The following is a 124,851-nucleotide window of genomic DNA, read 5'->3' on the forward strand; positions in this document are numbered from 1 at the left end:
TTTTCTGTGCAATAAGCCCAGGGGGAGGGCATCCGTGGTCACCTGTTATCTGGGTCAGTTGCTGAATTGCAGCATTAAACCCACACACACAATAGTTTTGAGATTCATTTCTGTGTCCCATGCATGCATCAATAGTATGTCCTTTTTCAAATCACTGAGTACCCTTCCATGGTACATACCACAATGCATTTATCCATGGGCAGGGAGTTTGCCAAACTGAAAAGTCTGAGGGCAGAATTCCTACAAGACGTTCTCAGCTCAGGCACCAGCCACAAGTCTGGGAATCCCCACACCCTCCTCACTTCAGAAACAAATTTGGGAGTCTCCACCACCACTCTCAGGTTCCATAATTTCCTAGAACAATTCACAGAACTCAGGAAAGTGCTCCATTTAGAATTATGTTTTTCCTACAGCAAAGGGATACAAATTAGAATCAACCAAGTGTTCCCACCACATAGGGCCAAATCTGGAAGGGTTTCCAACATGAAGTTTCCATTTTCTCAGGATGTGTTACCCACCCCCCTCCCGGCATCAATGCATAGCAGAGTGTACAGAATACTGCTGATTCAGGAGGATCACTCATGCACTGTTTCCAGAGTTTATACTGGAGCTTGATCACCTATTGCCACATGGATGATCATCTCCAGCCTCTCCCAGAGGATGGAATTGATAGAGTGTGTTCCAAAGACCCATCCATCATAAATCACGTTGTGGGACTGTTGGGCAAACAGTCCCATGAAGCAGGCTATTCCAGCATCCTAAAGATCACATCCCAGGAATTGAAAGTGGAAGGTTAGAACTTTCTTTGGATAATTCATCACTGTACAGCCTTTACCTGCTCGTAGACATTTGGGGCTCTTAGGAACCAAACTAATGATACCTGGAACAACAAACCAACTGAATCTCAAAAAGGGAAGGAAGCATATCCTTGTGATTTCGTCTACACAAAACTATAGAAATGGCAAATTTAATCTGTGGTGATGGGAGGAGAGGCTACAGCCACAGCACTGTGTAGCTCAATTGCATTTTATTATGTGCAATTGATCTCAATAAAGGTGATTATTTTTGTTAAAACCAATGCCCATTTACTTTGCTGTTGGCAGTCATTTTGTGAAAGACTTTATGGTATCACTTTTATGGTCTGATAACACTGTAAGGTGAGCACAATGAACCCTAATTTAAAGAAGAAGAAACTGAGACTTGGAGCTATAAAGCCCCTTGCCCAGAATCTTATCTGGTAAATGACAGAATCTGACTTTGAACCCAGGCCTACCAGACACCAAAAGCAGTGTCCTGAACCCCTGCCAGTGAGCACCATTATTCTATGCTCAGCACCTCTCTAGGCTGTGTTTGGCTTTTCTTTTTTTCTTTCTTTTTTCTTTTTAGGGCCTCACTCATGCCACATGGAGGTTTCCAGGCTAGGGTTTGAACTGGAGCTGTAGCCACCAGCCTACACCACAGCCACAGCCATAGCAATGCCAGATCGAGCCATGTCTGTGACATACACCACTGTTTGAGGCAATGCTGGATCCTTAACCCACTGAGCTAGGCCAGGGGTTTAACCTGTGTCTGCATGGATGCTAGTCAGATTTGTTTCCACCAAGCGTTGATGGGAACACCCATGTTTGGCTTTTCATTTGTATTTTTCTGCTTTTCTATACAAGTCCCAAAAGCTAGAGACAGTACCAACAGTGAAAGTAGGCATACACCATGGGGTATCCTGGGAGTTTTCAGACTTTTTCATATTCGTGTATCTTCAGACACAGTTGTGTGGTGTTATTTTTTTTAAATGGGGATCTTACTCTATAAACTGTAACAGGATTTTTTTTCATTTAGTAACATTTTATGAGTTAGTATTGTTTAGATAGTGTTCATTGGTTGGCACTTTCAGATCAAGAAGAGAGATAAAGTTTTCCTTTTATAAAGTGTCAGCAGCAGGCTGTTTACCATAGACAGCAGTGCTGCAGGCACACCCACAGAGGTCTCTCCTCTTGTGATTTAGATGTTGTATCCTCTCCAGGCAGACACTAGGAAGGTGAGTAACTTACAGGAGGCAGAGAGACAGCAATATGGCGAGAATGCCTGGCAGCCGGGACTGTAACACCAGCACGGGCCGCAGCGCCAGCACCGCCACCACTGCCGCTGCTGCCAAGGAGAACAATGGGGAGGAGGGTGAGGGCGAGCACGGTGCTGGGGGCCACAGCCGCCGCCACTGCCACCTGCACTACTGCAGCGCTGGTGAGGAGGAGGAGGAAGAGGAAGAGGAGGAGGAGATCCAGGAGGTGCAGATAACAGGGGATGAGGAGGAGGAGGGTGGAGGTGGGGGTCTGGAGGAGGAGGAGGAGGAAGAGATGGGGCTGGACTGGGACCAGCCCTTGGAGCCTGAGGACTTGGCTGGGGAGGAGCTGGAGCCTGAGCTGGTCCATATGATCAATATGGACCAGAGCTCTATGCTGAAGCCCTAGGCGCCACTGCAACTGCTGGCGCCCCAGGCCTGTGGTGGGCCGCCCAGGGGATGGGACCCCGAGCGGGCCCAGCTGAGCAAGAACACCCGGCTGGCAACCCACTATGATTTGCGCATCTTCCAGGAGTACCTGAGCAAGAAGGCGCAGAGCCCAGACTTGGAGACCATGGACAAGGGGGCTCTGTGCCACGTGCTGTGCTTGTTCTATGCATTCTATGCAGAGGCCCACTCCAAGAGTGGCCAGGTCTACAGCATGTCGTTGCTCATCATCATCCACAGCTCCCTCAACCACTACCTCAATGAGTCCCCTTACTGCCGCACGCTCGACCTCACCAAGGACCCCAAGCTGTGCAGCGCCAACTTGACTGGCTGTGGTCATGTGCAAGCTCGAGGAACAGGGTGCCCCGCCAGAGGTGCAGAAGCAATCCATCACGGGGGCCGACCTGGGCAAGCTCTAAATCTCCAGCATCTTCAGCACCAACATGCCCTTCAGGCTGCTCAACAAGGTCTGGTTCGAGACGTGCATGTACTTCTGCACGTGAGGCCGTGAGAACCAGCGTGAGCTCAAGGACTCCTTTGGGCTGGCGATGGATGAGGATGGTGGCAAGTTCGTCTACCTTAAGTACTTCGGGCCCTACCACAAATTGTGCTCATTGTCTTGGAGCAAGAAGCATGCCAAGAGCAGTGACGAGGAGAAATTGCCCCTCATGTATGAGACAGGAACCGAGTTCTGCCCTTACACAAGCTTCGTCAAGTACCTGTCGAAGCACAGACCCCTCTGCAAGGCATTCTTCCAGCTGCCCCGTGACCACTGCAGCGAGGGCGATATGACCTGGTACGAGGACAAAGACATCAGCAAGAACTTGCTGGGCACCAGGATGTAGATGCTCTCCAAGGTGGCCAAGCTCTCCAAGACCTACACCAACCACTGCATCGCGGCAGTCTCCATCACCATGCTCAACAGCATCATGGGCATCAGTAGTAAACTGGGCTCGCCCGCCCGGCAAGGCTGCTATACTGAGGCTCTGAATGGGGTGGCTTGCCACCACTCCCACCATACCCCCACTCATTCCTCCCACCACCACTGCCCCCAGCCACCCTGGCTGGGGAACACCTATATCCTCCCCAGAGTCAGCCAGGTTGGCCCCAACATGAAATCTAAGGCTGAGCACAAGCATGCTCTGTATGAGTCCGTGTTTGGGTCTGGGGAAATCTGTGGCCCCTCTTCTCCCAAAAGACTTTGTATCCACCCCTCAGAGCCTGTGGATGCGGTGGTTGTGGTTGCTGTGAAACATGACCCCCTGCCTCTTCTTCCAGAAGCCAATGGGCACAGAAGCACCAATTCTCCCACAATAGTTTCACCTGCTATTGTTTCCCCAACCCAGGTAACCAACCAAACTCTATACATGAAATGTTTCTCTGGTACCACTTTGAGATTAACTTGTGCTAGCACAGGTCTGAGCTGGGGAAGTTTTTCACAGGAGCAAATATACTGAATCAGATTTGATTTCACCCTTGGAAGCTTAGCCCTCTTGATGCTTTTCAGGAAAGTTTACACCTAACCTTAAAGCCTGGAAGAGGGCAAGTAATCTAACCTTCACTGTGGCCCAGTAATGCTGAAAACTTCAAAGTTCACAGAACTTTGGGTCAGCCCAGCCCTTGAAGCTTCTCCTGGTTGAGTGCCTGAGTTTATAAAGCAAAGAATGCAAGAATACTGTGCACATAAATGAAAAAGCTCCTGAAATAAATTTGAATAAAGGAAGCACTAAAATAAAAATAATAATTTACAGGAAAATAGCCTTTTACCAAGTACATTTGGCTCTGTTTTCAGAGTAGATATATATATATATATATTTAGGAAAAATCTAAAGGGTAAAATATGAAGTCTTGCACATTAACTTAAATATAATACACACTAATTTCTTTCTATCATCTACCTATCTATCATCTATCTATCTACATTCAGCATCACCATCGACAAGTAAATATCCCCAAGAACATCTACAAGGCAGCATGCCTCCCAGGATGTCCGTGTGCCATAGTTTATTTAGCCATTTTGTCTTTGTTAGGAGGCTCAGCTCCTCCCATCCTTTCAGAATTACACGTGCTGAACTCACATTCATACCTAAGTGCTGCAACTTATTCATTTATTTGGTTTTTTATTTATTCAGGTCTTTTTTGGCATATTTAAGTTCTGGGCCAGGGGTCCAATAGGAGCTGCAGCTGCCAGCCTATGCCAGAGCCACAGCAACACCATATCTGAGTTATGTCTAGGACCTACACCACAGCTCATGGCAAGGCCAGATCCTCCACCCACTGAGTGAGGCCAGGGATCAACCTTGCAACCTCATGGCTCCTAGTTGGATCTGCTTCTGCTGTGCCACGATGGGAACTCCAACAACTACATACTTTTAAAATAAAAGACAATGCATTGGAAAACGCATTGGAAAAAAAATGACCAAAGCATCTGAGCAGGCATTTCATTAATGATCAGGGGAAAGGAAATGAATATGAAACCACATCAGTGGGAGAACTCCCACCCCAGACAATCCTTTGCAAACCTCAGAACTTCTACACTATTAAAAGAATACACACCAATCTCAAATATTTGGATATCCCACCAATTTTGCCTGTTGGCAGTAAGAAAAGGGCCATTCAATCAGACTTCCTGAAACCAAACATGCTCCTAGGTGACTATGTGACAGGCCTCTGGTAGCAGCTTTCAAATGCAACTTTCTAGCCCAAAGGGAGAACTCCCAGGACACCCCACTCATGTCCACACACAATACTTTTACTGCCATGATAGGAGTCTACTCACATCACTGAACAAAGCAGGACCCTGTGCGGTCCTCCAAGGTACAAAAGCCCTGCTGTGTCCCCCATTGCTTTTTGTAGAAAAATGTTTTAGTCTTCTAGACATTCCCTAAGTTCAAAATGGCAGATTCAGGTGGTTACTAACTACAAAATGGAGGGAATGCAGAAACAAAGGAAAAGCAAATCCAACATAATCCTTTCCATGACTGTTATTTTAAAATAAGGCCTTGATTTAAGACCCCCCCCCAACTGTAGTGGTCATGTCCTGTGGCTTCCATCAGCTGACTTGAAACTAATGATGCTGAGAGGGTTAAGAACGAAAACTCCTGGGAGTTCCCTTTGTGGCTCAGTGGGTTAAGGACCTGACCAGTGTGCATGAGGATGTAGGTTTGATCCCTGGCCTCGCTCAGTGGGTTGAGGATGTGGTGTTGCCATGAGTTGTGGTGTAGGTCACAGATGCAGCTCGGATCTGGTGTTGCTGTGGCTGTGGTGTAGGTCAGCTGCTACAGCTCTGATTTGACCCCTAGCCTGGGAACCTCTATATGCCATGGGTGCAGCCTGAAAAGGACAAAAAAAAAGGAAGTCAATCAAAATTTACCAGCTATATCCTTAAAACTCAACACAGTTACAGAACCAGGGAAAATGATGAATGACGAGCCCATTATTAGCAGTACATAGACTACTTAGGAAACACATTTCTACCACTACTCAAATACACAGGCACATCCTAACACAAAACCACTGTTTAATCAATAATCCTTTATTATTTAACTTAGCCAGCACAGATGGGTGAAAAACTAGGCTAAAATAGCAAAGGCCAACACTTTGCAGTCAAACTCATGGGAAAGTGAGATGGCATTCATTATTATGGCAAGAAAAACACAGTTACTGCCTGATATGACCACCAGCCTGGGTGTTTCATCAAGAGATGTGTCAGCAACACACAGCCACCCATCCTACCCTTGGATCTACCAGCTTCCCTATAAAAACTGACCATAAATTCTTCAATGAAAAAGTCAGTCAAATACTAGTTTTCTCTCATAAGCAATCAAATCACAAATCAGCTACGATCTGAAATTTATGTTAAGCAAGTACAATTTCCTGCTTTTATGGTACACATATTTTAGATTGACAATCTTCTCCACATATAGTCAGGAAGGATTATAGAATTTCAAATACCAAATTAAAAAGCTGTTATTTCGTGCTCTTTATGACTTCAGTTAAATATTCACCTATTTAGACTTCAGAGCTGCTAATGACACTAAATTCAATACCACATTGGTTGAGTCTTTTGATCAACTTTGTTCACTTTGTTCTGCAGAAGCCTGCTCCAGGAGTGAAGACTCCACCTCTGTAACACAATAACAACATAAAAGAGCACGCAAAACCTAATTCCAGCCCCTTCCTCTATTAGCATGGCTTGCTGGAGAACTAGCTGTTGAATCAATGCAGAGCTCACAAAAATATGATTCTTAACTCCATCCGGGACCAGTTTTGGTTCCACTCCTAAAATCAGCCAAATGGGAAAGTAGCTATTATTCCAGAGGAAACTAGTACCCAGCAAACCCATTGAGATTGTTCAGTGACCAGTGAAACCATTTCCATGATACTGGTGTGCTGCAGGGGGCACACGGAGGATCATCAGCCTGAGTAAGAGCTACTGTTTATAAACTCAGCCATCAGACTCAGGAGAATTAAGTAAACATATGGGCAAAATAAAATTTGATAGTCAATTATTAATAAAGCATAAATAAGACAAACTGGGAGTTCCCATCATGGCACAGTGGAAATGAATCCAACTAGGATGCATGAGGCTGCAGGTTTGATCCCTGGCCTCACTCAGAGAGTTAAGGATCTGGTTTGTTTTAGTCATCGCCACAGCTGTCAGGCCTGGTGAATTCATGGGGACAGGGAGGGAATGGATCTCTGCAGCAAATGGGACTGAAGAACATACCTCCAATGGTTTCAGTGCTGTGTCTGTAGGAGCGGCCACCCGCCCTTATCCCTGCGCACAGGCACATGAACACTCAGAGCCACACTGTGTATGGAGGACCAGGGGCACTGGAGTGGAAGCTGGGCCATTACCTTTCCCAGTGTAAGTAAGCAACCCACTGGACCCTCAAATCGCCACCACATCCCCAAGCTTCAGGCTATTCTGGTACAGAGACACCTTTCCACCCTCAGGAAATTTGGGGTGCATGCCCTTCAAGTAGACCTGTTAAGATAGAACGGGAAGAATTTTATTTGGAATGTCCCTGGTTTCTGAGGCCCCTGTTGACTAGAACCTGCCTGGAGCTGGGCAGGAATGACACAGGTGCTCTTTTCCCAGTCCACATACTCTCCCCATGTCCCCAAATGACATGCATCTCCTGCTATCAAATACATCTTGGAAGTTTCTACAAATCCCAGAGAGAGGAGGGTGAGGGGCTCCTGGAGCTCCTTCCTACCCTCCTTACCTTGATGACACGATCCACATAGCCTTGGTCCTCATCGCTGGTGATGGGAGTGTAGGGCCTGATGACAAGACTGCTGTTGATGCAGGCAGAGAGGTAGACATGTTTGCCTGGGGACCACGTGCACAGATACAAAAGGGCTGCTGTGGACTGGCTGCATTCCTGTTACCTTTCAAAATACTATGGGATGTTTTGAGAGGGCAAAAGTGCCTTGCTTCCTGCTGGCGTCCCAAGAAACTATTGGGTGGGGAGGACTGCCCCACTGATGCCCCAGCTGGAGCCCTTCCACCAAAAACTCCCCAGTGCAGGAACTTGTGCCAATGACTGCCAGAGCCTTCGTAGTGATTGAGGGCCTGGGTGATGGGGAAAAGATTAGTATTTGCTCAGAGGAGATGTGAGCAAATCCTGCAGGATGGAGGGAGGCTGCTGAGTCTTAGAAATGTCTGGGGGCACAGAAGCCATACCCTGGGGGCACCACACAACCTGGAGGACCCAAGCCAGGTGGGGAAAGGGGAGTGGAGTGAGCAAAACACTAACCAAGTGTCAGCTGCTGCAATGATTCTGGAGATGGTACTGATGCTCATTTAGGAACTTAGTGTTGAGCTCTGTTGGCAGCAGAAGCACAGGCAAGAGTCAGAAATAGACCCCTAGAGCCTGGAGCCACACCTTTGCGAAGATGGCCATTTTTTTTTCCATACAGTTTCCCAGCCAGATCGACATTTGCTGGTGGTTTCTCCTGAGGCGTCTCTCCATGGCTTGTAGATGCCCATCTTCTATGTCTTCGCATGGTCTTCTGTCCACGCATGTTTTGACCTAAATTCCTTTTCTTATAAGGACACCAGTCATATTGGATTTAGGCCCAACTCTATGACTTCATTTTATTTCTTTTTTTTTCAAGAGAAATAATGAATGCAATATATTTTAAAAATCACAATTAATGCAAAAATTCATGACGATGAACACAATACAAAATTTTAAATAAATACAGGATCAGTATTAGTAATTTTGCCTTATGTCTTGTGTTCCAGTATTACTCAGTATGATAATGCTTATTTATAAGCTGAGAAAAAATAAATATCTGGGGTACATTTTATCTCTTTAAAGACTATCTCTGGAGGTCCTGTCCTGGCTCAATGTTTAGCAAATCCTACTAGGAACTATGAGGTTGTGGGTTTGATCTCTGGCCTCCATCAGTGGGTCAAGGATCCGTTGTTGCCATGAGCTGTGGTGTAGGTTGCAGATGTGGCTTGGATCCCATATTGCTGTGGCTGTGGTGTAGGCTGGCAGCTACAGCTCTGATTAGACCCGTAGCCTGGGAGCCTCCATGTGGTATGGGTGCAGCCCTAGAAAAGACCAAAAAAAAAAAAAAAAAAAAAAAGACTCTGCAATCCATCACATTCTAAGGTCTAGGGCTGGACGTCAACATATGAATGTGGGAGAATACAATTCAGTCTATAACAGGGAGGTTTTGTTTTTTGTTTTTTTGTTTTTTTTTTTTGCCTTTTCTAGGGCTGCTTCCTGCTGCATATGGAGGTTCCCAGGCTAGGGGTCTAATTGGAGCTGCAGCCACCAGCTTACGCCAAAGCCACTGCAACTCAGGATCCAAGACTTGTCTGTGACCATCACTGCAGCCCACAGCAACACCAGATCCTTAACCCACTGAGCAAGGCCAGGGATAGAATCCCCAACCTCATGGATCCTAATTGGATTCATTAACCACTGCACCACGATGGGAACTCCAGGTGGTGCTATTTTTTTTTTCTGCTGCACTTTCATCATGTTGAAGTTCCCCACCCAGGGATTGAACCTGTGCCAGAGTTGCTCCAGAGCCCACAGCACTGACAATGCTGGATTATTAACCTGCTTAACCAACAGGGAACTTAAGGGGGTGCTAATTTAAATGTTATTCCTTTATTAAGATTTTGATTTCCAGTCGTTCTTTATTAGTCTATAGAAACAATTATTTCTGTGGGTTGACGTTGTATTCTGTGACTTTGCTAAACTCATTCATTAGTTCAAGGGATTTTTTTTTGTAGATTTCTTGGAATTTTCTATATAGAAAATCATGTCATCTGGAAATAGGGATAGTTGTGGGATTTTTGTTTTCATTTTTGTTTGGCTGCACCCACAGCATGCCGAATTTCCCAGGCCAGGGATCCAACCAGAGCCACAGCAGTGACAACACTGAATTCTTAAGTGCTAGTCCACCAGGGAGCTCCAGGGGACAGCCGTGTTTCTTCCTTTTCAGTCCCTATGCTGTTTCTTTTTTCTTGCCTTATTGCACTACGACGTCCAGTGCAGTGTTGTGAAGGAGTGGTAAGAGTGGGCATCTTGCTTTGTGCCTAATGTTAAGAGAAAGAGCAGGAGTTCTTGTCGTGGCTCAGCAGCAATGAATCTGACTAGTATCCATGAGGACTCAGGTTCAATCACTGGCCTTGCTCAGTCGGTTAAGGATCCAGTGTTGCTGTGAGCTTTGGTGTAGGTTGAAGGTGAGGCTCAGATCCCTCATTGCTGTGGCTGTGGTGTAGGCCAGCAGCAGCAGCTCTGATTAGACCCCTAGCCTGGGAACCTCCACATGCCATGGATGTGGCCCTAAAAGGACAAAAGACCAAAAAAGAAAAAAAAAAGATGTCGCTCTAGTAGCTCTGCTTTCTGTCTTCTCTAGCATCAGCTCTTCATGCCTTACTAGGTCACTACCCCCTGCATTCTGTCTTTTTTTTTTTTTTTTAAGGGCTGCACGCATGGCATATGAAGGTTCCTAGGCTAGGCATCAAATCGGAGCTATAGCTGCTGGCCTACACCACAGCAACAGCAGGATCCAAGCCGCATTTATGACCTACACCACAGCTCATGGCAACCCCAGATCCTTAACCCACTGAGCCAGGGCAGGGATCGAACCTGTGTCCTCATGGATACTACTCAGGTTCGTTTCCTCTCAGCCACGACAGGAACTCCACCCCCTGCATTCTTCAAAAAGAAAGAAATCTTTTGTCTTCTCCATTTCCTCTGCTGCTCTTCACTATGCAAAATATAAAGAATGCATCATGTGGGGATTTTTCTGTCTTCCTTGGCAGCAAAACTCCTCCAAATCGCTGTTTCCAGTTTTTCTGCTTCCAATTTCTCCTCCTGCAGTGCTCTTAGACTCAATCTAATCAGATTTTTACCCCTTATCAGCCGCTAGGCAGATGTCAAGTTTTCACCAAGTCAACACACCCACACAGATCAGGAAGTAGGTGGTTGCCAGCTCCTCAGAAACTTCTGTACTCACACCCACTCCCCAACTCTCAGATGCAACCACTGTCCAGACTTCCAGCCACAAACTGGTTTTGCCTCTTTTAGGAATTTATATAAATGGGATTATATGGTATGTATTCCTTTGCATCTAACTTCTTTTGTGTTGTGATTATGAGATTTATCCATGTTGTGATCATAGTTTGTTCATTTTTATTACTGATTATTATTCCCTTATATGACTACACCATTTATTTTATTTTATTTTATTTGCTTTATAGGGCAGCACCTGTGGTATATGGAGGTTCCAAGGCTAGGGGTTAAATCGGAGCTACAGCTGCCAGCATACACCATAGCCACAGTAACACCAGACCCCTGACCCACCGAGTGAGGCCAGAGATTGAACCGGAGTCCCCCATAGATTCTGAAACTGGACGAGGCCCTGTGGGGCTCCTGGGTACAAGAAACTTTCTGTGTCACCCCCCCCCCTTTTTTTTTCTTTCTAGGACTGCACCCAAGGCATATGGAGGGTTCCCAGGCTAGGGGTCGAATTGGAGCTACAGATGCCAGCCTATCCCACAGCCACAGCAACATGGGCTCCGAGCCATGTCTGTGACCTACACCACAGCTCACATCAATGAGAGATTCTTCACCCACTGAGTGAGGCCAGGGATTGAACCCACATCCTCATGGATCCTAGTTGGGTTTGTTAACCACTGAGCCATGAAGGGAACTCTGCAAACTTAAGGTTTCAGTGCAGTTAAAGATAGGGTGAATAGGGGTTCCCATTGTGGCTCAGTGTGTTAAGAACCTGACTACAATCCATGAGGACATGTGTTCAATCCCTGGCCTTGCTCAGTGGGTTAAGGATCTGGCATTGCCATGAGCTGTGGTGTAGGTCACAGATGGCGGCTCAGATCCCATGTTGTTGTGGCTGTGGTGTAGGCCAGCAGCTATAGCTCCGATTGGGCCCCTAGCTTGGGAACCTCCATATGCCATGAATGTGGCCCTAAAAAGCAAAAGAAAAAAAAAGGAAAGAAAGAAAAATAATGCACGTGTGCATTCATACCAAATTTCGCACACAGTTCTAGGAGATTCATAAATCCTAGAAACATCTATTCCTGAATCCCAGCTAAGACAACTTTGCTCCAGCAAGGACTTAACCTTGATGCATTGGAGGCTTGAGTCTTTCTATTGTCTAAATATGTCCCCCCAGGATCCACATGTTGGAATCTGTGCCCCCAGGGGTTTTAGGAGGTGGAGTCTTTGGGAGGTGATTAGGCCTTTAGGGAGGAGCCCTCAGGAATGGGATGAATGTTCTCAGACAAGAAGCCAGACAGCTCACTCACCCCCTTGGGCAGGCACCTGTGAGGACAGCGTGGAAAGATGGAGTCTGTGAACTGAGAGGCTGGCTCTTGCCAAACACGGAATCCACCAGAACCTTGATCCAGGACTCTGGCCTCCAGAACCGTAAGAAACAAAGCTATGCTGTTCCTAAGCCACTCAATTGATGGCATTCTGCTATAGCATCTGGAAGAGGCTGAGACAGGTCTGTAGACATGAGCCAAAGTCAGTCTCTGCTCCATGATCATGGAGCTATCAAGACTGCTGCACTTCTTTCCCAGGAAGATCTTGGGGTGTTATCCTTGTGAGTAGCTAAGAATTGAGGCAGTTCAGGCAGATCCCTTCCCTCCCTCTGGCTTTAAGAAGCTGAAGGCTAGTGTCTGATTTGTGTCCTTTATCAGACTCTGGCCTCTGTCTTGAGCATCCTACAAAAGAAGAATTGGAGTGACCTTACATCTCAGCTTGTCTGGGACAATCCTGGTTTATGTCTGTGGTCTAGTGTAGTTTTTTGTTTGTATGATCTTTGTTATTTGTTTTTTTAGGGCTGCACTGGTGGCATCTGGAGGTTCCCAGGCTACAGGTCCAATCAGAGCTACAGCAGCCAGCCTACACCACAGCCATAGCAATGCCACATCTGCAACCTACACCACAGCTCATGGCAACACCAGAATCTTCACCCACTGAGCAAGGCCAGGGATTGAACCTGAACTCATGGTTCCCAGTCTCATTTGTTTCTGCTGTGCCACAATAGGAACTCCTCCAGTGTAGTTTTTACTGGAGCTTCCTTCCCTTCTCAAAATGTCCCAGTGAGAACAACAAATTAATGGTCACCCAAGTCAGAGTGAGCAGCCCTCGATCAAAATTTCTAGCTTTATTTCTTGCTCACCACATAGACTCCATTTCCAAACCCTGTCCTTCCAGATTCCCACTGAGCTGTCTACAACTTCTCTTCCTCATACTTGCTGGTCCAGACTTTAATCTGCCTGATCAGGAGCCAGGACTCCTGGGGTGCTAGCACCAGCATCCGGATGCAACTCAACTGCTCTGCGGAGGCTTCTTCATAAGATACTATCTGGTCCAAATGTCCATCTACCAGTGGTCCCAGCAGGGTATAGCAGGCACAGCCTTTGAAATCCTCCAGGGGGTAAAAGCCCAGGTCCACCTGCCCTTGCTCCAGCTGGTACTGCCTTGTTTGTTGGAACCTGTCAGCACCTCGATCGGATGACTTTGTGTGGCCTCTCCAAAATCACTGTCAGGTGGTTGCCTTTCATGGGATTGAAGGTGGAGTTGCACTCCTTGTTCAGCGTGTAAGCATACTGTGGTACATTGTCTGATATGGTCAGCATGTCTGTGATGATGCTGGCAGTGGGGTTGTCTGGTTTACCAAAGACCCTCTTCTTCTTTCCAGGAAAGCAGAAGTCCTCAAGCTCAGAATGTGTTTGGTCGAGGACCAAGGAACTAAAATGGATTGGCATGGGTTGGGCCAAAAGAAGACGGAATTCAGAGAGAAGCAGGTGCATTGGAGTGTCCTTTTGGAAAAGGCGGAAGAGAGAGTTCAGGCGGGGGAGGTCGCTGGTGTGGAAGACTTTCCCGGAGAGGCTCAGGTTGGAGAAGTCCAGGATCACCCAAGGGAGGTTTTTCCAGGCTAATAACACCCAATAGTTGGTTGAGATAAACTTGGAAATGAGAGAAACCTGGTCTTCCAGCAGCAGAAAGTATTCAGAGAAGTTGGTGGCCAAGTTCATGAGGAGGGCCAGATCCCTTTTCTGCTGGTTGTGAAGGCCTTTGCGGGGCAAGGGCGGATGAGCCTCACCCAGATCTTCTGGGAGAGGGGGGCCGCCGAGGTGGCCATGGACTACGAGCAGCTGCTGGGCCTCAATGTGTCCTCTGAAGAGGTCTGAGATGTTGGCCGCAACCTGGCTGAGCCATTCCAGCTCAGAGTTGGACAGGCAGACCAGCACCACGATACACTCCAGCTCTGGTTCTGAGGAAGCCTGGAACAGAAGTTGCAGGCTGTTCAGCAGACGGGTCCCTTGGGGATGCTGCATTGAGGAGATGCCCACAGTCAGCAGCTCTGGGGAGTGTGGAGGGGAGTGAGAGTTGAGTTGCTCCCAGGCCCCTCTGCCCATGGCTGCCCCCGAGACCAGGACCTGGGCCAAACTCACAGTTCCCTTTTCTGGGAGAGCTCATCTCTGCACAGTAGTCAGGTGGTTTCTTTGATCACTACTTGGAAAGGCTGCTGGGGAGTCCTTGCGGGGACAAGGCTCCCTCTGAGGGGAAAGGCTGTCAGGTACCAAAGGGAAGTTTGCTGGCCTTGATCTCAGCATCATCTCAGTGACTGAGGAGCCACCAGGCCTGGATTGGAGGATCCAGGGCTGGACCCAAGGGTTGTGGCACTCTTGTGCCCATGATTCCTGTGCTCCCTGCCCTGAGCGAGTTTCGCTGAGGGGGCCACACCTGAGGCATATGGACATAGGCTAGGGGTCAAATCAAAGCTAGCACTGTCAGCCTACAACACAGCCACAGCCACAGCAATGCAGGATCCAAGCTGTGTTTGTGATCTACACCACAGCTCATTGCAATGCCGGATCCTTAACCCACTGAGCAAGGCCAGAAATGGACCCTGCATCCTCATGGATCCTAGTTGGGTTCATTAACCACTCGGCCACAATGGGAACTTGGATGAGTGCCTCCTTACCAGCCATTCTGAGCCTCTGGACATTTGTCATTTAAGGGGGTGGCAGCAGGAAGAAAATGCACTTGGGCTTATAACCTGCCCCGCATTCCAGTTCTGCAGGGTGGCCCTGCCTCTGAGCACCCATCTTCCTTGCCAGATCATTTCCCCTCTTCACCCCCTCTTTTTGGCCACCCCTAGGTATACAGAGTTCCCAGGCCAGGGATCAGATCACAGCCATGTGTGTGAGCTTCCTACGCCACAGCTGTAGCAGTGGGAGTCCTTTAAACCACTGGGCCGGGCCGGGGCCCAAACCTGCGTCCTAGTGCTGCAGACACCACCTATCCTGTTGTGCCACAGCTGGAGCTCTGCCCTTCCTCTTTCTTGGCAGAATAGTACCTTGTCTCACCTTCCCCCAGTCTGATCCCTGCCTCCCATGTACTCACTCTTTTCCTGGGGAGGGGCTCCCACCAGGAATCTGTACTCGGCATGTTGGAGTAAAGGGGAGGTTTTCTGCAAGTCCTTGAAGGTCTTCAGAAGGTTCTTGATTTCAGAAATGCTTTGCTTCTCATCTAGCTGCCCAAGTACCACCTTCTTTCCCTCCTGCTCAGAGTAAGATAAGCATCAGCTCTGAGATTTTTCCTTAGATCTCTGGAGTCGGTTGCGGGTCAGATTCCCTTTTGAGGCCATGCCAGGCAAGCCCCAGGATATAGTCAACCACTATCCCCCTCATCATGGGGGCACACAGGGCTTTTCAGAAGCGGTGGTGGGACCCAGAGTCAATGGAGGGGCCCCTCGGGTGTTGTGCAGAATGCTTATGGGAAAGTCCTGGGCTTGTGCAGAGTGAGAAGGGGCCCATGCCTGCCATGGCCCACATCTAACCCCCTTCCATTATCAGGCTGGCAGACATCACCTAACTCGGCGTGGACTGTGCTAGGTTCTGTGGCAGATGTTGAAAGCCAGTTCTGTCCCCAAGGAAGTTACACATGGTACCTCCATTCTAAAGTCCTTTCTTTGGCTCAATTCTGTGCACACATACACACATCTCTGACTCACCTGCCCACATCCACTTAGGCTGTGCTCTGGAGGAAAACCTGGACCCTGGGGCTTGCATGTGACCTGTGCTGGATTGGTGGTCTCCACGTGCAGGGGCTATAATTGGGGCATTTTTGGGGGGTTTCCTGCATGTGATGGATGGGAATTATGATGGCTCTGGCTCTGGAGAGGGATGTGACCTCACCTAGGCAGGCTGCCCATGGGCCAACCCCACCAAACAGCATGGCCTTGGCTGCTCTCTGCACATGGAAAATGCCCCCTTGTCTTCCTCACCTTTATTCAAACCCGACACATATTTCAAGGCTAGTTCACTATTATCTTTTCTCTAACCCTCTCCTGATTCTTCAACAGCATTCCTCTTAGAACTTCCATGGTGACTTTAGACTGTTTGTGTAACTGAAAATATACCCACCCCCCACCCCCAAAGGGTTAGGGTTAGGAGTCCAAGCTCCACCTCTGGAACTCACCATGGATAAACTGTACTTAGGATGCTCTGCATTTTTCTCTTGGAGGAAGCGGCTCAGGAGGATCAAGGACACAGCATCCAAGAAACATTTTTACGGGCAGTGCCGCATGGTGCTGGGGCCCAAGAAGCTCTGTGGAGATGGCAGGCAGTGGGTCCTGGGTCCTCCTGCCCCCTTCCCGCCTCCACCAATGCCACTTCCAGATGACTCCCTGCCCTTTCCCACCCACTTCAATCTCCTTGTACATACATGCAGCAGCCTCCAGAGGGGAGACAAAAGTCCTGGAGTTTGGCTCTGTCCAGCTTCTGCCCTCCTCACCTCTCATCCAGGCTTCCAGGTGAGACTAGAGAAGTTTCTGTCATTTCTTCACTCTTGGAGCAGAGACCTGACCAGAAGGATGTGTTGCCAGGAAGAGGAAAGCAAGGCTTAGGGATGAACCAACCCTTGCCCAAACTGCAAGCTCAAGCCAGTCCCCACCTGGGTGTAATTGGCCAATAAGTTGGGTCTCATATGTTAGCTCCCCCCCTACATTTGTGGCTGATTCTTCCCAGGATCATGATTGGCAGATTCTGAAGTTTGGGATCAAATCAGAAGGACCAAGGGAAACTAGTTTGTACACAGCTTTCTTCCGTCCTGGAGTGGTGCAGAGGATGGAAAGCTAAAAGTGACTAGAACCTTCTCATCCTGTGAAAGTCTTTACCATGTTTGGAAGACTCCACTGGGGTCTTTGTGTCTCATAGAAAATGTGGCTTAAAGGTTTATCAGAGAGCAGGGATTCCTCTGAAATCAAGGAGAAAAGACCTCAATGCTGCAGGATAGGGGCCCAGTGGGCTCTTCAGAGGTAGCAGCACCTAGACACCCCTCCCAGGAGACCCTGCTTGTCAATCACCGTTCTCTTTGAATGGGGACTGCTCACCACACCAGCCTCATAACAAGCACCTGCTTCTGGATGAGGCAGGGATACAGTTGGAAAGCCAGCTTTCCAGCCTTTTCTCTCAAACCCAGAAGATTGGAAATGAATGATCAGTCTGACTCAAATGGATGAGGAGGGAGTGCCCCCATCCTGCCCTACCCTGCCCAGGCTGCAGTCACCCCAGCTGCTGGCTGTGTCTTGTACTCACCCCAAATGGCTCCTCGAATCTCCAGTTCTTTCCAAGGCCCAGAATGGCTCAAAGGGCCTCTGAAGTTGACTTTTCTTCTCTCTTTTTTTTCCATTACTAAGAATATATTTCATTTCTTTCTCACTCTTCCATCCCCTCACCATGCTTAGCTGAGCATTACATGAACTGTAGTTGTAGCCTTTCACTAAGAAAAGATGACCAGATGATATCCTATCTTGCCTCTTCAGCTTTTGAGATGCAAAAAATAGAATTTAGGATAAGATTTTACATAGGGTTTTTTCCTTTCAGGTTTTTTTTTTTTTTTTTTTTTGGTCTTTTTAGGGCTGCACCTAAAATTAGGTATGGGGTTGAGTTTCATTTCTTTGCACTGATATGGTGGTTCCCAGGCTAGGGGCCGAATCAGAACTGTAGCTGCTGGTCTACATCCCAGCCACAGCAACACCAGATCTGAGCTGCATCTGTGACCTACACCACAACTGATGGCAACACCAGGTCCTTAACCCACTGAGCAAGGCCAGGGATCAAACCCACATCCTCATGGATCCTAGTTGGGTTCATTAACTGCTGAGCCACGATGGGAACTCCTGGATTTCCACATTTTTAAAGGCTGCAGAATACTTTATTGTATGTGTTTATACATCACATTTTCTTTCTCTGTTCTTCTGCCAATAGACATTTAGATTGTTTCCACATCTGGGCATTCTGAACTCTGGTGCAGTGAACATAGGGGTACAGATATCCTTTTGAGATTCTGACTTCAATTCCTTTGGACACATACATCTTGAAAAGTGGAACTGCTAGATCATAACTTAGTCTTTTTTGTTAAGGCCTGCACTTGTAGTTCATGGAAGTTCCAAGGCTAGGGATCTATTTGGAGCGGCAGCTGCCGGCCTACACCACAGCCAAAGGAACTCAGGATCCAAGCTGTACCTGCAATCTATGCTGCAGCTTTCAGCAACACTGGATCTTAACCCACTGAGTGAGGCCAGGGATTGAACCCAAGTCCTCATGGATGCTAGTCAGGTTCTTAACCTGCAGAGCCACCGGGTCTTTATTTCACTCCTGTTAGTTCTAGTTTTAATTTTTTGAGGAACTTATGTAACGGCTGCACCAATTTATATTCCCACTAAGTGTACAGAGTTTCACTTTCCCCCACATCCTCACCACAAGAAATGAGGTGATATCTCATTGTGGTTTTGGTTTGAATTTCCCTGATGACTGGTGATGTTGAGAATCTTTTCATGTACCTGTTGGCCATATGTATGTCTTCTTTTGAGAAATGTCTTCTTTGATTTTTTTTTTCTTTTTAGGGCCAAACCCATGGTGTTTGGAAATTCCCAGGTTAGGGGTCAAATCTGAGCTGCAGCTGCAGTCCACAGCCACAGCACTGCAAGATCTGAGCTGTGTCTGCAACCTACACCACAGCTCACAGCAACGCTGGATCCTTAACCCACAGAGCAAGGCCAGATATTGAACCTGCAACCTCATGATTACTAGTTGGGTTTCATTATTGCTGAGCCACAATGGGAACTCCCTTTGTTCATTTTTAACTGTGTTATTTGGTTTTTTGCTATTGAGTTATATGACCTTCATACATATTTTGGATATTAACCCCTTGTCATTTAAATGGTTTGCAAATATCTTCTATTCAGTAGGCTGTCTCTTCATTTTGTTGATGGTTTCCTTTGCTGTGCTAAACATAGTGCTACTTTTATTTTTTTTTTTAATTTTTTTATTTTTTATTTTTTAGGGCCACACTTGTGACATATGAGGTTCCCAGGCTTGGGGTTGAATCAGAGCTGTAGCTGCCGGCCTACACCACAGCCATGGCAATACAGGATCCAAGCCGTCTCTGCGACCTACACCACAGCTCACGGCAATGCCAGATCCTTACCCCACTGAGTGAGGCCAGGGATGGAACCCACATCCTCATGGATCCTAGTCAGATTAGTTTCCGCTGCACCACAATGAGAATTGCTCGTGTTACTTTTAAAATTTAGGTGTTTGTCTCAAATTCATATTTGCATATGGAATGAGGTAGGGGTTGAGTTTCACTTCTTTGCACTGATATATATTTGTTTCAGCACCCCTTTCCCTTACTTTTTTTTTTTTTTTGGTGGTTTGTCTTTTTTTTAGGGCCACACCTGCCACTTATGGAGATTCCCAGGCTAGGGGTCTAATCGGAGCTGTAGCCACCGGCCTACACTACAGCCAGAGCAACACCAGATCTGAGCCGTATCTCCAACCTATACCACAGCTCACCGAAACACTGGATCCTTACCTTGCTGAGCCAGGCCAGGGATCGAACCCACAACCTCATGGATGCTAGTCAGGTTCCTTAACCACTGAGCCATGACAGAAACTCCTCTCTTACCTTTTGATTTACTTGGCATCTTGTCAAAATCCAGCAACTGTCAGCATGAGGCTGTTTTTACTCTAAGCATTTCTGCACTCTATTTTTGCTACACTGTAAATAGTATCACATTGTGTCCCCTCCCCCAGCCCTGAGGTCATCATGATATTCTCCTACTTATTCTTTCTTTTTTTTTTTTTTTTGTCTTTTTGCCTTTTCTAGGGCTGCTTCCCAGGGCATATGGAGGTTCCCAGGCTAGGGGTCCAGTCAGAGCTGCAGCCACTGGCTACACCAGAGTCACAACAACATGGGATCCAAGCTGCATCTGCAACCTGCACCCACAGCTCACAGCAATGTCAGATCCCCAACCCACCGAGCAAGGCCAGGGATCAAACCTGCAACCTCATGGTTCCTAGTTGGATTTGCTAACCACTGTGCCATGACAGGAACGCCATCTCCTACTTATTCTTGCAGTGGTGTAGGAGGGGTCTTTTAGGTGGGACTGTGTTAGGTTTCCAGTAATACTAGTTTTCTTATGTGGGTGACCATCCATCCTGGCCCTGTTTATTCAAGTGAACATCCTTCCCCACCCACTTGCAGAGTGCTGTCTCTATTATAAATCAGCTTTCTTGATACCTCTATTTCTTGGGGATGGTTTTCTTTCTTCCTTTTTTCTTTTTAGGCTGCACCCAAGTCACATGGATGTTCCCAGGCTAGGAGTCAAATCAGAGCTACAGCTGCCAGCCTATATCATAGCCACAGCAGTGCAGGATCCAAGCTGTGTCTGCAACCTACACCACAGGTCACAGCAATGCCAGATCCTTAACCCACTAAGCAAGGCCAGGGAGCGAACCCACATCCTCATGGATCCTAGTCAGGTTCATTAACTGCTGAGCTATGAAGGGAACTCCAGAGCTTTCTCTGTTTTTAATGGTGTTGTTTTGTTAGAATTCTTTGCATATTTTGAAACAAATCCTTTGTTGTGTATGTGTTTGCAAATAGTTTTCTCTCGGTTTGTGACTTGCTTTTTGATTTTCTGAGTAAGGCCTTTCACAGAGGAGAAATCTTTAATTTTACAAAATCCATTTGACCCCTAGCCCAGGAACTTCTGCAGCCCTAAAAAAACCAGACCAAACCAAATACTCTAGGAGTTCCCGTGGTGGCACCCACGGGGCAGGTGCGGTCCTGGAGGACCCTGCTTTGCACAAATGAAGGGAGTTGAGGCTCCTTGGGCCCATGGCTTCTGCTTTGCTGGGATGATTGGTGGCATCTCTGCTGTCAGAGCTCTGTCTTCTTCAGACTTCAGGGGCTTTCAGCTTTAGGACATCAAGGGGCAGTGTCTACACTGATGGGAGCCAGGTTTCCTGCCAATTGGGTGGCACAGGAGGAAAAGGTGAGCAGAAGCTTTTAGCTTCCCATGTGCACCAGAGGGGGGGTCCACCTTCAGAGGATGCAAGAGGGGCTCTGGGTTGAAAGCTGGGGTTTTTTGGTCCATTGTGTGTGTGGTATGGATGGTGTCCACTGTCTTTACATGGTATGTGGTGTTGAGTTTTCCCAGCAGCACTTCCTGTGGGGACGACGTGGCCTTGGCCCCTTTGTCGTGAACACACTGACCCGCTCAGTGTGGGTTGAATTCTGGGCTCTGTCCTCTTGCTCTGGGCCAGGCACCTGTTTTTGAGCCAGTTCCACACTCTGTTGGTGACTGTAGCTTCACAACATAGAGTGAAGTCAGGCAGGGAGATGCCTCCGGCCTCTTGTCCTTTCTGAAGGTTGCTTTGGCTCCTTGAGGTCTTTTGTGGCTCCACACAAACTGTAGGAGGATTTGCTCTATTTCTGGGAAAAAGACTGTTGGAATTTGGGGAGGGGCTGGCATTCACATGTTCATTTCCTTGGGCAGAATGAACATTTGAACAATGTGAATTTTTCCAAGAGCACAAGGTATCTTTCCATTTATGTGTGTCATAGTTTTCAGGGGCTTCATCACTGTCTGAAAGTGTTTCAGTCTTTCATGTCCTTGGTTAAATGTATTCTTTTGTTCCTTTTTTCCCTTTTTTAGCTGCCCTGTGGCATGTGGAGCTCCTGGGCCAGGGATCAGATCTGAGCACAGTTGCAACCCATGCCACAGCTGTGGCAACACTGGATATATATATAATGATTTTTATTTATTTTTAGTATAGCTAGTTTGCAGTGTTCTGTCAATATTCTGCGGCACAGCATGGTGACCCAGTTACACACACACATTCTTTTTCCTCACGTTATCATGCTACATCATAAGTGACTGGATATAGTTCCCAGTGCTACACAGCAGGATTTCATTGCTTATCCATTCCAAAGGCAAGAGTCTGCATCTATTAACCCCAAGCACCCCATCCATCCCACTCCCTCCCCCTCCCCCCTGGCAACCACAAGTCTATTCTGCAAGTCCATGAGTTTCTTTTCTGTGGAAAGATTCATTGGTGCCATATATCCGATTCCAGATACAAGTGATATCTTATGGTACTTGTTCTCTTTCTGACTTACTTCACTTAGTAGGAGAGTCTTTAGTTCCAACTGTGTTGCTGCAAATGGCATTATTTTGTTCTTTTTATGGCTGTGTAGAATTCCATTGTACATATTTACCACCTCTTCCTAATCCAATCATCTGTTGCTGGACAGTTAGAATTTTTCCGTGTCTTGGCTATTGTGAATAGTGCTGCAATGAACATGTGGGTGCATGGGTCTTTGTCAAGAAAAGTTTTGTCCAGATATATGCCCAAGAGTGGGATTGCTGGGTCATATGGTAGTTCTATGTGGTTTTCTAACGCACCTCCATACTGTTCTCCATGGTGGTTGCACCAACTTACATTCCCACCCGCAGTGCAGGAGGGTTCCCTTTTCTCCACACCCCCTCCAGCATTTGTTATTTGTGGACTGATGAATGATAGCCATTCTGGCTGGTGCGAGGTGGTATCTCATGGTAGTTTTGATTTGCATTTCTCTAATAACCAGGGATGTTGAGCATTTTTTCATGTGCCTGTTGGCCAACTGTATATCTTCCTTGGAGAAATGTCTATTCAGGTCATTTGTGCATTTTTCAATTGGGCTATTGGCTTTTTTGCTGTTGATTTGTATAAGTTGTTTGTATATTTTAGAGATTAAGCCCTTGTCAGTTGCATCATTTGAAACTATTTTCTCCCTTTCTGTAAGTTGTCTTCTTGGTTTCCTTTGCTGTGTAAAACTTGTCTGTTTGATTAGGTCCCATTGGATTAGTTTGGCTTTTATTTCCGTTGCTTTGGGAGACTGACCTGAGAAAACATTTGTAAGGCTGATGTCAGAGAATGTTTTGCCTATGTTCTCTTCCAGAAGTTTGATGGTGTCTTGTCATACATTTAAGTCTTGAAGCCATCTTGAGTTTATTTTTGTGCATGGTGTGAGGATGTGTTTTAGTTTCATTGATGTGTGTGCACCTGTCTGGGTTTCCCAGCAATACGTGCTGAAAAGATGTCTTTTTCCCATTTTATATTCTTGCCTCCTTTGTCAAAGATTAATTGACCATAGGTGTCTGGGTTTATTTCTGGGTTCTCTCTTCTGTTCCATTGGTTTGTCTGTCTGTTTTGGAACCAGCACCACACTTTCTTGTTTCCTGTGGCTTTGTGATATTGCCTGAAGTCTGGGGAGTTAAGCCTCCTGCTTGGTTTTTGGTCCTCAGGATTGCTTTAGCAATTTTGGGTCTTTTGTGATTCCATATAAATCTTTGGATTGTCTGTTGTAGTTCTGTGAAAAATGTCATGGGTCATTTGATAGGGATTGCGTTGAATCTGTAGATTGCTTTGGGTAGTGAGTACATTTTTACAGTATTAATTCTTCCAACCCAGGAGCATGGACTCTCTTCCCATTTCTTTGAATCCTCTTTAATTTCCTTGATTAATGTTTTCTAGGTCTCAGCATATGTGTGTTTCACCTCCTTGGTCCGTGGTATTCCCATGCATTTGATTTGTGGGGTATTGTATTGTATTTTTGAAAGGTATTGTATTTTTGTGTTCCTTTTCTAATATTTCATTGGTAGTATCCGAAAATGAAACTGATTTCTGAATGTTCATCTTGTATCCTGCTACTTTGCTGAATTTGTTGATCAGTTCAAGCAGTTTCTGGGTTGAGTCCTTAGGGTTTTCTATATCCAGTATCATGTCTTTGTAGGCATACGGTGACAGCTTTACCTCTTCTCTTCCTAGTTGGATGCCTTTTATTTCTTTTGTTTGTCTGGTTGCTGTGGCTAGGAACTTCCCATACTTTGGTGAGTAACAGTGGCGAGAGTGGGCATCCTCATCTTGTTCCAGATTTGAGTGGGAAGGCTTTCATCTTTTCTCCATCGAGTATTACATTTGCTGTGAGTTTGTCATAAATGGCTTTTTTTATGTTACGGTATGTTCCCTCTAGACACACTTTGGCAAGAATTTTTAGGGTGAGTGGATGTTGGACTTTGTCAAATGATTTTTCTGCATCTATTGAGATGATCATGTGGTTTTTGACTTTTCTTTTGTTAATGTGGTGTTTGATGTTGATTGATTTGCACATGTCGAACCATCCTTGTGAACCTGGAGTGAATCCATCCTGGTCGTGGTGTATGATCTTTTTGATATGTTGGATTCAGGTGGCCAAAATTTTGTTGAGAATTTTCAAGTCTATATTCATCAAAGATATTGGCCTATAGTTTTCTTTGTTGGTGGTATCTCTGTCTGGTTTTGGAATTAGGGTTATGGTGGCATCATAGAATGTCTTTGGGAGTGTTCCTTCTTCTGCAACCTTTTGAAAAAGTTTAAGGAGGGTGGGTGTAAGTTCCTCTTTGTATGTTTGGTAGAATTCTCCTGTGAAGCCATCTGGTCCTGGGAATTTTATTTGTAGGGAGTGTTTTTATGACACACTCAATTTCATTTCTAGTGATCAGGGTGCTCAGTTGATCTATTTCTTCTTGATCCAGTTTTGGAAGGCTGTATAAGTCTCTAGAAAGGTTTCTGTTTCTTCTAGTTTGTCAAACTTGTTGACATATAATTGTTGAGAGTATTCTCTCATGGTTTTTTTCTTTTTTTTTTTTTTTGGTATTTTTGTAGTTTCCGTTGTGACGTCTCCTTTTTCATTTCTGACTTTATTTGGGTTTTTTCCTCTCCTTTTCTTGGTGAGTCTGGCAAGAGGTTTGTCAATTTTGTTGACTGTTTCAAAGAACCAGGTGTTAGTTTTATTGATTTTTTCTATTGTTTTTTGAATGTCTGTTTTATGGATTTTCTCTCTGATCATTATGATTTCCTTCCTCTGCTGACTTTAGGTTTTGCTTGTTGTTCTTTTTCTAATTCATTTAGGTGGTGGGTTAAGTTGTCAACATGAGATTTTTCTTCTTTTTTGAGGAAGTCCTGTATTTCTCTGAACTTCCCTCTGAGCACTGCTTTTGTGGCATCCCATAGATTTTGAGTAGCTATGTCTTCATTGTCATTTGTCTTGATGTATTTTTTAATTTCCTCCTTTTCTTTCTTTCTTTCTTTCTTTCTTTCTTTCTTTCTTTCTTTCTTTCTTTCTTTCTTTCTTTCTCTTTTGGTTTTTAGAGCCATATGTTGTGGCATATGCCAGCCTACACCACAGCCACAGCAATGCCAGATCCAAGCCACATCTGTGACCTACATCACAGCTCTCAGGAACACCTGATCCTTAACCTAGTGAGTGAGGCCAGGGATTGAACCCAAGACCTCATTTTTCCTAGTAGGATTCATTTGCACTGCACCACAATGGAAACTCCTTAATTTCCTCCTTGATGTCCTCATTGACCCATAGGTTTTTTTAGTAGCATGTTGTTTCATCTCCATGTAGTAAGTTTTTTTCTCATTTCTTTTCCTGTGGGTGACTTCTAGTTTCATGCCATTGTGGTCAGAGAAGATAATTGAAGTAATTCCTATACTCTTAAATTTGTCGAGGTTAGCTTTGTGCCCCAGTATGTGATCGATCCTTGAGAATGTTCCATGTGCACTTGAGAAGAATGCATATTCTGATTTTTTTGGATGTAATGCCCTGATAATGTTAAGTCCAATGTTTCTAAAGTGTGTCCTTTAGGATCTCTGTTGCCTTATTGATTTTCTCTCGAGAGGATTGTCATTGATGTGAGTGGGGTGTTAAAGTCTCCTGCTATGATTGTATTCCCATAAATTTCTCCTTTTATGTCTCTTAGTATTTGTTATAGGTATCGAGATGCTCCTATATTAGGGGCATATATATAGAGGATTGTAATATCTTCTTCTTGAATGGATCCTTTTACCATTAAATGCTGTCCTTCTTTGTCTTTCTTTATGGCCTTCATTCTAAAGTTGATTTTGTCTGATATGAGTATTGCAACTCCTGCTCTCCTGTCTTGTCCATTGACATGAGATATCTTTTCCTGTCCCCTCACTTTCAAACTATATGTGCCCTTTTCCCTGCGGTGACTCTCTTGTAGACAGCAGATGGATGCTTTTTGCTTTTTTTAATCCAATCTACCACTCTGTGTCTTTTGATCAGAGAATTCAGTCCATTGACATTTAAGGTGATTCTTATTATTCCTATTCTTATTTAGACTTTTAGGGCCGCATCTGCAGCATATGGAGGTTCCCAGGCTAGGGGTCTAATTGGAGCTGTAGCTGCTGGCCTACACCACAGCTACAGCAAAGTGGGATCCAAGCAGTGTTTGTGACCTATACCACAGCTCACAGCAACGCTGGATCCTTAACCAACTGAGCAAGGCCATGGATAGAACCGGCAACCTCATGATTCCTAGTCAGATTCATTTCCACTCTACCATGACAGGAAATCCAAGGTGATTATTGATAGATAGGTATTTATTGCCATTTTCTACCTGGTTTTCCTGTTGATTCTATGTTTCTCTTTTCTTCCCTTCCTTTTTTGGCTGCATGATTTCCATTTATTTTATGTTTGAGTACTTTTCTTTTCAGGTTTTGTGAATGTAATGTTCAGTTTTGATTTGGATTGCCCTGTTGTTAAAGTATGTTCTTAACCCCTTCCTATATCTGCTTGCTTTAGCCTGATGGTCACATAGCCTCGAACACCTCATTAAAATAAAAACAGAATCTATATTTTCTTAATTTCCTTCCCTACATTGTATGATTTTGAAGTCCTTTTTTTAACATCTTCATGTTTAGATCTATATGCTGACTTACTTAAGGGATTGCTTTCCAATTATGGTTCCTTCCATCCTATTTCTTCTTCCTTTTTTTTTTTTTTTTTGTTTATTTAGAGATGCCCTTTCCGTATTTCTTTTTTTTTTTTGTCTTTTTGCCTTTTCTAGGGCTGCTCCCGTGGCATATGGAGATTCCCAGGCTAGGGGTCCAATCAGAGCTGTAGCTGCCAGCCTACGCCAGAGCCACAGCAACACGGGATCCGAGCTGCATCTGCAACCTACACCACAGCTCACGGCAATGCCGGATCCTTAACCCACTGAGCAAGGCCAGGGATCGAACCTGCAACCTCATGGTTCCTAGTCAGATTTGTTAACCACTGCACCAAAACGGGAACTCCTCCGTATTTCTATTTGAATGGGTTTAGTATTGCTGTAGTCTTTCAGCTTTTGTTTGCTGGAGAAATTCTGTATTTTCCCTTCTATTTTAAATGATATTCTTGCTGGATAGAGTATTCTAGGTTGCAGATTTTTTTCCTCTCAGCCCTTGAAATCTATCTTGCCACTCTGTTCTGGCCTGTAGGGTTTCTACAGAGAAAAATAGCTGATAGCCTTATGGCTTTGCTTATCATTAATGCTTTGCTTTTCTCTTGCTGCCTTTAGAATCCTCTCTTGATCTTTAACTTTTGCCATTTTTCTTATGTTTTGGCGTGGGCCTGTTTGAGTTCACCTTGTTTGGGGCCCTCTGTACTTCCTGTATCTTCATATCAGTTTCCTTTAGATTTGGAAAGTTTTCAGACATCATTTCTTCAAACACATTTTCAATCCCCCCTTTTTTTCTTCTCCTTCTAGAATTCCTATTATTTGTAGATTGGCCTGCTTTATATTATCCCACAGATATCTTATATTGCTTTCATGTTTTTTCATTTGGTTTCCTGTCTGCTGTCCTGATTGGGTGATTTCCATTATTCTGTCTTCCAAGTCACTAATTTCTCTGCATCATTCATTCTGCTTTTTAGTGCCTTTAGCTCAGTTTGCATCTCTGCACATGAATTTTCTAGTTTTTCATGGCTCCTTCTTATATTTTCTAGTTCCTTTCTAAAGGAATCTGCATTACTATTCATATCCTCTCTTAATTCCTTGATCAGCATTAATTCCTTCAGTATTTTCACTATCTCCCTTTTGAACTCAATGTCTGTCAGACTTCAGAGGTCTGTTTCATTGTTGACTTCTTTAGGTGAATTCCTCTTTTCCTTTAACTGGGATTGGTTTCTGAGCGTCTTCATCTTGCTTATGTTTTTCTTTGTCTGTGAGTTTAGGGAAGCCAAACTGTAGTCTTGCAAGGCTACTTCTATGTATTCTTTTTTTGTGGGGGGGAGGGTGGCTATTTTTGGTGTGCGAGTTTGAATAGTTTCTGTCTCTTTCTTTGGTGTGAGCAGACTGTTATTTCCAGGACACTCAGTGTGTTTTCAGGGAGAAGGAGGAAGTGGGTAGGGCCAGCAGTCAGTGCCTGGTCATTGGGTTCAAAACAGCAGCAAGGACCTGCAGGAATGTGGTACAGGCTACTCATAGTTGCAGGGTCCGAGTAAGTGGTAATGAGCTCTAGGCAGATCTACGAGGAGTCCAGAGCATTTGGCAGTAGCAGCAGCAGTGTTCAATTGCAATGCCCTCCTCTGAGGTGATTGGAACCACAGGTGAGGTGGTGCTTGTTCAGGGACCCCTAGTGGGAGCGGGCCATGACTGCCTCTGGAGTCAGAGATAACTGTGGTGGTTTGCCCCCACCACATGCAGACCATACAAGAAGCACCCTGTTCTGCCTATCCCCCACAGGAGGTGCTGCGCCAGCTGCTCCTAGTTGTAGGGTCTTGGGAAGGGACAGATGACCATCTCTGGGTGCTGCCCAGAGCATTTGGCAATGGCAGCTGCAGGGCAGGTGTGTTCCCAGGGGAGTGAGAGCAAAAGTGTATGGTGCTTGGGTGCAGTGCCCTCTTCTTTTTGCCAACCCCTGAGGTGACTGCAGGTGGAGCCCACTCACATGTCCCCAGTGGTGGCAGGCCATGCTTCTCTCTGGCCTCTGAGGCAACCGCTGAGGCCTGTCCCTGCTGCCTGTAGATGGTGCAAGAGGCACCACACAGCACTCAGCCCCCTGATGCTCTTAGGCCACACAAGAGGTGCCTGACCACTGGCAGCCTGCAGAAGAAGTGCCCAGTCTCCCTTCGAGGAGCAAGAGGCTTCTCACCGCCTGCTGGGAACCTGCACAGAGCCACCTGGTCCTCTGAGCCTGGGGCATGGGCAGCTCTGGTGCCTGGAGCTTCCTTTGGGTCCACCCATGCCCCTCCCTTCCCCAGCAATGGTGCCTGGCCTCTCGTGTGGGTTGGCCCTTCTCCTGGATTCCCTCTGCCCTGGCATTCCTCTCCTCAGCCTGTGCTGCACAGCTGCTTAGCCCCTCAGGCTGTCCCCACATGCCAGCCTCAGTCCTCTCCCCAGGACTCCCCTCTGGAGCCAGAGTCTCAGCACCCAGCCCCTGTCTGCGCATCTCTGGCTGGGGTGTCCTGGCCAGTGGTTCAGATGCAGCTCTCACTCTGCTTTGCCTTCCTCAGTCCAGCTGCTGTGCTTTTCGTGGTGACTTTGAGATTCCTCCATCTCAGCTTATCTCCCTGTCAGTTAGCTGCCTTCCCAGGAGGTGGGATCCTTTTCTCCTTCAGAGCTCCCTCTCAGGAATGCTAGTCCCGCCCTGATTCCTTTACCCTCTCTTTTTGTCTTTGGTTCTTCCCAGTTCTCTCAAGAGTTGCCCTTTTTGGAGGTTTAGGTTCCTCTGCCAGCAGGCAGTGGATGTTCTGTGCGAGTCATTGTACGTGCAGATGTGTTTTTCTGATGTGTTTGTGGGAGAGGGTGAGCGTGTCCTCTTATGCTTCTGCTGTCTTGCTCCAACACTGGATCCTTAACCCTCTGTGATGGAACGTGCCTCCCAGGGGTCCCAAGGCGCCACCGATCCCTTTGCACCCCAGTGTGAACTCCTTGTTCTTTTGGATGCAGTGGTGAATAGGGTTGTTTTCGTTCTTTTCCTGATGGTTCAGTATGAATGTTTAGAAATGCAGTGCCAGGAGTTCCCATCGTGTTTCAGCAGAAATGAATCTGACTAGCACCCATGAGGACAAAGGTTTGATCCCTGGCTTCACTCAGTGGGTTAAGGATCCCATGTTGCCATGAGCTGTGGTGTCAGTCACAGACTCGGCTCGGATCCTGCATTGCTGTGGCTCTGGTGTAGGCTGGCAGCTACAGCTCCAATTAGACCCCTAACTTGGGAACCTCCACATGCCAAGGATACTGCCCGAAAAAGACACACACAAAAAAAGGCAAGGCTCACAGATTTCAGCGAGTGGGGTGGTTTCGAGTGGGGAGAGAGCCCTGGGAGACCTTGAGATAGGCTTATCCCCACCTGCAGTGCTTCTCAGTGTACTGAGAGGGAGAGGGTTAAGGAAGTCATGCTGGCAAATGCCCCAAGGCCAGTGGGGACAGGGGGTCTGTATTAGGAAACAGTAGGAAAAGTGGAGCATTGGTCTCAGAGCACATGGCCACCAGATGGTGCCAGACACCAGCAGAGTCCCTCTGCAGCTCCCTGGCTGTGCCTTCAGGCTCAGAGATGGGGTTGGAGACAGGTGGGTTGAACCTCATGGAAGTGCCCAGGGCCTTGCACCTGGGTACATGCAGCCTCTGATACTCTGGCCCTCTTTGCCTCAACTCAGAGAGGGGACATAGTTCCCCTTTCACACCTGTGGTTCCATTCCTGTCTGGTTGGGCAGCCCAGTGCCTAGAGAGTTGGACAGGCTATCAGGGGGCTCTGAGGGCCCTTTGATGACTTGGAGGCAGCATTCTTGGTCCAGATGTACCTGGCTTGAATCCTGGAGGTGCAGCTTCCTAGAATCAGGCTGGCATGGAATTTGGCTTCTGGTCATGAGCACAGTGTGTCCACGTGGTGGTATTTTGGGGGCAGGCTGTGCTCATCCCTGTGCCCTTTCTCTCCAGAGAGCTCCACACTCGCCTTCTTCCTTCTCCGTCTGAGCCTCTTCCTCCTCTGTGGCACCCTCGTTAGAAGGAAGCTACCTGAATCCAGGTCATGTGGATACAAGCTGGGTGGTCCTTGATTTGTCTGGATCTCAGGTCTGAAGGGTGCTGATGACTCAAAGCCTGCTCACTTGATTTAAAAAGAGGGGTTGCTGATTTCAGGGCATAGGGTGGTGTCGGGTTGGGTGAGAGGCCCAGCCAACTTTGCAACTGGTATTCATTTTGGGGCACTGAGAGGAGCAGGTAACTCACGCTGGCAGGTGCCCAAGGCCAGTGCAGACCAAGGTTCTGCTGTGGGAGGCGGAGGGAACTCTGCACGTCCAGTCTCTGTTGATCTTGGAGCCTGGGGGTCTATCACTGTACTTCGCACCTTATTGGAGTTTCCTTTCCCTTTGGCCAACAGCTCTTCTTTTAGCTCTCAGCCATGCTTCCTGGCTTGACCTGACTGCATTAGAGCAGTCCATGCTAGGAGTATCCTGCTGATAGCTGTCTGGTTCCCAGAACATGAAAGGCAGGTGTCTTGGTTCCCTTCTTGGGGCTCTTCAAGCAGCATGGTTGGGAGCACATCTTTTTGGATGGACTGCATCCCCTTCAGATGCTGGGTGAGTGTCTGTGGAAATCTGGGGGAGAACCTGACCTGATCGGCCCAGCAGGGACCCCAGGAGCTGCAGGCCCCTCAACCCCTCTGCCAACTTCAGAATGGCTTCCCCAGGGGAGATGCTTCACCAGGACGAAAAACACCTTGAGATAGCTCAGACTTGTGACAGCTTTGGTCACTAGGGGTGACTTGAGCCCGATGCTAAGGCCACTATGTCAACTGCCTCTCTTCCCTCTCTTTCTCTCTGAATTTTTGGTGTCTTTCTCTCACTCTTGTTTCCACTTTCTCCCCATTTTATGCTCAGCCCTCTCTCTCTCTCCCTGTCTGTCTTCCTTTTGGTCTCTGTCTCCTCTGTTTTTGTTGCTGGTGGACGGTGGAAAAAGCCTCCTCTTTTTGTGGTCGCCCAGTAGAAGCACTGGAGCATGGGGGTAGGTGGGGTTGGGGCCGGGATGTGCATTACAACCTGGGGAAGTGTGCAAAGTCTGTTCCCAGGGGTGAACCCAGTTTGGCCATCCCACGTCCTATCTGAATGACCAGGACTCAGCTTCCCACTAGGAGCATCTTTAGACACGGAAAGCCAGGAAGCCCAGGAGAGCCCGAGGGGTTTGAGAAGCCAAGGCAAAGACAGCTGGTCTTTCCCTCTCTTTCTTTGTTGTTTCAGGTGCAACCCTGATCATGCAGAACCCAGAGTCCTACAAGGCAGGGAGAGCAGAGCACGACGATGCGTGGACAATGGAAAGGTGTGACAACGCATTCTGGGGAGGGGAAAAGTGTTAACCTTGGGATTCACTCTCAGATTTTGGAATAGAGAAAATACTCTTGCCACCCAATTCTGCAGCACCACATCTTCCTTCTGTGGACAAAGAAATGTTTCTCTTGGCCTTTGCCGAAAAATCTGCACGTTCATGCCTTCTCTCATGTTTCCTATCTCTGCCTTCCATACTTGGGTATGCCATTCTTTATCCTCCCAAGGGATCCATTAACAAAAAACACACTTGCTTTGCAATCAAAGTGTACTTTATTAAAATTACTTTTACAGTTTTTATCTGTGTCTCATTCGGTGTCACTCTACATGTTTTAAAAATACCAACTCCAGGCATGGGATATAAAGAAACATGTCAGAGACATGAGGAGGGAAAAGGTGAGATATGGATGTTCCAGCAGCCAGGGTCTGGGCATGCAAGGCTCGGCCAACCATGTCATCCTGAAAGAGGGAGCGTGACAGAGTTCCCATGGTCAAAGGTACAAACCGACATGAGGCCACAGAATCCTTGGAAAGAAACTGGCTTGAGGGCAGTTGGTCAGGACTAAATCCACAGTCCCCTTCTTCAGTCAGGACTGATGCGGGTGACAGGACAGGGGGTGGACACTAGGGTGACTGCCTGACTCCAGTGCATTAAGTTCTACCTCTGCTTAAGGGGGCTTTCCTATACCTGTGTTTATTTTATCGAAAACTAGTTTTAAAAAAAGCAAATGGATAGGTAACAATTATTTAATACACAATCTTACATTCTACCAAAATCTTATATACCAAGTAGTAAACATGTATCAGAACTTAATACTAAATCTAGACAATAAAGAACTAAGCTTATACTAAAGTTGGCTCGTAATAGATGAAGAGTGAGGTCAATCTTGTATCCTGGTCAAGATGGAAACTTTTGGACTCTTCCAGTCCCAGGCTGAGGCTTCAAGGTGTCCCAGAGGAGTCTGCAACACAAACACAGGGATGCCATCACCGAGGAGGTGCAGAGTCAGATGGAAGGAGGGCTCCCCTGGGTGGATGTGTGGGTCCGTCAGGCTCCTCAGGGCCTGGAACTCCCCAGGGCTCAGATCCCCGTGGCACTGCCGTCTATGCTGTGCTTAGCTGAGGAGGTTTTCTGTTAGCAAAGAGGGAATACAATCGTCCTCCAGGAGCGAGTTCCCTGTGCATTGGGCTGGGCAGCCTTCAAGGGACTGATCCCTGCACAGTGAAACAGATGCAGCGGAAAGGGGAGGCTCCAGGAGACAAGGATGTAGTCCCTCCCAGTGGGGCCCTGGGAGGAGCAGGACATCTGATAACCCAAGGGAAGGGGTAACCAGCCCCTGCAGCCCATGCTTTATACCACTAACCATGAGACCTGCGTGGCAGAAATGGACAGAGGCCTGAAGACCTCCTTTTACCCTGAGAATGCTTTCTACCTCCTGGCCATTCTCGCTTGTGCTTTTCAAGGGGGGGGAAGAAGTGGAGAAATCAGTCTTCCTGTATTCAGACTATACTACAAAGCTACAGTCATTCAACTCTATGATCCTGGCGAAAAAGCAGCAACACTGATCAGTCAGAAAGCCCAGAAATAAACCCAAGCACCAAGGGTCAACTGCTCTATGGCAAAGGAGGCAAGAACATACACTGGAGGAAAGACATTGTCTTCCATCAGTAGTGCTGGGAAAACCGGACAGGTACCTGTCAAAAGTGCAGTGAGAACATTCACTAACACCATACACAGAAATAAACTCCAAATGGCTGGGCGACCTCCATGTAAGGCCAGATACTAGAAAACCCCTAGAGAACAACAGGCAGAATGCTCTTGGACATAAATCGCATCAAGATCTTGTTTGATATGCCTCCTAGAATAATGACAATAAAAACACAACTAAATCAGTAGGAACTAATTAAGCTCAAAAGCGTTTGCACAGCAAAGGAGACCTTTTTTTAAAAAAGAAAAACTCCACAGAATGGGAGAGAATATTTGTTTTTTTTTTTTTATTTTCCCACTGTACAGCAAGGGGGTCAGGTTATCCTTACATATATACATTGCAATTACAGTTTTTCCCCCACCCTTTCTTCTGTTGCAACATGAGTATCTAGACATAGTTCTCAATGCTATTCAGCAGGATCTCCTTGTAAATCTATTCTAGGAGAGAATATTTGTACATGATTCACCCACCAATGGCTTTACCTTCAAAATAGAGAAACAACACATACAACTCATCCACCACCACAAAAACCAAACAACTCAATGCAAAAAGAGCCGGAAGACCTAAAGAGACATTTCTCCAGATGAGGCTTAGGGATGGCCAATAGGCACATGAAGAGATGCTCAACCTTGCTTGGTACGAGGGGACTACACATCAAAACTGCAGCGAGGGACCACCCCACACCTGTTAGAATGGCCGTCATTAAGTTGATAGATAACAAATGCTGGAGGGGGTGTGGAGAAAGGGGAACCCTCCTACACTGTTGGTGGCAGTGGAAATCAGTGTGACCACTCTGGAAAAGAGTATGGGGGTTCCTCAGAAAACTCACTACAGTACTACCCTATATGATCCAGCGATCCCACACCTGGGCATCTACCCAGACAAAACTTTCACTCAAAAAGACACATGCTCCTGTGGAGTTCCCATCGTGGCTCAGTGGTTAACGAATCCAACTAGGAAACATGAGGTTGCGGGTTCAATCCCTGGCCTTGCTCAGTGGGTTAAGGATCCGGCGTTGCCATGAGCTGTGGTGTAGTTTGCAGACACAGCTCGGATCCTGCATTGCTGTGGCTGTGGTGTAGGCCAGCAGCTCCAGCTCCGATTTGACCCCTAGCCTGGGAACCTCCATATTCCACGGGAGCGGCCCAAGAAATGGTAAAAACACAAAAAAATGAAAAACAAAAAAAAACCCAAACCCCCCTCAAAAAACACATGCCCCTGTATGTTCATGGCACAATTCACAAGAGCCAAGGCATGGGAGCAATCTAAATGTCCACCAACAGATGGATGGATGAAGACGATGGGGTACACATATACAATGTCGTACCACTCAGCTGTGTACAAGAAAGAAACAATGCCACTGGCAGCAACAGCGATGCCACTAAAGTTATCATGGTATGTGGCACAAGTCAGAAAGACAATGACAAATACCACATGACATCACTTCCATGCAGAAGCCAAGATAGGGCACAAAGGAACATATCTCCAGAACAGAAACAGACTCACAGATCTAGAGGACAGACGTGTGGGGAGCCAAGGGGGAGGGGAGAGGAAGTGGGATGGACTGGGAATTTGGGGTTGGTCGATGCAAACGCTTACATTTAGGATGGATAAGCAATGAGGCCCTACGCTGTAGCACAGGGAACTGTATTCAGTCTCTTTGGAGAGAACACAATGGAACATAAGAAGAGAAAAATAATGTATAAATAGGTGTGACTGGGTCCCTTCGCTGTACAGCAGAAATAGGTACAAAAATACCTCACTTCTTCAAAAAATACTTCATGTATATATATAGGAGTCACACTCAGCCATAAGAAAGAATGAAGCCATGCAATTTGCAGCAACATGGACAGACCTAGAGATTATCATACTACGTGAAGTAAGTTAGACAAAGATGAAAGTTCTAACACTTCTATGCTGAATCTGAAACATGACTACAATCCAGCTTTTTTACAAAACTGAAACAACGCACAGACATGGGAAGCAAACTTCCATTAGCAAAGGGGAAAGGGAAAGGAAGGGAAGGGATCAATTGGGAGTGTGAGATTAATAGAGAAGCAACAAGGATTCACTGTGTAGCACATGGAACTCTATGCAATATCTTCTCATAACCTGTAAAGAAAAAGAATTTGAAGCTGTACACCTGAAACTAACACAATACAGTAAATAATCTATAGCAAAAGAAATTCAATAAATATTTTTCAGTATTAAGAGTTTCAAAAAATCATGAAGATGTGGTAGTAGAAATATAAATTTATCTTTTTATTCTATTGCTGCATGAAAAGTATATAGAAGAAAGGTATTCTCTTTTTCTTTTTTCAGCCACACCTGCAGCATATGGACGTTCATGGGCTAGGGGTCAGGGACAAGCTGCCTCTGCAGGCCTAAAACAGATGCCACAAGGTGGGATTTGAATCGCCTTTGCAATGTATGCCACAGCTTGCAGCAATGCCAGATTCTTCAACTGACTGAGCGAGGCCAGGGATTGAACCTGCATCTTCATGGACACCATGTCGTGTTTTTAACCCACTGAGCCACAGCAGGAACTCTGAGAAGACAATGCTTTTGAAAGTGTACTAAAACAAGTTACATTCATGTTATTAGATGACACAGTGAAAAGTCACTGAAAGGAATACAACAAATTTGAATCCTAGCCTTTCACTTTTCCCAAGAGAACACAGAACTGAATTGCCTCAGGGGTTGCTGCATTTGAACTTGTCATCTATGTCAAAGAATTTACAGAAGTTCCAACCTCAGTTTGAGAATGGGTGGCATGGGATGGCCCAGGCCATCCCTGGGCCTTACAGAGACTGAGGGAAGACCCAGACCCTGGAAATTCCCACTCAGGTTGGGATCCTGCCATGTCTTCTGTGTGATGCCAGGAGCACTAAGCATCCACAAGGATGCAGGGCTGGGCCAGGTGAGCCACTCTTCGTACATGAGCACTGAGGGATAGATGCCTTCATCTTGATTGTTTTCTGGAGCCCCGACATGAGGGAGGCCTTAGAGAGGCTGACACAAACTCAGAGGGAAAGGACCCTGTGTCACTTCTCTCAGGCTGAGATTGGTTCAGTACAGACCCGATGTGAATGCTCACCACCTGCCTCCATTTGGCCTGAGCCTCGGGGACCTGGGAGGGAGGAGACCAGGGCCAGGCTAGGAAGGGACACAGGGTCAACATGACTGGGATTTGGGGATCAGGGGATAGCAGTCTGATGGGAAGAGGGGGATCCAACAGGAGCTGTGACCACCTGGTCCTGCTGCCAGAGGCTCTGTCTGGGACATGGTCAATCCCAGGAGATGAGGTCACAGGGCCAGGAGAGAAAGGGTCTGAAGCAAGGCCAGCAGCTCCTTCACACAGTCCCCCAAATTCCTGCTGGCCAGGGGTGGTCTCTTTGGGCAGCTGGACATGGACCTCTCCCAGAGGGGAGGAGAGTCATGACAGCAGCCTGGGGTCAGCTGTGCAGGTGGACAGGACTCAAGGGTACTGGATCCTATGCAGCAACCCCAGATGACTTCTCCTTTATTTTATTTTATACTATTTTTGTCTTTTTCTTTATTCTAGGGCAACTCTGACAGGATATGGAGGTTCCCAGGCTAGGGACAAAATGGGAGCTGCACCTGCCAGTCGAAACCACAGCCACGAAATACAGGATGCAAGCTGTATCTGCGACAAACACCATAGCTCACAAAAATGCTGGATATTTAAGACACCGAGTGAGGCAAGGGATCGAACCCGCAATCTCATGGTTCCTAGTTGGATTCCTTAACCACTGGAACTCCAAGTATGCCTCCTTTAACTCATCCAACTCTGCGAACATCCCTTCCCTCAGGACACACCGTGAGGACACAATAGGACAGGGAGGCCAGAAATCCCAAACATGCAGAGCCAGAGAGCTGCCTTCTCACCCACCACCTGACACTCACTCGACCAACTTGGTCTCCAGGGTCAAGGTGCCACCACTTCAGGTGCCACCACTTCAGGTCCCTCAAGGCCAATAAAGGAAACCAAGTCAACAGCTCTTGTGCACTGGGCCCTCACGGTGCCAATCACAAAGCAAACTTGCACAATGGGCAGAGACCAAAGCAGGAAGGAGCAGCTTTGGGAGGGAAAATCGATTCTCCCTCTCAAAGAAAAGGAGAGAGGAATACAAACACAGCACAACAAAGACCAGGGACCCAAGTCTTCTTCGTGGTATCCATTTCACAGGGGAAAACACCACAGCAGAGTGCCACTCATTAGGCCACCCACCCACCCACCCGCCAAGTCCTATCCCCCACTTCCTCCCTCTCCCGGCAGCAGGCAGAACCCAGGTGCTCCCAGGAACCCTCTCCCACTGGATCCCAGCTGCGTGCTCTTCCCTACCTGCAGCCTCCTCATCCTGGCGGCTGCTCAGGCTCTCCACCACTGAGTCTGTAGAAACACACCATCAGGGGAATCAAGGAGTTAGAAAGAGTGGCCCTCCCGTTTCTCCGGCTTCCCTGAGGTGACTACGGGTACAGAGCATCACCCTGGTTTTTCCTCCAGGTTCCCAGACCTTCCCTCTGCTCCATGGACTGAGACCCTTCCACACAAGGTGAGCACAGATGCCAACATTCAGGCATCTCATATCTGCTCCCTCTCCTTATTAAAGTAGGCGGTGAACATCTTTACATCAATTTCTTTCTGTTTTTAAGTTTCAGACTCACCTGCCCCACACTCCAAGCAGCAGGCGTCACCCAAGTGTCCCGGGATCCCTCTCCCATTGGCTCCTACCTGAGAGCTGTTCTTACCTGTATCACTTTCATCATGGTTGCTGTCACTCAGACTCTCCATGAAACATACTGCAGAGACACAGACATAAGGAATCAAGGTGTTAGAGCCTGTCCCCCACACGTATCCCCTACTTAGGGTTGTTTGCGGCCACACAGCACCACCCTGGCTTGTCCTCCGTGTGCTCAGAACTTCCCTCTGCTCTACGGCCTCAGAAGCTTCCATAAAACATTGGCCACAGTGGCAAACCTTCAGAGATCGTGGGCTGCTGAGGGATGGAGCCTTACACATCTCCCTTCTACGAGTCCATCTGGAGGCCTCAGCTCCAGGGTGACACACCTGAAATTCCAGCTGCATGGACACACTTGTGTGGTGGCCCCTGGGAGTGAACCATAGGCTGCTTTATTCTGTTCACTGCAAGAGGCAGACCTAACTACTGACTGAACTCAATTAAGCAGAAATGGCTCCTTCTGGCCAGTGGCTGGCACACTGTGGACAGCAGCTCTACAGAAGCACTGAGGAGAAAGGGACCACTGCCCGTGAGGTTCACCTCCAAAACATATATAAAGAAAACTCATACACCTCCACAACAACAACAGCAAAGAAACCACCCAGGAGTTCCCGTCAGGGCACAGCGGAAACGAATCCGACTAGGAACCACGGGCTTGCGGGGTTGATCCCTGGCCTCGCTGAGGGGGTTAAGGATCCAGCGTTGCCGAGAGCTCTGGTGTCGGTCGCAGATACGGGTGGAGAAAGGGCTCCCCCGCCCCAGCATTGCCGATGCGAACGTACACTGGTACAACCACTATGGAAGACACCATGGAGGGTCCTGCGAAAACTGAACACAGCAGGGCATGCGACCTAGCAAGCCGAGCACCCTGGGAAATATCAGGACAAATGTATCCAGGAAAAAGACATATGCCCCTCTATGTTTATGGCAGCACTGTTCACAACAGCCAAGACAGGGAAGCCACCTCATGTCCACAGACAGATGAATGGCTCATGACGATGTGGTCCACATAGATGATGGAATTCACGACTCAGCCAGAAAATCGAAGAAGAAACCAATGCCACTCAAAACAATAGGGATGGATCGGGAGATTCTCGTGCAAAGTGAAGTACGTGACAAAGAGAAAGACGGATACCACCTGATCTCACTTAGAGGTGGAATCTAAAGCACGGCACAAAGGAACCTGTCCACAGAACCCACGGATGCAGAGAACAGACTTGTGGTTGTGAAGGGCACGGACTGGGAGTTTGGGGGCAGTTGATGCCAACTACGGCATTGAGAATGGAGAGACAACAAGGTCCTCCTGTTGCAGCACACGGAGAACGAGATCCAATCTCCTGTAATCGACCTGATCTCAGACGGCAATAATATCAAAAAAGGAACATACGTTAATGGACACACACGACTGGGGAACGTTGCTCCACAGCAGAGAGTGAAACAACACTGTACCTCCATTAAAATAGAAACAAACAGAAAGGACAGTGTCTAACAATCCACTGAATGGAAAGACAACCTACAGAAGAGGATATTTGTAAATCTTGTATTTGAAACAGGGGCTCATATTTGGAATATATGGGAAACAACTACAAATCAATTGAATCAAAAGGCAAATGCCTCAGTTGTAGATGAGTGGAAGCCTGGGAGAGACCCACCGTCCAAGAAGACCACAGAGAGCAGCACACAGAGGGCATGTTTCCCAAAGTCGCCTATCACAATGGAAAGGCAAAGCAAAGGCACCACGAGGTATCACCTCCCACCTGGTAGGACACGGAGTGTTTTCAAACCTGAACAGATGTTTGGGAAGATGTGACTGCCTGGGACTTCTGGACACTGTAGCAGGGAATGTCAACGGGGCCAGCCAGGACGGGAAACACCACGGCAGGACCCTGCAATCCCACTGCTGCATGGACATGTAAAGGAAGATCCATCAGTGTCGGGTAAAGAGACCTGCCATCCCAGGATCACGGCAGCGCCATACACAAGAGCCCAACAGAAACAGAGCCCCAGTGTCCACGGGCACACAGACTGAGAAAGACAACGGGGTGGATACAGACCATAGCAAGGTATTCCGTTGTCACAGAAGAAGGAAACCCTACCCATTGCAGCAATGCACAGAGAACTCCAGGACATTATTGACTGATTCACTTTTGGGCTTGAGGGCTGCCCCCGCAGCAGATGGAAATTCCCAGGCGAGGCGGCAAATCAGAGCTGTGGCCACCGGCCGACACCACAGCCACAGCCAAGCTGGATACCAGCCGCGTCTGGGACCTCTGCCGCAGCTCACCGCAATGCGGGATTCTTCACCCACTGAGCAAGGCCAAGGGTCGAACCCGTGTCCTCATAGGTACTGGTCAGGTTCATGAGCTCTGAGCCTCAACAGGAACTCGCTGGAGGACATCACTTCAAGTGAAGCCAGTCAGACACAGAAGGACAAAGACTCTCTGATGTCATGCACATGAGGTGTCTGAAAGACCACTCCTGAGCAGAGGCTGGAAGGGTGGCTGCCCCGAGTGGGCAGGAGGTGCGGGGGGAGCACAGCGTTCACAACACTCCTCGGGACACTTACAACCTCAAGAGGCTCGAGTTCATGGCACATGTTTGAAACAACAGCATGAAAGTCTGCACCAAGCAGAGGGGGAAGAAAAGAGGAAACGAAAGACCAACAGAGGAAGGAAAGCCTTTTCCCCAAACCTTGCTCCCAGCGGGTGCAGGGAGAATGAGGGAATGGACAGTTAGCCTGCGGTCATCATGAGACTGTTCAACGAGAAACTGGACAGCTATGTGGTGCTAAGGCACAAGTGACTCCCCACAAAACACACCCACTCACACTGGTTCACAATCACACCAACAGGCCCTCACACGCACACCCCCCAATGTTCCCGGACACCTACCCCCACCATACAAAGAGCCTCCTTTCCTCCAGGGACCCGAGGACTTGGGATGGCCCTTTTGTGGGAAGTCAGTCTCTTTCACCCCATCCTTCACCCCCTTTCCCAGGAGGAACCCAGAATCAGGGTGTCTCTGCAACCAAAGGGGCAGGAAAGCACCCCCCGCCCTTCCTCAACACCTGGACTTCTCCTCAGCAGAGCCGGGTTCCAGAATACTTACGGCTTTCATCGTCCATCCCGTCCACCTGTGATGAGAGAAAAGAAAACACTGTGAGTGTCACAGCATCCTCTGCACTGTGGCCACAGGTCTTCCTGTGGTTGCGGACCGCAGGCACACAGACAGAAGGCAGAGTTGAGTCTGTTTCCCCAAAAGAAGACAGCAAAGACACCTGTGGAAAAGGCACCAGCTTTTCATGGAAGACCTCCCAAGTCCACGTTCATTTAAAAAACATTCAGGCTTCTTTGGAGTTCCCGTCGTGGCGCAGTGGTTAACGAATCCGACCAGGAACCATGAGGTTGCGGGTTCGATCCCTGGCCTTGCTCAGTGGGTTAAGGATCCGGCATTGCCGTGAGCTGAGGTGTAGGTTGCAGACGTTGCTTGGATCCCGCGTTGCTGTGGCTCTGGCGCAGGCCGGTGGCTACAGCTCTGGTTTGACCCTGAGCCTGGGAACCTCCATATGCCACAGGAGTGGCCCTAGAAAAGGCAAAAAGACAACAAAACAAAACATTCAGGCTTCTTCAAAGACAAATGCTCCCTATGTACACTTGGGAACTGATGTGGTCCCTTTTGCCAATGCCCCTTGGAAGGAGTTATTGGTTGGTACCAAACTTTGACTCAACATTCCTCCACAGAGGAATGTGCATATATCCTCTATAATGGACTTGCTCAGATTTCCTTTTCTGAAGTAGGCACATCCAAGAAGAAAGGAGGCACCTTTTTAAATCTCCGATCAAGAAAGGTGAGCTTACCTTGGGGGCAAGCTGGTCTTCCTGCTCAACCAGGTCGCTGGCTGGGGACTCCTCGTCATTTTCAAGGGATGGGCCTGCCTCCTCCTCTGCCTCGTCAATGCAGGCAGCCTCCTCCTGCACCTTCTCAGTTCCCGGCCCCACCTCCTCCTCATTTGCCCCAGCCAGGGCCTCTTCCTCCGTCTTCTCACTCCCGCCGGCCTCCACAACATCATCGAGGGTTGCTAGGGGGACACACAGTCACTGTCAGCAAGGCGGTGGTGCTGCTCGGGAGGTACTCTGGGCACCTCACCTGACTGGACATGGGCTGAGAGTCAAGGGGTGGGGGTGGGATGAAGCACGGATGGAGCTTCTCTTGGCCCATCCTCCCGGGTAAACGTTTTGAAGGACGGCAGAGAGCACCTTGAAAGACCTGAGAAAGGGAGCCTCTGCCTCTCTTGCTAAAGGGAACCTCTCCGTGGCATATTCTCCATCTGAGAAATGGCCAACACGAGCATGCAGGCTCTGCTGCCATGACAGAGTCTCGTGAATCCTCCTGCCCATTTTCCTCTCCAGCCACATTCCTCCATCTTCTGAAAGGGCAGGAGATCATTTCAGCTTCCCTACTCTTCCCACAGGGTGCTCCTGTGTTCACACGCCATCCTCTGGGATGTTTCGCCTCTTTTCTTTTCTTAGATACATAATGCTTCTCTTTGGAATACTTTGGCAATAGGAAACTCACGGGGAGAGCAGGCCTTCCCAATGCTATGTACTTTGCACCACTGTCCATAACAACTTTTCTCATCATAACTCATAGGACCTCTGCACCCATTCAGGAATGACTCCCCCTTCAGCCCTGCTGCCAGGTCTTGGCCATTTCTACTTTCCATCTCTGACACTCTGCCGAGTCTGGTTACCGCCTATATGTTGAGTTGCACGATATTTCCTTCTCTGTGCTGCCTGATTTCTCTATTTTTTTTTTTCTATTGATACTTGTTGCTTTTTAGGGCCACACACATGCCATATGGAGGTTCCCAGGCTAGGGGTCTAATAGGAGCCGTAGCTGCCATTTTATGTCAGAGCCACAGCAAGGCAGGATCCCAGCTGCATCTGCCACCTACACCACAGCTCACGGCATTACTGGATCCTTAACTCACTGAGTGAGGCCAGCGATCGAACCCGCAATCTCATGGTTCCTAGTTGGATTCCTTAACCACTGGAACTCCAAGTATGCCTCCTTTAACTCATCCAACTCTGCGAACATCCCTTCCCTCAGGACACACCGTGAGGACACAATAGGACAGGGAGGCCAGAAATCCCAAACATGCAGAGCCAGAGAGCTGCCTTCTCACCCACCACCTGACACTCACTCGACCAACTTGGTCTCCAGGGTCAAGGTGCCACCACTTCAGGTGCCACCACTTCAGGTCCCTCAAGGCCAATAAAGGAAACCAAGTCAACAGCTCTTGTGCACTGGGCCCTCACGGTGCCAATCACAAAGCAAACTTGCACAACGGGCAGAGACCAAAGCAGGAAGGAGCAGCTTTGGGAGGGAAAATCGATTCTCCCTCTCAAAGAAAAGGAGAGAGGAATACAAACACAGCACAACAAAGACCAGGGACCCAAGTCTTCTTCGTGGTATCCATTTCACAGGGGAAAACACCACAGCAGAGTGCCACTCATTAGGCCACCCACCCACCCACCCGCCAAGTCCTATCCCCCACTTCCTCCCTCTCCCGGCAGCAGGCGGAACCCAGGTGCTCCCAGGAACCCTCTCCCACTGGATCCCAGCTGCGTGCTCTTCCCTACCTGCAGCCTCCTCATCCTGGCGGCTGCTCAGGCTCTCCACCACTGAGTCTGTAGAAACACACCATCAGGGGAATCAAGGAGTTAGAAAGAGTGGCCCTCCCGTTTCTCCGGCTTCCCTGAGGTGACTACGGGTACAGAGCATCACCCTGGTTTTTCCTCCAGGTGCCCAGACCTTCCCTCTGCTCCATGGACTGAGACCCTTCCACACAAGGTGAGCACAGATGCCAACATTCAGGCATCTCATATCTGCTCCCTCTCCTTATTAAAGTAGGCGGTGAACATCTTTACATCAATTTCTTTCTGTTTTTAAGTTTCAGACTCACCTGCCCCACACTCCAAGCAGCAGGCGTCACCCAAGTGTCCCGGGATCCCTCTCCCATTGGCTCCTACCTGAGAGCTGTTCTTACCTGTATCACTTTCATCATGGTTGCTGTCACTCAGACTCTCCATGAAACATACTGCAGAGACACAGACATAAGGAATCAAGGTGTTAGAGCCTGTCCCCCACACGTATCCCCTACTTAGGGTTGTTTGCGGCCACACAGCACCACCCTGGCTTGTCCTCCGTGTGCTCAGAACTTCCCTCTGCTCTACGGCCTCAGAAGCTTCCATAAAACATTGGCCACAGTGGCAAACCTTCAGAGATCGTGGGCTGCTGAGGGATGGAGCCTTACACATCTCCCTTCTACGAGTCCATCTGGAGGCCTCAGCTCCAGGGTGACACACCTGAAATTCCAGCTGCATGGACACACTTGTGTGGTGGCCCCTGGGAGTGAACCATAGGCTGCTTTATTCTGTTCACTGCAAGAGGCAGACCTAACTACTGACTGAACTCAATTAAGCAGAAATGGCTCCTTCTGGCCAGTGGCTGGCACACTGTGGACAGCAGCTCTACAGAAGCACTGAGGAGAAAGGGACCACTGCCCGTGAGGTTCACCTCCAAAACATATATAAAGAAAACTCATACACCTCCACAACAACAACAGCAAAGAAACCACCCAGGAGTTCCCGTCAGGGCACAGCGGAAACGAATCCGACTAGGAACCACGAGCTTGCGGGGTTGATCCCTGGCCTCGCTGAGGGGGTTAAGGATCCAGCGTTGCCGAGAGCTCTGGTGTCGGTCGCAGATACGGGTGGAGAAAAGGCTCCCCCGCCCCAGCATTGCCGATGCGAACGTACACTGGTACAACCACTATGGAAGACACCATGGAGGGTCCTGCGAAAACTGAACACAGCAGGGCATGCGACCTAGCAAGCCGAGCACCCTGGGAAATATCAGGACAAATGTATCCAGGAAAAAGACATATGCCCCTCTATGTTTATGGCAGCACTGTTCACAACAGCCAAGACAGGGAAGCCACCTCATGTCCACAGACAGATGAATGGCTCATGACGATGTGGTCCACATAGATGATGGAATTCACGACTCAGCCAGAAAATCGAAGAAGAAACCAATGCCACTCAAAACAATAGGGATGGATCGGGAGATTCTCGTGCAAAGTGAAGTACGTGACAAAGAGAAAGACGGATACCACCTGATCTCACTTAGAGGTGGAATCTAAAGCACGGCACAAAGGAACCTGTCCACAGAACCCACGGATGCAGAGAACAGACTTGTGGTTGTGAAGGGCACGGACTGGGAGTTTGGGGGCAGTTGATGCCAACTACGGCATTGAGAATGGAGAGACAACAAGGTCCTCCTGTTGCAGCACACGGAGAACGAGATCCAATCTCCTGTAATCGACCTGATCTCAGACGGCAATAATATCAAAAAAGGAACATACGTTAATGGACACACACGACTGGGGAACGTTGCTCCACAGCAGAGAGTGAAACAACACTGTACCTCCATTAAAATAGAAACAAACAGAAAGGACAGTGTCTAACAATCCACTGAATGGAAAGACAACCTACAGAAGAGGATATTTGTAAATCTTGTATTTGAAACAGGGGCTCATATTTGGAATATATGGGAAACAACTACAAATCAATTGAATCAAAAGGCAAATGCCTCAGTTGTAGATGAGTGGAAGCCTGGGAGAGACCCACCGTCCAAGAAGACCACAGAGAGCAGCACACAGAGGGCATGTTTCCCAAAGTCGCCTATCACAATGGAAAGGCAAAGCAAAGGCACCACGAGGTATCACCTCCCACCTGGTAGGACACGGAGTGTTTTCAAACCTGAACAGATGTTTGGGAAGATGTGACTGCCTGGGACTTCTGGACACTGTAGCAGGGAATGTCAACGGGGCCAGCCAGGACGGGAAACACCACGGCAGGACCCTGCAATCCCACTGCTGCATGGACATGTAAAGGAAGATCCATCAGTGTCGGGTAAAGAGACCTGCCATCCCAGGATCACGGCAGCGCCATACACAAGAGCCCAACAGAAACAGAGCCCCAGTGTCCACGGGCACACAGACTGAGAAAGACAACGGGGTGGATACAGACCATAGCAAGGTATTCCGTTGTCACAGAAGAAGGAAACCCTACCCATTGCAGCAATGCACAGAGAACTCCAGGACATTATTGACTGATTCACTTTTGGGCTTGAGGGCTGCCCCCGCAGCAGATGGAAATTCCCAGGCGAGGCGGCAAATCAGAGCTGTGGCCACCGGCCGACACCACAGCCACAGCCAAGCTGGATACCAGCCGCGTCTGGGACCTCTGCCGCAGCTCACCGCAATGCGGGATTCTTCACCCACTGAGCAAGGCCAAGGGTCGAACCCGTGTCCTCATAGGTACTGGTCAGGTTCATGAGCTCTGAGCCTCAACAGGAACTCGCTGGAGGACATCACTTCAAGTGAAGCCAGTCAGACACAGAAGGACAAAGACTCTCTGATGTCATGCACATGAGGTGTCTGAAAGACCACTCCTGAGCAGAGGCTGGAAGGGTGGCTGCCCCGAGTGGGCAGGAGGTGCGGGGGGAGCACAGCGTTCACAACACTCCTCGGGACACTTACAACCTCAAGAGGCTCGAGTTCATGGCACATGTTTGAAACAACAGCATGAAAGTCTGCACCAAGCAGAGGGGGAAGAAAAGAGGAAACGAAAGACCAACAGAGGAAGGAAAGCCTTTTCCCCAAACCTTGCTCCCAGCGGGTGCAGGGAGAATGAGGGAATGGACAGTTAGCCTGCGGTCATCATGAGACTGTTCAACGAGAAACTGGACAGCTATGTGGTGCTAAGGCACAAGTGACTCCCCACAAAACACACCCACTCACACTGGTTCACAATCACACCAACAGGCCCTCACACGCACACCCCCCAATGTTCCCGGACACCTACCCCCACCATACAAAGAGCCTCCTTTCCTCCAGGGACCCGAGGACTTGGGATGGCCCTTTTGTGGGAAGTCAGTCTCTTTCACCCCATCCTTCACCCCCTTTCCCAGGAGGAACCCAGAATCAGGGTGTCTCTGCAACCAAAGGGGCAGGAAAGCACCCCCCGCCCTTCCTCAACACCTGGACTTCTCCTCAGCAGAGCCGGGTTCCAGAATACTTACGGCTTTCATCGTCCATCCCGTCCACCTGTGATGAGAGAAAAGAAAACACTGTGAGTGTCACAGCATCCTCTGCACTGTGGCCACAGGTCTTCCTGTGGTTGCGGACCGCAGGCACACAGACAGAAGGCAGAGTTGAGTCTGTTTCCCCAAAAGAAGACAGCAAAGACACCTGTGGAAAAGGCACCAGCTTTTCATGGAAGACCTCCCAAGTCCACGTTCATTTAAAAAACATTCAGGCTTCTTTGGAGTTCCCGTCGTGGCGCAGTGGTTAACGAATCCGACCAGGAACCATGAGGTTGCGGGTTCGATCCCTGGCCTTGCTCAGTGGGTTAAGGATCCGGCATTGCCGTGAGCTGAGGTGTAGGTTGCAGACGTTGCTTGGATCCCGCGTTGCTGTGGCTCTGGCGCAGGCCGGTGGCTACAGCTCTGGTTTGACCCTGAGCCTGGGAACCTCCATATGCCACAGGAGTGGCCCTAGAAAAGGCAAAAAGACAACAAAACAAAACATTCAGGCTTCTTCAAAGACAAATGCTCCCTATGTACACTTGGGAACTGATGTGGTCCCTTTTGCCAATGCCCCTTGGAAGGAGTTATTGGTTGGTACCAAACTTTGACTCAACATTCCTCCACAGAGGAATGTGCATATATCCTCTATAATGGACTTGCTCAGATTTCCTTTTCTGAAGTAGGCACATCCAAGAAGAAAGGAGGCACCTTTTTAAATCTCCGATCAAGAAAGGTGAGCTTACCTTGGGGGCAAGCTGGTCTTCCTGCTCAACCAGGTCGCTGGCTGGGGACTCCTCGTCATTTTCAAGGGATGGGCCTGCCTCCTCCTCTGCCTCGTCAATGCAGGCAGCCTCCTCCTGCACCTTCTCAGTTCCCGGCCCCACCTCCTCCTCATTTGCCCCAGCCAGGGCCTCTTCCTCTGTCTTCTCACTCCCGCCGGCCTCCACAACATCATCGAGGGTTGCTAGGGGGACACACAGTCACTGTCAGCAAGGCGGTGGTGCTGCTCGGGAGGTACTCTGGGCACCTCACCTGACTGGACATGGGCTGAGAGTCAAGGGGTGGGGGTGGGATGAAGCACGGATGGAGCTTCTCTTGGCCCATCCTCCCGGGTAAACGTTTTGAAGGACGGCAGAGAGCACCTTGAAAGACCTGAGAAAGGGACCCTCTGCCTCTCTTGCTAAAGGGAACCTCTCCGTGGCATATTCTCCATCTGAGAAATGGCCAACACGAGCATGCAGGCTCTGCTGCCATGACAGAGTCTCGTGAATCCTCCTGCCCATTTTCCTCTCCAGCCACATTCCTCCATCTTCTGAAATGGCAGGAGATCATTTCAGCTTCCCTACTCTTCCCACAGGGTGCTCCTGTGTTCACACGCCATCCTCTGGGATGTTTCGCCTCTTTTCTTTTCTTAGATACATAATGCTTCTCTTTGGAATACTTTGGCAATAGGAAACTCACGGGGAGAGCAGGCCTTCCCAATGCTATGTACTTTGCACCACTGTCCATAACAACTTTTCTCATCATAACTCATAGGACCTCTGCACCCATTCAGGAATGACTCCCCCTTCAGCCCTGCTGCCAGGTCTTGGCCATTTCTACTTTCCATCTCTGACACTCTGCCGAGTCTGGTTACCGCCTATATGTTGAGTTGCACGATATTTCCTTCTCTGTGCTGCCTGATTTCTCTATTTTTTTTTTCTATTGATACTTGTTGCTTCTTAGGACCACATGCATGGCATATGGAGGTTCCCAGGCTAGGGGTCTAATAGGAGCCGTAGCTGCCATTTTATGTCAGAGCCACAGCAAGGCAGGATCCCAGCTGCATCTGCCACCTACACCACAGCTCACGGCATCACCAGATCCTTATCCCCCTGATTGCGGCCAGGGGTCAAACTCACAATCTCATGCTTCCTAATCGGTTTCACTGCTGGCACGCCATGATGGGAACTCCTCACTTTTGGTCAAACAGTACTTAGTTTTTTTTTTTGGATCATCCTCTTGGTATCCTATTTAAAATTTTACTTTTGTTTCCGGTAGAATACTGTTCTCTTCTGTTCACATATCGCATTTGATCTCTCTCCTGATCTCTTGTCATTTGTGATTGGTTTCATCTCTTTGCTGTTGGGAATAACGTCCTTCTACAGATGGGAGTGTACACGTTCTCTATGGTAACATACTGGGGCCTCCTAATATTTTGCATGTGTCCAACCTCAACTACTGGCACAGCCCAAAAACTGAATGTGAATGTAAATGGGGAACTTTTCATTAATTAAAATTATAGGAATCTTTTGCTGCTCAGTGTACCATGAGTTCCCCATTCAGTGCTGGACGTTGTCATTGGTGGAAATTGGAGGAATGGGTTAGAGGAGCTTTCTGTAATATCCACCATTTCTTGTTAATATAATCTTGTTCTAAATCATTTCTAGTATTGTTTTCAAATTGGGAAATGTGGTTCCATGCAGGGATCTATTACAACTGGAAATGTTAAATATCAGCAAATGTCATAAAATGAGTGAGGTCACCTTTGCTATTAACCAGGAACCAAATGTCGATTTTAAATGAATCATTATTTCCATAGTTGGGAAATTACCAACTGAGTTATTCAATTTATTTTTTGCTTTTTTTGTCATTTTGCCTTTTCTAGGCCTGCTTCCCTCAGCATATGGAGATTCCCAGGATACGGGTCTAATCAGAGTTGTAGTGGCCTACAGTGACCACTGCCACTGCAACTCAGGATCCGAGCCACATCTTCAACCTACACCATGGCTCACGGCAACCCTGGATCCTTAACCCACTGAGCAAGGCCAGAGATCAAACTCACAACCTCATGGTTCCTAGTCGGATTTATTAACCACTGCGCCACGATGGGAACTCCGAGTTAGTTCGTTTGAATTTGCATCATGGAATAAAAGAAAGATGTGGCGTAGCATTTGTAGAGTTTGTTCTGAAATTTGGAACACGGAATGAACTAGAATCATTGTTCAGGCCTGGATGTATTGAGTCAGGTTCCACAGTACCTTCATCTGGCTCATTGGCAGGGTGCACCCTGTTGTGTGGCCACCATGGGATTATTCCAGCCAAGGTGGTAAAGAACAAAATTGCCCTCAGACTCCTGAAGCAAGATCCTAGGTTTCCAAAGCAAGATTCTGGAAAATACATGACAACAGAGAGAACGAGTGACATCCTGATTGCAGAAGATAACAGGGAAATGACTAATAATTGACTCCCAGGCCAAGCCCTCAAAGCCCATAACACCCGGCCGCCCAGAAGAGCCTTCAGAATCCAAGTTCTACTTAGAAAGATCTTGCTCTTTGGGGTGCACTTCAAAACATTACCTCCCCACACAGGTTTCGTGTGAAAATGCCTCTGGGTAGCGGAGACAACCTAGATAATGACCATGCAGAATGGTCTGATGTCAATCCCATTGGTTGACTGATTGATTGTCACCACTCCCAGGGGATGCAGTGGTTCCCAACCCAGGCACTTGATTCTGCACCACGGAAGGGATCGAACACTCGATCTTTAGCCTCTAGGACACTAGGGAACTCCTCACATCCCCTGTAGAAGAAACACATGCCACAAAAGGAGATGTAGATCTGTCTGTGCCTCAGTTCCCTGTTCTGGGCATCCAACTCTGGGAACGCCCCTTCCCTCAGGACACACCGTGAGGACACAATAGGACAGGGAGGTCAGAAATCCCGAACATGCAGAGTGAGAGAGCTGCCTTCTCACCCACCACCTGACACTCACTCGACCAACTTGGTCTCCAGGGTCAAGGGCCTAGGAGAGCTTTGGGTGCCACCACTTCAGGTCCCTCAAGGCCAATAAAGGAAACCAAGTCAACAGCTCTTGTGCACTGGGCCCTCACGGTGCCAATCACAAAGCAAACTTGCACAACGGGCAGAGACCAAAGCAGGAAGGAGCAGCTTTGGGAGGGAAAATCGATTCTCCCTCTCAAAGAAAAGGAGAGAGGAATACAAACACAGCACAACAAAGACCAGGGACCCAAGTCTTCTTCGTGGTATCCATTTCACAGGGGAAAACACCACAGCAGAGTGCCACTCATTAGGCCACCCACCCACCCACCCGCCAAGTCCTATCCCCCACTTCCTCCCTCTCCCGGCAGCAGGCGGAACCCAGGTGCTCCCAGGAACCCTCTCCCACTGGATCCCAGCTGCGTGCTCTTCCCTACCTGCAGCCTCCTCATCCTGGCGGCTGCTCAGGCTCTCCACCACTGACTCTGTAGAAATACACCACGCGGGGAATTGAGTTAGAAAGAGTGACCCTCCCATTCCTCCTGCTTCCCTGAGGTGACTGCAGGTTACAGAGCATCACCCTGGGTTTTCCTCCAGGCTCCCAGACCTTCCCTCTGCTCCATGGACTGAGACCCTTCCACACAAGGTGAGCACAGATGCCAACATTTGAAGGACAGCAACGTGCTGAAGGAATGACCTTTCAACTTCTTCCTTCTATGGCCCTTTATAGCTCCTACCTCTAAACTGACACACCTGAAATTCCACCTCTACACACACTGAAAAGGGGATAGCTGAGTAAGCAATTGAACGGTGCTGTGTTTTATATGAATGGATTGCACTATTTATTACAGAATTCCATGAAGTATAAAGAGGTGATCTGCCAGTGACTGCCACATCAGGCATCGTGTTCAGGGTGGAGATTCAAAGATGAGCAAGATATGACCTCCCCTCCCCGGACATGCTTTACTGCAGACCAGTTGGCTGGTCTGACCTGATCATTCATCTGTAGGTATCTCCTGTGCTCCTGAACCTGTGCCAGGAATTCTGGGAGGCCCTGCAGACCCCCAAAGAGAGATGGCAACGGTGACATTCTAGACCGATTCCTAGCAGAACCCACGGGTAAGCAGAGGTGCTGTGTATGGCCCACAACACCTGTGCTGCCATAATCAGAGCTCAGTGCAGAGGCAGTGAGGGACACGCCAATGTTTTCACGAGCCCGTCCTTCTCATGGTGCTGCTGGAGTAGCTGGAAAGCAGGCTCAGGGCTCTAAGAAAGGAAACAACTTTTACACTGAAAACTACAAAACATTGCTGAAAGAATTGAATAAGTCACAAAGAATTCAAATGACATTCCATGTTCACAGAGGGGAAGGAGGAGTGCCCATTGTGGCTCATCAGGAATGAACCCAACTAATATCCATGATGAAGCAGGTTCAATCCCTGGCTTCACTCAGTGGGTTAAGGGTCCAGTGTTGATTTGAGCTGTGGTGTAGGTCACAGACGTGTGTTGTAGGTGTGGATGTGGCTCTGGTGTAGTTTGGCATAAATAGCTCAGATTTGACCCCTCACCTGGGAACTTCATTATGTCATGAGCAAGGCCTGAAAAATACAGAAAAATAAAAAAAATAGATTGGAAGACGGAATATCATTGACATTTCATACTACATGAAAAAACAGCAGGTACACTACAACACATATCAAAATCTCAATATCATTTCTTTTGGTCTTTTTAGGGCCTCGCTTGAGGCATTTGGAGGTTCCTAGGCTAGGAGCTGAATCAGAGCTACAGCTGCTTGCCTATGCTACAGCAACAGCAACTTGGGATCTGAGCCATGTCTGCAACCTACACCGTGGCTCAGGGAAAAGTCAGATCCTTAACCCACTGAGCAAGGTCAAGGGTCGAACCCGTGTCCTCATAGGTACTGGTCAGGTTCATGAGCTCTGAGCCTCAAAAGGAACTCGCTGGAGGACATCACTTCAAGTGAAGCCAGTCAGACACAGAAGGACAAAGACTCTCTGATGTCATGCACATGAGGTGTCTGAAAGACCACTCCTGAGCAGAGGCTGGAAGGGTGGCTGCCCCGAGTGGGCAGGAGGTGCGGGGGGAGCACAGCGTTCACAACACTCCCTCAGGACACTTACAACCTCAAGAGGCTCGAGTTCACGGCACATATTTGAAACAACAGCATGAAAGTCTGCACCAAGCAGAGGGGGAAGAAAAGAGGAAACGAAAGACCAACAGAGGAAGGAAAGCCTTTTCCCCAAACCTTGCTCCCAGCGGGTGCAGGGAGAATGAGGGAATGGACAGTTAGCCTGCGGTCATCATGAGACTGTTCAACGAGAAACTGGACAGCTATGTGGTGCTAAGGCACAAGTGACTCCCCACAAAACACACCCACTCACACTGGTTCACAATCACACCAACAGGCCCTCACACGCACACCCCCCAATGTTCCTGGACACCTACCCCCACCATACAAAGAGCCTCCTTTCCTCCAGGGACCCGAGGACTTGGGATGGCCCTTTTGTGGGAAGTCAGTCTCTTTCACCCCATCCTTCACCCCCTTTCCCAGGAGGAACCCAGAATCAGGGTGTCTCTGCAACCAAAGGGGCAGGAAAGCACCCCCCGCCCTTCCTCAACACCTGGACTTCTCCTCAGCAGAGCCGGGTTCCAGAATACTTACGGCTTTCATCATCCATCCCGTCCACCTGTGATGAGAGAAAAGAAAACACTGTGAGTGTCACAGCATCCTCTGCACTGTGGCCACAGGTCTTCCTGTGGTTGCGGACCGCAGGCACACAGACAGAAGGCAGAGTTGAGTCTGTTTCCCCAAAAGAAGACAGCAAAGACACCTTTGGAAAAAGCACCAGCTTTTCAAGGAAGATCTCTCAAGGCCATGTTCATTTAAAAAAATTTTGGTCTTCTTCAAAGAAAAATGCTCCCTACCATACACTGCAGAACTGATAGGGTCACTTTTGCCAATGCCCCTTGCAAGGAGTTATTGGTTGGTACCAAACTTTGACTCAACATCCCTTCAAAGAGGAATCTGCATATATCCTCTATAATGGACTTCCTCCGATTTCCATTTCTGAAGTAGGCACATCCAAGAAGAAAGGAGGCACCTTTTTAAATCTCAGATCATGAAAAGTGAGCTTACCTTGGGGGCAGTCTGGGCTTCTTGCTCGGCCCTGTCGCTGGCTGGGGACTCCTCCTCGTTATTTCCACTTGTTGTGGCCTCCTCCTCCACCTTGTTATTGGGCGAGCCTTCCTCCTCCTCATTTTCCCTGGCTGGGGCCTCCTCTTCGGTCTTCTCACTCCCACTGGCCTCCACAACATTGTCGTGTGTTTCTAGGGGGACACACAGTCACTGTCAGCAAGGCAGTGATGCTGATCAGGAGGTACTCTGGGCACCTCACCTGACTGGACATGGGCTGGGAGTCAAGGGGTGGGGGTGGGATGAAGCATGGATGGAGCTTCTCTTGGCCCATCCTCCCGGGTAAACGTTTTGAAGGACGGTAGAGAGCACCTTGAAAGACCTGAGAAAGGGAGCCTCTGCCTCTCTTGCTAAAGGGAACCTCTCCGTGGCATATTCTCCATCTGAGAAATGGCCAACACGAGCATGCAGGCTCTGCTGCCATGACAGAGTCTCGTGAATCCTCCTGCCCATTTTCCTCTCCAGCCACATTCCTCCATCTTCTGAAATGCCAGGAGATCATTTCAGCTTCCCTACTCTTCCCACAGGGTGCTCCTGTGTTCACACGCCATCCTCTGGGATGTTTCACCTCTTTTCTTTTCTTAGATACATAATGCTTCTCTTTGGAATACTTTGGCAATAGGAAATTCAGGGGTCGGGCATGCCTTCCCAAGCCATGTACTTTGCACCACTGTCCATAACAACCTTTCTCATCATAACTTATAGGACCTCTGCACCCATTCAGCAATGACTCCCCCTTCAGCCCTGCTGCCAAGTCTTAGCCCTCTCTACTTTCCACCTTTGACAATCTGCCTAATCTACTTACCGCCTATATGTTGAATTGTTCAATATTTCTTTTCCTGTGTCTGTCTGACTTCACTATTGTTAAAAGTGTGTTTCATTTTGGATCATCCATGTAGCAACATATTTAACATAATTACAATTTTTTCTCCGGTAGAATTTTATTCCTATGTGGATTCATACTGCCTTTGGTTTATCCACGGATCTCTTGTTAACATTTGGGATTGGTTTCATTGAATGACTACCTGCATAAGCTTGAGTCTTGGGGCTGGTTGGATCAAAAGAGGGGGTTTGAATAGCTCCACAGCAAGAGAGTATGGAAGAACATCATGGGAAGGAAGCTTTCCAGGTCATGTAGCGTCTCTCTCATCATCTCCTCTCATCCCCAAGTTGGCCCGGTTGCAGGCGAAGGGGGTGCAACCCAGAGAGTGTAAGCCTGATTTGACAGTAGAGGGCATTGAACTTTAGACTAACTTGCCAAGAATCACGGCAATGTTGAAGGATGGATGTGGGCCAAGAATGTAGTTGGTTCCTTGAGGACAGAAATCCCTGAACCCTGAAGGCCGGACACCTGCTCAGGGCCAAGACCATGCCCTTGACCCTTGAATCAAGAGATCTTCTCACTCTCCCACAAGTCCTCCCATCCCAAGGTTTTAGTGGGCAAGCTCTGATGCCTTCCCTGCAGGAGATGCTGAACCAAGACATCAGTCCAAACCCTTATCCAGCCCTTTGTCTCCATGCTTTAATCCCTGATCTGAATCCAACATTTTCCTCCAAACAAAGCCCCTCTGAAGGACCGAGGCTTTGCCCTGGCTCCGTGGATACTCCAACCCAGGCATTCTCCCCCAAATCTTCATGTCATCCACTGCATCACATTACACTTTCATGACAACCAGCTGACAACCTCCAGCGACTAGGGGTCTGTTTCACTCCCAAGATGGCTCAGAGCTTAGAACAGTCTCGACTGAATGCCAAGAATGAGCTTCCCTTCAGCTAATCATGCCTGGATAAGAGGTTCCTGGGAATTCACTCGGGAGGAGACCATCTGGGCCAGTGCTCTGACTGTTTAGTAAATTAAAATCTCTGACTGTCAATGTCTCACACAATTTTCTTTAAAAAATTGTTGTGATGAAAATACTGTTGACTGACAATGTTGTACCCCTTGCTGCTGTACAGCAATAGGAGTCTGAGCTCCTCCTCTGCAGCCTGGACCAAGGTCTGGCTGAGAATGAGCAGGAGCTCAAGTCATTCTTCACCCAAACCCAATCTGTACCCTGGAAACTCCTCATCCTTCTTCAGACCCTGCAGTGGCAGGGATAGTCTTCTATCCTCTAAAAGGGACCCTTTAGAGACTCTCAGCTTGAAGACCTGACCCTAAGTCTCCCTCTGTGGATCACCAGTCGGACCCTCCTTCCCTCAGTTACCAAATGGTCACCCCACGAACCTACCAGCACTGTGTGTTCTCAGCACACTACCAGCGAATAGCCAACTACCCAGGGAGCTTATCATCATCAACCCATGGAAATCCTACTTGAAAATCCAAGTTTCACTCCTTACAATCAATTTCTACATTTAAAATGCAATTATTGGGAGTTCCCGTTGTTGAGCAGTGGTTAACGAATCCAAATAGGAACCATGAGGTTGCAGGTTCGGTCCCTGCCCTTGCTCAGTGGGTTAAAGATCCGGCATTGCTCTGAGCTGTGGTGTAGGTTGCAGATATGGATTGGATCCCGAGTTGCTGTGGCTCTGGTGTAGGCTGGCGGCTACAGCTCCGATTCGACCCCTAGCCTGGGAACCTCCATATGCCGTGGCAGCAGCCCAAGAAATAGCAAAAGGGACAAAAAAAAATTGCAATTATGTGGCTTCAGACGTTGATATGTGCATTCAGAAGAGTGGAGCTATAAATGCCCATTTCCAGCATGTGTATTGAAGAATGGAATCAGGGTCCCTCTGCACTGAATAAAGGCAGAGTAGGGTATTACCAGGGTTAGTGTGATGGGAGAAGGTTTGTACATGGGAAATAGGAAGGAGTATTGTATAAATTAAGAAAAAAATTGAGGCGCCCAACCAGGAAGAAATAATTAAAAATCTTAAGAGTAATACAAAATGGCTGTATAAGAGATTTACATCTCTGTACACAAATTGAAGTGATGGAAATGAAAAAAAAAATCAGAGAACATTTTCCATCAGGGTAAACTATGCCATCTGATGGAACAGCCTTTAGATCAGTATCAACATACCTCCCCAACAACAGCTCAGGTTGCCCATCGTCCAACTCTTGAGGGGTGAAGGGGAGAGCCTCCCAGTTGTGGCCCAACACACACCTCTCCACTCACAGAGTGGCAGTTGGACCGCAGGACCCCGTGGGTATCATCCTATTGCTGTGGCAACCAGTCAAGGCCTGGAACTTTCAGAGGGAAGGCAACTCTGCCCCCTCTGGGCCCACCTGCTCTGTCTAGACTAATGTGTCTTTCTACGGACAGGGATGGCAGTGCAGGGTCAACATGTTGTCTCAAAAAATGCATCCCAGAACCACACAGTGTTACTCTCTGCTTGAGAACACAAGACAGGTGAGAGAAAAAGACCCACATTCCAAATAGACCAGATACAGACAATAATTAAAGAGTGAGGAAGAACCAAACAGGAGAAGGCCTTTCCATGGGAAGGGGGCGTTATGGCTCAGGGAGAATGTCTCCTGTCACGTTCCCTGATCTGCACATCATGCCACTTTAGAGGAAGAGGGTTCAAAACAGGGGCTCGAACCCCTATCTTCCAGTGGACAGCACTGAAACTTAGAGCATCTTCTCAAGAGTCGCGCCAATCATGTGTGAGCAGATCTGGGACAAGAGTGCAGTTGGTTCCCTCAGGTCACACATCCCCCTGAACCACTGAAGCCTGCTTGGCGCTGAGATCATGCCCTGGACTCTTGCTTGAATCCAGAACTCCACTTTCTCTGTCTCTCTCTCTCTCTCTCTCTGTTGAATCCTGCTGCCCCCAAGATGTCCTGGGGTGATCCTGGAGAACATATCAGAGCCAGGAGAGCAGTCCAATTCTTTACCCAACATTTTGCCTCTATCTTCTGACCCACAACCCAAAATACAAACATTCATCCAAAAAGAGCTCCTCTGGAGGACTAGACAAACCCCAACTCGGCCCATCCTCCCCCAATCTTCCCTTGGCAGCCCTTCACAGTGACCAGCTGACCACCTCATGTGAACAGCAGTCTGCTTGGATCCCCAATTTGACTCAGGGATCAAAACACCTTCAAGTTCACATGACGGCTCTAGCAAGAATCAGCTTTCCTGCGGCAGACCACACCTGGATGATCAAGTCCTGTGGACTCACTGGGGAGGTGGCCATCCGGATGAGTGCCTGCTGGGGGGCGGGGTTAGGAAAGGAAATCTGTGACTCTCCAGGTCTCACTGACGTTGCATCAGAGCACCAGTCTGAGCAACCTTGACGAAGGTCTGGCTGACAATGGGCCAGAGTGCAAGTCTTCTGTCACCCAAACCCACTCTATACTCTGGACACTCCTCATCCTTCTCTAGACCTGAGAGTGGCAGGGACAGTGCTCCTCCTAGAGAGACCCCCTCCAGACCTCAGCTTGAAGACCCCACCCTGGGTCTCTCTGAGGATCACCAGAGAGACCTTCCTTCCTTTCCTTACCCAATGTTCACCCCACTAACCTGCTGGCACTGGCCCTTGTCACCACACTACCAGCTAACACCCAAAGAGCCAGTGGGCTAGTCCTCATCAACCCGGGGAAATCCAACCTGAAAAATCCCCGTTTCTTGCTCCATCGAAATTCCTCTGCCTTTGGACTGCTAGCATGTGCATTAAGACATCGACATGTACACTGAGAAGAGTGGCGCTGTAACGTCCCTCTTTTGAATGTCTACTGCAGGGCTGACAGCGAGGGCCTCGTGCTTCGAAAAAGGCAGAGGGGCATGTTTGCCGTCTCTGTGCTCTGGGAGAACGTGTTTCAAACTGCCACGAGACACGAGTCTTTTCTCACATTTAGGAAAATACTTGAGGCAGTTGGCTCACTCGGAGCATTAAGATATACCTTAGTCATACAGCAAGCCTGTATAACAGACCTATGGCTTGAGAGACTGATGAGACTGGTGGCAATGGAGATAAAGATGGAGATAATATGTTTAGTCAAAATGAACCACCCATCTGAGGAAACAGCCTTTAGAACAGTAGCAACATACCTCCGCAACAACAGCTAAGGTTGCCCATCGTCTGACACTTGAGCAGTGAAGGGGAGAGCCTCCCAGCTGTGGCCAACACACACGTCTCTTCTCACAGACTGGCAGTTGAACCACAAGGCTCCGTGGGCAGCATTCCATTGCCGTGGAAACTGGTCAGAGGCCTGGAACTTTCAGAGGGAAGGCAACTCTGCCCCCTCTGGGTCCACCTGCTCTATATAGCCTAGTGGCCGTTTCCCTGGACAGGGTCAACATTTTATTTCAAAAACTGCATCCTACAATCAAACAGTATTACTCTCTGTTTTGAAAAGACATTACTGGAGAGAAAAAGACCTCCCCAAATATAATGGGTCTTCAACGTTTAGGGGAATTGCAAAATCCTACCATGGTGAGATTTAAAAGGGCTCCCATTTTTTGATGGAAATACCATTTCCACTCATTTCTGGTAGTTGAGGCACCAGACATTTTTACACTCCATAGGTAACATTTGTCCAGAAGAAAAGGAGTAGTTATAGAAATTAAATTGTAAAATGCCACACACTAAGCATATGTTCATCAAGTTGCAAAAGTCTTCACTCAATGACCGTGTGTAGAATTTTTCTCTGGATGCAACAATCTGTACACTTCATTATCTTTCCACTGGTTCTTCATTAACAGTGTCCCTGTCATTGTATACGTACAAAACTTACTATGCCTTGAACAGTTAGGAAACAAGGACTCACCCTACTTTCAACAGTGGGTTGCCTTAAAACACATATCTCATAATTTTCTAAGCAACAAACTTTAGCTAACTCAAAGTTCTAGGATGAAATGTATTCTTCTCAAAATTCAACCCCTCATCACACCAGTGCCTGGGACAGTGTCATGAAATCTGGCTCGAGAGCAAACTGAGCACCAGCCCACATGGAACATGAGACAATTCCTGGAGAAAACTGAGAGCACTGCAATATTTCAAGCCAAGCAGGGAGGGTGTAAGGTATGGGAGGCTGTGAGAGACAACTCTGCCATGGCTGATTCCCCCCAAGTATCTAAAATTGAGAGACCAAATGCATCGCTCTTCTGATAGGACAACAAGGGAGATGGGAGTCCTCTTTTCCTCCCTGTATCTATGAGTCTGTTACTCTTTGGTGTGTTTGATCATTGGTTTTGGGTATTAGACTGCACAAATCAGGGACATCACATAGTATCCTGATTTGTCTGACTGTGGCCTTCAGCATAATACTTTCTAGGCTCACCCAAGGTGCAGCAAATGGCAAGAGGCCACTCTCTTTTCTGGCCGAATACCACTGCACTGCATATGGACACCACATCTTCTTGACTCATCCCTCAGTGGACACAGGCTGCTGCCATGACCTGGCTGGTCTACACATTATCACTCGCTGTTGTGAAAAGAAGTTATGTGAGAGAAAAAGTCTAAGGGACACTTCAGTGGACAGAGCTGCTCCTATCTTTTCAAATTAGGATGTTCGTTTTCATCAGAAGCCCTAGCAATGGATTTGCTGAATCTTATGAGAGTTTTGGTTCCGTTTTTTTTGGATGAAATTCCACAATTAAGATACACTACTGAGGTTCTCATCAAACAATACATCCTACCTCATTTTACCTCATGTGGTAGTTCATGGCGGTATTCCTTTTCTTTTCTTTACTACTGGATTCTATACAGGTAGAAAAATTCTCAGGGAACATGTTTTTAAACATGACCCTTAGGCATACTTTGCTGTAAGTAGGAATGAATTCTTCAAAGGGACACATATTTAACTTAAATTTATTTAAAAAGCAAACTTCAGGAGTTCCCGTCATGGCTCAGTGGTTAACAAATCCGACTAGGAACCATGAGGTTGTGGGTATGGTCCCTGGCCTTGCTCAGTGGGTTAATGATCTGGCGTTGTCATGAGCTGTGGTGTAGGTTGCAGATGTGCCTCGGATCCCGTGCTGCTGTGGCTCTGGCGTAGGCCAGGGGCTACAGCTCTGATGAGACCCCTAGCCTGTGAACCTCCATATGCTGTGGGAGTGGCCCAAAGAAATAGCATAAAGACAAAAAAAGAAATCCTACTTTTCACCTTCATATTCAGTCCCACAGAGGAAAACATGAACACACAGCCCCCTGACTCTCTGAGAAAAGGAAGCTGACCTGCTCAGCACTGGAGCTCATTCGCGGGTGCATCTCCATGGCTAGGAGGGAAATGGGCTCTGAGAAACAGCCTCCCCTTCCTGCTGACTGAGAGGAACCCCATTCCCACACTTCTGCTTGGCAAGGGCTGGTGTGTGTATAAGTATGGCAGTTGTGGACATGCTGCTCAGCTGTGGCTGTAGCAACACTGTCTGAAGCAAGGGAAAGGGAAGAAAGCAACCCAGAGAGGCTGCAAAGCGTTCCTGAGGACCAGGGCCCTAGATCGCCCCCCTTAGTCCACATGGGAGAAAAGCCAGCTCTGGAACAATGGAGGAACTATGTTCGAAATTAAACATCAGGACACAAGGGCTTTCAAGCAGAGAGAACATGAAAAAATCAGGGCTTCGCACCCACCGCAGCTAGGCACCTTGTGTCCCAGACCGGTGCTTCCCCACTTCCCAGCAAAGAGAATCACAGCTGGGCCCCCACCACAACAGGAGGGTTCACACAGACCACAGAGGAGACACTCCTTGAGTGCCTGGCTCTTGTGGCCAAGTGGGATGGCGCCTCTGGGCCCTACAGGACAGCTCCCAAGTATATCCTCTCCTTCAAGACTGGGAGAGATGGCAAATGGACCTAATGCATGGAAACACACACAGAAAATTAGGCAAAATGAAACACAGGGATATCTTTCTAAAAAAAAAACAAAACAAACACAAGGCAAAATCACAGAATAAGAACAAAATGAAGTGGAAATAAGCCATCGACCTGAGAAAGAGTCAGAAGTCATGGACATAAAGATGCTTACTGAACTCAGAAGAAGGAATGAACACAAAGAGATCTTCAATGAAGAGACAGGAAGCAGAGGAAAGAACCAAAGAGAAGTTATTAATGAACTGAAAAACACACTCGAGGGCTTTGACAGCAGACTGGATGAAGGAGAATTAATCAGAGACCTGCCTGACAAAACAATGGAACTCAATCAGATAGAGAGGCAAAATGAAAAAAGAATTTTTAAAAAATTAGGCTACTTTAAAGGACCTATGGGATACCATCAAGCAGAATAACATTTGCATTACAGGGGTGGTTCCAGAAGAAGAGAAAGAGAACAGAACAGAAAAATTAATGGAAGAAATAATGCCTAAAATCTTCCATCATCTGGGAAGGGAAACAGAACTTGCTTGGCTGTGGTGTAGGCCTGCAGCTCTAGCTCTGATTAGACCCCTAACCTGGGAACCTCTGTATGATGTGGGTGCATTCCTAAAACTAAAACCGAAAAACAAAAAGGGTAAAAACCATATGATTATTTCCATAGATGCAAAGAAACCCATGAGATAAACTTCTACATCCACTTATGTTAAAGTCTCAACAAAGCAAGTATAAAGGGAATGGACCTCAACTTAATAAAGGCCATCAACTGCAAACCTACAGCTAACATTCCACTCAACTGTGACAAGCTGAACGCTTTTTCTCCTCTAAGATGATGAACAAGAGAAGGATGCCCACTCTTGCCCCTTTTATTCCACATAGGATTTGAAGTCCTACTAACAATTAGACAAGAAAAAGAAATAAAAGGAATCTGAATCATAAATGAAAAAAGTAAAAGTGTCCTTTTTGCCGATTACATGATACTATAATAGAAAATCCTACATACTCTAGCAAAAAACTGTTTGAATGAATACATTCAGTTATGTTTCAGTTTACATAATCAACGTACATATCAGTGGCATTTCTATACAATAATAACAAAACATCAAAAAGAGAAACAGGCGTTTCTGTCATGGTTCAATGGTTAAAAAACACAACAGTACCCATGAGGACACAGGTTCAATCCCTGGCCTTGCTCAGTGGGTGAAGGATCCTGTGTTGCCTTGAGCTGTGGTGTAGTTGCAGATGCAGCTCAGACCCCATGTGGCTGTGGTGTAGGCTGGTAGCTACAGCTCTGATTCAACCCCTAACCTGGAAACTTGTACATGCTGCAAGTGCAGCCCTAAAAACAAACAAAACAAAACAAAACCCCAAGAAGAGAAACAGACACGGAGTTCCTGTTGTGGCTCAGTGGTTAACGCATCTGACTAGGGACCATGCTGTTGTGGGTTCGATCCCTAGCCTCGCTCAGTGGGTTGAGGATCCTGAATTGCTGTGGCTCTGGTGTAGGCCCACAGCTACAGCTCTGATTAGACCCCTAGCCTGGGAACCTCCACAGAACAGATAAAAAGACAAAAAAAAAAAAAAAAAGAAAGAAAGAAATAGACAAGATGGCAGAGTAGGAGGACTCAAGCTCCCCTCCTCTCATGAAAACACCAAAATTACAACTATGTGCTGAATGACCATCAACAAAATAGACTGGAAACTACCAAGAACAAGATATCCTACACCCAAAGGCAATAAGGAGCCACACTGAGACAGCAGGAGGTGCTCATTCATGGTAGAAGTAATCCCATACCCCCTGCATGGGCAGCCCACAAACTGGAAAAGAACTCTATTTCAGAGGCTTTCCCACAGGAGACTTCTGAACCCCACAGCAGGTGCCTAAGCCAGGGAGTCTGGCACGGGAAGGAGGAGCCCCTGGGACATATGACATTGAAGGCCAGTGAGGCTTGTGTGCAAGAGCTCCACAGGACTGGGGGAGACAGAAACTCCACTCCTGGAGGGTGCACACAGGCTTTCATGTGCACTGGGTCCCAGGGCTAAGCAGGCACTCAAGAAGAATCTGGGTCAGAATGACCTGGCCAATCATGGAGGGTCTCCTGGGAAAGGAGGGGGTGACTGGGAAACACTGTAGGGCAGGACAGTCTAGGCAGAGGTCCCAGGAATAGTTGTTGGCATGAGCTCCCCTGGAGGTGGCCCTTTTGGAACAATCTGGTCCCACAAGTTAGGGCTGAGAAGCCCCAGGCCAAACAACAAACAGGCTGGGAACACAGACCCACTGATCAACAAACAGGTACCTAAAGTGCTCCACATCACACCCACAGACAAAGGTCCACCCCCTAGAGGGACAAGGCTCAGCTCCACCTACCAGTGGGCAGGCACCTGTCCCTCCCATCAGGAAGCTGGCCATAAACGCCTCTATTTTACCTACAAGAAGGCAGACACTAGAAGCAAGACAGGCTACACACCTCTAACCTACAAAAAGGAGATCATGCAAAAAGCATACAAAATGAGAAGGCAGAGAAATATGAACCAGATGAAGGAACAAGACAACCCCCACACCCACCTCCATGCAAAATGACTTTAGAATAATGATTGTGAAGAGGATCCAAGAGCTCAGACAAAAACTGGAGGCAAAGATCAACACATTACAAGAAAGACTAAACAAAGACATAGAAGATTTAAAACAGAAACAAACCAAAAAATCGTATTTATGATTGCATCAAAAATAAAGTACCTAGGAGTTCCCGTCAAGGCCCAGTGGTTAAGGAATCTGACTAGGAACCATGAGGTTGCAGGTTTGGTCCCTGCCCTTGCTCAGTGGGTTAACGATCTGGCGTTGCCATGAGCTGTGGTGTAGATTGCAGCCACGGCTCAAATCCCGCATTGCTGTGGCTCTGGCATAGGCCGGTGGCTACAGTTCCGATTCGACCCCTAGCCTGGGAACCTCCATATGCCGTGGGAGCCGCCCAAAGAGATAGCAAAAAAAAATAATAATAATAATAAAATAAAATAAATAAATAAATAGATAAAAATAAATAAAATGAAAGTAAAAGAAAAAACTAAAGTACCTAGAGATAAATTTAACCAGGCAAGGTAAAGACTTGTACACTCTAAACTATATGCTGTTGAGGAAAGAAATTAAAGGCACAAATTAATGGAAAGATATTTCATGTTTATGAGTGAATTCACATCATTCAAATGTCCAGATTACCAAAAGCAACAGAGACTCAATGCACTCTCCACCAAAATCCCAACTGCACATTGCACAGACCTAGGAGAAACCCTTCTAAAATTTGTATGGAACCACAATAGATCCCCATCAGCTACAACCATCTTGAGAAAGAGCAGCAAAGCTGGAAGGATTACATTTCCTGATTTCAAACTACACTACAAAGCTATAGATAGCAAAACAGATCAGGACTGGCACAAAAACAAAACAGACAGACCAGTGAAACAACACTGACAGCCCAGAAGGAAAACCAACACAGACACAGACAAGTCATTTCCAACAAAGGACCACAGAGCATACAATGGACAAGGGACAGTTTCTTCAATCAATGGTGCTGGAAGAACTGCACAGGCACATGCAAGGAATGGAACGAGACCCCTACCTTACAACACATCCCCAAATTAAAATGGACTAAAGACTCAAATGGAAGAAATGAAACCATACAATGTCTAGGAGAAAACATAGGTGGTAAGCACATGGACATCTGTCTGCTTACACTTGGCTCTGATCTCAAAGGCAAGTGATAGAAAGGGAAAATTAAACCAGCGGAATGGAGTTCCCATTGTGGCGCAGTGGTTAACGGATCTGACTAGGAACCATGAGGTCGTGGGTTTGATCCCTGGCCTTGCTCAGTGGGTTAAGGATCTGGCGTTGCTGTGAGCTGTGGTGTAGGTCGCAGACACGGCTCAGATCTGGCATTGCTGTGGCTGTGGTGTGGGCCAGCGGCTAGAGCTCCGATTCAACCCCTAGCCTGGGAACTTCCATATGCCCCAAGAGCGGCCCAAGAACGTGGCAAAAATACAAAAAATCTGCTATTGTTACTACGGTGCCATGGGGCGCTGCTGGTTCCGTCCCTTACCTGGGAACTTCTGTGTGCCTTGGGTGTGGCACAAAACAAACAAAAAACAAACAAACAAAAAACTGGGGCAGAGGATCTGAATAGACATTTTCCAAAGAAAACAGAAAATGGCCAACAGGCTTATGACAAGAGGTTAAACCACACTAATGGAACTACAAACCAAAACCACAATAATGTTTCAACCTCATCCCTTAGAGAATGGTTATTATAAACACACACACACACAAGCAATAAATGTTGGAGAGCATGTGGAGAAAAAGGAACATTACTGGTGCAGCCACAGTGGAAAACAGCATGAGATTGCTCAAAAAATTAAAATCAGAACTACAGTGTGACCCAGCAATTCCACTTCTGGCAATTTATCGAAAACACTCGCTTGACGATCATACGCACCTCTATTTCATCACAACAGAGTTACAATCACCAGGACAAGAAAACAACCCAAGCATCTACAGAAGGATGAGCCAAGAAAGATGTGGTATATATCCATCTGCATTTCAGGGAAACATGGAATACTTTTGAGTAGGTCTCAAATATTGCATGAGGCATCCATATACTTAAAATATATCTGTTGTTTATCTGAAATGCCAATGTAACTGGGCCTATCTTGTTCTTATCTGTTAAACCTGGGGACAGTCCAATGAACGTGAATGAGAATGGTCAGGGCAGAGATCATCACAGGGTGTCTGGGCTGCTGTGAGGAAAGACTTCAGAGAGCTGGGAAGACAACTGAGTCTTAAGCTGAGAACTCTGTGGGCTCTTCCACTCCTTGCAGAAATTCACAACACACCATCATTACTTGTGACTTACCTTTTGGATGGATCCATGTTTTGTCTGCAGAATAGATCCTAGGTTGCTTGAAGACAGGAACGAGGTGTGTGTTCCCCACTCCACCTAGGACCAACAGGCACACCAAAGGCATGTTAGTAAATCACCGCAGGAACTGAGTCAAAGGGTTTTATCTTCCCAAAGAGTAAAACCATTCTGTTTGGGAAATCACTGTTAACGGCTATTTTCTTTCTTTCAACAATGCAGCCAAGAATCCAGTCTGGAGTTTTTGCAGGCAAATTAGTAATACAGACATGCATTGTCTGTGGTGCAGTAAGTGTCCATGGTAGTGATGTCATGGGCACATTTCAGGTTTTTGGAAGTTGGATGTAGGAGATGGGATTAAGATGGCGGAAGAGGACTGGAGCTCAACTTCTCTCCTAAAAACAACAAAAGTCACGACTAAAGGCTGAGCAATCTTCACCCAAATGGACCAGAAACCTTCAAAAAGACATCCTACTCCGGAAGAGAAAGAGGAGGCCACATCAAGAGGTAGGAGGGATGATTTTGTGATACAAACAACCCCATACCTCCCAGGTGGGAAGCCCCCCAGACTGGAAACTAACTGGTTCACAGAGACCTACAGGAGTGAGAGTTCTGAGCCCCACATCAAATCCTCACATGCAGGGATCTGGCACTGTGAGAAAGAGCCCCAGAGCATCTGGCATTGAAGGCCAGTGGGGCATGTGTGCAGGAACTCCACGGGACTGGGGGAAAAGGAGACCCCACTCTTAAAAGGCGCACACAGACTTTCACGTGCACCGAGTCCCAGGGCAAAGCAAAGTCTCCATAGGAATCTGGTCAAAACTGAATGCAGTTCTTGGAGAACATCCTGGGAAAACAGGGGTGAATGTGGCTTGTTGCGAGGGAGGGACATTGGGAACAAAGCTCTCAGGAATATTCAGCAGCATGCCTTTCTCTGGAGGGTGGCCATTTTGGCAAAATCTGGCCCCACCAGTCAGTGCTGAGAAGCCCCAGGGCAAACAGCAATCCAGGTAGGATCACAGCCCCATCCCTCAGTAAACAAGCTGCCTAAAGAACCCTCAGGCACACAGACACCTCTAATCCCATCCAGAGACAAAGCCCCACCCACTAGAGGGAGGAGAATCAGAATCAGCCCCACGAACCGGTGGGCAGGCATCAGCCCTTCCCATCAGGAAGCCTACAGCAAGGCTCCATACCAACCTCAGCCACAAGGGGGGCAGACACCAGAAGGAACAGAGGCTACAATTCTATTCCCTGTCAAAAGGTCACTGCACCAAAAACCTATAAAAATGAAAAGACAGAGAACTATAACTCTGATGAGGGAGAAAGGAAAACCCCCAGAATATCAGCTAAGTGATGAGGAGAGTCTCAGCCTCTAGGAAAAAACTTTAGACGGTTGATGCTGAAGATGATGCAAGACATTGGAAATAAACTGGAGGCAAAGATGGGTAGTTAACAGGAAACACTGAGCAAAGAGATACAAGATATAAAACTCAAACAAGAAGAGATGCAAAATACAACAACTGAAATAAAAAATTCACGAGGAGCAGCTAACAGCAGGATACAGGAGGCAGAAGAATGAATAAACGAGGTGGAGGACAGATTAGTAGAAATTATGGGGGAGAGAGGACAAGATGGCAGAGGAGTAGGGGGACACGCTCACCCTTTCCCACAAACACAACAAAAAAAGCACATCTACAGAATAAATGACTTGCACAGAACAGCAACCAATCGCTGGCAGAGGAACCTAAACTCCAGTAACGGCAAGAAGTTCGTGACATTACTGGGCAGATCGGGAGAAAAGAGGAGAGTGAGAGAAGGTGAATCCGAGCGGGATGGGCGCTCCCGAAAGGGAACTGAGGAGGAGAAAGGGATCCCGCACGCTGGAAAGTCACCTCCACGGGGGGAAGATCAAACGAACCAGAGAAATCTCCAGATGCAGAGAAGAGAATAGCAGTAAGTCAGAGTACGGAAAAGCCGATCAAGAACCCAACGGACCATCTGAACTATGGGCACAGTCACCAAAAATTGAGATGCCTGGGTGGGGGCTGGGCACCAAGACCTCGGCTCCAGAGGTTAGTCCCAGGGCTGGGGGGGCAGGGCGGAGCGGAAACTGCTTGGAAGTCTAGAAACTTTTTGACCGGGCAGAGACTGCCTGGGAGAGTAGAAAACAAAACTGTGGCAGAGGGAGGGAGCAATACTCTAGGGGCGGGGAAGTGGAAAGCTGCATCAGAGGGAACCTGGGAGAAGAGCCTGGTCTGCGCCCGTGCTGGGGAGGGGAGAAAAGAAGGGGTGGGTCCCCATAGAATACCCCCCACACCACAGCAAGCTTACAGGCCCACTAGCTAGCAGAAAGCTGCGCTTCCCAGTGCTTCCCCCCCACCCCCACCACCCCCTATGCTCTCGCTGGACCTGGGGCTACCTGCCATCCAGGAGGGCTGGCCTCAACAATTGCCTGAAGCCTACCACCACAGGGGCTGTCCCTGCACAGGCCTGCTTGCCCTTTGGAGGGGCTACACTTCCGCAGAGCAGCACCAATCACTACCAGCCCCCGAGAAAAGGCCTGCAGCCCAGAAAAGCTAGAACAAGCCTAGCCAGGCTGTGAATAAGTCTGCCTAATTCTCAGATGGTTTTTCGGAGTCGGGCTGCCCTGGGGAGGAGCCTCTTGGATTTCCAGCGGCCCTGCTACCCGCCCAAGGCCCCAGGGGGTGCCAAGCTCTAGAGGATCAGCTGCATACCATCACCAGCCCTCAGAAAATATTCCACGGCAGTGACAAGGCAAACACTGCCCGGCCACTGAGGGTACAACTCCACCAGGAAAAAGAAAACAACAAGCAAGATGAAGAAGCTGAGAAACCACCCCCAGTCAAACCAACAGGAGAACTCACCTCAAACAGTCAACAATGAAACAGATCTCTGCAGACTGACAGACCTGGAGTTCAAAAGAGAAATAGGGAAAATACTGAAGGAATTAAGAGAAGATATGAACAGTAACGCAGATACCCTCAGAAAGGAACTAGAAAATATAAGGAGGAGCCAAGAGAAACTAGAACATTCATTTGCAGAGACGCAAACTGAACTAACGGCAGTAAAAACCAGAATGAATAATGCAGAAGAACAAATCAGTGATATGGAAGATAGAATAATGGAAATCACTCAATCCGGTCAACAGACAGAAAACCGAATCAAAAAACTGGAAAGCAATATAAGAGACCTATGGGATAATAGAAAGCTGGCCAATCTACGCATAATAGGAATTCCAGAAGGAGTAGAAAAAGATAAGGGGATGGAAAATATATTTGAAGAAATTATCGATGGAAACTTCCCAAATCTAAAGGATACTGGGTCCAAGATACAAGAAGCACAGAGGGCCCCAAACAAACTGAACCCAAACAGACCCACACCAACACACATCATAATAAAGATGGCAAAAGTTAGTGATAAAGAGAGGATCCTAAAGGCAGCAAGAGAAAAACAGAATGTTACCCACAAGGGAACCCCCATAAGAATATCAGCTGATATCTCTACAGAAACACTACAGGCCAGGAGGGAATGGCAAGAGATATTTAAAGTGCTAAAAGGAAAAAATATGCAATCTAGAATACTCTATCCAGCAAGAATATCATTTAAAATAGAAGGGGAAATAAAAATTTTTCCCAACAAACGAAAACTTAAAGAATACAGCAACACAAAACCCAGGTTAAAGGAAATTTTGAAAGAGCTTCTCTAAACCAAAAAGAAAGGAAGGAAAGGGAAGAAAAAAGAAGAGAAAAAAAAAAGAAGAAGAGAAAGAACTAGGACTGAGGAAAACGCAATCAGAGAGCCGTCACTCAAATAAGGCAGCATACAGATTATATAAGAAAAAAGAAAGCTTTATAGTTCTATGCCAAACTTCACAAAGAAAATATGTGTCATTGTGCGGCACATATTATATGGTAACAGTACTCACGTACCTTTCTGTAAATTTGGGAGAAGTAAGCTATGGAAATGTAGTTGTGTCATTTGTGAACAATGAAATTATAATTAAAAAATACATTCCTATTTTCCATCCAAAGTTTATTTATATTTCATTGGCTAATTCTAAACTTGGCGTGTAAGCTGTTCCAGGGTGAAACAGAAAAACGTAATGAAAGATGAGCCCAAGTCTCACAAAAATAGAAGAGTTTTACTTGATAACATTCCAAAAGATATAAATTCTAATTTGGTTTAGTATTGCAACCACTGTCCAAATCAAATAGTAGTAGTCCAAGACCTCTATGAAGTGCATTTATTAAAAATTGAATGTTAGTGTATTATTACTCTGAAGTTGTGACAACCCATTATCCTTGGAAGTCACTGAAACATGCATCAAAGATACAAACAGGCTTCTTAGAAGAAGGAGTTAAGGCATTTTTGGCTGAACACTCAGCACAGAAGATATTTCCACATTGTCTGCAGTGATGCTGTAAACAACAACAAAAAAATAAACAATTTCAAGCATAACAACTATATCAAAATTATGAGACTACAAGAATAGGCCAACTGCACTTTGAAAGTATACTATTTCAAGGTTTATTTAATAACAAATCTCAATGCTGATTTAATCCTTTGATTAATTTGAATGCTTACTAGTTATATACTACACTAAAAATTTCAATATGAGATTGATCTTAGAATTTTCAAAAAACCATGCGAGGCATTTTTAAAGTGTTAATAAAACAGTCCTATCAGGTGAAAAACTATTTCTACTTGCCAAATATTTCAGGCATCATTTCTACAATCAGAATATAAATTTGAAACATCACATGATGGTATTATTTAAAATGATTTTTTTAATCTCTGCTTTTTCTTCCTTTAAAATAACTCAATGATGATAAAATGTATGAGTTTAATAATGATGCTGTGGTTCAGAAAATGATTATTCTAGAAAGTGAATCAGTAGGAAGGCAACAAATGAATTTAAAGTTAAAATATATGCTAATCAGAAACTAGACTGCATAAATTTAATTGTTCTACGTAGTTATAAGTTAAAGTTAATAAATGGCAAAACTTTTAAAGTCTATCAAATGCAGGACAATTCTGATGGTTAAAACAGTCAACTGTGGAATAAAATCCCATCTCACTGTGACTGAAAAGCCTTTCCCACAGGTGCTTCAGCTCTGTACTTCATTGTCGTTAGCCCACTTTCTATTCAGTGTTTGTGTAGGTCTGATCTATTTTAAAAAGTTTCAGCACATTATAATATTCCACACTTTTAAGAATGATTGGTGCCCAAGTTTTCAAATGGATAACATTTTGAAAATCAGAAATAATTTGGTCATCTTCCATTATCAAAAAGTGCTACAATCTTAAGTCTGAATGACAATAAAGCAAAGCAAATTTTATCTCTCAAAAGCACTGGAAATTTCTAACCTTTGGTAATTTCCCATTTATTCTAACCCTAGGGAGCAATCCTTCCTTGAGACTCCAAGCATATATATTCAGATCACTTCTTTAACACACAGCAACTCATTCATGCCTTTGTGTTCTTGACTTCTCCTAATACTGACAATTCATGAATGACATGTCTCTATAATCCTTGGAATCCCTGAAGTCTTTAAATCTTGTATTTAATTACCCATAACACCTACAATATTATTACACAGACAGCAGCCATTTAAAAGTATGTATATATGAGATTTTTTAATGTTCAAAATATGCTTTTTACTAAGAGGTAAATTCTAGACTAAAAAACTGCTGCACATCACCAGGCGACTTACCTGAAGGGACTGATTCTCTTTGCCCAGCTCCTGCACTGCTGCAGTTTTATTATCCAGCTTTCTTTGCAACTCTAGTACTTTGGTTTGAAGCTTTTCTATTTTACCTTCTCCTTTAAGACACCTAGAACAAATCACAAAAACATTAAAAAAATAATTAAAGACCCCCCAACACAGATAATGAACTACTTTAGCAGTCTGAAGCATAATACATGAATTTCAACCATCTGTTGTAATGAGTAGTTTCTAAATGGCTACTTAAATACCTGTTGGAGCACTATTCTCAAGACTTCAGTTTTTTTCAATGTGCAATATGTAAGTCTTTATCACTTAGAATGGAAATAAATTATTTTTATTAGACATCAGTCACCTTTCTGGTAGTGCCCTTCTTTCATCATGATTATTCTGAACTGTTGCTTCCAATACCATGATTTTTCCCTGTAAGTCATCCATCTGCTTTTTTTTTTTTTTTTTCTTTTCTAGAGCCACACCTCGCAGCATATGGAGGGCCAAAGCCACAGCAACGGGGGATCCCAGCTGCATTTGCGGCCTACACCACAGCTCATGGCAACGCCGGATGCTTAACCCACTGAGCAAGGCCAGGGATCGAACCCACAACCTCATGGTTCCTAGTCAGATTCGTTAACCACTGAGCCACGACGGGAACTCCCCCATCTGCTTCTTGAGCTCACTGACTCACTGCTGACTGGACTGCCACTCCTTCTTTACAGTGCCCAGGTTTTCATTTAATGCAGCTATCTGCATGGTATGTTTAGCCTAGTTTTCCTCATGCTTCTGCACTGCTACTTCTTTTTCTTTTCTTTCAGAATGCTGAGAATAGGAAAAACGGTGAGTAAAAAAAATCTATTACAAAAATAAAGTAAAAAAAATAAATTTGTCGAATTTAAAATACCAGCTGCATAACTACTACTACTTCTTTGGGAAAGAAGACACTAGTAGAATGGATTCCACAAATATCTGTGTATTTTGAACTGGCTTAAAGGCCACAATGCTGAAATGATGTTCAGCAGGTTTCTTATAAAATCAAGCTGAAGTAAATCAATTTAAGATTTTCCTTTTTTCCACTACAGCAGAAGAATAACCATAATCAGGGATAGCAAGGTGCCCTGGAGATAAAGCTCGACTTTTCTTATGTCTTAAATTACACATGCATCCCTTGGTCTCCATCAACATGCCAAAAACACAATACTTCAAATCACTGTGTGAACCTGAAATTGCAATTCAATGAAAACATTCCACAGTCAAGTTATCTGGGGCTATTTGGACCTCATTCACTAGAGGAAAGCCAGATGCTTCCCATTTGGCACACGCAAGTTAGGGAGGGGAAAGTAGACTTTTGGTCACACAATTGGTCATCACAATTCCCAACTGAAATCTCCACTTCCCCTTATCAGCATTCACTGTGACCAAAAAAATGAGTTCAATATAACTAACGTTCATGCCATCTACCGCAGACTACATAGTTAGAGGTTAGTTTGTTTTACTGGCACTAAAAGGTTTTGTTTTTTTTTTAATTATGTTCTACTGAACTTTCACTTACATAAGCCAAAAATTATATTTCCTATCACATGTCAGCTATTTAAGTCAATCAGATCAGTCTTAAATTGAACAGTAAAGTGTCAGTTGAGCACTTGAATTATAACTTTTAAGTAGAAAAATCCTCTCTCACTGAATTAATTTACAAAATCAATTACAAAACCTCCCATTGTACTGTACAGCAAAGGGAACTATATCTAATCTTGGGATAGAACATGATGGATGATACTACAGGAAGAGGAATGTGTATATATGGATGACTGGGTCACTTTGCTGTACAGCAGCAATTGGCACATGATTATGAATGAACTGTACCTTAAAAAAAAAATAAAAAAACACACCTCCCACCATTAACTTACTGACCAGTTTAGCTCCCTTCTCCATAAATTCTTTCCTCAGTTCAACTTCTTCCTTTTTCATCTGCTTTTTTTCCCACTGTACAGCAAGGGGATCAAGTTATCCTTACATGTATACATTACAATTACATTTTTCCCCACCCTTTCTTCTGTGGCAACATGAGTATCTAGACAAAGTTCTCAATGCTATTCAGCAGGATCTCCTTGTAAATCTGTTCTAAGTTGTGTCTGATAAGCCCAAGCTCCCGATCCCTTCCACTCCGTCCCCCTCCCATCAGGCAGCCACAAGTCCCTTCTCCAAGTCCATGATTTTCTTTTCTGAGGAGATGTTCATTTGTGCTGGATATTAGATTCCAGTTATAAGTGATGTCATATGGTATTTGTCTTTGTCTTTCTGGCTCACTTCACTCAGGATGAGATTCTCTAGTTCCATCCATGTTGCTGCCAATGGCATTATGTCGTTCGTTTTTATGGCTGAGTAGTATTCCATTGTGTATATATACCACCTAAATTCCACCTTCAGTGAAATGGTTCTTTGGGGCACTACTACACAATCTTCTCAGTCCTAACAAATTTGCTACTCCTTGCCCCAAACAAAAAAAAAAAAAAGAGATTTAAGTATTTTAGGAAGAAAAACAATTATAAAAACAGAATCTCTTAAAATCTTAATTCTAAACTTAGATATTTTGAAGTTTGCTATCTATAACTCTTTTATTTTTTGTCTTTTTGCCTTTTCTAAGGCCACTCCTGCAGCATATGGAGGTTCCCAGGCCAGGGGTCTAATCAGAGCTGTAGCCACCCACCTGCACCACAGCCACAGCAACACAGGATCTGAGCCACATCTGTGACCTACACCACAGCTCACGGCAATGACGGATCGAGGCCAGGGATTGAACCCACAAACTCGTGGTTCCTAGTTGGATTTGTTAACCACTGAGCAATGATGGGAACGCACATAATTCTTTTAATTGATAGCTTTCTTGATTAGCATCTCAATAAAATCTAAATTTTTAGGGTTACTTCTCATTATTTAGTCATCTGAAAACAGAAGTAACAGTTTCAATATATGTATAGATATTCTGCAACACAAAAGCACTGAGAGCAAGAATATTTGTCAAAAATAACAAAACAATGGTTCCTGGCATAAAGTATGTTTTTTTTTTCTTTTTATGGCTGCACCCACATCATATGGAAGTTCCCAGGCCAGGGATTGAATCTGAGCTGCAGTTGTGACCTAAGCCAAGGCAATTCCCACTGCTCTTGGAATCAAACCTGACACCTCTGCAGCAACCCGAGCCATTGCAGTTTGATTCCTAACCCACTGGGCTATGGTGGGGACTCCCACAAAGTATGTTCTTAATAAATAAATGTGTGTGTGTGTATATATATACACTTTTTTTTAACAAGCACTAAAAAATACAGAGGAAAAACAATGATTATCTTCACATATCTTTATGCTTTCTTGCTTGTGAGACTTAGGTTCTTCACTCAATTTAGCAATTTATTTTTCTTGTCCACATTTAATTTCCTCAATCTCTGCCAATTTAGATTTTTCATTTACTAGTTCTTTTTCAGTGACTATAGAAAAATAACTTATTAAAAAAATAATTTTAACTACTTAACTGAAAATTAACAAAAATGACTGCTACTGTTTATGACTGTCTCTGCCCCTTTAACCTAAGTTAACTTGAGCAAATTACCTACCTTCTCTTGTTCCTGTGTCCTTGTTTATACAATATGAACAATAATAATGTTATAAGGACTAAATAGTTAATACTATAAAGTAAATAGTGTCTGGCCAAACTTGAGCTAAAACACCTTCTTATGCTTATTAATATTATTACTCTCACTATCTTTACATAAGGCACCTAAAGAGGAGAACTATATGTCTAATCTAATCTCTATACCACATAGCTCCTTTTAATCCTCATTTTATAGGTAAAGGGACAAAGGCTTAGAAAAGTTCAATAATCTATTAGAAGTAGAACCAAAACTAAAACAAGAGCTGCATGATCTCATGCCCTTGTAATTAAAGGCCTGTAAACTATAGTTCTGTCAGAATTTTCTAAACTTGTGGCATAAGTCATAAATTTCATTCCAGCTTCACCGGTCCCATCCCCACAAAAACATCCCCCTAGTTTTTAGTTGAAGATAATTTCCAGGAACTGCACAATTAACAGATATACATACAAGTGCGCACACACACACACACACACACACACACACAAATACCTTCATAAATTGTACACTTAAGAATATTCTATCCACTGATGGAAATACATGATCTCAGTTATGAAACCAAAAATCAAATGTTTCTTAGAATCTGCATTTATCTTTTATATAGAAATATAACTGATCATTATGTGTACTGGTCATATAACCAGTACTTTCAACTTTATAACTTAGCATCATTTATATAAAATAAACCCACACTTCCTCTTAGAAAAAAGCTGGTTATTAATATTAAGAATTCTTAACACACTCAATTATTCCTAGACCTTTCATACCTGATTTCTATATCCAGAGGATAACATGTTATATGAGAAATAATTGAGGAGCTATAGTATCTTTTTTTGAATAACCAAGGGTCTATGATATAAAAAAACAGACTCCTTTGTATAACTAAAAAGAGCAATAAGAAATGGCAAGGAAGCTGTAAAGAATAACCTCCTAGGATTAGAATTACAGTCACCAAGAGTCTCTTATTTATAACCTTGATGCCCATCTTAGCTGTTGAATATAAGGTGATGCCTTTACTGGTTAAGAGGTTTGACTAGATGATCTCTATGGCCATTGTAACTCTGAAGATTCTAGATTTAGTTAGAAAATAAAATACCTTTTCTTTCTGAACATCTTGTAGTGGTTTCTACTGCTCCTTCAACTGCTCTTCTTTCTTGGCTGAATCTTGCTCCAAAGAAGTCCTGGCAGTCTTCAGTTCTCGAATCAGTTTATTTTGGTTTCCAATTTGATTCCTGTTTGAAATCAAGCACTCCTATGCTAGAGAAAGCGTCTCTTTCACAGACTTATAAAAAAATTTCCCCAGATTATTATATGTCATTGTTTAGTAAATTTCTATAGAAACATAACAGTTAACATATGCACAGTAGAAAGCAGTACACTCTAAAAAGATAGTATGTTATGCCCTTGAGCAAGATAATATACAAACTCCAAAATGCCTGTGGTTTAAATAGCTGCCTATAACATTGTAAACTCTCACAAAAACCTAATGACTAAATCTTTTAAAATCAAGCTCAAAATCTGTGCTACTATTTTCTGAAGATGCCAAGACATACTCTTCGACTTTGCCTCTAAATATTCATTTGTGTCATTCAGCAATACACTGCTATATATTCCTTTTCCTGGCTGCAGGCCAGGATATTTTCATCTGCTCAGGATCTTTTTACGTTGGAGAACTCCTTCTCTCATTTAGTGGTTTTACTGGGGCTACTTTAACCCACTGACTCCCACCAGAATAAGCAAATTCCTGAGTAGAACAAATACCAAACCTGATCCTGGAATACCCTAAACACATAGTAGTGTAGCCACAAAGGAATTTCTGCATTATTCTGTGGTAGCTTTTTTTGGTCCAAAAATTTTTCTTTTTTCAAAATAAAATTTTAGAAATTTTAGTTGTTACTTATTCTTGATATCTGATGAAATGATATAAGGAATAGTATTAGGCTAACAAGGTTTATATTTAATTTTAAACTTACTATCCTAGAATTCTCACTTCATTCACGGTACAAAATCTATAGTTAAATTCCATTTCTATGAACTTTCTTGACAAGAAAGAATAACCTACAGCATGGCCAATTTGGAATACCCAGTCACAAACTTTAGTATTTCATTAATAATCCAGCAGATGGGGCTAAAGGCGTAGATCAAGCCAGCCGGACTTGCATTTCACTGGTGTCCAGATACACCACATGCCCACAGATGGCACCCCTGACTTGGGTGTCATGTTACATGGTTCTGAACTTCTTCCTTTTCTCTCTTGTACACAAGATTATTTAACAAATACGATGCTGTGTGGGAGAAATTGACAGAACACTAAACCAACTATAATGGAAAAAATAAGAATCATAAAATTGAAAAAATCACGGAAGCAAAAGAATGGCCAATAACCATCCTTTATTCTGACCTATAAATTTGATTTGAATGTTCCTAGGAATTCCTTTTATTAAGTAGTTCAGATAACTTCTCACTTTGGAAGGAATTAAATGTCAATACTTCTATTAAAAAAAAATTTAGTGAAATGATGGTAAAAGAATCATGAATCAGAAGAGCTGAGATCCAGTCACAGTTCTGTTATTGTGCAAACATTAGGCCTGTCACCAGCCAAGCAGGGCTTCAGTCTCACAGGCAGAAGGAAGCTTTGGAAGAAAGATCTATTCATGGCCTCTCAGCAGTTGTAAAACTCCATGGCAGCCTTAGCCCTCTGTCTTTCTCTTCTTCCCATATTTACATTTGCATTCTTTCAGGTATAAAATTAGAACAAGACATAACATTTTAGACAAAAATAGTTGGCTTAATGAAAAAATACTGATTTAAAAGATCTAAGACTTGTTGTTATTCTCATGCGTAAATAACATACATATGAAGAAAAAGTGTGATTTCTGTAGATCTTTTACAGTCAGTCTTTAGATATCATCTTCTCTGTCACCAAATAGTCCTTCCAGTTCATCTGCATTTCCCATCCTTCCTCCTACCAGCTCAAGCCACCATCATCTTCACTTGGACTATGGCACAGTCTCCTCTGTCTCATCCCCACATTCACCCAGGTTCCCCTACAATCCATCCTTATCCTGCTGCCAGTTATTGGCCTAAATAAAATACAAATCCTTGCAAATCCTCCTTCTTTTAGGATAAAGTCCAAACTCTTCCACCAACCCTCCCCAACTTTCAATAGTGTTCTAAAGGGAAAAAAAATAGTAATTTAAAGCTACTTAGAGAATACAGCAAGTAAGATGCTTTCTAAATGTCGAGGTGGTATTTTTTTCCTTAAAACAACTTGTTGATTTTGAACTTGATATATATAAAATATCTATTGTTGGCCCTATGAAAATTCTTTTACCCAATCTCCTGTTTCTTTGTCAGATCATTAGTCACCAACAATTCCTTCACCTCCTCTCTACCTATATGTTATTCATCCTTTTTGTTTCATTGTCTCTCTCCCATTAATCTCTTCTGTTCCAACCTTTTTAACCCCAGTCATAATCAATTCACACCTAGACTGCTGGAGTTTATGGAGGAGGAAGGGAGACAGCCTCTTTAATCTCCATGGCACTAATTTACCTCAGGTCCAAACTAAGCTGTCTTTAAACAACTTCCAGGTTAAGTTGCCTACAAATTTTTTTTTTTCATTTTATTCCTCTGCTTTGATGACTCTTCTCCTCTCCCCCAAATATAAACTCCAGTCATCCCTGCTAGGCATCTAAGATACTTCACAATTTGAACCCAACCTTTTAAACTTCCAGACACCAACCATCACTCTGGCAAGACAATTATGTTGACTCCCAGCTTTGCTGGTTCCTGCTGCAGCACCTTTTCTCAAATGTGCCCCTGAGTGAACGGATCTCTCTCAGGACTCTGGGTATTCAAATTCTTAGATCCTTCAGGACCTGGTCAAGTCCTACCTCCTTCATAAAGCCTTCCCTAAAACAGCTTATGAATAAAACATAATATATTTATGTATATTATAAATATTCTGTGATTTGACAAAATTTGTCAATAAGGCACTTTATACAAAGAAACAAACAAACAAAAAACCATACACATTAAAGGATCAAAAAGCATAATATTTCACCACGACAAAAAAGAGGACTGGCTAAGTCTTCTTTGAGAGAATAGAAATGTTCCATCTCCTGTAGAGAACTGATAACTTAATGCTACATAAAAATTATTTACCTTTTTTGTATATCATTCATTTTAATGATACTTTATCTAATCAAATAGTATTGCCAAGGACAAGGTATCCAGATATGTTTAGATAATTAAGGTTAAATTTACTTTGAGTTATAATCTCCCGATTTTAACCATTATGCATTCCAATAGTCTTGGGAAGTTAACAAATCCATAAAATTAAAGTCAGTCTTTCTTGAGAAGCAACAATAAAATTGCTTCCATTTTCACAAGTGGTTTACATTGAAAACTCCTTGGATTTTCTAACAGCAGTCCTTTATAAGTTATTGTTTTTACATAGGCAGCAAAGTCCTTTGATAAGCTAATACGACAGTTAACATATTTCCAAATTGTTTCACTATTAAAAGATACATTTGTATGGGGTTTTGTGGTTGTTTTTAAATGGCCACACCCATGGCATATGGAAGGTCCCAAGCCAGGGATTGAATCTGAGTGGCAGCTGTCCTTGAACCCCCTGCTCCAGGCCAGGGATCAAACCCATGCCTCCCCAAGGCACTGCAGTAGAATTCTTTTTCTTTTCTCTTTTCCTTTCTTCCTTCCTTTTCTTCCTTGCCTTTTTAGGGCTGCACCCATGGATATGGAAGTTCACAGGCTAAGGGACAAATCAGGGCTACAGTTGCCAGCCTACACCACAGCAACACGGGACCCAAGCTGCATCTGCGACCTACACCACAGCTCATGGCAACACTGGAACCTTAACCCACTAAGAAAGGCCAGGGATCAAAACCTCACCTTCATGGATACTAGTTGGGTTTGTTACCACTGAGCCACGACACGAATTCCCACAACTTATTTTTTAAAAAGCATATTTCTCCAAAAATAATTCAAAAGAAAACAAGTATGATATTCCACAAATACTAACATTCCCTGCCCATCTGGGTTCAGATCAATCATTTAATATTTATCAATAACATAGTGAGTTTTTATGATACCTTGAGATCTTGCTTGTGGCAAGAAGTTCAGATTCCTTCCCATAGAAATCAGACTGAAGCTGCTTTAGATTTTCCTGATTTTTTTCATAGGCATTTTGTAACACTGATATTTTCTCTTTCTCTGCTGCAAGTTCCTGTGCTGCTTGTGTTGACTGCTGCTGTAGTTTATTCTCAAGTTCTATCTGAAACATACAAGTTATTTAAAACAGTATGCATACAAAAATCCAGTTACAAATACAGAATGAAATCCAATAACTAAGATTCCTGAGAACAAACTAAAGTTATGTCTTAAAATTCTACTGTAATAAAGAGTATCTTACTTACAAATACAAAATTAAAGAATTACAAAATCTGACAAGTCCCAATTAAAAAAAGAATTAAGTAAAGAAAAAAATATTTTCACTGGTAAGTGTCAAGTACCAAGGTCTCAGGAGACTGAGAGTAACAACTACTTTCTGATGGAAGATAGAGTGCTATGCATGCTTTAGAAGATGCTGAAAGTTAAGGTTGAACTAGAGGAATTTTCTGCATGAAAGAATTTCAAAGCCATTACTGAGCTCAAGTGTATTGTTTCTGCTCCCTAAAATTCAAGAATGACCCAAGAAATTTCTAAGGGCATGTTCATTAACATCAAGGCAGAAAAAGAAATGAAAATCCTGCAAAGGTCCAACTCCTCTAAACTTGTTTTCAGTCTTTAAGAAGATTCAAGAGATGTGCACAAATTATGATGTAATTAGAAGATATGTATGTATAGTATGAGAAGAAGCACTTGGCTTTTAAAATAAACTTACTACTTCCATGAACCTGCTGTTGAATTTATCAGCAACCTTTTTGTTCCACAATCCAATATTCATGTTCTTGTCCACATCTTACTGAACATTCCAGCAGTCCTTAAAATAGCTGATGATGGTCCCTGCTAGAAACATTTCTTGAACCTGGTTTCCAAAACATCTTGTGTTTTAGGTTAACCTATTACCTCACTGGTTATTCTTCCTTCCTAAAATCTCTTACTACTGCCTTTGATCGCTCTGTAGTACAAGACCCCAGGGTTCCATCCCTAGGCTGCTTTTATTCTATAAACAGTCTCTCTTTAGAATATCCTAACTAGACTCATAGCTTTAAGTACTTTATTTACAGTTGACTTCTGAATTTAAGTCTCTAGCTCCAACCTCTGCCTGAACTTTGAGCTCATTATATCAAAGGACTTCCCAGACATCTTCCCTTGACTGACTGATAGATATCTACCTCAAGCAGAATTCTTGACTCCTGACAACAATCCTCCTCCTCAAAAAGCTACTATTTCCCCCAATAAATATGGCCATCCATCCACCTTCACAAGCCAGAAACCTAGAGTTATTCCTGACTCTTCTTTCCAGCATCTCTCACCATCCAATCTATCAGCAAGCCCTGATGATTTAACTTCCAAAAGACACTTCCAAATCATTCACTTGTAACACTTTAGTTCATGCCATCATCATGGACTTTCTGGACTACTGCAATAGTTTTTCAGTGCCCTCCTTGCTTGCTCCTTTATCTCCCTTCAGTCATATCCCATCATTTTCTGCTCAAAATTTCCTAATTGATTCTAATTGTCCTTCAAATAAAATATATCATTCTGTTATAATCTACAAGTTTGCATGTTTATGCTTTGTCTGCTTCGCTGAGCTCAGCTCATATGACTCTTCCTCTCTCCTACTATACTTGTTTTTAGAAACTACCATGCTTGCTGTAGCCAAAGATCTCTGTACTTGTTCTCCTGAGCACTGTATGTATGGCTCGTGTATTTCATGTACCAGCTCAAACCTCTTCAGAGAAGCTTCTTTGATCACCCAGCCTTTTAGCAGGGCTAAATCCATCACTGTCTTTTGTGAAGCCTCTTCCCCCCTCAAGAAGGTGTAAATCCATGAGAACAGGTTACTTGTATGCTCACAGCCACATCTCCAACACCCAGAAATGTGCCCATGGCATAAAATACATACCTAGTAATATTTCTTGAATGAGTGAATGACAAATAGATGGGAAGTGGACAAATAGAGCCCAAAACTCCACTAAGAGGATCTTATAATAGTCCATATAAGACAAAACCTGGACAAAGATTATGGAAGTTGGGAAATAAGAAAAGGAGATAGAGGAGTCCCACTGTGGTGCTGTGGGTGAAGCAATCTCGCATGGCTACAGCTGTGGCATAGGCTGCAGCTGCAGCTCAGATTCAGTGCCTGGCCCAGGAACTTCTGAGTGCCATGGGTGCAGCCAAAAAAAAAATAAATAAAAAGAGACAGGTGCAACTGAGTTAGGAAGCAGATTGCTGGGAGATGGTGGGGAAGGGGATGCCTAAGGGGGGGAAGGGCATTGATCACCCATACATTATCAGATAATACCCCATATCCCCTCCAATGATTCTTCATTATGACATTATTTTTCATGTTGAAGACTATACTGCATTTTTTTTTTTGGTAGACTACTACTTTAACATCACCCCCCCACAAATCCAGATTTCTTTCTCTTTATTCACCAAAGTACTCTACAAAGTCTTAACAATGATCATCATTGCCCTCTGGGGCTTATATTTGGACCTTCATTTTATCAACTCCAAATGACAGGCTCATTCATTGATTCATCCATTCATTCTTTTTAAATCACTGATAGCTTATTTGTTAGAAAACACAGTTCTCTGATTTTGGAAATTCAAATTTATTAGTGGGTAGGTTAAAAAAAACAACAGGTCAATGTAACAGTTTGATAATTATTTTAATGGAATTAAATCCAACATTCCAAAGGAGAATACAGGAGGGTCCGTCATTTGCAATTTACCCTTCACACAGTGATCAGTTTTTGTACTAAAACAGGTCTGATCACATTTCCCCCTTCTTAAAAACCTTTAACCTTCCAATATCAAGTATTTAATGTAGAAACAGTTATCCATCTACTCTGATCTTACTTCACCCAATTCTGTAGCCTTATCTCCCCTCACTTCTCCACTTACCATGTATTCCAATAGCGAACCTCCTATAATGACATCTTTTTAAGTTTCAAAAACTTTGCTAGTATTGCTTCCTCCTTGAAATATCTGCTTTCTTCATTTATTTAGGGCAGAACCCATGGCATATAGAAGTTCCCAGGCTAGGGGACAATTCGGAGCTGAGGCTGCCAGCCTACACCACAGGCATGGCAACACCAGATTCAAGCCGCATCTGTGCCACAGCTTCTGGCAATGCTGGATCCTTAACCCACTGAGCAGGGCCAGGGATCAAACCCGAATTCTCATGGGTACTGGTCAGGTGTGTTACCACTTAGCCACAATGGGAACTCCTTCTTCCTTTTTTTAACTTTTCAAAATTATAATCATCTTTAAAGATCCAGTTGAAATGCCAGCTCCTCTAAAAAGCCAGCCAAAACTTCTACTGAGCTCTATTTTTTTCTCTTTTTATTACAATTTTCTTTGTCCTTACATACCAGCTTCCTCATTAAATTATAAGCTACTTAAGAATAGGGGCCATATCCTATTCAATCTGTATTCCCACATTAGGTTTCAAATAAAGTTGCTGTAGGAACCGATAACTTACAGCCGTGCTGGATCCTTGTTCAGTGGTTCCCAAACAATCACATTAAAAAAAAGGAAGTATATGCATGTGTGTCTTATATATAGTGTATGTACACATACACATCTATACCCTAAACTTTATCCCTGTTTTTCCTATTTCCCTGTGGCCCACTAATAAGTTTCCACAGACCATCACTGTGTGGTTTGCCGTGCGCACTGACAGTCTTGGATCACAGCTTGCCTACTTCCATATACTATCCCACAACTATTTTGTTTGCAACATGACACTGGCAGAGTAGACAACAACTCTATGACCCCATTATATTAATTCAGAAAGATGAATCACTTCCCTGTGACCATAAACCTAATAATACGTATAACATGAAATTTAAATTCAGATCTGCCTGACTCTAAAATTTACCTTCTTTCCAGGATATTATGCTGCTCCTCAATAAAGCCAAACTACTCTTGCCTCTCAATGATTCTCTAGTTACTCCAAATTCCAAAACTAATTTAGAGACTGGATATCCACCCAGCACTCCCTCAGGGTTAAAAATTGTGTCCCTTTTTCTGGCATCCATGCACTAGCATAAGTGAACTACTTACTGTGAATGAATGTCTCCAAAATGCACGTTTAAGCCTAGATCCCCAATGTAATGGTATGTAGAAGTGGATCTTTGGGAGATCATTAGATGATGGGGGTGGAATCCTTGTGAATGGGATTAGTGCCCTTCTAAGAAGGAATGAGATAACTGTTCTCAGTCATATCAGGATACAGCTGTCTACAAGCCAGAGTGGACCCTCATCAGACACTAGCTATGCCAAGTACCTTTATTCTAAGTTTCCCAGTCTCCAGAACTCTGAGAAATCAATGCTTATTGTTTTAAGCCACCTAGTCTATGGTATATTTGTTTTAACAGACCCATGTAAGACAACTACTGATAACAACACTTCCTCTAAATCTCATAATTCTTAAGGTGGTATCTAGTAAAGCCATGCAAAGTAGAAGAAATATACATTAACCATAAATCTGGAAGAAATCTTGTTGTAGCTAGTAATTTAAAAGAAAGAAAATGTGCTAATAGTTGTTAAGACTTTTTACTTATTAAATCAGGTGCTATAAAAATGATCTAAGGAATACTTTAATATGAGACTAATGGATTTCTTTGGTTTGTTTGTTTTTGTCTTTTTCTAGCACTGCACCCAAGGCATATTGAGGTTCCCAGACTAGGGGTCTAATTGGAGCTGCAACTGCCAGCCTATGCCACAGCCACAGCCATGCCAGATCTGAGCCTCGTCTACAACCTACACCATAGCTCACCACAACTGCCAGATCCTTAACCCACTGAGAAAGGCCAGGGATCGAACTTGAAACCTCATGGTTCCTAGTCAGATTCTTTAACCCCTGAGCCACAATGGGAACTCTTGAGGCTAATGGATTTTGAAAAAACAAATGAACTCAAGATATCAAATCATAAACCAAAATACATATTGTGATAATTATATCCTGACTTCTGATTACATATGATAACACACAAAAAAAGAATAAAGGGTCATTAGAAAATTACTCTTTTGTAAAGCAGCCATAATAATGGTTGTAAAACAGAGGTCCACATAAAAGAATGTATTTGTGCGGTTATTTTTTTTCCTCTAGTAATATGACAAGCCAGCTCTTAATGCTATGAAGTATTTGGTTCTACATATTAAGGATTTTATATCTCCCTTCTCCCTGCATGAATTAACATAGAACAACCATGAGGAAAACCTCATTTTGTTCAAACACTAAGTTCATTCCACTTTTATCAACTCTTGGTCTGGACAAATATTAAAACATATTTAAGAATGAAGAACAGATGCTTAATAATAACTTATCATAGGTTTGGAAATAAAAACCATTATGATTTAACTTAAAAGTATCAAACAATTATAACCATATGAAACCTACATTATATACGTTATAGTAGATATAAATATATCTCACATTGTGATTTTTTATCTTGATTATTTCCCTTAATAAGGATAATTTATTGCTAAATTCCTTTAAAATTTTCTAATACACTAGAGATGTTTATACATTTTTCTCAATGTTGTTGTATCTTATTTTACAAAAAGTTTTGTCTGTCAAACAAATGATTAGTGTTATAAGAATTATCGAACAACATGATTACAGTGAATGGAAATCCAGACTTAGTCAATCATAGAAGTACAGTTGTGTATTTTAACTTCAAAAAATTTGAGCATGTATAAATTTTTCTTTGTTGCACCTCATCTGTGTTAATTATCATGTTACTATTTTCAATGCACAATTTTGCTTCCCATAAAAAGAAAACAAATATCACTATCTTCCCATAAAAAGAAAACAAATATCACTATCTTCCCATAAAAAGAAAACAAATATCACTACCTTTTAATCTCTCCTTGGAGTGCTTCAATTTGCTTTTTCTTCTGTTCAGTCAGTTGCTTTAACTCATTTCTGTTACCCTGAAGTCGTTGTTCTTCTTTTTCCTTTTGTTTTAAACTCTTCTGGGCCTGCATTAGTTGTCCCTGCATTGAATTGCACTCCAATTTCAACTGATGAGAAGTCTAAAAGAAAATAAAAATCTGTTTAGCATTCTTTTATCCATTCACCCTACTTCAAGCTAAGCACTACTCTAAGTAGAAACTACTGGGTCTGATGGCCATAAACAATCCACTAGTAAACCACAAAAGAAAAATCCCTGTCCTCACAGAGCTTTCATGACTGACACTATACACTATTAGATGGCATGCTGAATTAATCTTCAATATTTGTTTAATCCTCCTTTCCTTTTTAACTTATATATTTGGATAGAGCTTGGAAATGGACTATTCCTTTACATCATAACATAGGGAAAAACAGCATTCATCTCTAGATTGCTGAAATGTCTACTGCCTTTCAAGGATATGCAAATGCTACCTGAGCCTGTTAGCCACCATCAGAAAGGATAGCTTCATATTAACTGCAATAAAACCAAAATAATTTTGGCAAATATGTTTAGTATTTGATGAAACTAAACTATACCGCACACAATTTGTCATTTAGAGATCTGAGGAATATTTTGTTAATACCTTCTTTTTACAATCTACTAGGATATAGTTCTGTTCAAAATTAGACATCATATAGAAGCTAAGAGAGGTTCCTCTGTGGCCAAGGAGAACTACACATTCTCCGACATTTCTAGCTAAGGTCATGTTTCATGTTTTATGCATATTTCACTATGAACATAATTTGAGCAATTTGACCGTATTCTGAGTAACTTTTGAAAAAAATTCAGTGCTTCAGCTTATCTCCAACACAAAGGGAAATATTTTGTGCAAAGCAGGAATCAGGTAGTATAACAATAATGATTAACAAGTACCACTGGTTATGATAACCAATGACAAAGTAATAGCTAACATTTGACCATTTATTTTGTTAAGCTGGTTTTCTAAGCACTTTGAAATATATTAACCAATTTATTTCTCAAAATAATTCTATAGTGAACATTCTCTTATTAGCCTTATCTTCTACTGAGAAAACTGGAACACAGAGAGATCAAGTTGTCAGCCTAAGACAAGGCAAGACAGCACAGCTATTAAGTGGCACAACCAGGATATAAATCTGGACAATCTGGATTCAGAACTTATACACTAAACCACCATAATTTTGCCAGTTACATGTTGGCATCTAAAACACAGGTGTCTTCTTTCAAGCAACAACCAGAACACAACACTACAGATGTGTCAGGACCAGGTTTCACTACTTTATCAAATCAGATCTCTAGAAAGCTACATGCCTGGACTCTGGCTGCTGGAGGTATGCCTTCAGAAAAAATAGCAACATATTACTATACTCGCTTAATGTATATTATACTCTTGCTTCTTTTGATGGAGAACAACAGAAGTATTAACCACAGAAAATCTTTTTTTTTTTTTTTTTTTTTGTCTTTTTAGGGCCGCACTTGTGGCACATGGAGATTCCCAGGCTAGGGGTCAAATCGGAGCTGTAAATGCCTGTCTCCACCACAGCTACAGCAACAGCAGATCCAAGCTGTATCTGCAACCTACACCACAGCTCATGGCAACGCTGGATCCTTAACCCACGAAGCGAGGCCAGGGATCAAACCTGCATCCTCATAGACACTAGTCGGGTTTGTTAACCATTGAGCCATGACAGGAACGCCAACAAATCTCTTCATTGTTAAACAACCATTATCAAATATATTAATATCAATGTCCATGAAATTGCCCTTAAAATTTCATTTCTATGGAAAGCCTATCAAGCCTTTTTTTTATCCATAGTAGTCTGCCTTAATCTAAATTATCTAATTATAACTCTATAGTTAAATTACTCAATTTTCCATCTTTAATTAACTACTTTTATTTTAGGCCTCTTATCAAAAACTAGGTTAAATCTTTTTAGTAGTGGGTAGAACACAAATGAAATAAACCTTCTTTTGACCTAATTATCACTGAAAATATTTTGAAAATATAAATACCTTATTATGCTATAACATATTTTGTTACAGAAAAAGAAAATCTTAGCTCCTCTTTTTCAAGTGAGTTTTTCAGTTCATTCTGTTCCTTATGTGCGCATTCTATCTGTACTTCAAGGTGATGCTTTAAATCTTTGCAGGTTTTCTCCTAAAAAAATGGAAACTATATTATGCCGAAAATATCTGTAGTAAAATAAGACTTTTGGTTTACAAGCTTATAAGGTCCTTAGAAGGAAATAAACCAGAATTGCTGATCATTGAAGATGGGACAAAATAATCCCATTTCATTAATAAAAACAGGCAAGTATTATAGCAGTAAGGAAGGAGGAACAGGAAAAGGCTAAGTGTTTCAATCATCAACCAAGAGTCACAATAAATAATTTAGATAGTATTTGGGCAAGATTTTAGAAAACTTTGGTTTGGAAGCCACATTTTTTGTCACAGAATTAATTAAATTAAATAACTTATGTGGTTGTGGATATGGTTTGGTTTTTTTGATCACATCTGTGGTGTGCAAAAGTTCTCTGGCCAGGGATCAAACCCATGCACACCACGGCAATGACCCAAGCCACAGCAATGACAATGCTGGATCCTTAACTCCCTGAGCCACCAGGTAATTCCAAATTATGCTATTTTAAACGTAGAATAATATGCTTCAAAAAAAAGGAAGCAAGGAAATTCTTAAAAAGAAAGTGTTGAAATGATAAATAAAAATAATCACATATACTTTAAGAGGGAATGTGTACAGATAGATGTTTTCTCCAAACAGAAAGGAACATAAAAGTAACATGAAAATCTTTTTTTTAGGAGTTTCCATTGTGGCTTGGCAGAAATGAATCCAACTAGTAACCATGACGGTACGGGTTTGATCCCTGGCCTTTGCCTCACCCAGTGGGTTAAGGATCTGGCATTGCCATGAGCTGTTGTGTAGGTCACAGATGCAGCTCAGATCCCACATTGCTGTGGCTGTGTTGTAGGCCTGCAGCTGTGGCTCCAATCCAACCCCTCCTGTGGGAATTTTCACATGCCATGGGTGTGGCCCTATAAAGCAAAAAAGAAAATGTCAAATATGAATTAGGCAGAAGAATCAGTACATTTTAAATATTATCACTTCTGCTTAAAAAAAAAAGTAAATACAAACAACTAACCATATCTAATATAGCAGCTTTTCCCTTCTGACTTTCCTTTTCAAATTCACTTCTGGAGTTCTTCAAAGAATCAGAAACTTTTGATAATTCCTCTTTTGCTCCAGAAAGCTCTGTTACTAGAGTTTCTTTCTCCATCTTCACTTTGTGTAGTTCTGTCACTGCTGCTTGAATTTTGTTATTCAATTCTTCCTGCTGCATTTTTGCATTTTGACTTAAATTTTCTATTTTCTTGTTTAAGGATTTTTTTTTCCTTCTTCTTGCTTGGTAAGCACTTGCTTAATATTTTCAAGTGCTTCAGATTTCTTCTGTAGATCCAACTTTGTACTGGATATGCTATTTAAGAAAAAATTTAATAATGCATAATTTATCACCTCTAATTTACCATTCAAAATAAATTATTACTTTTTTAAACTTTTTTGTATCCTTAAGAAGTAAAAATAATAATTTAATGTATCAAGCCAGTACCACCTCACACCAGTCAGAATGGCCATCATTAGTAAGTCTACAAATAGCAAAGGCTGGAGAGGGTGTGGAGAAAAGGGCACCTTCCTACACTGTTGGTGAGAATGTAAATTGGTACAACCACCATGGAGGTTCAATAATATGGAGATTCCTCAGAAAACTAAATACAGAACTACCATATGACCCAGCAGTCCTATTCCTGGCCATATATCGAGACAAAACTTTCATTCAAAAAGATAAATGCACTCCCATGTTCACTGCAGCACTATTCACGATAGCCATGACATGGAAACAACTTAAATGTCCATCTACAGATTAATGGATTAAGAAGATATGGTACATATATACAATGGAATACTACTCAGCCATAAAAATGAATGAAGTAATGCCATTTGTAGCAACACATATGGAACAAGAGATTCTCATACCAAGTGAAATTAAGAAAAAAGAGGAAGACAAATACCCTATTTCATTTAAACGCAGAATCTGAAATACGGCACAGGAGTTCCCACTGTGGCGCAATGGAATTGGTAGGATGCAGGTTCAATCCTTGGCCCAGCACAGTGGGTTAAAGGATCCAGCATTGGTGCAGCTGAGGCATAGGTCTCAGCTGCAGCTTAAATCTGATCTCTGGCCCAGGAGCTCCATGGGCAGCCCCTCCCCCCTCAAAAAAATGGCACAAAATGAACCTATCTACAAAAGAGTAACAGACTCCTAGACTTACAGATTTGTGGTTGCCAAGGGGAAATGGGACAGACTGGGAGTTTGAGGTTAGTAGAAGCAAACTATTACATTTAGAATGGATAAGCAATGAGGTCCTATTGTATAACACAGGAACTATATCAAGTCTCAGGGAACTATATCTTGGAAGATAATATAAGAAAAGTAATATGTATATATGTGTGTGTGTGTATGTATATATACATGTATATGACTGGGTCACTTTTCTGTACAGCAGAAGTTGGTACAACATTATAAATTAACTGTAATTTTTTTTTAAAAAAAGCAAAAAAAATTTAGTCAAAAAATAATAAAACCACACAACCAAAAAAATGCCGTAGAACATCTGTTCTGACTATTTAACAGATAAAGAAGATTTACCTCAAGTAAATAAATTAGTGGTAAAGTCAAGACCATCTAACGCCCCTGACTTAATCCCCAAAGAAAACTGTGCATAGAGCAAACCTAGCCTACGACAGCCAGAAAAGTTTTCCCTGTACTCTAAAGAACCTATTAACCCCTGAACATACAGAAATTTGCCTCCTTCCTTGAAAACATAAAACACATTATATCTTTGAAACGACTTAAACTTCAAAACACATAAGGTAAGTAGGAAAAAAACAGAAGAATATCTCATTTCAGATAGAGGAAGGACAAAAGATTTATTGTAATCTTAGAACCTAGCAGATTATGTAAGAGATTTGTTATTATTTGCCCCTTAAAAAATGCTTTCTGTAGCTAAATCAGTAAAAATTTATAAGAATAAGGAAATGCACATATTGCTGTAAGAGTTAAAGACTTCTCTTTTCATAAAATGAATACAATTATGTTTATATGCATATCAAAGGAAAAGCACATATTAAAGATCAACAAGTTTCTAAAGAGAAAATAAAACCAGATGCAAAGTAGTATTTCTAGAATGTATCCTCTTTCTAGTGTATTTTACCATCAATGTACTTACTATAAATTGAACAATATGTTAAAGAGAGATTATTAAAAGCTATATCAGCCACATAATTGAAGTTAGGTATTAATACAATACCAGAGCTGCACATATACCTTGAAAATTTCTAACTTTTAGTCCCAGAAACTTACTTTTACTTTCTAAAAAGTAGCTAGAAAAGTGAACTACATTCATAGGATCCTGTACCGCACTGATTTTTAAAGGTCTAAACAGAAAAGTCATTGTACTAATTATTACTTTACCATTTTAATATAATTAAAATCCATGTCAAGCAACCTTGAAATTAGGACTTGATATATTTATTCACTATGCTATTTAACTTTCCCACAAATAATTATTATAAAATCATATGACTATGTGAATCAAAGACAGCAATAGAAATAAAGGCCTTCATAGTGACTGCAAAACTTAGCTGTTTTTTTAAAGTCACTTAGTAATAAAAAAACAAAACAAATCAAAATGAAAAAAAAAAAAACCACACATGATCTGGGAAACCTTAACACTCCGTTCTCAGAAACTGATAGAAATGACCAGAAGGGAAAAAATGGCAAGGATATGGAAGATTAGAACAATATTATCAACTACCTCAACCTAATTGATATTTATGGAATACTTTACCCAACAACACATATGTGTACCCATGGAAAATTAACCAAGATAAGCCATATACTGGGCCCTAAATAAAACAGTTTGAAAAGTCTGAGTATGTTCTCTGACCTCAGTGGAATTAAATGAGAAACCAGTAACAGTAAGATATCTACAAGAATCCCAAATATTTGACAAGTAAACAAAATACTTCTAACTAACCATGATCAAAGAAGAAATCACAAAAGATATTTGAAAATATATTAAACTGCAGAGGAATGAAAATATAAGATGGAAGTTGGTGGGCTTGAATAGCATCAGTGGCCCTTGAGAAAGGTGGGCCCTGTGCCCTGTTATGTGGGCTGAGCCTTTCAACCAAGGTTGAGGGTTTAGTCAAACTCTAGATATGTTTACCTAGCTTGCCTTTCTTAGGTAGTACTCTAGAAAGGCAGGACCCAACATAGGAAATGTTCGTATAAAGGGAAAAAACAAAAAAACAAACAAAAAAAACCTTAGTAGAAGTGGAAAGAACCACTGATCCCATAAGTGTCCTTGGGAAAGAGAACAAGAAGCAACTCAGAGGTCACCTTCAAAGACACATGACTGGCTTCCAGAGGTGACAACCAAGTTAGTGGGTGATACAAAGGATCAGGTGTACTCTCCAAACATCAGCACTGGAAACTATGATGTTATCAGTGAGAAGAAATGCCATTTGCACCTGTATATCCTCAAATTCACAGTATCAGGACCCAATGTACTAGATATGAGAACAAAAAAATTTTGTCATCCCTCCCAAAACAAGGATGCAACCATGAAGGTGTAAAACAACTTAATTATTGATGGGTTTTATTTCATTTCTCTGAAAGGTAACTTTCCCACGCACCCAACTTCCATCTTTACTACTGAGAGTCAAAAATCTTCATGCTCTTGCCACAGATCAAGTCCGTCAACACAGTCGGAATGGAATATTTGGCATTTAAAGACAAAGTCTGCTGAAATGTGACTGGTAACAAGCCCTCCTATTTAACCATATTATATGGATTTATTTTTATTCATGTTAATATAAGCAGTTTATAGAATCAAGTAAATCCTTAAAGATGTGATGATAAAATTGAAATCTTAAAAATATGTTAATTCTTAGTTTACAATGCTCCCCCTTAAGTCATTAAGCTTATGTTTCTTTCTCCACTTCAACTTGTTTACTCAATTCTGTAGCTCTAAGCTCTAAATCTGTGTTCAGTTGTCTTTGCTGTTGTAGATCCTGCAAAGCTTGCTCCTTGCTTGCTTTAACTTCAAGTGAATCAGCTTCCAATTTCTATTGAAGAAATATAATAACAACTTTAATGTCAATTATCTACTATAACATTATACCACTTTTGTTTACATTCAAACTGGTGTTGACATAACACACAAAAATAGCCAAAAATATCTGTTATAATAAAAAATACACTCTGAAGCTTTCACTGAATAAAGCTGCCATTTATCATGGAATATTTAAGAAAACCTAGCAGCAGGCTTCCTATAGGAGAAGCAGTCACTGAGTTTTTAATTTTCAAAATTAACTCTAAGAGAAAAACTTAAAATAATTATATTTGTTACCTGCGTAAAATTTATGAACTAAAGTCCGAAAAAACTAAGTAACAGGTTCACACATGGGCCCACTTAAAATATGTACTCCTTTATAATCACAGTTAATAATACTGAGATAATTAGAACTATTCACAACTAAAATGCAGTTGTCATGTCATCCTTCTCATTAACACCTATTGACCCTAAACATAAAACCAATTAAACTTCTGATTTTGCTTCTTCAATCTCTTCATCTAGAGATCATTGTTCTTCACAGTGTGATTTTTGTATCATTCATGTAGATATAACTGTGGGCACTTTTACAAATTCACAAAAGTCAGGAGTTCCCTAATGGCTCAGCAGATTAAGGATACGGCATTGTCACTGCTGCAGCTCAGGTTGCTGCGGTGGTGCAAGTTTGATCCCTGGCTGAGGCCCTTCCACATTCCATAGGTGAAGCCAAAAAAAAGTCAAACTGTTAAGTACATAGTTCAAAAATCTATGAGCAAGACATTTTCTTGTATAGCAGTAAAAAATTTTGTGCCCTAAATATTTTATAAGCCAATCTAGGTACCTGTAGTTCTTACTCAATGCTTATATTTGACACTCAATGTAACTATGTTAATTCTATGTAACAGATGGAATACGTCCTAAAACAATGATTAGAAAAAATATCTAATATCCAATGTTGTGATAGGTTACAATAAATATTATTGGTTCTAAATAACTATTTTTAAAAGATACTTAAATAGACTTCTCATGAGACGCCTTCATCTAAAAAATTAGTTTTTTGTTTTTTTCAACCATTATGTCGAGTAATTTGTCATGCCATGTTATTGACCATAAAGAAAATAAAAAAAGGAATGCAGAGAAGATCTGAAAATGTAATTTTCTTCTTCCACGTTATACTGATGTGGATGTGGATGTATACAAATTCAAAGCCCAGGATTCTACAGTTGTACAGAAGTGCTTTATCTGACAGTGGAGGTATAACTTATATATATAGTAACTTGAGAAATTTTTAACTTACAGCAGTTTTAATTTAAAGGACAAGGGACTCAGGTCAAATCCTTCTCTCATATGTGTAGCCACTTAATCTCTTTAGCTCCAAACTTTCATCTGGAGTTGTATTAAAGAAAGAAGTTTACCATAGTGTAAATTATAATAAATTTAAATGATATTAAATTAGAAACAAAACCCAAAGAGTATAAATGTAAAGTTTAAAATAGGAAGAAATATGCCATCCCTGAATATTATACTGGAATAAAGAGGGAAAGAGACAGGAATGATATAGCAAAACAAAAAATAAGTTCCTCATAATTACAGAGTAGATCCCTGGTTGGCTGTCTCTTTGAAATATTTACACATACCATGGAACCAGTATATATGTTAACTGCTATTTGCAAAAGCCCTCCTTTAACAAAGAAGTTAAAAGTAAAGATGGAATTCAAAAATCAAACAAGAAAAAGCACAGGTAATTTTTTTTGGTTCCCAGGCTAGGGGTCAAATCAGAGCTATAGCCTACACCTAGCAATGTCACAGCCTACAGCAACATCAAATCCAAGCCAAATCTGCAACCTACGCCACAGCTCATGGCAACGCCAGATCCTTAACCCACTGAGCAAGGCCAGGGATTGAACCTGAAACTTCATAGTTCCTAGTTGGACTCATTTCTGCTGCGCCACGATGGGAACTCCATTTATATATTTATTTATTTATTTATTTATTTATTTAATTTATTTTTGTCTCTTTGCTATTTCTTGGGCAGCTCCCGTGGCATATGGAGGTTCCCACGCTAGGGGTCTGATCGGAGCTGTAGCTGCTGGCCTACGTACGCCAGAGCCACAGCAGCATGGAATCCGAGCTGCATCTGCGACCTACACCACAACTCATGGCAACGCCGGATCCTTAACCCACTGAGCAAGGGCAGGGACCGAACCCGCAACCTCTTGGTTCCTCGTCGGATTTGTTAACCCCTGCACCATGATGAGAAATCTTTCTTTTTTTTTAATTTTTAAAACTTTTACATCACAGCTTAACCTTTGTTTGAAAGTTTGAAATCTTAGATTCCATCTGAGTCATCAATTACATTGCTACAGGAACAGAAAATATGGCGAAATTCAGTTTCTTTTATACAAACCCTAATTTGACCTTCTAATTCTTCAGTTTTCTGTTCTAAAGAGAGATGTTTCTCTTTATATTCTTTAAGATGACTTTTCACCTGACTGCCATATTCTTGCTTATCCTGCAAATGTGTAGTGACCTGAGCCAGTTGAGTAGTGACTTTATTCAACTCCTTTTAGAAAAGTAAAATTAAAGATAACTTCAGTAAGGATTACTTTACTCTAGTTCCCAAATGATCGGTTAAAGTAAAATAGAAAATTCTAATTTTATTGAAGAAACTACTTTGAGTAAGACAATAGATAAGTCTATCAAAGGTTAAATTTACCCAGCAATATAAAGGACCTGAACTGAAGTTATACACAGCCTGAGATACTAAGTTTACATACCTAACAGCTCAATTAACTTTCTCAAGGAAGAGTTACTTTAGGAGCCAAAAGATACAGTAGAATATTAAATAAGCTAACAGTAAAATAACACTGTCACAAATAAATATTATCAATGTTCAAGGCAGCATTTTTTAATAATTTATTAATTATAATGATAACATAATGTTCATTTGGAATATCTAGTTGCACAGGGAAAACAAAACAAAAAAAAATACTAGGAAATCCACTACCCATAGATAATCACTATTAATATTTTGATAAATTTCTTTCTAGTCTTCTCTGTATGCTAGCCTCTATTTTCTGATTTGTATGTTTAAAATAACAGGTCTTGCTTTACATAGTGTTTTATTGTAACCTTTGTTTTTCCATAACAATGCATCATGAACCTGACATTATTTTCTAAAATATCATTATACATCACTACATAAATTTCCGTTTTATTGATACAGACCATTTTTTAGCCAAAGTCTTATTTTACAGTCTTAGGTTGCTACAAAACTTTCTGCAGAGATGCAAAGTATGATTATTCCTTAGGGTAAAGGACTAAAGGTGAGCTAAAGAATAAGAAAAATCCGATACGGGAGGACAAGATGGCGGAGGAGTAGGGGGACACGCTCGCCCTCTCACACAAACACAACAAAAAAAGCACATCTACAGAAGAAATGACTCACACAGAACAGCAACCAATCGCTGGCAGAGGAACCTAAACTCCAATAACGGCAAGAAGTTCGTGAAATTATTGGGCAGAACGGGAGAAAAGAGGAGAGTGAGAGAAGGTGAATCCGAGTGGGATGGGCGCTCCCGAAAGGGAACTGCGGAGGAGAAAGGGATCCCGCACCCTGGAAAGTCACCTACACGGGGGAAAGATCAAACGAACCGGAGGAATCTCCAGATGCAGAGAAGAGTGTAGCAGTCAGTAAGTTGGAGTACGGAAAAACCCATCAAGAACCCAACGGACCATCTGAACTACGGGCAAAGTCACCAAAAATTGAGACGCCTGGTTGGGGGCTGGGCACCGAGACCTTGCCTCTGAAGGTTAGTCCCCGAGAGGAGGCCGGGGGACGCCTGGGTGGGGGCTGGGTACCAAGACCTTGGCTCCAGAGATTAGTCCCCGGGCTAGGGGGCGGGGCAGAGCGGAAACTGCTTGGGAGGTCTCTAAACCATTTGAAGGGGCAGAGACTGCCTGGGAGACTAGAAAACAAAGCTGTCGCAGAGGAAGGGAGCAATACTCTAAGGGCGGGGAAGTGGAAAGCCGCCTCAGAGGGAACCTGGGAGAAGAGCCTGGTCTGCACCCGTGCTGGGGAGGGGAGAGAAGAAGGGGTGGGTCCCCATAGAATACCCCCCACACCACAGCAAGCTTACAGGTCCGCTAGCTAGCAGAAAGCTGCGCTTCCCAGTGCATCCCCCCCGCCCCCACCACCCCCTATGCTCTCGCTGGACCTGGGGCAACCTGCCATCCAGGAGGGCTGGTCTCAACAATTGCCTGAAGCCTACCACCACAGGGGCTGTCCCTGCACAGGCCTGCTTGCCCTTTGGAGGGGCTACACTTCTGCAGAGCAGCACCAAACACCACCAGCACCCTAGAAAAGGCCTGCAGCCCAGAAAAGCTAGAACAAGCCTAGCCAGACTGTGAATAGATCGGCCTAATTCTCTGACGGTTTTTCTGAGACGGGCTGCCCCGGGGAGGAGCCTCTTGGGTCTCCAAGGGCCTTGCTACCCGCCCAGGCCCCCAGGGGGTGCTGAGAGCTAGTGGACCCGCTGCATAGGACTGCCAGCTCCAGGCAGGACCCCCTGCAGCCCAGAAAAGCTGCAACAAGCCTGGCTGAGTTGGGAAAAGATCTCAGACGGTTTTTCTGAGTCGGGCTGCCCTGGGGAGGAGCCTCTTGGGTCTCCAAGGGCCCTGCTACCCGCACAAGCCCCCAGGGGGTGCTGAGACCTAGTGGACCAGCTGCATAGGACTGCCAGCTCCAGGCAGCACCCCCTGCAGCACAGAAAAGCTGCAACAAGCCTGGCCGAGTTGGGAAAAGATCTCAGACGGTTTTTCTGAGTCGGGCTGCCCTGGGGAGGAGCCTCTTGGGTCTCCAAGGGCCCTGCTACCCGCCCAAGCTCCCAGGGGATGCCCCACTCCCGTGAAATAACTGCTCAGCACCACCAGCCCCCTGGAAGGGCCCCTGCGGCCCAGAAAAGCTGCAACAAGCTCAGCCAGACTGTGAAAAGATTCACCTACATCCTCAGGCTGTCCTTCTGAGTTGGGCTGCCCTAGGGAAGAGCCTCTCAGGTTCTCAGTGACCCAGATAGCTTCTCCAGCCCCCAGGGGGTGATGCACCCCTGAAGAGCAGCTGCCCAACACCGCCAACTCCCTGCAAGAACCCCACAGCCTAAAAACACCAGAGCAAGCTCTGCATGACCAAGTGAAATCTGCTACCATCGTGGGGTGGACCTCCCAGTCCTGTCTGCCCTCAGGAAGTCCTCCATTGCTTCAAAGAAACACTGTTAGCCCCATCAACACTCCAGAAAAGCCACACTGCCTTAAAAAAGATTGACCAACAACGCCAGCCCTCAGGAAATATTCCACGGTAGTGACAAGGCAAACACTACCCGATCACGGAGAGTACAACTCCAAAAGGAGAAAGAAAACAACAAGCAAGATGAAGAAGCTGAGAAACCACCCCCAGTCAAACCAACAGGAGAACTCACCTCAAACAGTCAACAATGAAACAGATCTCTGCAGTCTGACAGACCTGGAGTTCAAAAGAGAAATAGGGAAAATACTGAAGGAATTAAGAGAAGATATGAACAGTAATGCAGATACCCTCAGAAAGGAACTAGAAAATATAAGGAGGAGCCAAGAGAAACTAGAACATTCATTTGCAGAGACGCAAACTGAACTAACGGCAGTAAAAACCAGAATGAATAATGCAGAAGAACAAATCAGTGATATGGAAGATAGAATAATGGAAATCACTCAATCCGGTCAACAGACAGAAAACCGAATCAAAAAACTGGAAAGCAATATAAGAGACCTATGGGATAATAGAAAGCTGGCCAATCTACGCATAATAGGAATTCCAGAAGGAGTAGAAAAAGATAAGGGGATGGAAAATATATTTGAAGAAATTATCGATGGAAACTTCCCAAATCTAAAGGATACTGGGTCCAAGATACAAGAAGCACAGAGGGCCCCAAACAAACTGAACCCAAACAGACCCACACCAACACACATCATAATAAAAATGGCAAAAGTTAGTGATAAAGAGAGGATCCTAAAGGCAGCAAGAGAAAAACAGAATGTTACCTACAAGGGAACCCCCATAAGAATATCAGCTGATTTCTCTACAGAAACACTACAGGCCAGGAGGGAATGGCAAGAGATATTTAAAGTGCTACAAGGAAAACATATGCAACCTAGAATACTTTATCCAGCAAGAATATCATTTAAAATAGAAGGGGAAATAAAAATTTTTCCCAACAAACAAAAACTTAAAGAATACAGCAACACAAAACCCAGGTTAAAGGAAATTTTGAAAGAGCTTCTCTAAACCAAAAAGGAAGGAAAGGGAAGAAAAAAGAAAAGAAAAAAAAAAAGAAGAAGAAGAAGAGGAAGAACTAGGACTGAGGAAATTGCAATCAGAGAGCAGTCACTCAAATAAGCCAGCATACAGATTTAATCATGAACATACTTCAAACAAAATAAAATTAAAAAGAAAAAAATAAAAGAGTCATCAAAACCACAAAATGTGGGCAAGGGATGTTAGGAGGTAAATAACCCTTTTTGTTTGTATGTATGTCTCTCTTCTTAATTTTTAATATAGTAATGAAGTGTTTGAACTTACAGGACCATCAGGCTAAAACACACAATTATGGGAAGGGGTTAGCATACTTAAAAAACAGGGCAACCACAAGCCAAAACCAAATATTGCATTTACAAAAAATGAAAAAAAAAATACACTCAAGCAGATAATAACAGGAGACCATCCAACAAAAAAAAAAAAAAAAAAAAAAAAGAAAGGAAGAATGGAGAACCATAGAATCAACTGGAACACGAGGTTCAAATGGCAATAAATAATCATCTATCAATTTATCACCTTAAATGTCAATGGACTGAATGCCCCAATCAAAAGACACAGAGTGGCTGAGTGGATAAAAAGGCAAAAACCTTCAATATGCTGCCTACAAGAAACTCACCTTAGGACAAAAGATACATATAGATTGAAAGTGAAAGGGTGGGGAAAAGTATTTCACGTCAATAGACATGACAGAAAAGTAGGAGTCGCAACGCTCATATCAGACAAAATAGACTTTAAAACAAAAGACATAAAGAAAGACAAAGAAGGACACTACTTAATGATTAAGGGATCCATCCAAGGAGAGGATGTTACTATCATCAACATATATGCCCCAAACATAGGAGCACCCAGATACATACAACAAATATTAACAGACATAAAGGGAGATATTGATGAGAATACAATCATAGTAGGAGACCTAAACACCCCCCTCACATCAATGGACAGATCCTCTAGACAGAAAACCAATAAAGCAACAGAGATCCTAAAGGAAACAATAGAAAAGTTAGACTTCATTGATATCTTCAGGACACTACATCCAAAAAAATCAGAATACACATTCTTTTCAAATGCTCATGGAACATTCTCAAGAATCGATCACATATTGGGACATAAAGCGAATCTCAATAAATTTAGGAGCATAGAAATTATCTCAAGTATCTTCTCTGACCACAATGCCATGAACTTAGAAATCAACCATGGGAAAAGCAAAGAGAAAAAACCTACTCCATGGACACTAAACAACATGCTACTTAAAAACCAATGGGTCAATGAAGAAATCAAGAAGGAAATTAAAAACTACCTTGAAACAAATGATAATGAAGACACAACCTCTCAAAATCTATGGGATGCTGCGAAAGCAGTGCTCAGAGGGAAATTTATAGCAATACAGGCCTTTCTCAAAAAAGAAGAAAGATCCCAAATGGACAACTTAACCCTCCACCTAAACGAATTAGAAAAAGAAGAACAAAAAAGTCCTAAAGTCAGCAGAAGGAAGGAAATTATAAAGATCAATGAAGAAATCAATAAAATAGAGATTCAAAAAACAATAGAGAAAATTAATAAAACCAAGAGCTGGTTCTTTGAAACGGTGAACAAAATTGACAAACCCCTGGCCAGACTCACTAAAAAGAGGAGAGAAAGAACCCAAATCACCAAAATTATAAATGAAAAAGGAGAAATCACAACGGATACTGCAGAAATACAAAAAACCATAAGAGAATACTATGAACAACTATATGGCAACAAGTTTGACAATCTGGAAGAAATGGACAATTTTCTAGAATCTTACAGCCTGCCAAAACTGAATCAAGAAGAAACAGACCAACTGAACAGACCCATCACTAGAAATGAAATGGAAGAGGTCATAAAATCACTCCCTACAAATGAAAGTCCAGGACCAGATGGATTCACAGGCGAATTTTATCAAACATATAAAGAGGAATTGGTGCCCATCCTCCTTAAACGCTTTCAAAAGGTTGAAGAAGAACGAATACTGCCAAAGACATTCTATGATGCCACCATCACCCTCATTCCAAAACCAGACAGAGATACCACCAAAAAAGAAAACTATCAGCCAATATCATTGATGAGTATAGATGCAAAAATTCTCAACCAAATCTTAGCCAACCGAATCCAACAACATATCAAAAAAATTATACACCATGACCAGGTAGGGTTCATCCCAGGTTCACAAGGATGGTTCAACATACGCAAATCAATCAGCATCATACACCACATTCACAAAAAAAAAGTCAAAAATCATATGATCATCTCAATAGATGCAGAAAAAGCATTTGACAAAGTTCAACATCCATTCATGATCAAGACCCTCGCCAAAGTGGGTATAGAGGGAACATTCCTGAATATAATCAAAGCCATTTATGATAAACCCACAGCAAACATAATACTCAATGGGGAAAAACTGAAAGCCTTCTCACTCAAATCTGGAACAAGACAGGGATGCCCACTCTCACCACTGTTCTTCAACATCGTTTTGGAAGTCTTAGCCACAGCAATTAGACAAACAAAAGAAATAAAAGGCACCCATATAGGAAGAGAAGTGTTAAAGCTGTCACTGTATGCAGATGACATGATTCTATACCTAGAAAACCCTAAGGACTCAACCCCAAAACTCCTTGAACTGATTAATAAATTCAGCAAAGTGGCAGGATATAAGAGTAACATTCAGAAGTCAGTTGCATTTCTGTATACCAGCAATGAAATATTAGAAAAGGAATACAAAAGTACGATACCTTTTAAAATTGCACCTCACAAAATCAAATACCTCGGAATACACCTGACCAAGGAGGTAAAGGACCTATATGCCGAGAACTATAAAACCTTAATCAAAGAAATCAAAGAAGATGTAAAGAAATGGAAAGATATTCCATGCTCCTGGATTGGGAAAATCAATATTGTGAAAATGGCCATTCTACCAGAAGCAATCTACAGATTCATTGCAATCTCGATCAAATTACCCATGACATTTTTCACAGAACTAGAACAAACAATCCAAAATTTTATATGGAACCACAAAAGACCCAGAATCGCCAAAGCAATCCTGAGAAACAAAAACCAAGCAGGAGGCATAACTCTCCCAGACTTCAAGAAATACTACAAAGCCACAGTCATCAAAACAGTGTGGTACTGGTATCAAAACAGACAGACAGACAGACCAATGGAACAGAATAGAGAATCCGGAAATAAACCCTGACACCTATGGTCAATTAATCTTTGACAAGGGAGACAAGAACATAAAATGGGAAAAGGAAAGTCTATTCAGCATGCATTGATGGGAAACCTAGACAGCTGCATTCAAAGCAATGAAACTAGAACACACCCTCATACCATGCACAAAAATAAAATCAAAATGGCTGAAAGACTTAAATATACGACAGGACACCATCAAACTCCTAGAAGAAAACATAGGCAAAACACTCTCTGACATCAACATCATGAATGTTTTCTCAGGTCAGTCTCCCAAAGCAATAGAAATTAGAGCAAAAATAAACCCATGGGACCTAATCAAACTGAAAAGATTTTGAACAGCAAAGGAAACCCAAAACAAAAAGACAACTTACAGAATGGGAGAAGATAGTTTCAAATGATGCAACTGACAAGGGCTTAATCTCTAGAATATATAAGCAACTTATACAACCCAACAGCAAAAAAACCAATCAATCAATGGAAAAATGGGAAAAAGACCTGAATACACATTTCTCCGAAGAAGATACACAGACGGCCAACAAACACATGAAAAAATGCTCAACATCGTTGATTATAAGAGAAATACAAATCAAAACAACCATGAGATATCACCTCACACCAGTCAGAATGACCATTAATAAAACCACAAAGAACAAGTGCTGGAAGGGCTGTGGAGAAAAGGGAACCCTCCTGCACTGCTGGTGGGAATGTAAACTGGTACAGCCACTATGGAGAAGAGTCTGGAGATACCTTAGAAATCTATACATAGCTGGGGCTCCGCTGCCATCCTCACCTCCCGCCCCCACGCTCGCGGTGGCCCTCCCCATTCCCTCTGAGCTCCCTTCCCCTCCACGCAGCTAACCCTCCTGCACTCAACCCCCATACCTGCCCTGCACTGAAGCCGGTCCCTCCCCAACCACGCACCTTTCCCCCAAACACTTCCTGGGACCTTCCCTCCCCTTTTCCCAAGCATCCTAGGCACCCTCTTCCCTTCTCAAAAAGATAAACACAAACCTACCTTGGACCTGCCCGCTGCAGCCCTGCTCACGCCCTCAGCTCCTTCACCCATGCTCCCTCGCCGCGGTGTCCCTCAGCAGTCGCTCCGGGGGCTCCCTTCCCCGGCACGCACGCGAACCCCCACGCACGCCACGGCACGCACGCAACCCCCTCGCACGCCACGGCACGCACGCAACCCCCACGCAGGCGCTCTGCACAACCGCGTCCCCGCCCCCCTCGCCCCTCTCTGCCCCCACCCACACCCCCCCCCTTCCTGGAAACTTTCCCCATCAGCTCAAAGGCATCCAAGCTACCCACCCCTCTACCCCCTTCTCAAACAAACAATCAAACGAACAAACACACACAGCAAGCCAAAAACCAAAACAAAAAACACCTCACTTGAACCTGTCTGCTGGAACTCCACTGACAGCCTTACCTCAGTCCCCCCCTGCTCCCCTGGCCCTCAGCACTCCCTTCAGCTCTCCCTTCCCCTCTGTTCAGGCACTACCCACAAGCCCCTCCCAGCTGCCCTGGCCCATTCCCACACGAACCCCTCTGGGCTCCTTTCCTGACATCCTTCCGCTCCCATGTGCTAAGGGGTCCTCATCCTCCACCCTCTTCCCCCTTCACAACAACCAACCAAAAACCAAAAACCAACAACAAAAACCACCACCACCGCAGCAGCCACCAAAACCTACCTTGAACCTATCCCCTAGAGTGCCCCTCACAACCTCCCCGCAGGGCCCCAGGCTCTCCGTGTCCCTCTCCATTCCCTCCGGCCTCCCTTCCCCTGCACCCACGCAACCCCCACGCACGCTCGGGGGGCAAGGGGTGCCTGCCCGCCTCCACGCTCCCCGCACTCGCACAGGCCCAACCCTTCCTAGGACCTCGCCTCCACTTTTCCAAGGGATCCCATCCACCCTCTTCCTGCCTCTCAAAACTAACCCTAACTTCAACCTCTCAGCTGGGGCTCCGCTGCCATCCTCACCCTCCCTCCCCCACGCTCGCGGTGGCCCTCCCCATTCCCTCTGAGCTCCCTTCCCCTCCACGCAGCTAACCCTCCTGCACTCAACCCCCATACCTGCCCTGCACTGAAGCCGGTCCCTCCCCAACCACGCACCTTTCCCCCAAACACTTCCTGGGACCTTCCCTCCCCTTTTCCCAAGCATCCTAGGCACCCTCTTCCCTTCTCAAAAAGATAAACACAAACCTACCTTGGACCTGCCCGCTGCAGCCCTGCTCACGTCCTCAGCTCCTACACCCATGCTCGCTCGCCGCGGTGTCCCTCAGCAGTCGCTCCGGGGGCTCCCTTCCCCTGCACGCACGCAACCCCCACGCACGCCACGGCACGCACGCAACCCCCTCGCACGCCACGGCACGCACGCAACCCCCACGCAGGCGCTCTGCACAACCGCGTCCCCGCCCCCCTCGCCCCTCTCTGCCCCCACCCACACCCCCCCCCTTCCTGGAAACTTTCCCCATCAGCTCAAAGGCATCCAACCTACCCACCCCTCTACCCCCTTCTCAAACAAACAATCAAACGAACAAACACACACAGCAAGCCAAAAACCAAAACAAAAAACACCTCACTTGAACCTGTCTGCTGGAACTCCACTGACAGCCTTACCTCAGTCCCCCCCTGCTCCCCTGGCCCTCAGCACTCCCTTCAGCTCTCCCTTCCCCTCTGTTCAGGCACTACCCACAAGCCCCTCCCAACTGCCCTGGCCCATTCCCACACGAACCCCTCTGGGCTCCTTTCCTGACATCCTTCCGCTCCCATGTGCTAAGGGGTCCTCATCCTCCACCCTCTTCCCCCTTCACAACAACCAACCAAAAACCAAAAACCAACAACAAAAACCACCACCACCGCAGCAGCCACCAAAACCTACCTTGAACCTATCCCCTAGAATGCCCCTCACAACCTCCCCGCAGGGCCCCAGGCTCTCCGTGTCCCTCTCCATTCCCTCCGGCCTCCCTTCCCCTGCACCCACGCAACCCCCACGCACGCTCGGGGGGCAAGGGGTGCCTGCCCGCCTCCACGCTCCCCGCACTCGCACAGGCCCAACCCTTCCTAGGACCTCGCCTCCACTTTTCCAAGGGATCCCATCCACCCTCTTCCTGCCTCTCAAAACTAACCCTAACTTCAACCTCTCAGCTGGGGCTCCGCTGCCATCCTCACCCTCCCTCCCCCACGCTCGCGGTGGCCCTCCCCATTCCCTCTGAGCTCCCTTCCCCTCCACGCAGCTAACCCTCCTGCACTCAACCCCCATACCTGCCCTGCACTGAAGCCGGTCCCTCCCCAACCACGCACCTTTCCCCCAAACACTTCCTGGGACCTTCCCTCCCCTTTTCCCAAGCATCCTAGGCACCCTCTTCCCTTCTCAAAAAGATAAACACAAACCTACCTTGGACCTGCCCGCTGCAGCCCTGCTCACGCCCTCAGCTCCTTCACCCATGCTCGCTTGCCGCGGTGTCCCTCAGCAGTCGCTCCGGGGGCTCCCTTCCCTGGCACGCACGCAACCCCCACGCACGCCACGGCACGCACGCAACCCCCTCGGACGCCACGGCACGCACGCAACCCCCACGCAGGCGCTCTGCACAACCGCTCTGGCTCTGGAGAGGGATGTGACCTCACCTAGGCAGGCTGCCCATGGGCCAACCCAACCAAACAGCTTGGCCTTGTCTGCTCTCTGCACATGGAAAATGCCCCCTTGTCTTCCTCACCTTTATTCAAACCCGACACATATTTCAAGGCTAGTTCACTATTATCTTTTCTCTAACCCTCTCCTGATTCTTCAACAGCATTCCTCTTAGAACTTCCATGGTGACTTTAGACTGTTTGTGTAACTGAAAATATACCCACCCCCCACCCCCAAAGGGTTAGGGTTAGGAGTCCAAGCTCCACCTCTGGAACTCACCATGGATAAACTGTACTTAGGATGCTCTGCATTTTTCTCTTGGAGGAAGCGGCTCAGGAGGATCAAGGACACAGCATCCAAGAAACATTTTTACGGGCAGTGCCGCATGGTGCTGGGGCCCAAGAAGCTCTGTGGAGATGGCAGGCAGTGGGTCCTGGGTCCTCCTGCCCCCTTCCCGCCTCCACCAATGCCACTTCCAGATGACTCCCTGCCCTTTCCCATCCACTTCAATCTCCTGGTACATACATGCAGCAGCCTCCAGAGGGGAGACAAAAGTCCTGGAGTTTGGCTCTGTCCAGCTTCTGCCCTCCTCACCTCTCATCCAGGCTTCCAGGTGAGACTAGAGAAGTTTCTGTCATTTCTTCACTCTTGGAGCAGAGACCTGACCAGAAGGATGTGTTGCCAGGAAGAGGAAAGCAAGGCTTAGGGATGAACCAACCCTCGCCCAAACTGCAAGCTCAAGCCAGTCCCCACCTGGGTGTAATTGGCCAATAAGTTGGGTCTCATATGTTAGCTCCCCCCCTACATTTGTGGCTGATTCTTCCCAGGATCATGATTGGCAGATTCTGAAGTTTGGGATCAAATCAGAAGGACCAAGGGAAACTAGTTTGTACACAGCTTTCTTCCGTCCTGGAGTGGTGCAGAGGATGGAAAGCTAAAAGTGACTAGAACCTTCTCATCCTGTGAAAGTCTTTACCATGTTTGGAAGACTCCACTGGGGTCTTTGTGTCTCATAGAAAATGTGGCTTAAAGGTTTATCAGAGAGCAGGGATTCCTCTGAAATCAAGGAGAAAAGACCTCAATGCTGCAGGATAGGGGCCCAGTGGGCTCTTCAGAGGTAGCAGCACCTAGACACCCCTCCCAGGAGACCCTGCTTGTCAATCACCGTTCTCTTTGAATGGGGACTGCTCACCACACCAGCCTCATAACAAGCACCTGCTTCTGGATGAGGCAGGGATACAGTTGGAAAGCCAGCTTTCCAGCCTTTTCTCTCAAACCCAGAAGATTGGAAATGAATGATCAGTCTGACTCAAATGGATGAGGAGGGAGTGCCCCCATCCTGCCCTACCCTGCCCAGGCTGCAGTCACCCCAGCTGCTGGCTGTGTCTTGTACTCACCCCAAATGGCTCCTCGAATCTCCAGTTCTTTCCAAGGCCCAGAATGGCTCAAAGGGCCTCTGAAGTTGACTTTTCTTCTCTCTTTTTTTTCCATTACTAAGAATATATTTCATTTCTTTCTCACTCTTCCATCCCCTCACCATGCTTAGCTGAGCATTACATGAACTGTAGTTGTAGCCTTTCACTAAGAAAAGAAGATGACCAGATGATATCCTATCTTGCCTCTTCAGCTTTTGAGATGCAAAAAATAGAATTTAGGATAAGATTTTACATAGGGTTTTTTCCTTTCAGGTTTTTTTTTTTTTTTTGGTCTTTTTAGGGCTGCACCTAAAATTAGGTATGGGGTTGAGTTTCATTTCTTTGCACTGATATGGTGGTTCCCAGGCTAGGGGCCGAATCAGAACTGTAGCTGCTGGTCTACATCCCAGCCACAGCAACACCAGATCTGAGCTGCATCTGTGACCTACACCACACCTGATGGCAACACCAGGTCCTTAACCCACTGAGCAAGGCCAGGGATCAAACCCACATCCTCATGGATCCTAGTTGGGTTCATTAACTGCTGAGCCACGATGGGAACTCCTGGATTTCCACATTTTTAAAGACTGCAGAATACTTTATTGTATGTGTTTATACATCACATTTTCTTTCTCTGTTCTTCTGCCAATAGACATTTAGATTGTTTCCACATCTGGGCATTCTGAACTCTGGTGCAGTGAACATAGGGGTACAGATATCCTTTTGAGATTCTGACTTCAATTCCTTTGGACACATACATCTTGAAAAGTGGAACTGCTAGATCATAACTTAGTCTTTTTTGTTAAGGCCTGCACTTGTAGTTCATGGAAGTTCCAAGGCTAGGGATCTATTTGGAGCGGCAGCTGCCGGCCTACACCACAGCCAAAGGAACTCAGGATCCAAGCTGTACCTGCAATCTATGCTGCAGCTTTCAGCAACACTGGATCTTAACCCACTGAGTGAGGCCAGGGATTGAACCCAAGTCCTCATGGATGCTAGTCAGGTTCTTAACCTGCAGAGCCACCGGGTCTTTATTTCACTCCTGTTAGTTCTAGTTTTAATTTTTTGAGGAACTTATGTAACGGCTGCACCAATTTATATTCCCACTAAGTGTACAGAGTTTCACTTTCCCCCACATCCTCACCACAAGAAATGAGGTGATATCTCATTGTGGTTTTGGTTTGAATTTCCCTGATGACTGGTGATGTTGAGAATCTTTTCATGTACCTGTTGGCCATATGTATGTCTTCTTTTGAGAAATGTCTTCTTTGATTTTTTTTTTCTTTTTAGGGCCAAACCCACGGTGTTTGGAAATTCCCAGGTTAGGGGTCAAATCTGAGCTGCAGCTGCAGTCCACAGCCACAGCACTGCAAGATCTGAGCTGTGTCTGCAACCTACACCACAGCTCACAGCAACGCTGGATCCTTAACCCACAGAGCAAGGCCAGATATTGAACCTGCAACCTCATGATTACTAGTTGGGTTTCATTATTGCTGAGCCACAATGGGAACTCCCTTTGTTCATTTTTAACTGTGTTATTTGGTTTTTTGCTATTGAGTTATATGACCTTCATACATATTTTGGATATTAACCCCTTGTCATTTAAATGGTTTGCAAATATCTTCTATTCAGTAGGCTGTCTCTTCATTTTGTTGATGGTTTCCTTTGCTGTGCTAAACATAGTGCTACTTTTATTTTTTTTTTATTTTTTTATTTTTTATTTTTTAGGGCCACACTTGTGACATATGAGGTTCCCAGGCTTGGGGTTGAATCAGAGCTGTAGCTGCCGGCCTACACCACAGCCATGGCAATACAGGATCCAAGCCGTCTCTGCGACCTACCCCACAGCTCACGGCAATGCCAGATCCTTACCCCACTGAGTGAGGCCAGGGATGGAACCCACATCCTCATGGATCCTAGTCAGATTAGTTTCCGCTGCACCACAATGAGAATTGCTCGTGTTACTTTTAAAATTTAGGTGTTTGTCTCAAATTCATATTTGCATATGGAATGAGGTAGGGGTTGAGTTTCACTTCTTTGCACTGATATATATTTGTTTCAGCACCCCTTTCCCTTACTTTTTTTTTTTTTTGGTGGTTTGTCTTTTTTTTAGGGCCACACCTGCCACTTATGGAGATTCCCAGGCTAGGGGTCTAATCGGAGCTGTAGCCACCGGCCTACACTACAGCCAGAGCAACACCAGATCTGAGCCGTATCTCCAACCTATACCACAGCTCACCGAAACACTGGATCCTTACCTTGCTGAGCCAGGCCAGGGATCGAACCCACAACCTCATGGATGCTAGTCAGGTTCCTTAACCACTGAGCCATGACAGAAACTCCTCTCTTACCTTTTGATTTACTTGGCATCTTGTCAAAATCCAGCAACTGTCAGCATGAGGCTGTTTTTACTCTAAGCATTTCTGCACTCTATTTTTGCTACACTGTAAATAGTATCACATTGTGTCCCCTCCCCCAGCCCTGAGGTCATCATGATATTCTCCTACTTATTCTTTCTTTTTTTTTTTTTTTTGTCTTTTTGCCTTTTCTAGGGCTGCTTCCCAGGGCATATGGAGGTTCCCAGGCTAGGGGTCCAGTCAGAGCTGCAGCCACTGGCTACACCAGAGTCACAACAACATGGGATCCAAGCTGCATCTGCAACCTGCACCCACAGCTCACAGCAATGTCAGATCCCCAACCCACCGAGCAAGGCCAGGGATCAAACCTGCAACCTCATGGTTCCTAGTTGGATTTGCTAACCACTGTGCCATGACAGGAACGCCATCTCCTACTTATTCTTGCAGTGGTGTAGGAGGGGTCTTTTAGGTGGGACTGTGTTAGGTTTCCAGTAATACTAGTTTTCTTATGTGGGTGACCATCCATCCTGGCCCTGTTTATTCAAGTGAACATCCTTCCCCACCCACTTGCAGAGTGCTGTCTCTATTATAAATCAGCTTTCTTGATACCTCTATTTCTTGGGGATGGTTTTCTTTCTTCCTTTTTTCTTTTTAGGCTGCACCCAAGTCACATGGATGTTCCCAGGCTAGGAGTCAAATCAGAGCTACAGCTGCCAGCCTATGTCATAGCCACAGCAGTGCAGGATCCAAGCTGTGTCTGCAACCTACACCACAGGTCACAGCAATGCCAGATCCTTAACCCACTAAGCAAGGCCAGGGAGCGAACCCACATCCTCATGGATCCTAGTCAGGTTCATTAACTGCTGAGCTATGAAGGGAACTCCAGAGCTTTCTCTGTTTTTAATGGTGTTGTTTTGTTAGAATTCTTTGCATATTTTGAAACAAATCCTTTGTTGTGTATGTGTTTGCAAATAGTTTTCTCTCGGTTTGTGACTTGCTTTTTGATTTTCTGAGTAAGGCCTTTCACAGAGGAGAAATCTTTAATTTTACAAAATCCATTTGACCCCTAGCCCAGGAACTTCTGCAGCCCTAAAAAAACCAGACCAAACCAAATACTCTAGGAGTTCCCGTGGTGGCACCCACGGGGCAGGTGCGGTCCTGGAGGACCCTGCTTTGCACAAATGAAGGGAGTTGAGGCTCCTTGGGCCCATGGCTTCTGCTTTGCTGGGATGATTGGTGGCATCTCTGCTGTCAGAGCTCTGTCTTCTTCAGACTTCAGGGGCTTTCAGCTTTAGGACATCAAGGGGCAGTGTCTACACTGATGGGAGCCAGGTTTCCTGCCAATTGGGTGGCACAGGAGGAAAAGGTGAGCAGAAGCTTTTAGCTTCCCATGTGCACCAGAGGGGGGGTCCACCTTCAGAGGATGCAAGAGGGGCTCTGGGTTGAAAGCTGGGGTTTTTTGGTCCATTGTGTGTGTGGTATGGATGGTGTCCACTGTCTTTACATGGTATGTGGTGTTGAGTTTTCCCAGCAGCACTTCCTGTGGGGACGACGTGGCCTTGGCCCCTTTGTCGTGAACACACTGACCCGCTCAGTGTGGGTTGAATTCTGGGCTCTGTCCTCTTGCTCTGGGCCAGGCACCTGTTTTTGAGCCAGTTCCACACTCTGTTGGTGACTGTAGCTTCACAACATAGAGTGAAGTCAGGCAGGGAGATGCCTCCGGCCTCTTGTCCTTTCTGAGGGTTGCTTTGGCTCCTTGAGGTCTTTTGTGGCTCCACACAAACTGTAGGAGGATTTGCTCTATTTCTGGGAAAAAGACTGTTGGAATTTGGGGAGGGGCTGGCATTCACATGTTCATTTCCTTGGGCAGAATGAACATTTGAACAATGTGAATTTTTCCAAGAGCACAAGGTATCTTTCCATTTATGTGTGTCATAGTTTTCAGGGGCTTCATCACTGTCTGAAAGTGTTTCAGTCTTTCATGTCCTTGGTTAAATGTATTCTTTTGTTCCTTTTTTCCCTTTTTTAGCTGCCCTGTGGCATGTGGAGCTCCTGGGCCAGGGATCAGATCTGAGCACAGTTGCAACCCATGCCACAGCTGTGGCAACACTGGATATATATATAATGATTTTTATTTGTTTTTAGTATAGCTAGTTTGCGGTGTTCTGTCAATATTCTGCGGCACAGCATGGTGACCCAGTTACACACACACATTCTTTTTCCTCACGTTATCATGCTACATCATAAGTGACTGGATATAGTTCCCAGTGCTACACAGCAGGATTTCATTGCTTATCCATTCCAAAGGCAAGAGTCTGCATCTATTAACCCCAAGCACCCCATCCATCCCACTCCCTCCCCCTCCCCCCTGGCAACCACAAGTCTATTCTGCAAGTCCATGAGTTTCTTTTCTGTGGAAAGATTCATTGGTGCCATATATCCGATTCCAGATACAAGTGATATCTTATGGTACTTGTTCTCTTTCTGACTTACTTCACTTAGTAGGAGAGTCTTTAGTTCCAACTGTGTTGCTGCAAATGGCATTATTTTGTTCTTTTTATGGCTGTGTAGAATTCCATTGTACATATTTACCACCTCTTCCTAATCCAATCATCTGTTGCTGGACAGTTAGAATTTTTCCGTGTCTTGGCTATTGTGAATAGTGCTGCAATGAACATGTGGGTGCATGGGTCTTTGTCAAGAAAAGTTTTGTCCAGATATATGCCCAAGAGTGGGATTGCTGGGTCATATGGTAGTTCTATGTGGTTTTCTAACGCACCTCCATACTGTTCTCCATGGTGGTTGCACCAACTTACATTCCCACCCGCAGTGCAGGAGGGTTCCCTTTTCTCCACACCCCCTCCAGCATTTGTTATTTGTGGACTGATGAATGATAGCCATTCTGGCTGGTGCGAGGTGGTATCTCATGGTAGTTTTGATTTGCATTTCTCTAATAACCAGGGATGTTGAGCATTTTTTCATGTGCCTGTTGGCCAACTGTATATCTTCCTTGGAGAAATGTCTATTCAGGTCATTTGTGCATTTTTCAATTGGGCTATTGGCTTTTTTGCTGTTGATTTGTATAAGTTGTTTGTATATTTTAGAGATTAAGCCCTTGTCAGTTGCATCATTTGAAACTATTTTCTCCCTTTCTGTAAGTTGTCTTCTTGGTTTCCTTTGCTGTGTAAAACTTGTCTGTTTGATTAGGTCCCATTGGATTAGTTTGGCTTTTATTTCCGTTGCTTTGGGAGACTGACCTGAGAAAACATTTGTAAGGCTGATGTCAGAGAATGTTTTGCCTATGTTCTCTTCCAGAAGTTTGATGGTGTCTTGTCATACATTTAAGTCTTGAAGCCATCTTGAGTTTATTTTTGTGCATGGTGTGAGGATGTGTTTTAGTTTCATTGATGTGTGTGCACCTGTCTGGGTTTCCCAGCAATACGTGCTGAAAAGATGTCTTTTTCCCATTTTATATTCTTGCCTCCTTTGTCAAAGATTAATTGACCATAGGTGTCTGGGTTTATTTCTGGGTTCTCTCTTCTGTTCCATTGGTTTGTCTGTCTGTTTTGGAACCAGCACCACACTTTCTTGTTTCCTGTGGCTTTGTGATATTGCCTGAAGTCTGGGGAGTTAAGCCTCCTGCTTGGTTTTTGGTCCTCAGGATTGCTTTAGCAATTTTGGGTCTTTTGTGATTCCATATAAATCTTTGGATTGTCTGTTGTAGTTCTGTGAAAAATGTCATGGGTCATTTGATAGGGATTGCGTTGAATCTGTAGATTGCTTTGGGTAGTGAGTACATTTTTACAGTATTAATTCTTCCAACCCAGGAGCATGGACTCTCTTCCCATTTCTTTGAATCCTCTTTAATTTCCTTGATTAATGTTTTCTAGGTCTCAGCATATGTGTGTTTCACCTCCTTGGTCCGTGGTATTCCCATGCATTTGATTTGTGGGGTATTGTATTGTATTTTTGAAAGGTATTGTATTTTTGTGTTCCTTTTCTAATATTTCATTGGTAGTATCCGAAAATGAAACTGATTTCTGAATGTTCATCTTGTATCCTGCTACTTTGCTGAATTTGTTGATCAGTTCAAGCAGTTTCTGGGTTGAGTCCTTAGGGTTTTCTATATCCAGTATCATGTCTTTGTAGGCATACGGTGACAGCTTTACCTCTTCTCTTCCTAGTTGGATGCCTTTTATTTCTTTTGTTTGTCTGGTTGCTGTGGCTAGGAACTTCCCATACTTTGGTGAGTAACAGTGGCGAGAGTGGGCATCCTCATCTTGTTCCAGATTTGAGTGGGAAGGCTTTCATCTTTTCTCCATCGAGTATTACATTTGCTGTGAGTTTGTCATAAATGGCTTTTTTTATGTTACGGTATGTTCCCTCTAGACACACTTTGGCAAGAATTTTTAGGGTGAGTGGATGTTGGACTTTGTCAAATGATTTTTCTGCATCTATTGAGATGATCATGTGGTTTTTGACTTTTCTTTTGTTAATGTGGTGTTTGATGTTGATTGATTTGCACATGTCGAACCATCCTTGTGAACCTGGAGTGAATCCATCCTGGTCGTGGTGTATGATCATTTTGATATGTTGGATTCAGGTGGCCAAAATTTTGTTGAGAATTTTCAAGTCTATATTCATCAAAGATATTGGCCTATAGTTTTCTTTGTTGGTGGTATCTCTGTCTGGTTTTGGAATTAGGGTTATGGTGGCATCATAGAATGTCTTTGGGAGTGTTCCTTCTTCTGCAACCTTTTGAAAAAGTTTAAGGAGGGTGGGTGTAAGTTCCTCTTTGTATGTTTGGTAGAATTCTCCTGTGAAGCCATCTGGTCCTGGGAATTTTATTTGTAGGGAGTGTTTTTATGACACACTCAATTTCATTTCTAGTGAGCAGGGTGCTCAGTTGATCTATTTCTTCTTGATCCAGTTTTGGAAGGCTGTATAAGTCTCTAGAAAGGTTTCTGTTTCTTCTAGTTTGTCAAACTTGTTGACATATAATTGTTGAGAGTATTCTCTCATGGTTTTTTTCTTTCTTTTTTTTTTTTTGGTATTTTTGTAGTTTCCGTTGTGACGTCTCCTTTTTCATTTCTGACTTTATTTGGGTTTTTTCCTCTCCTTTTCTTGGTGAGTCTGGCAAGAGGTTTGTCAATTTTGTTGACTGTTTCAAAGAACCAGGTGTTAGTTTTATTGATTTTTTCTATTGTTTTTTGAATGTCTGTTTTATGGATTTTCTCTCTGATCATTATGATTTCCTTCCTCTGCTGACTTTAGGTTTTGCTTGTTGTTCTTTTTCTAATTCATTTAGGTGGTGGGTTAAGTTGTCAACATGAGATTTTTCTTCTTTTTTGAGGAAGTCCTGTATTTCTCTGAACTTCCCTCTGAGCACTGCTTTTGTGGCATCCCATAGATTTTGAGTAGCTATGTCTTCATTGTCATTTGTCTTGATGTATTTTTTAATTTCCTCCTTTTCTTTCTTTCTTTCTTTCTTTCTTTCTTTCTTTCTTTCTTTCTTTCTTTCTTTCTTTCTTTCTTTCTTTCTTTCTTTCTCTTTTGGTTTTTAGAGCCATATGTTGTGGCATATGCCAGCCTACACCACAGCCACAGCAATGCCAGATCCAAGCCACATCTGTGACCTACATCACAGCTCTCAGGAACACCTGATCCTTAACCTAGTGAGTGAGGCCAGGGATTGAACCCAAGACCTCATTTTTCCTAGTAGGATTCATTTGCACTGCACCACAATGGAAACTCCTTAATTTCCTCCTTGATGTCCTCATTGACCCATAGGTTTTTTTAGTAGCATGTTGTTTCATCTCCATGTAGTAAGTTTTTTTCTCATTTCTTTTCCTGTGGGTGACTTCTAGTTTCATGCCATTGTGGTCAGAGAAGATAATTGAAGTAATTCCTATACTCTTAAATTTGTCGAGGTTAGCTTTGTGCCCCAGTATGTGATCGATCCTTGAGAATGTTCCATGTGCACTTGAGAAGAATGCATATTCTGATTTTTTTGGATGTAATGCCCTGATAATGTTAAGTCCAATGTTTCTAAAGTGTGTCCTTTAGGATCTCTGTTGCCTTATTGATTTTCTCTCGAGAGGATTGTCATTGATGTGAGTGGGGTGTTAAAGTCTCCTGCTATGATTGTATTCCCATAAATTTCTCCTTTTATGTCTCTTAGTATTTGTTATAGGTATCGAGATGCTCCTATATTAGGGGCATATATATAGAGGATTGTAATATCTTCTTCTTGAATGGATCCTTTTACCATTAAATGCTGTCCTTCTTTGTCTTTCTTTATGGCCTTCATTCTAAAGTTGATTTTGTCTGATATGAGTATTGCAACTCCTGCTCTCCTGTCTTGTCCATTGACATGAGATATCTTTTCCTGTCCCCTCACTTTCAAACTATATGTGCCCTTTTCCCTGCGGTGACTCTCTTGTAGACAGCAGATGGATGCTTTTTGCTTTTTTTAATCCAATCTACCACTCTGTGTCTTTTGATCAGAGAATTCAGTCCATTGACATTTAAGGTGATTCTTATTATTCCTATTCTTATTTAGACTTTTAGGGCCGCATCTGCAGCATATGGAGGTTCCCAGGCTAGGGGTCTAATTGGAGCTGTAGCTGCTGGCCTACACCACAGCTACAGCAAAGTGGGATCCAAGCAGTGTTTGTGACCTATACCACAGCTCACAGCAACGCTGGATCCTTAACCAACTGAGCAAGGCCATGGATAGAACCGGCAACCTCATGATTCCTAGTCAGATTCATTTCCACTCTACCATGACAGGAAATCCAAGGTGATTATTGATAGATAGGTATTTATTGCCATTTTCTACCTGGTTTTCCTGTTGATTCTATGTTTCTCTTTTCTTCCCTTCCTTTTTTGGCTGCATGATTTCCATTTATTTTATGTTTGAGTACTTTTCTTTTCAGGTTTTGTGAATGTAATGTTCAGTTTTGATTTGGATTGCCCTGTTGTTAAAGTATGTTCTTAACCCCTTCCTATATCTGCTTGCTTTAGCCTGATGGTCACATAGCATCGAACACCTCATTAAAATAAAAACAGAATCTATATTTTCTTAATTTCCTTCCCTACATTGTATGATTTTGAAGTCCTTTTTTTAACATCTTCATGTTTAGATCTATATGCTGACTTACTTAAGGGATTGCTTTCCAATTATGGTTCCTTCCATCCTATTTCTTCTTCCTTTTTTTTTTTTTTTTGTTTATTTAGAGATGCCCTTTCCGTATTTCTTTTTTTTTTTTTTTGTCTTTTTGCCTTTTCTAGGGCTGCTCCCGTGGCATATGGAGATTCCCAGGCTAGGGGTCCAATCAGAGCTGTAGCTGCCAGCCTACGCCAGAGCCACAGCAACACGGGATCCGAGCTGCATCTGCAACCTACACCACAGCTCACGGCAATGCCGGATCCTTAACCCACTGAGCAAGGCCAGGGATCGAACCTGCAACCTCATGGTTCCTAGTCAGATTTGTTAACCACTGCACCAAAACGGGAACTCCTCCGTATTTCTATTTGAATGGGTTTAGTATTGCTGTAGTCTTTCAGCTTTTGTTTGCTGGAGAAATTCTGTATTTTCCCTTCTATTTTAAATGATATTCTTGCTGGATAGAGTATTCTAGGTTGCAGATTTTTTTCCTCTCAGCCCTTGAAATCTATCTTGCCACTCTGTTCTGGCCTGTAGGGTTTCTACAGAGAAAAATAGCTGATAGCCTTATGGCTTTGCTTATCATTAATGCTTTGCTTTTCTCTTGCTGCCTTTAGAATCCTCTCTTGATCTTTAACTTTTGCCATTTTTCTTATGTTTTGGCGTGGGCCTGTTTGAGTTCACCTTGTTTGGGGCCCTCTGTACTTCCTGTATCTTCATATCAGTTTCCTTTAGATTTGGAAATTTTTCAGACATCATTTCTTCAAACACATTTTCAATCCCCCCTTTTTTTCTTCTCCTTCTAGAATTCCTATTATTTGTAGATTGGCCTGCTTTATATTATCCCACAGATATCTTATATTGCTTTCATGTTTTTTCATTTGGTTTCCTGTCTGCTGTCCTGATTGGGTGATTTCCATTATTCTGTCTTCCAAGTCACTAATTTCTCTGCATCATTCATTCTGCTTTTTAGTGCCTTTAGCTCAGTTTGCATCTCTGCACATGAATTTTCTAGTTTTTCATGGCTCCTTCTTATATTTTCTAGTTCCTTTCTAAAGGAATCTGCATTACTATTCATATCCTCTCTTAATTCCTTGATCAGCATTAATTCCTTCAGTATTTTCACTATCTCCCTTTTGAACTCAATGTCTGTCAGACTTCAGAGGTCTGTTTCATTGTTGACTTCTTTAGGTGAATTCCTCTTTTCCTTTAACTGGGATTGGTTTCTGAGCGTCTTCATCTTGCTTATGTTTTTCTTTGTCTGTGAGTTTAGGGAAGCCAAACTGTAGTCTTGCAAGGCTACTTCTATGTATTCTTTTTTTGTGGGGGGGAGGGTGGCTATTTTTGGTGTGCGAGTTTGAATAGTTTCTGTCTCTTTCTTTGGTGTGAGCAGACTGTTATTTCCAGGACACTCAGTGTGTTTTCAGGGAGAAGGAGGAAGTGGGTAGGGCCAGCAGTCAGTGCCTGGTCATTGGGTTCAAAACAGCAGCAAGGACCTGCAGGAATGTGGTACAGGCTACTCATAGTTGCAGGGTCCGAGTAAGTGGTAATGAGCTCTAGGCAGATCTACGAGGAGTCCAGAGCATTTGGCAGTAGCAGCAGCAGTGTTCAATTGCAATGCCCTCCTCTGAGGTGATTGGAACCACAGGTGAGGTGGTGCTTGTTCAGGGACCCCTAGTGGGAGCGGGCCATGACTGCCTCTGGAGTCAGAGATAACTGTGGTGGTTTGCCCCCACCACATGCAGACCATACAAGAAGCACCCTGTTCTGCCTATCCCCCACAGGAGGTGCTGCGCCAGCTGCTCCTAGTTGTAGGGTCTTGGGAAGGGACAGATGACCATCTCTGGGTGCTGCCCAGAGCATTTGGCAATGGCAGCTGCAGGGCAGGTGTGTTCCCAGGGGAGTGAGAGCAAAAGTGTATGGTGCTTGGGTGCAGTGCCCTCTTCTTTTTGCCAACCCCTGAGGTGACTGCAGGTGGAGCCCACTCACATGTCCCCAGTGGTGGCAGGCCATGCTTCTCTCTGGCCTCTGAGGCAACCGCTGAGGCCTGTCCCTGCTGCCTGTAGATGGTGCAAGAGGCACCACACAGCACTCAGCCCCCTGATGCTCTTAGGCCACACAAGAGGTGCCTGACCACTGGCAGCCTGCAGAAGAAGTGCCCAGTCTCCCTTCGAGGAGCAAGAGGCTTCTCACCGCCTGCTGGGAACCTGCACAGAGCCACCTTGTCCTCTGAGCCTGGGGCATGGGCAGCTCTGGTGCCTGGAGCTTCCTTTGGGTCCACCCATGCCCCTCCCTTCCCCAGCAATGGTGCCTGGCCTCTCGTGTGGGTTGGCCCTTCTCCTGGATTCCCTCTGCCCTGGCATTCCTCTCCTCAGCCTGTGCTGCACAGCTGCTTAGCCCCTCAGGCTGTCCCCACATGCCAGCCTCAGTCCTCTCCCCAGGACTCCCCTCTGGAGCCAGAGTCTCAGCACCCAGCCCCTGTCTGCGCATCTCTGGCTGGGGTGTCCCGGCCAGTGGTTCAGATGCAGCTCTCACTCTGCTTTGCCTTCCTCAGTCCAGCTGCTGTGCTTTTCGTGGTGACTTTGAGATTCCTCCATCTCAGCTTATCTCCCTGTCAGTTAGCTGCCTTCCCAGGAGGTGGGATCCTTTTCTCCTTCAGAGCTCCCTCTCAGGAATGCTAGTCCCGCCCTGATTCCTTTACCCTCTCTTTTTGTCTTTGGTTCTTCCCAGTTCTCTCAAGAGTTGCCCTTTTTGGAGGTTTAGGTTCCTCTGCCAGCAGGCAGTGGATGTTCTGTGCGAGTCATTGTACGTGCAGATGTGTTTTTCTGATGTGTTTGTGGGAGAGGGTGAGCGTGTCCTCTTATGCTTCTGCTGTCTTGCTCCAACACTGGATCCTTAACCCTCTGTGATGGAACGTGCCTCCCAGGGGTCCCAAGGCGCCACCGATCCCTTTGCACCCCAGTGTGAACTCCTTGTTCTTTTGGATGCAGTGGTGAATAGGGTTGTTTTCGTTCTTTTCCTGATGGTTCAGTATGAATGTTTAGAAATGCAGTGCCAGGAGTTCCCATCGTGTTTCAGCAGAAATGAATCTGACTAGCACCCATGAGGACAAAGGTTTGATCCCTGGCTTCACTCAGTGGGTTAAGGATCCCATGTTGCCATGAGCTGTGGTGTCAGTCACAGACTCGGCTCGGATCCTGCATTGCTGTGGCTCTGGTGTAGGCTGGCAGCTACAGCTCCAATTAGACCCCTAACTTGGGAACCTCCACATGCCAAGGATACTGCCCGAAAAAGACACACACAAAAAAAGGCAAGGCTCACAGATTTCAGCGAGTGGGGTGGTTTCAAGTGGGGAGAGAGCCCTGGGAGACCTTGAGATAGGCTTATCCCCACCTGCAGTGCTTCTCAGTGTACTGAGAGGGAGAGGGTTAAGGAAGTCATGCTGGCAAATGCCCCAAGGCCAGTGGGGACAGGGGGTCTGTATTAGGAAACAGTAGGAAAAGTGGAGCATTGGTCTCAGAGCACATGGCCACCAGATGGTGCCAGACACCAGCAGAGTCCCTCTGCAGCTCCCTGGCTGTGCCTTCAGGCTCAGAGATGGGGTTGGAGACAGGTGGGTTGAACCTCATGGAAGTGCCCAGGGCCTTGCACCTGGGTACATGCAGCCTCTGATACTCTGGCCCTCTTTGCCTCAACTCAGAGAGGGGACATAGTTCCCCTTTCACACCTGTGGTTCCATTCCTGTCTGGTTGGGCAGCCCAGTGCCTAGAGAGTTGGACAGGCTATCAGGGGGCTCTGAGGGCCCTTTGATGACTTGGAGGCAGCATTCTTGGTCCAGATGTACCTGGCTTGAATCCTGGAGGTGCAGCTTCCTAGAATCAGGCTGGCATGGAATTTGGCTTCTGGTCATGAGCACAGTGTGTCCACGTGGTGGTATTTTGGGGGCAGGCTGTGCTCATCCCTGTGCCCTTTCTCTCCAGAGAGCTCCACACTCGCCTTCTTCCTTCTCCGTCTGAGCCTCTTCCTCCTCTGTGGCACCCTCGTTAGAAGGAAGCTACCTGAATCCAGGTCATGTGGATACAAGCTGGGTGGTCCTTGATTTGTCTGGATCTCAGGTCTGAAGGGTGCTGATGACTCAAAGCCTGCTCACTTGATTTAAAAAGAGGGGTTGCTGATTTCAGGGCATAGGGTGGTGTCGGGTTGGGTGAGAGGCCCAGCCAACTTTGCAACTGGTATTCATTTTGGGGCACTGAGAGGAGCAGGTAACTCACGCTGGCAGGTGCCCAAGGCCAGTGCAGACCAAGGTTCTGCTGTGGGAGGCGGAGGGAACTCTGCACGTCCAGTCTCTGTTGATCTTGGAGCCTGGGGGTCTATCACTGTACTTCGCACCTTATTGGAGTTTCCTTTCCCTTTGGCCAACAGCTCTTCTTTTAGCTCTCAGCCATGCTTCCTGGCTTGACCTGACTGCATTAGAGCAGTCCATGCTAGGAGTATCCTGCTGATAGCTGTCTGGTTCCCAGAACATGAAAGGCAGGTGTTTTGGTTCCCTTCTTGGGGCTCTTCAAGCAGCATGGTTGGGAGCACATCTTTTTGGATGGACTGCATCCCCTTCAGATGCTGGGTGAGTGTCTGTGGAAATCTGGGGGAGAACCTGACCTGATCGGCCCAGCAGGGACCCCAGGAGCTGCAGGCCCCTCAACCCCTCTGCCAACTTCAGAATGGCTTCCCCAGGGGAGATGCTTCACCAGGACGAAAAACACCTTGAGATAGCTCAGACTTGTGACAGCTTTGGTCACTAGGGGTGACTTGAGCCCGATGCTAAGGCCACTATGTCAACTGCCTCTCTTCCCTCTCTTTCTCTCTGAATTTTTGGTGTCTTTCTCTCACTCTTGTTTCCACTTTCTCCCCATTTTATGCTCAGCCCTCTCTCTCTCTCCCTGTCTGTCTTCCTTTTGGTCTCTGTCTCCTCTGTTTTTGTTGCTGGTGGACGGTGGAAAAAGCCTCCTCTTTTTGTGGTCGCCCAGTAGAAGCACTGGAGCATGGGGGTAGGTGGGGTTGGGGCCGGGATGTGCATTACAACCTGGGGAAGTGTGCAAAGTCTGTTCCCAGGGGTGAACCCAGTTTGGCCATCCCACGTCCTATCTGAAAGACCAGGACTCAGCTTCCCACTAGGAGCATCTTTAGACACGGAAAGCCAGGAAGCCCAGGAGAGCCCGAGGGGTTTGAGAAGCCAAGGCAAAGA

At 44.8% G+C, this 124,851-nt stretch overlaps 2 protein-coding genes and 1 pseudogene across 7 annotated transcripts; 1 reads left to right on the top strand and 2 right to left on the bottom strand.

Moving 5' to 3' along the window:
- Positions 1-2,052: 2,052 nt before the first annotated feature.
- LOC146398888 (uncharacterized) lies at positions 2,053-7,381 on the top strand (annotated as a pseudogene).
- Positions 7,382-13,243: 5,862 nt separating this feature from the next.
- LOC146398889 (alpha-1,3-mannosyl-glycoprotein 4-beta-N-acetylglucosaminyltransferase-like protein MGAT4E) lies at positions 13,244-16,584 on the bottom strand (the record flags this gene model as incomplete). Its single annotated transcript, XM_084979554.1, is given in 5 exon segments — positions 13,244-13,491; positions 13,494-13,523; positions 13,526-14,380; positions 15,427-15,583; positions 16,504-16,584. Coding segments are annotated over 5 exon segments (1,371 nt in total), but the record flags the coding sequence as incomplete, so codon positions are not given.
- A 16,181-nt stretch (positions 16,585-32,765) lies between these two features.
- On the bottom strand, positions 32,766-107,366 carry LOC146398890 (uncharacterized). 6 transcript variants are annotated; one of them, XM_084979490.1, is made up of 22 exons: positions 106,053-106,189; positions 91,449-91,781; positions 91,189-91,341; positions 90,304-90,448; positions 88,212-88,390; positions 82,267-82,448; positions 78,249-78,384; positions 73,503-73,623; positions 67,762-67,845; positions 55,052-55,242; positions 54,578-54,602; positions 52,332-52,379; positions 51,157-51,285; positions 48,880-49,100; positions 48,131-48,155; positions 45,033-45,083; positions 44,626-44,673; positions 42,841-43,061; positions 42,092-42,116; positions 38,994-39,044; positions 38,587-38,634; positions 32,766-33,473 (listed from the first exon to the last, which is right to left on the bottom strand). In XM_084979490.1, exons 11-22 carry the CDS (start codon positions 54,591-54,593, stop codon positions 33,454-33,456), a joined length of 903 nt encoding a protein of 300 aa, XP_084835616.1. In that variant the 5' UTR covers positions 54,594-54,602; positions 55,052-55,242; positions 67,762-67,845; positions 73,503-73,623; positions 78,249-78,384; positions 82,267-82,448; positions 88,212-88,390; positions 90,304-90,448; positions 91,189-91,341; positions 91,449-91,781; positions 106,053-106,189; the 3' UTR covers positions 32,766-33,453. The 6 variants fall into 6 exon arrangements, with proteins under 6 accessions (XP_084835616.1, XP_084835617.1, XP_084835615.1 ...); XM_084979491.1 differs by lacking the exons at positions 91,189-91,341; positions 106,053-106,189 and adding an exon at positions 107,245-107,366; XM_084979489.1 differs by lacking the exon at positions 91,189-91,341.
- Between the last annotated feature and the right edge of the window lie 17,485 nt (positions 107,367-124,851).

Source organism: Sus scrofa, chromosome 10 (genome assembly GCF_054392235.1).
Source record: "Sus scrofa isolate SSC_HxYL_T2T_F1_AM1 chromosome 10, Sscrofa_HxYL_maternal_Yorkshire_Landrace_v2.0, whole genome shotgun sequence".
NCBI lineage: Eukaryota > Metazoa > Chordata > Mammalia > Artiodactyla > Suidae > Sus > Sus scrofa.

Bases quoted from the DNA above. Each gene is read 5' to 3' on its own strand.
- LOC146398890 (XM_084979491.1), bottom strand. The intron at 39,045-42,091 runs GTAAGTATTCTG...GTGTCTCTGCAG, and splicing joins CGGGATGGACGATGAAAGCC to TATGTTTCATGGAGAGTCTG. The intron at 33,474-38,586 runs GTAGGGAAGAGC...TTTGTGTTGCAG, and splicing joins CCAGGATGAGGAGGCTGCAG to ACTCCTCTGGGACACCTTGA.